General features: G+C 41.6%; 4 protein-coding genes across 4 annotated transcripts in view; 2 read left to right on the top strand and 2 right to left on the bottom strand.

Annotated features, from left to right (window-relative positions):
- Positions 1 to 11,982, bottom strand: part of trpv2.S (transient receptor potential cation channel, subfamily V, member 2 S homeolog) — a 57,778-nt gene extending 45,796 nt beyond the window's left edge. Inside the window, exons 1-2 of the mRNA XM_018248812.2 lie at positions 11,364 to 11,982; positions 2,349 to 2,654 (exon numbers count right to left, since the gene is read on the bottom strand). Of these exons, the coding sequence (XP_018104301.1) occupies positions 2,349 to 2,569 (221 nt within the window). The 5' untranslated portion in view covers positions 2,570 to 2,654; positions 11,364 to 11,982. The remainder of the gene's footprint in view (positions 1 to 2,348; positions 2,655 to 11,363) is intronic.
- Positions 11,983 to 32,330: 20,348 nt separating this feature from the next.
- On the top strand, positions 32,331 to 61,239 carry LOC108709187. The gene is made up of 19 exons (XM_018248811.2): positions 32,331 to 32,406; positions 34,728 to 34,866; positions 36,337 to 36,479; positions 39,651 to 39,768; positions 39,885 to 40,013; positions 41,228 to 41,454; positions 41,660 to 41,762; positions 41,976 to 42,050; positions 43,211 to 43,350; positions 44,634 to 44,787; positions 46,414 to 46,489; positions 47,510 to 47,599; positions 49,361 to 49,451; positions 51,663 to 51,755; positions 53,570 to 53,598; positions 53,863 to 53,951; positions 56,270 to 56,356; positions 59,824 to 59,918; positions 60,844 to 61,239. Exons 1-19 carry the CDS (start codon positions 32,341 to 32,343, stop codon positions 61,003 to 61,005), a joined length of 2,106 nt encoding a protein of 701 aa, XP_018104300.1. The 5' UTR covers positions 32,331 to 32,340; the 3' UTR covers positions 61,006 to 61,239.
- A 1,758-nt stretch (positions 61,240 to 62,997) lies between these two features.
- ubb.S (ubiquitin B S homeolog) lies at positions 62,998 to 67,552 on the bottom strand. The gene is given in 4 exon segments (XM_018248516.2): positions 62,998 to 63,315; positions 63,318 to 63,411; positions 63,413 to 64,462; positions 67,398 to 67,552. Coding segments are annotated over 3 exon segments (1,371 nt in total). The 5' UTR covers positions 64,457 to 64,462; positions 67,398 to 67,552; the 3' UTR covers positions 62,998 to 63,082.
- Positions 67,553 to 85,960: 18,408 nt separating this feature from the next.
- Positions 85,961 to 102,271, top strand: cenpv.S (centromere protein V S homeolog). The gene is made up of 5 exons (XM_018248810.2): positions 85,961 to 86,518; positions 98,780 to 98,878; positions 100,132 to 100,201; positions 100,825 to 100,939; positions 101,986 to 102,271. The coding sequence occupies exons 1-5, from the start codon at positions 86,202 to 86,204 to the stop codon at positions 102,108 to 102,110; spliced, it is 726 nt and encodes a 241-aa protein (XP_018104299.1). The 5' UTR covers positions 85,961 to 86,201; the 3' UTR covers positions 102,111 to 102,271.
- The last annotated feature ends 41,555 nt before the right edge of the window (positions 102,272 to 143,826 follow it).

Below are 143,826 nucleotides of genomic sequence, written 5' to 3'. Positions count from 1 at the left end.
TCTGACAATTCCTATCCACAGCAGTAAACGAAGGGAGAATTTCACTGCATACAGTCAGGTTTCTTATAAAAACGATACACATTTTTTAATTAAATTACATTGGAGATAGGTTTCTTTTTCATTAAAGAAAGTAAAAATGGGATTTTATTTTTTTTGCCTTTACATGCCCTTTAAACACTGGGATTCAGTGATACACCTAGAAATCTGTAGCAGTGTGGGAAGATTCAGTCTTCGCTTTATAATTGTGGGAACAGGGCTGGAACTAGGGGCAGGCAGAGTAGGCACCTGCCTAGGGCACAATCATGGGGGCACACTTTTTAGGGGAATTTTATTCTTTTTTTTTAAACCCTGGTTTGCTTGGCCTTTAATCGTTTTTCAGTTTTATAAACTGCCTGTTCCAACCCCCTCTTGCCCGTGATTCGTACTGCTGGCAGAAGCACTCATCACCTCCTTCTTGGAAGCTGCTGCCACAGGTACATATTTGGGGGAAATATCTTGGCTGCTGCTGCTTGCACAGGTAAACAGATGATATGGAGCAATATTATGGATTTTGGCTGCTGTTGGCACAGGTACATATTTGGGGACAATATGATAGTCTTTTGGCTGCTGTTGGCACAGGTACATATTTGGGGACAATATGATAGTCTTTTGGCTGCTGTTGGCACAGATCTATATTTGGGGGCAATATGATGGATTTTAGGCTCCTGCTGGCACAAGTACATATTTGAGGGTAATATTGGGGATTTTTGGCTGCTGCTGGCACAGGTACAAATTGGGGGCAATATGAGGAATTGGCTGCTGGTGGCTCAGGTATATGGGGTAATATGGTGGCTGCTGGCACAAGTACACAGATGTTTGGGGCAATATGATGGATGTTTGCCTTCTGCAGACACAGGTACAAATTAGGGGCAATATGATGGATTTTTTTTTGGCTGCTGCTGGCAACAATTACATCGTTACACTCTCACTGGTCATTGTTAAAGCTGTTTAAAGCACCGATCTCATGGATTCTTTCTCTAGCTATTGCTGCCTGGGAATATTCCACTGCTATATTTGTCAAAACAGAAAAAACATGTGACGCTTAACATTTAATATATTTTCTCTGCTGTTGCAAAAGGCTTCCAAGCAGAAATCATTTGTCCTGGCTTTGACATTGGGTTTAATGACTGACCATGACAGGAACACTGATTTTACTGCTTTTTCTTTGTGACTTTTGTTACATCAGATGCTGAAATTCTACAGGTCAGGGACTGATTTATTAATGCTATACAAGGACCGGGTCGTATGTTCAGTATCAGGCACCCGAGGCCAGCTCCTGCAGTTAAATAGACTGGTTTGCTTAGAAATGCATTGGGATCTCCAACCTTTTGAACCCGTGAGCAACATTCAGAAGTAAAAGGGGTTGAGGAGCAACGCAAGCATGAAAAATGTTCTTGAGGTGCCAAATAAGTGCTGTGATTGGCCATTTGGTAGCCAATATGTTGATTGTCAACCTACATTGAGGCTCTGTTTGGCAGTGCTCCTGGTTTTTATACAAACAAAACTTGCCTCCAAGCCAGGAATTCAAAAATAAGCTCCTGCTTTGAGGCCACTGGGAGCAACATCCAAGGGGTTGGAGAGCAACATGTTGCTCACGAGCTACTGGTTGGGGATCACTGCATTAGAACAACACCGGCTGTGCCTGCAGCTACAGTATAGACTGACATATATTTAAAAGCTCTATAACATGGGGTGTCTAGCGTGTGACCCTTCAGGTTTTAAATTATAACTCCTGCCATTCCTGCTTAACCAAGAATGAAAGTCGAGGTTCACAAAAGGAGGGTCTCAGGTTAGATGTAAAAGCAAATACTGTAATTGGCAATATATCTTTTTGGCTGGATGTCTGAGAAAGAAGTACAATTAGTCTTGTATTACTGATGGGATCATATTCCCTTTTTTCTATTTTTTTTTTTTGTTGGTATGCTTGTCTCAGGAAACAAATACAAAAGAAAATCTGTATAGGGAAGAACATCAAAGGTTACAAAAGGAAATAATGAAGAAAAGGCCGGGTCAGTTTCAGCCAAAGTTCTAGAAAATACACCAGGGATGGGACAAATACGCAGCTGCCTATGATGTTGTGGTTTTCCTTCATTATGGTAGAGTTCACCTGCAACATACAGGAATGAGCAGGCTAGGTGGGAGAAACAGTCTAATTAAAAGGAGAAAATATATGTAAAAAACAAATATTTAATATTAATAAAGCCCCATATTGCGAAAGAAGAAAATATCGTCTATATATATCAAGCACATGGGTAACAATGTAAGGATGATGAACATGGAAAGGTGCATAAAAGTCAGCATTTACTTACTTTCCATTACCGGTCACGTTTGGCAAGAAGTTCGCGTTGATCCCAATGATGGGTGAGTAATCGGCACTTTCTTTCTGAATTGCTGAGTCCATTGGAGGCTTCTTCTCTTTCTTTCCATCGCTGTTCTTTTCTGCCTTGTCAAACGCCGCCTGGGTATCCTCATCGTGGAATTCTAAATTCAGTCTGCCGTTTGGGGGAGCATCTGAATCTGCACCCGACATGGTGGCTGCCGGCAGAGTTTCTGTGGTTCAGTTTGTGTGACGAGTATCCAGGTAGTTAAACATCTGCTGATACCTAGAGCACAAGCTAAGCATATATTTGTGTAAGAGCAGACAGAAGAATGTCACACACAAATAATTCTCTCTTTGCTTACACAACCTGAAAGATGTTTTTTTATCCTCCCTTAAATTCAAATATACTCGAAATTCGTCTGGGGGGTTATTTAATAAAAAAATCGAATATCTCGGACTAATTTTACCAACTCGAAAACTCGAATTTAAATCGAATTCAACCAAACTCAATGCCTCAGGAAGGCTACAAACAACAACAAATTGGTCACTGCACCTCTCCCATTGACTTATACAGTAATTCGGCAGATTTTAGGTGGCAACTATTCAAATTCTAATTCTTTGGGCCAGAGTATGATAAATCTCGAAAATCGAATGAGAATTTTTTTAAAAAACTCGAATCGAGTTTGGATAATTCCTTAGTCGAATTTGACAGTTTTGACCATAAAAAAATGAAAGAATTCAAATTCTAATTTTCAATTTGACCCTTAATAAACCTGCCCCTATGCATTTGTTCCTTTAAGGGCAAGGCACACGCTCAGATTCGGGGAGATTAGTCACCCAGCGACAAATCTCCACTTTTTCGGGGTGACTAATCTCCCCGAACTGCTTCCCTCAGGCTAGAATCTAAATCGCGGACAGGATGGCACTCGGATCGCTTCTTTTTCCGAAGGCACACAAAGTTTCCTCATGAGGCAACTTCAGGCGACTTTGGAAAACGAAGTGCTCCAAGTGCCATCCCGCCGGCAATTTACATTCTAGCCGGCGGGAGGCAGTTCAGGGAGATTAGTCGCCCCGAAGAAGTGGAGATTTATTGCCGGGCGACTAATCTCCCCGAATCTGAGCATGTGCCCTGACCCTTAAAGTGGACCATAACCCAAATACAGAATGAAAGTAATAATCTTCGAACGCTTTTGTATTTTGCATTAATTAGCTATTTTTAATGGCTTCTGAGCTTTAGACTTCGATTTTAGACAGATGATACTAGGCGGTGTTTCAGAGCTGCTCTAGGGTTAACTGACTATGTAGACAGTCATTTAAAATAATCTTTTGCTTTGTACTAGATCAGGGCTGCCCAACTTAAATCCAAAATATCTTTATCCTCAATTAAGGGAAATTAACTTTAAGACGAATGAAGACTTTTGAATCTTGAATTTGGGCAACACAGTCCAAGATGAATCAGTTACAAGGCCTGGTGCGTGTAAGTAAAATGATTACCGTATATACTCGAGTATAAGCCGAGTTTTTCAGCCCCCAAAATATGCTGAAAAACTCTACCTCGGCTTATACTCGGGTCAAGCGCAAAAACGGTCGCCGGCGCCTAAGAATAGTCGCCGGCGTCCAAGAATAGTCGCCGGCATCCAAGAATAGTCTGACTCCTGCCTTCCTCTTGCTTCCCCATTAGTGATGTTCTGCACCTCAGTAGTGCCACCTATTGGTACAATTTGGAGCACCAGTTATAAGGCAGTTACAGCCTCACTAAGGGGCAAATTCACTAAACGGCGAAACGCCTAACGCTAGCGTGAATGCGCCAGCGTAGCGCATTTTCGTTAATTCGCCGATTCACTAACGGACACTGGCGTAACTTCGCTAGTGTTACTTCGCACCCTTACGTCTGGCGAATTTGCGTAACGGATGTAACTACGCAAATTCACTAACGAGCAAATTATTCTGAACGCTACCTTTTACGCCAGACTTTCTTCGCCACCTCAGACCAGGCGAAGTGCAATAGAGTAGTTAGGGATTGCTTCAAAAAAAATTAAAAATGTTTCAAAGTCCCAAAAAACGCTGGCGTTTTTTCATTTTTTATGGGTGATAGGCTGAAAAAGATTGAAAATTTTTTTGGGGCTACTTTGTAACCTGCTGTCTGCCTCTTCCTCCTCTCACTTTCCTTGCACTAATACATTTTCTCCTTCTTTCTTTATAAAGATGTAGAAGAGGTTTTAGAAGGGATTGATAGAGAACCAGAGAGAGGGATGCCCACATTATACGGAGGGTGTAAGTATTTCATTCTGTGACATTTATTTTATTATCATAATCTTATAACTGTAGCACTGTCTACTCCATCTGTGTATAGACTGTCCCCGGTGTTTTATTCCCATTTACTAATATACACCGTTTCCCTTCTTATTGCAGTTCTTGCATTTATGGGGTTCAACATCTTCTCGTTCATCTACTGTTTTTGCGTCCAACCACTGGTGCTCTGTAATGCCCGACGCATGGGTGAAGAAAGCGACGTCAGCAGCGACGAAAGCGAAAGTGGAGGTGGTGACGGTGGAAGTGGTGACAGTGGAAGTGGTGACGGTGGAAGTGGTGACGGTGGAAGTAGTGACAGTGGAAGTGGTGACGGTGGAAGTGGTGACGGTGGAAGTAGTGACAGTGGAAGTAGTGACAGTGGAAGTGGTGACAGTGGAAGTAGTGACGGTGGAAGTGGTGACAGTGGAAGTGGTGACGGTGGAAGTGGTGACGGTGGAAGTGGTGACAGTGGAAGTGGTGACGGTGGAAGTGGTGACGGTGGAAGTGGTGACAGTGGAAGTAGTGACAGTGGAAGTGGTGACAGTGGAAGTAGTGACAGTGGAAGTGGTGACGGTGGAAGTGGTGACGGTGGAAGTGGTGACAGTGGAAGTAGTGAAAGTGGAAGTGGTGACAGTGGAAGTGGTGACAGTGGAAGTAGTGACGGTGGAAGTAGTGACGGTGGAAGTGGTGACAGTGGAAGTAGTGACAGTGGAAGTAGTGACGGTGGAAGTGGTGACGGTGGAAGTGGTGACGGTGGAAGTGGTGACGGTGGAAGTAGTGACGGTGGAAGTGGTGACGGTGGAAGTGGTGACGGTGAAAGTAGTGATGGTGGAAGTGGTGACGGTGGAAGTGGTGACAGTGGAAGTGGTGACGGTGGAAGTAGTGATGGTGGAAGTGGTGACGGTGGAAGTGGTGACAGTGGAAGTAGTGACGGTGGAAGTGGTGACGGTGGAAGTGGTGACGGTGGAAGTGGTGACGGTGAAAGTAGTGATGGTGGAAGTGGTGACGGTGGAAGTGGTGACGGTGGAAGTGGTGACGGTGGAAGTGGTGACAGTGGAAGTAGTGACAGTGGAAGTAGTGACAGTGGAAGTGGTGACAGTGGAAGTAGTGACGGTGGAAGTGGTGACAGTGGAAGTGGTGACGGTGGAAGTGGTGACGGTGGAAGTGGTGACAGTGGAAGTGGTGACGGTGGAAGTGGTGACGGTGGAAGTGGTGACAGTGGAAGTAGTGACAGTGGAAGTGGTGACAGTGGAAGTAGTGACAGTGGAAGTGGTGACGGTGGAAGTGGTGACGGTGGAAGTGGTGACAGTGGAAGTAGTGAAAGTGGAAGTGGTGACAGTGGAAGTGGTGACAGTGGAAGTAGTGACGGTGGAAGTAGTGACGGTGGAAGTGGTGACAGTGGAAGTAGTGACAGTGGAAGTAGTGACAGTGGAAGTAGTGACGGTGGAAGTGGTGACGGTGGAAGTGGTGACAGTGGAAGTAGTGACGGTGGAAGTGGTGACGGTGGAAGTGGTGACGGTGAAAGTAGTGATGGTGGAAGTGGTGACGGTGGAAGTGGTGACAGTGGAAGTGGTGACGGTGGAAGTAGTGACGGTGGAAGTGGTGACAGTGGAAGTGGTGACAGTGGAAGTAGTGACAGTGGAAGTAGTGACGGTGGAAGTGGTGACAGTGGAGGTGGAGACCAGGGGAGTGATGTATAAACATTTAGGTAAGCTCTGCCTCCCAAAAGAAACACTGCTATATTTAACTATTTCTGGAAAGAGGTCTCGTAGCCCCTCGCTTAAGAGAAATGTCACCCTCTTCACCTACTGTAACTTTGTACTCAACGGTGTTGTTTCTATCACATCACATGATAAGATCAATAGTTTGAGGTACACTGCGCCACTCCACTGCACAATTACCACAAAATGATATAATATAATAGAATATAGAATATATAATACAGTGAGCATTAAGCAGCCAGTTAAGTTCCTCAGTGAGAATTAATAAGGAAAGCATTTCAAAGGGTGGAAAGGCAATGTATACACAGCAGCAGTCTTTATCATTGGCCTTGTTAGTGTATTCATTTTTAATGTTAGTATACAAGCTAGAGTTCTAGGAGGAATACATCAGTAATGCCCAGTGTATTAACAGCACTTTTATATTTTCAGAAACATTCCCTACAATAAAATGCAGATTAACTGCAAATCCAGTGAGATATGCCAGAAGTCACCGAAGACCAAAGAAAGGAAGATGCTAAAAGTCTAGAGAGCCCAAGCTACATCAAAGAAAAGCAAACATTTTTTTCACCTTTCAAGAAATGGTCTATTGCCATTGATACCCATAGTATAAGGTTAAATAGTTAAATAGTTAAATTGGGTTGAAAAAAGACAAAGTCCATCAAGTTCAACCCCTCCAAATGAAAACCCAGCCCCATACACACACCCCTCCCTACTTTTAATTAAATTCTATATACCCATATCTATACTAACTATAGAGTTTAGTATCACAATAGCCTTTGTATTATGTCTGTCCAAGAAATCATCCAAGCCATTCTTAAAAATCATCCATCCATTTTGGAGTCAGGAAGGAATTTTCCCCCCTGTGAGGCGAATTTTCAGCAGTATCAGAGGGGTTTTTGGCCTTCCTCTGGATCAACTAGAAATTAGGGTGGAATTCTAGAAATTAGAATATTATAATTAAAGAATTAGAAAAGACAAATGTTTCAATATATTTGTCAAAAAATAAAAAAAGATTGTACTGAGATACGGTGTCATTATTTCAATGGACTAATGAGAAGATCTGGGGATAAAGACAATGAGATAGATAATTGGAAATCGGTGGCATGGTGGCACTGTGCCAGTGACATGGGGGATATCAGGGTAGACACATAGCAGGCAGCATCACACAGTATTGATCTTGCCCACCCATGTGTGTGTGCGATTGCCTGAACGTGCACATGATCTGTGATGTCCACAATAACAGAGGGGAGAGAGAGAGAGGCAGAGGGGAGTGAACATAGACTAGGGATAAGCAGAAGACCCTTTAACAGGTACCTGCCCAGCACCCTCCCTATTGTTGCACCATGGGCAGGTGCCCTGGCTAAGATCAGCACAATTGCAATGTGGCGACTGATGCAGGCCACTATGAGAACCCTAAAGCCAACGCTTGGTTCAGTGGTAGCTAGGGTTGCCACCTTTTGTGAAAAATGTTACTGGCCGGTGGGGGGGGGCGGGAACAAAAGGAGAGGTCTGCGATGCTAAGGGGAGGGGCCACATAGCGTGCCACAAAAGGGCAGAGCAACACGTGGATGGCCAGAAGGCTGACAAAAAAAAACGGTAAGTCTGATGAAATGGGGCCGGGCCAAGGGCTTTTTTTTTAGGGTATTACAAATTACCGGCAACTACATTGGGGGGACTCTTATTTCCCCTCCTCTTCTGTATCAAGCTAATTTCACAATTTATTTCCCACCCTCTCCTTGCTCTATTTTCATACCTCTTAATCCAGCGACTCCATGTCTACTTCCATCCCATCTTATCCATCCTCTTCTTGCTTACTTTTATTCCAACCAAACGCTACCTCTCTTCATACTACACCCTCCCCTTACCTACTTACACCCTGCTGTACCCTACCTCTCTTTGTGCTCTTTACACCCAGTTTTACCCACTTCCACCTTCCTTACTTCCACTGCACCTTACCCACACCTTCCTTGCCTATGTCTGCCCCATCTTACTTTACCTCTCCTAGTTGTACTTCCATCTCACTTTATCTATCTTTTTCTTGCCTGCTTCCTCCCACACCTCATTAACACTTTTTTTGTTCCACTTTCTCCTCTACCATACCCTCCCTCTCCCTGCCTATTTCCTCCTCACCTTCTAACTCTCCTTGTTATACTTCCACCTCACCTTATCCTTCTTCTTCTTGTCTACTTCCTTCCTCACCTTACCAACCATCTTTCTTGTTCCACTTCCACCTCTACCATACCAACCCTCTCCTTGTCTACTTCTACTCACTCTTTGCCATACTTACACTCCCACCTTACCATCCTCTCCTTACCTAGTTCCACACCAATTTCTACCTCTCCTTGTTGTACTTTTACCTCACCTTATCCTTCTTCTTCTTGTCTACTCCCTCCCCCACCCTGCCAACCCTCTTTTTGTTCCACTTCCACCTCTACCTTACACACCCTCTCCTTGTTTACTTTTACCCCCTCTTTGCCCTAATACAATATGATGTCTGTTTCCTTGACCTCACCTACCCCCTTCACCATATTCCTTGCTCCAAACCAAAGAAGAGCCAGATTCATTGTCCCCAACCCTATGTAATGGAGGTGTAGCTCAGCATGCGTGCTGCAATGTCACAGGGCTGTGCTGAAATACAATACTTTAAATTATTTTAAACTTCCTAGTTTTATAATGTCTTCTCGCATTATTCCACATTTGCTGACCAAAACTTATTGCTGATTGTTTACCATGGACATGTTCAAGTGTACAATTTACCTATCTTGTAAATTAACCCTATAGCCTGTATGTGGACAGGCAGGTTGCTGAGGGCGGAGGGGGACAGTGAAGAACAACTTGATTATTTCAGAAAAAGTACTGACTATTTAATTGATTATAGTTAATCACGTTTCTTTTTTCCATGACATGAAACTTTTGTTACTATTTTGTTTGGATGATAGTTGCCCTTTAATGTTGCTGGTTTTCTTTATGCTTCAATGTATTGCTCAGGGCTGGTGAATGTAGAACAGCAGACATAGTCACGTCTCCCCAAAGATGGCTTCTGCCGCATACCTGGCAGCAAGTCAATTATTTTGGAAATGACAGAAAACTGTGGTGGCGCAGTGTTTAGCATTTACAGTACTGGGGTATCGGTTTGATTCCTGCCAGGGCAATGTCTGCAAGGAGTCTGTATATTCTCTCCCTTCCAAAACATACCGAAAGGTTATTGGTCTCAAATAAAATTACTCAGTGAATGACGAATAAAAGCTGTAAAGTGCTGCAGAATATGTTGGCACTATATAAATAAAGTATAACAATAACTGTCATAACTGGGCAACCCCTTTCTGCCTAACTGGCAGATTTGCCCCATTTTTTTTAAATCTCACATGAGAACTGACAGCAGTGGCAGACCCATTAGAGATCAGTATTTTCTCTATGTTCCTCAATAATAAAAAAAAACAATTATTAATGGTATTACAAGCACATTACTAAATACCCAGCAAATACCATTTTCCATCGGAAATTTCTTCTGCCTAATAACCAAAAATGGAAAACAGAGGAAGCAGAATCTCCCACAATCTTTCCAGGATTTGGAACAGAATCCTTGGTTTTCCATAGACCGAGCAAATAGGAATCCTCTGTGACAAGCCTGCAATTCTCTGCTCCAGCCAAACTCCAAGCATCTCCCTTGACCCTTGCAACATCTTTTTCATAAACAAAAGTTTGATGTAAATATGTGCATTTCTAAGCCCCTAGAATCATGTGCTTTAAATTGATTGAAACCCAAAAAAATAACATTGAGCTTTATGAAATAGAATGCAGCTTTCCTGTATACACCCATTGAACATTTTCAGAAGCTCAAAAGTAACCTGGAAATCGAATTGCTTTTAAAAGCACTGCATCTTCTGCACTGCTGGTTCTGTCCTTTAAAATGATGTAGCTTTGTTCTGTATATCAACTGACTTCTTTTGTCAATACCACCAGGACAGAGAATAGAAAGGGACAGACAGATACTGCTTTTAACAGTTATATTTATTAATAATTTTTAATAATTTAATTATGACTTGCTTAAAATAACAATTTCATTAATCAGCCAAAGTTATATTTTATTTATTTTTATATTTTTGGTTTCCATTTTACCTTTAATGGATCTTCTCACTACCAGTGCCCCGTTTTCAGCAAACACACAGAATTTATTTGTGCAGGGGAACAGCTTTATAGCCCAATTTACAATATAATCATATTGTAAATTGGGCTATAAAGCTGTTCCCCTGCACAAATAAATAGTAATTCGGGCTTAGAGCAGGGGCCACACCCTACTGTGCAGATGTACAAGTCAGTAGCAATGATGGTGCCTCCAACTTCTGCTCCTTTCTAACACGGAGGTGCGAAGAACCAGCTGAGTAGATGGAGCACAATCATGTTACAGGGCTCCATCTGGATAAGAACAATTTAGGGTGGGTAACAGAGAGGGCTAAAGTAACAGAAATAAAATATTCACTTGGAATTTATACTGCTGTGTGTTTTAGCAAGTTTTAAGAACTCTAAGTTCAAGAGATGCAATGAGGGTATCACATTCCCTTTCAACGGCAATGAACAGTATTAATTATATTTCCCATAGGGTGTGAAAGGTTAGAAAGTGCAGGGATAGTACTAGTTACAGGAGTTAGAGGATCCAAAAAGGAGTTCTGGTCTGTATTTGAGCAGTATAGAGAGACATAAGCAAATAGTACTCACCATAAAGCTGCAGAAGACAATGGGGCTATATTAGTAATCGTAATAATACATCAGTCATCTCCAGAAAGGGTCTGGAAGCCCACCAGAACCTAAAATGATCCTCACCAACCAAATGTATCTGCTTAAACCGACTAGAGGCAAAAAATATCCTAGACCCTTTTCCTGACAGATCCCTATTAGTGCTCATTATGTTGCAAAACTTTGCATTGGTCTTAGAAACTAAGTTGATCTGGCTGAAATCAAAGAAGGGGAGAAAAAAAAGAGACTTCACTTACCGGATCAAGTGATAGGAAGAAAAGGCAAACAAATCCTCACAACCCCAAGGAAAGTGACTGTGTGATGAGGTTACATGGAGATGCACTGCAGTAATGGTGAGGCACCTCTCTGAATTCCACTGCCTAAAAATCCCATCTAGAAGTCTTTGAATGCCATTGGATGGGCAGACTGCCTTTAAAAGTCACGTTGCAAGAGTAGGTCTGCTTAACCCTTTGTGCTGAGGAGAAGAGTGAAGGACAGATGAGTTTGATGGGGCACAATAACAGCATTTCTCCTTCATCTTTCTATGCCCAATGATGTTGTAGGTCTCTGCTTGTCTTTCTGTCCTCAGTAAATCTGTCCTTCTTATTCTTCTGTGTCACTCCAGAGGCAACTAGCACAACAGCCAAATGTCTTCAGTGTATTCTCTCTTTCAGCTCCTCTGCTTCTACCTCCCTTCTTCTTTTTTTCACTTGAAACCCCTTCATTTGGCTCTCACAAGCTCTGCCTTTCTTCCCTCTCTCTGTTGCTCCATTGTACTTTTGTGCCTTTTCTCTGGGCTGCTTTTCATTTCTCCAGTGAAACTAATTGCAATGCAGGTCTATTGCTTTCACATACACAGACTCACACACAGAATCATCACATATCTCAACAGCCCAGTCATTTCTGAAAGCCTATCTCCTGTGCATCTTTACCTCTCATTGGTGTCTACAGCCTTTGCAAAGGAAGCATCAGCCACAATTAGCCTTTTGTGTGAAAAGATATGATGTTCTTTTGCTTGCTAAACTATTCATAGCGAAGAGATGGGAGTGAACCGAGTCTCAAGCACAGACCTTACACAATGAGGAATTACCCCACAGTCACTACTGAACTGATCTCTGATGCAAACGTATGAGTTTCTTGATACAGTATTTCCGTATAAAAGCTAAGGATAGAAAGAGTGCAGAACCTCGACCTATAATAAAGACATTATTTAAAAAACAAAACTTTAATTCAATTAATAGCCAACCTCTGATGGGCACTTTATACATTTCCAATGGCTGCAAACAAGCTATGATGGCTGCACAATACTTTAAAGATACAATGCACACGTTAAGTCTAAATACAGGTTCTAAATCAGCACTTTGCAATCATATAAATGTATAGTAAAGTTACAGTAAGGGTTTTCAAATAACTGTGTACTATTGTTAATTGTCATATGTCCAGCCAACACAGAAAACAGCAGAATAAAACACATGGTCTATATCCCCAGGTATAAAGGCAGAAGCAGTAGATTTGCCTCTGTTGAAGGTATAATGATAGAAAGAGTAGAATTCTAGAGGCCTCAGCACATATCCCTGAAGATGATGTGCACTTACACTGTATTGTCCATACACAATACAAACAGTTGGCAAGGGGAGTTCCATTGGAAAATTTCCATGGTATAAAAAGACCAGGCCAAATGTTGTAGTTTCTCAGGTTTAACCCCTTTAAGTTCATGATCTGCCACAGGTTGTGCTGTTAATGGCTAGTCATAGTTTCTGTGTAAAAGACTTCACTACACCTGAGTCCTACACTCAGTGCCTTCTATGCAATTTCCCCTGGTCCCCTAACACAAGATAACAGCTGCCTGGTAGATCTAAGAACAACACTCAATAGTAAAAACCCATGTCCCACTGAGACACATTCAGTTACATTGAGAAGGAAAAACCAGCAGCCTGCCAGAAAGCATTTCTCTCCTAAAGTGCAGGCACAAGTCACATGGCCAGGGGCAGCTGGGAAATTGACAAAATGTCTAGCCCCATGTCAGATTTCAAAATTGAATATAAAAAAATCTGTTTGCTCTTTTGAGAAATGGATTTCAGTACAGAATTCTGCTGGAGTAGCACTATTAACTGATGTGTTTTGAAAAAAACACGTTTTCTGATAACAGGATCCCTTTAATAAAGACAAGAGAGTTAATATAATACCCTACACATGAGCCCACTGTAAGATGAATGCTCTATATCTTCTCAAATGTCTGGGGGAAAATGTTAAAACAAAAAAAGTTAGGACTTTTGCAGCCAATTCCGCTTAAAAAAGGAAAAGTTGCCAGCGTTTTTTACACTTTTATGCAATTTTTAGCAGACAGGATATGATGTAAGTGACATAGGATTGAGGAGGATGTAACTTCATTTTAGCAGTTCGTCTGGTCTGAGGTGTCGAGTACCAACCTTTTACCAGAGCGAAAAGTTGCTTGGCGATAGAATGCAAACAAATGCTATTGACGGTCTCTTTCGCTAGCGAATTGTCGTCTTCGCCTGTTAGTGAATTGGCGATGTCCCTGCGGATTGGATTTCTATCGAATTTTCCCTAACTTCGCCCTTTAGTGAATCTGCCCGTAAGAAGGAGGGAGAGGCTTGCTGAGACTTGATGAAGTCAAAATGTGTCCTCATTTAGGGACATAGTGGTGGTCAACAGACGTGAGCAAACAAACTGATGCTGATAGATCAAAAGATATTGCTATATAGAGCTATATAGAGTATCTACTACATTATTACAATATGTTTGGAACTGGTCTAGAATTGGAAAATCATGTCACTGGAAGAGAAGCCCTTTTTCGTCATCCACACTGGACAGAAAACAGAAACTAAATGTATTTATGCCCAGGCAGTGTTCCAGAGTTGGGTCCCATTGTTGTTCTATCACTAGTAATAGAGTGCTGCATTCTAGAGAGGCTACTAACAGTCTCAACTAGGCCATAGCAACCAAATTCAGGAGCAATTAAAAGACTTAGCTGCTTTAGAATAAGAATAAGAATGTACTTCCCTTTAAAGGATATTAAAATGTTGCCTGTTACAAGAGTGTCCGTTGCCAGAAATCACATCTAATTTTAGGCCGCATGTCTTCAACATTTATTCCAGGATTTCTTAAATCTCTTATGCCGACAAGTTGTGTAACTGCCGACAGAACAAGATGCCAGTTTCAGAGATTAAGCCCATTAACTGGATGATAATGACTGGGCTTAAGGGAAGGGTTCAGTGCATATTCTCTAACTTTCTCTGAAACGGTCCTATTCTGGAAAATTATCAGGTGTCTTGATAAGTCAATGGTGATTTTTTTCTTCTTTTACAACTAGTGTTTTAATTTATTTTCAGTTATTTTCCAAAAATGTAGCAGAATTCAAGACCAAGGCACTGCCTTGCTTGGGGGATGGGGACACAGAAACTCGAAAAAGGGCCAAGCACAGCATAAGAATTAATCCTGCCCGACTGCAGTCCTGTGATTAGATGTTGTGTGACTGTGTGTGTATATAAATATATATATAGATACATACAAGAGTCCTCTGCACATATATATCTACTGTATATAAGCTGATGCGTCCCGCCAAGGCAGTGTCCATGCATCAGTCCTAACTAAGTGAAAAAAGGTTATTTTCTTTGGGAGGAGAAAGACCATACCTGCTTTTCTCTTTATTTGCCATGACCTCTTCCAAAGAAACATTCAGCATTATGGGCTTTTAAGTAATCTGTAGGACTAGTGGGGTGGGGGTTGGGAGAGCAAGCATTAAAGGGAAAGCCACTTTCCTATTTAGAATATACAAAAAACAAAAATGCAGCTCATCCATGTGTTGCCATTAAAATCAGTCTGGTGCATGGGTGTGTGGCTTATATCATATACTGAACTAAACTAATTATCCCAGCACTCTCATTATACAACTTAACTGATGACATCACTACTCACCGTTCATAAGGATATAATTTACAAGATATTCATGGCTTTTGTGTATTATATAATATACAAAATCCATGAATATCTTGTAAAGTATATCCTTATAAACGGTGAGTTCTGATGTCATCATTTATAAACGGTGAATTCTGATGTCATTTCTGTCACATGACTCACTGAAATTTGTGTATTATAATAAATAAAGTACCCCCAGTTGCAAAATATGAGGATATTAGAAGTCACCTCGGAGTTCCATGACCTGTATAAAAACACTCGGCCTTCGGCCTCGTACTTTTATATGGTCATGAAACTCCTCGGTTACTTATAATATCCTTATAATAAAACAAGAGGGGGTACTTTATTCACTATATATATATATATATATATATATATATATATATACAGTATACACAGTAAATAAACCACAAAAGGTATCACACTCATTGGGGTACAAATAAGTGATTTATTGAAAAAATCCAACATTTTGAGCACAGAGCACAGGAAAGTGATATGTATGGCAGACTCTGTCCTTGTGTTTGTTACTAGTAAGCAGCCGGTTATCAGCAGCCGCCATCGGGGAGGCAGAAAGATGAGAATTGATGCAGTGATGTGCAAATGAGCAGCTCTGGAAAAAGAAACAGGGTGCCAGATCACATGAACTAGACGTGACAGTACCACATTGCATAGTCACAGCCATATTCTCATCTATTATTCTTTTTATACAAGAGCTCACTTCTACTTCATCCTGAGCAGAGCGGCTGCACCATTGAGGTGCAAGTTATCGGGGTGCCAAAAAGCTGCTCCAGGTAACTTTCAGAGCTGAATTATGGAAATTCCTGCGGGGAACCAATTTCTAAGACCCGGACCCGCATATTTACCGACTTTGAACTGATACCCGACCCCAAACATCATATGTAAAACCCTACTTCATATAAACAAACCATTTTCATAATAATATACTTTTTTAGTAGTATTTGCCATTGTGTAATCCTAAATAGAAAACTGCCATTTTAAGAAGTATGGGCCTCCCCCTGGGATCGTACGATTCACTGTGCACACAAACAAACCATACATGTTGGGTCACATGAGCCAATTAACAGTTAGAGTTGTGTCTTTTGCTTCCACACTTCTTCCTGTTACAGTTAGAGCTGCAGTATTTCTGGTCAGGTGATCTCTTCCTGTTACAGTTAGAGCTGCAGTATTTCTGGTCAGGTGATCTCTTCCTGTTACAGTTAGAGCTGCAGTATTTCTGGTCAGGTGATCTCTTCCTGTTACAGTTAGAGCTGCAGTATTTCTGGTCAGGTGATCTCTTCCTGTTACAGTTAGAGCTGCAGTATTTCTGGTCAGGTGATCTCTTCCTGTTACAGTTAGAGCTGCAGTATTTCTGGTCAGGTGATCTCTTCCTTTTACAGTTAGAGCTGTAGTATTTCTGGTCAGGTGATCTCTGAGGCAGCAACAGACCATCACTACATGGTGGTTCAAGGCAAGAGATGGAAAAGGTCAATATTTATTCTAGTTAAATATTGCTTAAATATTCATTTTTTGAGTATATTTTCCTTTTACTAGGGAAATTAAGCCCTAACAACCCGACAATACTCCAAGCTGGCAGCTACATCACAAAAAAGTAAATAGTTTTAAAAAAAAATATATAAAAATATAAACTGCTAATTTTCTTAAAATACCGATCTCTACAGCAGTTTATTTTAAGGCAGAGACGTAACTACTGGGGGTGCAATTGAAATTTTAGTACACGTTCATCTATTGGTGTTAGTGGCCCTTTAAAGTAAAGCTAACAAGAACTTCATGTATTGTTCCCTACGGAGCAATACACAGAAACAAGTGCCAGCGAGACATTAGCTGCAGAGTAGAGATTAATTTAATGGGTATTTGGCCTAAGGGGAACCAGCTTGGCTCTAACTGGCAGTAAATGTAAAATAAGGAACTATAAGTTGGAATTGCATTGATAATGATATAAATACAGATATTTACATATAACCTGCAAAATGCTGTTTATTTCTGTGAAACTGACAATGACAAATAGGATTTAGATTTTTTTTGATTAGAGGAAATTGCCTCTGGAGACCTACTATACTGATACTACTGTGAGGTGCAATCGGCATGAGTTTCAGATACTGCTCAGACATCAGGAAAGCGCTTGTATCCAACTCCCATCACATCAGTGAAAAAGACCCAATTTAAATGTCATCGGGTGCATCTGACATGCAGATAATTGCTTATGGTCAGTGATCAATGCCAGCCGACAGTGCTAGCCTCTAGGGGGCACTTACCAGCCATTTGTAATGTCAGTCATAAAGCAATGCTGTCTCTCTCTTCCAGCCGGCGGCAGTAGCACTGACTATAATGAAGCATCTTATATCCACCGTACTGTCTGCAGAATTTGCTGTGTACCAGTCCCCTCCAATAATCAAACAGCGGCCTTCACTATAGGAGATAGCAGCCATAGTACCCCTGGAGTGGCATACGTAACTTCATACACCCCAAAAAGGGGGGTTGTGGGTGCACTCCAAGGCTAAGTTAAAATGTGTTTAAATACAATGGGGCATTTTAAGCTTATCCATTTGGGCTATGGGAAAATGTTTTCTAAAAGTATTTCTAATACTCTTCTAACTTCTAATCTCCCGTGAAAATGAATTACTTACTACTTATTTTTTAGCTGCTTCCAGGAAAGCTTTACTTAATTTTTGGCTACAAAAGGAACCCCCCTCACAGTTCCGTAACTAGTTGTTACTGGGCCCCATAGCAAATTCAATTTAGGGCCCCAAAATATTTATGAGTTGGCCTATTTTACCAAGATATATTAAAATTGCTGATTAATTAGGGTCTCACCATGCCCCCTACACTCCTGGGCCCCCCTGCAACCACAGGGTCTGCTTCCTCTATAGTTACGCCCCTGCCCCCTCATTATCGGACACCATTTCTTATGTGAATCAGCTTTGCTGGCAAGAAGCCTCAATTACTAAATCTCAAGGAAGTGATTCTAAAGATTTTTTTAGGCAGATTTGGTCTTTTTATTTTGAAATATGCAACTCTAAAACTGGTGATCATATTATGCGGTTTCTTCAACTGTAAAAGTTCAATCCAACATTCCAGATTATTAATGGGTTTTTTCTTTCTTTCTTTTATTATATTTGCATCCACTGACTTAGTTAGTTAGTTAATTTTTGTTAGCTCTTGTTAATTTTCTAATATGGTATACTTTTTGACAATAACATACTATTTAGTCGACTGTACCGTTCTCTCTTCTTCTGCATAATATTCGCTTTTTATTGATTTTATTTGTTTAATGTGAAAATCAAATAAAATATTTCAACAATAAATACAATGGAAGTGCTACTGAATCAATGCACATTCCCTGATCCCCCTCAGACTGAAACCAAATCCAGGGTCAGGAGACAATTATTACAAGGAATGTTACTATGCAGAGAGGTACAAGTCTTTTTATACTATGACCAGAGGTAAACAAGTTAGGGACCACCGTATAGGGTTTACCTTGATGTGGTATGGGGTTTATCAACTTTATGATCATAACTTTGTAACTAAAAACCCCTGTTTTTGTAAACACATACACTTGCATTTATATTGAATTACTTATGAGACTGGGGACCGGGGAATGTGCATTGATTAATTGACCAAATCAGTAGCACTTCCATTGTACTTAAAGGGGAAGGAAACCTAGTCGGCGCAAAGCCCCCACCCCCCCTCCCGTTTGTTGCCCACCCTCCCTCCTCCCCCCAGGCCTACCCGTCCCGCTGGGCAAATGCCCCTAACTTGTTACTTACCCTTCTGCGCAGGTCCAGTCCAGGGAGTTCACAGACGACATTTTCTTCCACGCCATCTTCTTCCTGCTGTGAACGGCGTTTTTGGCGCATGCGCAGTAGGATCATTTCGCCGGTATGGATCTACTGCGCATGTGCCAAAAGTCACACGCATGCGCAGTAGATCGTACCGGCGAAATGCTCCTACTGCGCATGCGCCGTTCAAAGCAGGAAGAAGATCGCGTGGAAGAAGATGTCGTCGGTGAACTCCCTGGACTGGACCTGCGCAGAAGGGTAAGTAACAAGTTAGGGGCATTTGCCCAGCGGGACGGGTAGGTCAGGGGGGGAGGGAGGGTGGGCAACAAACGGGCGGGGGGGTGGGGGGTTTTCGCCGACTAGGTTTCCTTCCCCTTTAAGCTGCAAGTCACAGTTTCCCCAAGAGACCTGCTTATCTTAAATTGTTACCGTTGTCTCTTTGCTAATCTTAAATTGTTACCGTTGTTTCTTTGCTTATCCTAAATTGTTACCGTTGTTTCTTTGCTTATCTTAAATTGTTACAAAAGCATCTAAGTTCACCTGCCACTTTCTGAGCTCTTTGCCAAAAGCAATTTAAAGGGGTGGTGCGCCTTTAGGATAACTTTTAGTGTGCTATATAATGGCCAAATCTAAGCAACTTTTCAAATGGTCTTCATTATTTATTTATTTTTTTATAGTTTTTTAATTATTTGCTTTTTTCTCCTGGCTCTTTGCAGTCCTCAAAAGTGGGTCACTGACCCCATCTAAATACAAATGTTCTGTATAACTACAAATGTATTGTTTTTGCTAGTATTTGTTACTCGTCTTTCTATTCAGGCCTCTCCAATTCATATTCCAGTCTCTTATTCAAATCAATGCATGGTTACTAGGGAAATTTGGACCCTAGCAACCAGACTACTATACACTGCAAACTGGAGGGCTGCTGAATATAAAGCCAAATAGCTCAAACAACACAAATAAAAAATGAAAACCAACTGCAAATTGTCTCAGAATACCACTCTCTATATCAGGGATCCCCAACCTTTTGAACCCGTGAGCAACATTCAGAAGTAAAAGGAGTTGGAGAGCAACACTAGCATGAAAAATGTTCTTGGGGTGCCAAATAAGTGCTGTGATTGGCCATTTAGTAGCCCCTATGTGGATTGTGAACCTACATTGAGGCTCTGTTTGGCAATGTCCCTGGTTTTTATACAGCCAAAACTTGCCTACAAGCCATAAATTAAAAAATAAGCTCCTGCTTTGAGGCCACTGAGAGCAACATCCATGGGGTTAGAGAGCAACATGTTACTCACGAGCTACTGGTTGGGGATCACTGCTCTATATCATACTAAAAGTTACTCAAAGCTGAACATCCACTTTAAGTTTTAGAAATGTTGTATCTTTTTCTGGCTGTTCAGTGCAGGAGATCAAAGAGAAAGTCGGGACATTTCAGTAACAATCCGGGACTGCGGGCTGAGCTGTCAAAATCGGGACTGTCCCACGAAAAACGGGATAGTTGGGAGGTATTGCATCATATTCCATTAGGATAGGATCCAAAATCCAATAAGAGGGGCTTAGATGATTTATTGGACAAGCATAATATCCAACAGTGGGGTCTATAGTGATATTAATTCGGTTCGGTATTCGGCCGAATCTTTCACGAAGGATTCGGGGATTCGGCTGAATCCCAAATAGTGGCTTCGGTGCATCCCTACTTTATTTATTAAAAAGCAAACACGGCTCAAAACTTTGCTATTGCCCTGATGTGAAAAAGAAACATTTTTTTAAATTTTTTAAATGGAGTGCTGCCTATACCCTATTGGTCAATGAGCCCCAAGTCTTGTGAATGTTTTTTATAAGAGGTAGGAATAGAAGAAAAACATTAGTTCCCCTTTATTATGGGGAAGTGACAATAATCAATAGCTTCTAGTTCATTGCCATAAAATCTATAAATGAAACGATATTACTGCTGAGATCTCCGGGTGGGTTTATTAATATTGTAGTTGTTCAGTCGTTAGATGTGTTTGTGATCGGAGCGGCAATGTTTGGCTGTTATGATGTTTGTGGATCAATGGAAGTTGATTAAGTACAAGTCATTTTCGGTGCTGATGTCGGCAGGACTATACCCAGAAGTTACTCAATGGCAAATAATGTGCTGAGCGGAGCACTCAAATGAAGTAGAAATGGATTCTCATTTATACAGAGGGACTTTTGATTAAGGAGAGTGCAGCTTCACTCGCGCTTTCCTGACAGTAATGTCGACTTTTGTGTCTTTACAGCAATAATCAGAGGAATAAAATCAGCCGGCGTGGTTCCTTTTATGTAAATTAGGCAGTCCTTATGTATGTTATCCTTAAATCACAGCATTCTACGTACAGATTAGCGAACGCCGTTCTTGGCTTTTTCTTCAGACCGACAGCTTTGAATGAATTCAGATAAAGGTTTATACAAGGAACCCTATTCCCTGTCCCACGCTAATTACATCTTACAATTATTGCTACATTGTAAATAATGATCAAATCAATCTTTGAACTTCATTTTTGCCAGGTTTAAAGGACACATTTCACTTCCGCTCTGATCATATTTATAATCAATGGATATAATAAAAATGCGAATCTATTTGAAAACACAAATTATTAATCATAATTATTGTTAGTAATGATGTTTCTCCCATACATTACGGGACACATTTACTAAGGGTCGATTATCGAGGGTTCATTAACCCTCGATATTCGTCCATCGAAGTAAAATCCTTCGACTTCGAATATCGAAGTCGAAGGATTTACCGCATTTAGTTTGATCGAACGATCAAAGGAAAAATCGATTTGAAGGATTTTAATCGATCGAACGATTTTCCTTAGATCAGAAATTGCTATGCTAGGAAAGCTTATGGGAAGGTCCCCATAGGCTAACATTGGTGCTCGGTAGGTTTTAGGTGGCGAAGTAGGTAGTCAAAGTTTTTTTTAAAGAGACAGTAGTAGTGAGTCATAAATATGGTGTTTAAAAAGTGAAATATAGTGGGAGTCATTTATAAAGTTTGTGCAACGCATATTTTTCCGCAAATGGTTGTATTGCGCATATTTTTTCCTGAACGCTAATATATTGCACTGCTCTGCCCGTCTTTCAGTTTTTTGCGAATTCACAGTGTGAATAAATTTTCACAAATGGTGCGCCAATGAGACGGGAGTTTGCGCGAGCGCAACCAATGTGCGAGGTTTTTGTGTGTAGAGGGCTGTGGTGATCTCTAACTTCACTCTTTGATAAACATACGTCGAAATTCAACCATCGAATTGAAATACTTTGAATTCGAATATTGAATTCGAACTTTTTTCATCAATTTGGGTATTCTGCGGTCGAAGTAAAATCGTTTGATCGAACGATTAAATCCTTCTAAACGATTTTACTTTGACTTCAAACAACTTAGAAAAATGCTGTAGAAGGTTCCCATAGGCTAAAATAGCACTTCGGCAGGTTTAATTTGGCGAAGTATTGAAGTCGAAGTTTTTTTAAAGAGACAGTACTTCGATTATCGAATGGTCGAATATTCGAACGATTTTACTTCAAATCGAATTCGAAGTCGTAGTATTCTATTCGATGGTCGAAGTATCCAAAAAATTACTTTGAATTTTTTTACTTTGAAAATTCCCTGAAATTCACTTCGACCCTTGATAAATCTGCCCCCAAGTGTAGGCCTAAAAACAGCTCCTCTGCTTGAATATGTTGTCGGAGAACAGAGCGGATTTTTTGGTGAAGGGACATGTGATTGTGTATAAGGTTGGCTGGAGCACCATGCAATAAATAAGGGATCACCCCGTTTTAAACCAATTAAGGTTTTGGTTTTTTCAATTGTTTTGCTTATAGATAGATAGAAAATGCTAAATAAATTAATTATAATATGGGGCAAGTAGTCTATTGTTTCTCACTAAGGAACAACACAAATTTGTCTATAGATGTCAGCCAGGGGTGTAACCAGGCCGGGATTTGTGGAAAGGCCACCTAGGCCCAGGCCTAGGGCAGCAGGATTTTAGGGGGGCGGCAAGCAGCCCAACCACACCCACATTGGTTCAAAAACACTGGGGATGCGCTGGAGGTACAATCATTTTTTAAATTTCCCATGTGCCAATCCCCATTGCTCTGGTCCAGATGATGAAAAAGGGGAGGGGACAGGGGCGACAAACAGCAGTGGGCCTAGGGGTGCCCCCTATGTAAATCCGGCCCTGGGTGTAACTACAGAAGAAGCAGACCCTGAGGCTGCAGGGGATGTCAGCCATCCCTGTATGAACCCAGTTTATTTTTGGCCTATTGGCCATGCCTTCTTTCTGCCCCATCTGGCTAAACACTTGGTCAATTTGTAACACAACTATAGATGAATGAAAACATTATCATCCCGATGCACTGAAGTAGTTGAGGGTCACTGATTGTCACTGACTGTATTATTCACATCTGAAATAAAAAGCCGAGTGCATTCGTGTTGTGCATTTCCCAGGCTGTATTTGCAATGTGATGCCTCCAGGAGTTCAGCCTACGGACGTCTCTAATGGACTTTACAGAAACTCTATTTGGAATGAAAATAAATGATGTGTAAATATCAGCGTGGGAAATGGAACACATGAGAAGCTTCTCACATCTGCCTTTGGGTTTCCCAGTTCATAAAGTTTCAGTGACCTTTTCCAAATACAGGATCATATTTAGTTGGATGTAGACCCACCAATTACCTGGGCAGCCACACCTGCTTTACTAACACAAACAAAGGAGTCAAATACCTGCTGGTATTACCTTACATAAAAGGAAGCAATGTCACATTTGTAATGTATTTCCTATTGTACTGGTCACACACTTCACCTTTCCCGTTTTAAAGCAATTGTTGTTTATTGCTCTGGAGTCGTCCATGAGTTTAAAGGTACATCACAGATTTGGTTTGGCTGAACAATTATGATTTGGCCAAAGCCTTAATTTGGTTACAGTTGCTAAAGACTGACAGAAGGGGGGCTTTTCTATGGTGCTACTATAGAGTAACAGCCGGCCAGCGTCAAAGATTTTACGATTCTCAGCTCACAATTTAATTCATGTTGCCAGACATGTAGAATGTATTTTATTGTAAAAATGTGAGTACATCTTTTTCTAAAATATAAATACACTATACAATTATTTGTGTACAGGTAGGGAAACTAGTATAACCTATTGGCTTATAAGAAATAATTTTTGTTCAAAAACAACATTAGGGGCCGATTTATTGAAAGTCGTGGAGTCGTGTATGGAAATTCTGCAACTTGCAATGTGAACTCGCAATTGCTCAAGATGGAAATGCATGGAAGTTTTTTAGTGATTTATTTATAAATATTCAGAAAATAACAGCTCCTTGGTTTAATGTGTAACATATTTATCCCTGTATTTGCAGTTCTTTTGCATTGTCCGGCAGTCACAGTATCAGTTCTTCAAACACAACTTTTGATGTTCATTCCCAAAGCGACAGCAAGAGATTCTCACAAATTCTCTGCACTTGTCAGACAGTAATTAATGTCACCCTCCCACTGGTGTTTATCAGTTGTGGCCTTGCACCGTAACCCACTGGAGCCAGATATTGCTGCTTAAATGAAAACACTGTCATCTTTGTTAGAGCTCAACAATCCTTCCTCTTCTAAATTTCTCTTTTCAAAGCTCCGTGTGTGCATGTTTGGGGGGGGGGGTGAACCCATGACAATTTCTCAAGGCTCCAACGTTATCTTTAATTTATAGACCTCATTAAAATGATATAATATCCCTAACATACAAAATGACCACATCCTTGTCTTTTGGTAAGGACTGTTAACTCCTTGCTTACTAGTGTAATGCTACATGCACCAAATGTGTCCTTTAGTTCAAGTGATGTTTGATGTGTGTGTGTCCAAGCAACTGTGCAGTGGGGATTAGCTGACCAAACACTGGCACAAATTGACTGACCCAAAAGAAAAACTGGTGCAAGATTCTATCTGGAACATTATCAGGACACTGGTGACCCATAACAATACTGGCCAGTGCAATAACCAGCGGAAAGCAGACCATGCAGCCATGGGGGGACTTGCAGCGAGAGGGGTCTCAGTAAGAAGAACCCATGATCACCACTCCTTCACAAGTCACAATTCCTGTACCAGGGAATGGGGAGCCCAAGGGGCAGATTCACTAAAGTGCGAATTGTCGCCAGCGACCTCTTCGCACACATCGCACCACTTCGCCAGGTGCAAATTCACTACCACTACGTTAATTCACTAATATGTGAAGTTGCGCCCTGGGTGCCGAACGATGGCGACTTTTCGCTAGTGATCTTGCGCTTAGGTCAATTTGCATACGGTTGGTAATTTAAAGTTGTATGGACGTCTTTATTATAAATGTCGGTGCAAATGCTTGAAGTTAACACTTTTTATTACAAATGTCCAGGGAACCTTAATAAAGACAAGAGAGTTAATATAATGCCCTACACATGAGCCCACTGTAAAATGAATGTTCCATATGTTATGAAATGTCTGGAGAAAACCGGTTCCGCAAAAAAAGTTTGCTAAGACTTTTGCAGGCATTTTCGGCACACAGGTTATATGTAAGTGACATAAGATTGAGGAAGATCGAGCTGCTTTTCAGCACTTCGCCTGGTCTGAGGTGGGGAAGTCAACTCTGGCAAAAGAGCTAACGTTCAGTAAAATCCACACTTTACTGAGTTTGTGGAGTAACAACCTTTCGCCCGAGCGAAAAATCGTCTGGCGATAAAGTGTGAATGACCGCTAGCGATGGTCTCTTTTGCTATCGAATTTGCGCCTGTTAGTGAATTGGCGATGTCCCTGCGGGTGGCAATGCAGGTGAATTGTCTCTAGCATTAGCCACTTCGTCCTTTAGTGAATCTGCCCCCAAGAATGTGGTGGGTGAAGGTACCGGCTTATCTGCTGAACAGGAACAATCATTCAGGCATTAAACGTTTTTCCTGGATGTGGCCAGCTTAAGGGTAAGTAAAAAATAATGAATTTAATTAATGCTTTAATCTTTGCCATATTTCGGCATTTTCAATCACATTGTGGGGACAGTGCTGGGCCCCTGATGTGCAAAGGAGATAAAGTCTTCTCTGTGATTGGGATAACAAGTTGGGGATCAGGTTACACTTCATTCCCCTAGAGTTTACACATCTATGCAGAAATTTTTACCAAGTATTATTGATAAGGTCATCAGTCCAGAAAGAAAAAGAAATCCTATGATAATGAAATCCAATATGAATGGAATCCTTCTCAATGGAAAAAAGCTGGAGAGCAACATGAGCAGGAGGAAATATGGGCTATGATTGTTTATTGGTAGCGCCTATGTGGACCAGCAGCCTACAGAAGGCCGTGTTGGGCGTTACAGATGCCTTTTGTGCAACTAAATCTTGACTTCAAGCCAGTAATTGAATAATAAGCTCCTGCTTTCGGAGCAACATCCATCGGGTTATTGAGCAACATTTGCTCATGAGCTACTGGATTATATCACTGATTTAGGCTAATGGCACACAGGTCGGTTCTGTAGCCTTCCGATCCTTGAATGTGTTGCAGCATCTTACCCACCCTCATAAGAATTCAGAACCAGGGTAAAAATGCAAAGCTTTGTATAATTTAGCATCTTGCTTACACAAGGATAGAAATTAGTGATGTGTGGGCCAGCCCAATACCTGTGGGGTAGGTTCAGGAGACCTTGCTCACCCATTTGCAAGGGGGTTTTGGTTGAGCTCTTCTGTTCTCCCCGCCCATGTACTTACATTAACTGCTTCTGACTTCCGGATTTATATCTGCCCCGCCCCTTTTGTGACATCATCGGCGGGCTGTGTGTGTCTATAAAAGGACGGAGGAAGTCGGGTGCTGGCGGGCGCAGAGAAGGGGCGTGCAGGTTAGGGTCGGTGCACCACTAATAGGAACAACCCTTTGTATTCCCAAAATGGAAAGTGCCAGAGAATGAGAATGAGTAGAATGGAGCTGCAGATATTAAGTCCCAGACCCCTAATCACCCGTTATACCGTATGTAAAATAACAAAAACAGAAAATTGTGTAGAACCAAATGATGTGGCATCAATATATTTTACAAAAGTAAATGGAATAATAAATGAATCCTATTAATGAGCCTCTAATGGCAAATGATAAGCTTTTTTTCTAAAAGTTGTGGCCACGTAGATTTCAAAAGATTTGTACACAGTGTCATGAGTATAATGAGTTTAATAACAAAGGATTAAACAGTCATTCTAAGTGCCATAAAAAGCCATTCACAAGAGTTCCACCCATTAATTAATACCAACGCATTTAGTGGGATTAGACCTGTGGCGAGAGACTTACAGTGAGTAACAACTCTATAGGGATATGGAAACAACTATCTGACAGTAAAGGTTGTATGAAACACGGTTCGGTGTAAAGATTTCTCAGAATATAAATGAATTAATCTGGGTTCGACATCAACACACACAGTAAACAAAACTGATTTCCTGGTTCCTAGGGATTGGCTAGTTCACAACTGCTGGTCTTGGAGCATTGCGCATAGTCTCACCCAAGAACAGTTCTGCTAGGCCAGAAACACTTTACTATGACATAAGGGTTCATTTATGAACAAAGGTGTTAATTTGCACAATTCCAGTTGGCGAAGCTTAGATTTTGTAATCGGCACACTGTGTATCTGCCAACATGATCAGGCAGCTCTCTGGACCCTAGTCCAGTCATCCCAATTTATTTTTGCTGACAGTTTGTGAGCTGATCATCCCCCATGTCACGGGTTTCAAAAGCTCCTTGGTCCAGTTTGGTACAACCTGAGTTGAGGTATTTGTCTCACTTATGGCATAAAGGAACAGTAAGACCAAAAAACTCTTTTAAAGGTATGACAATATAATGTAGTGTTGCCCTGCAATAGAAAAACGGGTGTATTTGCTTCAGAAACTCTACAATACAAGCTGCTGTGTAGAAATGGGGGCAGCCATTCAAGCACAGGATACACAGTAGCTAACAGATAAGTACTACTATAGTTTATATAAACAAGCTGCTGTGTAGCCATGGGGGCAGCCATTCAAGCACAGGATACACAGTAGATAACAGATAAGTACTACTATAGTTTATATAAACAAGCTGCTGTGTAGCCATGGGGGCAGCCATTCAAGCACAGGATACACAGTAGATAACAGATAAGTACTACTATAGTTTATATAAACAAGCTGCTGTGTAGCCATGGGGGCAGCCATTCAAGCACAGGATACACAGTAGATAACAGATAAGTACTACTATAGTTTATAGAAACAAGCTGCTGTGTAGCCATGGGGGCAGCCATTCAAGCACAGGATACACAGTAGATAACAGATAAGTACTACTATAGTTTATATAAACAAGCTGCTGTGTAGCCATTGGGAAGCCATTCAAGTACAGGATACACAGTAGATAACAGATAAGTACTACTATAGTTTATATAAACAAGCTGCTGTGTAGCCATTGAAGCACAGGATACACAGTAGATAACAGATAAGTACTACTATAGTTTATATAAACAAGCTGCTGTGTAGCCATGGGGGCAGCCATTCAAGTACAGGATACACAGTAGATAACAGATAAGTACTACTATAGTTTATATAAACAAGCTGCTGTGTAGCCATGGGGGCAGCCATTCAAGCACAGGATACACAGTAGCTTTGAATGTCTGCCCCCGACTATGTTGATTTACCAAAATATTCCCCTGAATATACCCCTGTACATTCACACATTCAATTTTTGAATACAATTTTGCATCCCAATTTGAACTAGGTCTGTTATGTTTGGGTAGTCGAGGATGAGTAGAGTATAACAGTGCTTTATTAGCAGGCTCATGCAGCCATTACACAACAGTAACTTTCACTTTTTAAGCTACCAGGAAGTATGCACAGTATAAGTCTGAGCACAGTGACATCTACAGGCCATTTGTATAAACACCACAAGGTCCTTTGGCTAAAACAAAGATACTCTACAGTATATCATTTCAACTCTCATTTTGTATAAGTTTCCTTCCCCTGCCCACAAATATTCTTAGAGCACTTTACATCAGTTCCTGCCACAGTGGAGTTTACAATCTAATATCACTATCACACACTGACATCTAGTTTAGCAGATGCCAATTAACCTTCTTGTAGATTTTTGGGAGGAAACCAGAGAACCCCCACGATAGCACAGTAAGAACATACACAAATGTCATACAATGCCCTGGGTGGACTTGAACCTAGAACCCTATTGCTGAAATGCAGTAATATTTACTAATGTTCTCCGACAGTGTAGGGAAACAGTATTTAGGATAATGAGTCTATTGGGATAAATGGGAGGGAGCTGCACTGAGTCAGCATTGTTATAATTGTTATAATTCTGAAACTACATGTAGAATATTTGCGTCAGCTCTTAGTGCTACAACTCCCCATATATATCATTAATAAAGTGATTCTAGTGAGTCTAGAAACTGAATTTAGATGAGCTGCTTGTGCCAATAGAAATAAACTTCTGTCTGATGATAAATTACACACTTATAAAGCTGCATCATTTTTCACATAAGTATCACATCAATAAAACAAAGTGCAGCTTCCAATGATTTGGAGATTTTAACATGAATCAGTCGCTCTCGTTTTGCTGAGCAGCAGCCGTGCCTTGTGTATGGAGAAATGAATCAGAACATTGAGGGACGAAGAGCTGACATTTCTTTTTTACTTCCATCCTTTAGTGGGTATTTCGCTGGTTCCTCGCTCAGCGGTTTTCTGAAACAAGTTGCTGTGCAGTCTGGTAATAAGTTTTTAGAGGCTTATCAGCTTTTTCTTTTTGTCTGCACATGGGGAAGAATACTAAGGGGCAAATTCACTAAAGCGCGAAGTGCCTAACGTCAGCGTGACGTCATTTCGTTACTTTGCCAATTTACTAACGGGTGCTGTGTAAATTCGCTAGTGAAGTGGACTTACTCTACCGCGACTTCGCACCCTTACGCCAGACGAAGTTGCGCTATGGAGAAGGGACGTAACTACGCGAATCCACTAACTTGCGCATTTTACTGACCGTTACCTCTTGCGCCAGACTTGCCTTCGCCCCCTCAGACCAGGCGAAGTGCAATAGAGTAGATAGAGCTTGTTTCAAAAAAAGTTAAAATTTTTTTCTAAGTCCCAAAAAACGCTGGCGTCTTTTCCTTTTTTAAGGGTGATAGGCTGAAAAAGATTGTAAATTTTTTTGGGGGTACCCTCCTTCCCCCCTACATTTCCTAACATATGGCACCTAAACTATACATTGGGCACATGTGTAGGGCAAAATAACAACTCTATTTTATTTTATGAAGCTTTCCCAGGCTTGTGTAGTGTAATGTATTTACACATACGTTCATTGTACTTTAACTTGGCGCCGTATGCAAATTAGTCATCGCTAGCGTAACTTCGCTTTGCTTGATGAATTAACGCTAGCGCAACTTCGCTACCGTTTGCCTCCCTGAGCGCAAATTTGCATTTTAATGAATTTGCACAGCGCTGGTGAAACTACGCCTGGCGAAGTGCGGCGAAGCTGGCGCTGGCACAACTTCGGATCTTAGGGAATTTGCCCCCATGGCTGGTGGCAGATGATGCTACTGGGGAGATTAGTCGCCCAATAACAAATCTCCTCTTCTTCGGGCGACTAATCTCCCCTGAATGCCTTCCCTCTGGCTAGAATGTAAAATGTGTATAAGAAGCGGATCCGCACACACGCTGATTAATGCAGTCGGGGAATATCCCCTTTTATTCAGCCACCAAACATCAACGTTTCGGGGGGGAACGGGGAACACCCACCCACCCTTCATCCAACATTGGTTGCTAAGGGACCCGGCCGGGTCAACGGAAGGAACGCACCACCAACTGCAGGATTGGTGAACTACAGGTGTGCGGTAGGAGAATTACATTGTAATTAAGTAGAATGTAAATTGCTCACGGCATGGCATTCGGATCACTTTGGCTTTCCAAAGTCGCCCGAAGTTTCCTTGTGAGGCAACTTTGGAAAATGAAGCGTTCCTAGTGCCATCCTGCCGAGGAATTACATTCTAGCCAACGGGAAGGCATTTAGAGGAGGTTAGTCAACTGAACAAGAGCGATATTTTCAGGGCTATTGAAGTATGTGGGGGGGAGCAGGGAGGGGGGACTATCTAGCTTAGTAGGTAGGGGCTTTTCTTAATTGGGGGGGTTCAGTTCTCCATTAAAGGCTGTCAGGGGAAGATCTGGATCCAAAATGGCAAATTCCATACTGCACTTGTGTTCATAATGACCCCTATTAGCACCTAAATTAGCTCATCAGATTATAAAGGGGCCACCACTCAGTCTGAGTTGCCCCAAAATTCAGTAAATTTGTTTAGCCTGCTGGTTCTGTGGTTTCGCTGTAATTCAGGGCTTGTGTGTGTGTTGCCAGATTTTACATTGTGGGACATTTCAGTCAGCCATCTTGGGGGCAAATTCACTAATGCGCGAAGCGCCGAACGCTAGCGTTGGGCATTTTCGCTACTGCGCAAATTCACTAACGAACGCTGGCGTAGTTTCGCTAGTGTTACTTCACAACCTTACGCCAGGCAAATCTTCGCTAGCGATGAAACTACACAAATTCACTAACTTGCGCAGTGTAGCGAACGCTACCTTTTACGCTAGACTTCCTTCGCCACCTCAGACCTGGCGAAGCGCAATAGAGTATATAGGGATTGTTTAAAAAAAAGTCAAAATTTTTTCTAAGTCCCAAAAAACGCTGGCGTGTTTTCTACATGATGGCTGATAGGCTGAAAAAGATCGAAAAATTTTTGGGGCTCCCCTCCTTCCCCCCTACATTTCCTGACTCATGGCAACTTACCTAGACAGTGGGCACATGTGTAGGGCAAAATAAATGTTTTTATTTGCAGATTTGAAGGTTTTCTAGGCATTTGTAGTGCAGATACGTATTCCTCCATTGAAATTTGAATTTCGCGCCGTATGCAAATTAGCCTTCGCTAGCGCAACTTCGCTTTATATAGCGAAACAACGCTAGCGCAACTCCGCAACCTTACGCTACCCCTGTGCGCAACTTCGGATTTTAGTGAATTTGCGAAGCGCTGGCGAAACTACGCCTGGCGAAGTGCGGCGAAGTTGTGCCTGGCGCAACTTCGCATCTTAGTGAATTTGCCCCTTGGGGTAATATAAAACTGCATTCAGTAGGGATTATAATGAAGATCTGTTTTACCTATTCTTTTCACTAAAGGGATAACGTCATGGGAAAACATGTTTTTTTTGCTGCACTTTCTCCAGTTCTGCAACAACCTGTAAACAGTCTGAGCTCATTTTACATTGTAATGTGAATATCTGATCCAATTCTGTTGATCACACAATAGAACACGGTGTCTCAGGCCTAATACTGTAACTCCCAGCCCCTGCCTTGCACCTGATGTCAGCTCTAGCCTCAGCCATTATATATTGTTTTGTCAATAAGAAACTGGTTCTGCAGAGTTGCTCTGAATGCTTTGTTTTAGTTACCTCCCTTAGTGATAGTTACAGAATAAACGGTGGCACAGAGAGGATATGGCAGCCGTCTCAGTGAGTCTCCCCTGGCTGGAAAGTACCAAGTCACAGATTCAGAACCTCCAGGTACATGGACCTTCCCTGAGCTCCTTCCCAGTAGGGTCCTCACCCATTGCCTGACAGTGTTCACTAACTCCCTATTGCAGTTTCTCCCGAAAAACACTCGCTCTCACTCACCCCCTTATGGTTCAAATGTGATTTTTTTTTTTGCTTAACATTTGATTGTATTATATTCATAAAATTGCCCTTTCTCTGAGCCGTTTGTATTTAAAGAAGGGTAACAGTATAAATAATATTTCCAACAATTTATAAAGCATATGCCTCAGCGCTGTACAGTAAATGGGTGTCTACAATGATCATATAGATTTATAGGGCTTGAAAAATCACTTACCCAGGGTAAGGGGTGGAAGGTGGTGCATGATATTTGCACTGAAGGGGAAGACAAATCATATTAGCCTAAAAATCACAAACAATTTAAATAGTTAAAATATACCTCATTTACAACTATCATTAGGTTGGGGTTCGGCACTAACTTAGGGACATATAGGTAAACTGGGCAAAACAAATGAACTAATCAGGCAATTACTCTTATTATGTTCTATTTCGTGTCATATATTCACAGTAGAACTTCCATTTTACGTTTTAAGGGGACCAGAAAAATGTTAAGTCATTATGCATTTTATATATTGGTGGAACCACAAAAAATAGTGTAAAATAAAGAAAAACTTGGGATGGGCGAATTTTTCGCCTTGTTTTGCCGCGGAAATGACGCTCATAGACTTGTATGGCGTTGTGCGTCAAAAAAAAAAAGACGCGCATCAAAAATATTTTGACGCCCATAGACTTTATTGGCCGTCTGTGACATTTCGCTGGCGGCGAATTTTTGGCGAAATGAAACGGGTCAAATTGGCCCATCCCTAATCACAAGATGCACTTCCCCTCTATACACTGGCCCATGGGTGCAGAGAGCACATACGTATATAAAATCTGAGATATTTGTAGGCTGTAGATATTCTAAGGGGCAGATTTACTAAAGGATGAAGTTGCCGTTGCTAGCGAAAATTCATAGATGACTATAGATGACTATTCGCCAGGTCTAAGGCGGCAAACGAAAGAGGTAAAATTCGCACTTTAGTAAATTTGCCGAGTAACGACCGTTCACCTGAGCACAAATTCATCTGGTGATAGGTTGCAAACTACGCTATCAGCGGTCTCTTTCGCTAACAAAGTTTCGCACCCTATCACCAGATTAATTTTTGCCCAGGAGAACGATCGTTACTCCGCAAATTCGCTAAAGTGCAAATTTTACCTCTTTCTCCAGAGTTTCCTTTACCACCTTAGACCTGGCAAAATGATAAAATGAAGCTTCATCCTCCTCAATCTTATGTCCGTGACATCATATCCTGTATGCCGGAAAGTCATAAAAGTTCTAAAAAACGCTGGCGTCTTTTCAATATTTTAAAGCGGGATTGTCTTCAAAAGTTCAAAAACTAGATTTTTGTGTTATAATTTTTTTCCCAACCATTTGAGGGTCATGCCACATTTGTTTTAGGGTGGGCTCATGTCTAGGACATTAGAGGATCTCTTTTGTCTTTATTTTGCTTCCTTGGATATTTGTAATAATAAGTGGCCACTTCAAGCATTTGCACCAACATCTCTAATAAAGACGTATATATATGACCTATATGTACCCGCCCTATTCAAATGTACTAACAAAGTTTCGCTAAGCAGAAATGAACACTAGCGAACGTTCGCTAGGAAATGCTGAAGAATTAACACTAGCAAAACTTCGCCAGTGTTTGGTTACAGATAAACAATTTTACATTTTAGTAAATTAGCGTACTTTGTAGCGAATTTACGCCTGGCGAAGTGGCGAGAAGTGTGGCGGAGCCATTGCTGGCGAAAATTTACCCTTTCGTGAATTTGCCCCTTACGCTTTTCAGTTGTTGTCAACTAGATGCAACTAATGATGTGCGAATTTGGGGCGTTTTGCTTCGCCGTATAATTTTCGAATTTACAGCGAAATTGGCGAAACAGCAAAAAATTCTTGAAACAGTGCTGGTGTCTCCTTTTTGACACTGTTTTTTGGACGCCGGCGTCCGTTTTTGGTAAAATTGCTGCTGCCAAAAAAACAGACACCAGCGTCCATTTTTTTTGATGCAGGCGAATTCTTGCTGGCGAATTTTCTATGTGGTTTTGCGAATTTATTCGCCGGTGGCGAATCACGGGAATTCGCCGCAAATTCTCGCCTGGCGAATAAATTCGCCCATCACAAGATGCAACCCATAACCATTTCAGACAGAGGACTAGTTACAGCAGGTGACACCTCTATGTGGCTCTAGCCATAGCTTCCTTTTATCCACATCTTCACATTTGTCTCTGAGCAGATATGGAAGGAATTCTCTTCTAAACTCCATGATGCCGTCCAACAGCAGATGAATGAAAGCAACATTAAACAATTTACAGATCTGTCAGAGTCAGAGAAGATCTTTGTGTTGGAAAAAGCAGCCAAGGCTTTGCATGCAGGTACAGTCACAGCTGGGCTGCAGAGAATTCTGGGTCTTGTAGTTCAAGTTGTTGTGTCATGTCCTCGGCAAAAGTTGAATATGTTAAGAAAACATGATTTAGCGATCACTAGTGGTGGATAATATTTGTCTCAGTATCTCAAGTATTTAAAGGGGTTCCAAAGTTCAGCTGTTTTCAGGTTGTTCACCATAAACAAAGACTTTTTTTAATTGCTTTCCACCTTTTATTTTTTACCGTTTTATCAAAATTGAAGTCCAAAGTTTAATGTTGGTGTCTCCATTGTTTCAGTCTGGCAGCTCAGTGATCCAGGAGCATCTGAACTGTTACAATTTTCTCCATTTACTTGATACAATTAGTTGATAGCCATACCTCCCAACTGTCCCGTTTTTAGAGGGACAGTCCCTCTTTTGACAGCTCAACCCGCAGTCAGGGGCGTAACTACAGAGGAAGCAGACCCTGCGGCTGCAGGGGGGCCCAGGAGGTACAGGGGGCCCCATGAGGCTCTCATTGATGAGCAATTTGAACATATATTGGTAAAACAGGACAAACACTGGATATGTTGGGGGCCCTAAAATTAATTTGCTGTGGGGCCCAGCAACATCTAGTTATGCCACTGCCCGCAGTCCCTCATTTGTACTGGAAAGTCCAGTTTTTCTCTACACTGAACAGCCAGAAAAAAAACCTTTCTAATTTAATTGGCTTTTGGCAGAGAGCCCAGAAGAGCCACAACAGAAGATAAGATACATTTGTAACAATTTTGAGATAAGCAAATAAATAATTGTAACAATATAAGATAACAGGTCCCTTGAGAAAAGTTGGACTCACAGCTTAAAGGGCAAGTCACCTTCATTAGCAAAACTGTAATAACTGGGAAAGAAAACACAGAAATATGTCCAAACTTTTATAACCTGTGAAATTTTGTAAAATGAACATGGTAATTAGGGGGTGTGGCCACAAAATTGGTGTGTCCAAAAAAAATGTTTTTGTCCCTCTTTTTATTTCCAAAATGTTGGGAGGCATGCATGTATTTCTCAGCAGCATCTGTGGAAATATGAGCAACTATTGTATCAATTCTAACAGCTGCCTTTAGGGCAGAGACACACACTCAGATTCGGGGAGATAAGTCGCCCAGTTACAAATATCCTCTTCTTTGGGGCGACTAATCTCCCCCAACTGCCTCCCCGCTGGCTAGAATCAAAATCGTAGGTGGGGTGGCACTTGGAGCGAAACGTTTTCCGAAGTCGTTTCCTCGTGAGGCGACTTCAGAAAATGACGCGCTCAGGTCAGGGAGATTAGTCGCCCGAAGAAGAGGGCATCACTACTTAAAATAAAATTAGGTCGTGAAATTCACAGATAACTCACTAAATAAGTCAATAACTGTAAGAGATAAATATTTAAACACAATATTAAATTAACACACGTGAGAAGCGGGTTTGGACACCGACGTTAATGGATTGATTGATGTTGCAGGAGACATTTACAATAAAGTTTCCAACCATATCAGCTCCTGTCTGGAAGACAATGTATTCAGCTCTGCGGCTCATCAACTACAAGACAGCAACGTCCCAAAGAATCAGTCTGCCTTAGTCACTGCCCATATCCAGGATGGAGTGGTTTGTAAAGATGTTTATTGGAAACAATATTATACAATATTATGTCATTGTGTCTTCAAAATATAAATATGCAATATTAATCCTGATTTATAACAGGTATGGGACCTGTTATCCAGAATGCTGGGGACCTGGGGTTTTCCGGATAACGGATCTTTCTGTAATTTGGATCTTCATACCTTAAAGGTGGCCATAAACGGGCAGATAAAAGCTGCTGACAGACTGAGTCGGCAGTTTATTGGCCCGTGTATGGGGCCCCCCGACGGGCTTCCTCGATCGAGATCTGGCTGAAAGTCGGCCAGATCTTGATCGGATGGGACTAAAAATCCCGTCAGATCGCAGCCGCATCTGTTCGTTGATGCGGTCCCGCAATCCTCCCACCCGTAAATAGGGATGGGTGAATTTTTTTGCCTTGTTTTGCCGAAAAATGACGCCCATAAACTTGTCTGTCAAAATAAAAAGCCGCACGTCAAAATTTTTTTGACGCCTATAGACTTTAATGGCCGTCGGTGACATTTCGCCGGCGGCGAATTTTTGGCGAAAGGAAACGGGTCAAATTCGCCCATCCCTACCCGTAAAGCCACCGTTAGGATCCGATCATTGGACCCTAGGGCCCACAATTGGATCAGCCCGATATTGCCCACCTCAAGGTGGGCATATCGGGGAGAGATACGCTCGTTTGGCGATGTCACCAAACTAGCGTATCTCTCCCCGATATGCCCACCTTGAGGTGGGCAATATCGGGCTGATCCAATTGTGATCTCTCCGTGTATGGCCACCTTAAGTCTACTAGAAAATCATATAAACATGACATAAACCCAATAGGCTGGTTTTGCCTCCAATAAGGATTAATTATATCTTAGTTGGGATCATGTACAAGCGACTGTTTTATTATTACACAGAAAAATTTGGATTATTTGGATAAAATGGAGTCAATGGGAGACGGCCTTTCCACAACGTTCTTAAAAATGGGTTTCTGGATAACGGATCCCATACCTGTACTAACAGATGTTGAATATATATGACCAGATAACATACTTATTTTGCTGTACAGATATGGGACCTGTTATCCAGAATGCTTGGGACCTGGGGTTTTCCGGATAATGGATCTTTCCGTAATTTGGGTCTTCATGCCTTAAGTCTACTAGAAATTCATTTAAAAATTAAATAAACCCACTAGGCTGGTTTTGCTTCCAATAAGGATTAATTATATCTTAGTTGGGATCAAGTACAAGTGACTGTTTTATTATTACACAGAAAAAGGAAATCATTTTTAAAAATTTGGATTATTTGGATAAAATTGAGTCTATGGTAGACAGCCATTCCGTAATTCGGAGCTTTCTGGATATCGGGTTTCTGGATAATGGATCCCATACCTGTACTGACAGATGCTGACCAGATACCATACTTATTTTGCTGTACTAGGATCCTTAATGGATACATTAATCAGGAATCTCTCTTGCATAAAATATTCAGTGATATTTCAGTATATTATCTGGCAGGGTCATAATTATAAGAGAAACGTATTCTGAAAGTTTATGGGGGATCTTGATGCCTGACATTACTGCTCCTGAGTGCTGAGGTCTTAATAAACTAGACGCACTAAGGAACTGAGCATCTTGGCAACAGATAGGATTTAAAGTATTGAACAGTATATAGAAGAAGAACTATATGCGGCAGATTCATCAAGGGTCCAATTGAAAATTCGAATTTCAAGTTTATTTTAGGGGCAGATTTATCAAGGGTCAAATTTCGAAGTAGAAAATACTTCGAAATTCGACCATCAAAGAGAATCCTCCAACATTCAAATTCGAAGTCGGATGATTTTATTCTTCATACGATCGTACTTCGAATCATACGATTCAACCGATTTTATCGTACAATCGTACGATTTTCCTTCGAATACAAAAAACTTAGAAAATTGCTCTGGAAGGTCCCCATAGGCTAACATAGCACTTCAGCAGGTTTAAGTTGGTGACGTATTAAAGTTGAAGTTTTTTTAAAGAGACAGTACTTCGATTATCGAATGGTCGAACGATTTTTACTTCGAATCGAAGTCGAAGTAAATTCGAAGTCGTAGTATCCTATTCGATGGTTGAAGTATTCAAAAAATTACTTAGAATTTTTTTACTTCAAAAATTCCCTCGAATTCACAACCCTTGATAAATCTGCCCCTAAGTGTAATTCGACTAGGCAGGGACTAGTCCAAATTCGATTTAAATTTAAAAAAAAAAAATTTAAATCTAAATTCGAATTTTGAAATTTATCAAGTAGCGTTCCGTTTAAGATTTCAAATTCAACTATTCACCATCTAAAACCTGTTGAATTAATTTTAGCCTATGGGGGACTTCCTACAATCAATTTGGAGTCATTTGGTGGACTTTTGAAAACAAAAATCTTTTGGTGAAAAAAAATCAAAAAGATTCAAAAATAATCTTTTCAACTTGATCCTATTCAACCGTTTTTGAAAAATTTAATTTTTTTAAAAATAAATTTCAATTGGTTGTTTTTTTTCCAAATTTTCAGTTTATGGGAGTTGGTTTACAAACTCCCATAAACTCAAAATTTGACCCTTGATAAATCTGCCCCATAATATACATGTAGGACAAAATAATATGGCTTACAAGTGTGATTAAGGGGCATATTTATCAAGGGTCGAATTTCGATTTGAAAAACTTCGAAATTCAAAAAAAAACAACCGAAATTAAGTCGAAGTTTTTTTTGGCCGAATAGGTCCGTTTTCTGATCCATAGGTCCATATTCAGCACAATTTGAATCGTTTGAATTAATAGTTCGAATTAATAGCGCATTCGATCGAATTCCAATCTAAGTTTTTCCCATAAAAAACTTTGATTTTTCCAGTTGATTCCAAATAGGTTCTAGGAGGTCTCCCATAGACTAAAACGTTAATTCGGCATGTTTTAGATGGCGAATGGTCAAAGTCGAATTTTTAAAGCGACAGTATATGATAAATTTCAATATTCGAATTTTCAATTTTTTTCAAATTCAAATCGAATTTGGAATATTACCTAGTCGAAGTACACAAAAATCACAAATCGATTTTTTTTTGCATTTGAAAATTCACCTGGACCTTTGATAAATCTGCCCCTAAGTAATATGCTCTTTGAGTAACATGAGATTACACTTCATTTTGGGTCTGTATATGTTGCATAGATCAACATCCTGGAGAAAAGACCAGCTCTGAAGGTTAAACTCCGTGTCCTTTTCAATCAGCCCTTATCTACTTCTATAAGAAATGTAGTATGGAAACTGCAGCTGTCAAATACAAAGGGTAAGAAAACTGTATTCTATTTATGTATAGGGCCATAAAAAAAATATTTTTTTGGAAAAAAAAAATTCTATTCCACTGTTAATTGCATTTCATCCTTGCATGTGGGAATATGGCAGCACGTATGGAATACCTGAAGCAATTGTCCATGAACAAGGCCAGGTCTGTGCTGGACAGAGAGATTTCACTCCAATGCCAAGATCTACTGTTGAAAGTCCCTGCATTTCAGCATCTTAAAGAAAATAACAGTAAGTCATCATCTCATCTCATGGTTTGATAACTTATTTTGTGTATATAGCAGGAACATGCTTACGCAGCATTTTACAGGGATTGTTCATCAATCAGTCCCTGCCCCAGTGGAGCTTACAGTCTAAAGTCCTTATCACATCCATACAATACACTGTGGTATCCAGTTAATCTGCCTGTATGTTTAAGTGGGCAGAAACCATAGCATCCGGCAAACATAGGGTGACTATAAAAACACTTTGCAGATTGTGCCCAGTACTGATTCAAACTCAGAACCCTGGAGCTGCAAAGAAACAATGCTAATCGCCACCACCATGACTCTGCTAAAAGTTGTTATTAAAGGTGAACTCCACAAAAATATAACTTTTTGAAAAGTAAACATAATTTCAAGCAACTTTGCAATATACATCAATTAAAAAATATGCAGACTTTTCATGATTTTTAATGGTTTCTGACAGTTCCCTAAGCCCAGCCCCCTGCTCTCCTGCTGATCTGTCTGACTACTTTGCTGAGTTGTCTGACTACTGTTACTTTGTATCAACAGCCATCTGTCCTCAGCCTGTATCCTCCAAACCCCACAATTCCCTGCACCTGCGATGTCAATAAGGAAAGGAACATCCCAGTGCAATGCATTGTGGGTTATGTAGTTCCTGCATGCTGTCTGTAAACTGTGGAGAAGTTGTTACAATGTGTAACATCAGTGTTTAGTCCCTCCTTCCCTGCCAGGATTTCAAATGACGCAGAAAGAGAAGAACTGTTACACAGCTGGATTTCAGCATAGAAAATTACATTTATTCATATTTTTTGAAGAAAAAGGTAACTGTGATGGATCTTTTAGGGGTTTCTGTGTTATGCGGCCTCTTTATCAAAATTTGGAGTTCTCCTTTAATAATGATAAATGATTACTATTATCCCTTGGGTGAGCAGGACAGTGATCTGTATACTGACAAGGAAGAGCTTAAATATTTGTTTCAGTTGATTGAGATTGTTCATTCCAGCTTGGTATTGGATTATTTTGAAGAATAACAGGCACATTCATAGTCTTTTCTCAATGGGCGGTGACATGTTTATGAAATAGTGAAAGTTATAAAATTTTGTTTTAAAAGAGCAAGTGTTGTCTTTGAAGTGACAATTCATTCGAGAGTTGGCTTCATGTCCGATGAAGAACAACAATGGGTAACCTTGTATGAATATACATCTTTTTTTTTTTTTAAAGGTGTTTTAAGGACCATGCGCAATGTTCTCTCCTATTACCATAAACTTCAGCGCATGGAGGGAAGTCTTCCTGAGCCGGAGTATCTTCTACTTCTGCCTCTGGTCCAGGTTGCCTTAGACAATAACCCCAGTGCATCTCTCGACTCTGCATCTACCAATCTGGTTGAAGAGTATGTGGCTTTCATGGACTATCGGCCATCTATTATGCACAGGCCTAATTCCCTTGAGGTACATATAATTAATAACTGGTGATACATAAACTGAGGAAGCAGCTGCATAGATGAAACCTATAATAATTTCTTTGAATTTTACCCATATTTGAATCATACTATAGGAGTTGCCTACTCATTATTATTTCACGTTGATGCAGTTTTTCAGAACTGTTCTATTTATTTTTGTACTGAGAAGACCCTTTTTTGTCTTTTCATTGAAGGCTTCATTGCATGAAGATGGTCTTTTTAAAGAAATGGCACAGTCGTTAAAAAACATCGCTCAAAATTTGGCACACACCATAGAAAATATTTACTCCTCTCTCGGTAGGTATTGAGGTCAATGAGTGTCAGTACATGACTATGAAGATTTTCATTCATCCAGGTCATGGTATATCTAGTACAGGTAAATCTAAAAACAACTGGACTTGCTGAGTAATCAATGAAGACGTTTCACTACTCATCCGAGCATCAAATAAAGTGCATCTGTGTTGGACTGCAAACAAAGCCCAGTATCTAACATTCTAAACTTTACTGCAGCCAGCGCTCCAGAAGAAGCTCTTCTGATGGGATTAACCAAGATGTTACAACCAGTCATTCAGGTCTTCTTTGTAGGTATATTTCCTTTTTATCTCTTTTCAGTACAGTGTTGAATTATTATACATTAGTGATCATCAGACAATTATTTATATATTAAGCGAGCAGCAGGTTTTCATTGCCGTGTTCTTGCTGTCAGCTCTGGTGTGGGTGGAGATATCGCTTATCTGTCGTCTAAGCAAAACTTCATCTTGTTTATTGACCTCCCTTTCCAGTGGTGATGGGCGAATGAATTCGCCAGACACGAATTTGCGGCAAATTTCAGCGTTTCGCCACAAGCAAATTAATTCAACTGCGGCGACAATTCACAGAAGAAAAATCTGCTGCACCAAAAAAATTATTCAGACACCAATTGAATTTAGTGCATTTGGACCAAATAGTCGTGCGTATAAAAACTGAGGTGCGTCAAAATTATTTTGACGCCCATTGACTTCAATGGATTTCACAGATTTTTCGCCTGTTCGCGAATTTCACTATAAATTCGCCCATCCCTACTGCTCAGGCAATCCTAGCTATAGCTAGACATTCCCTGATCTGCCTAACCCCCCCCTACTTTCAATAAATCCAGACACCTTTTTGGCTGAGTAATAGCCCCGCATTCTAGTTGCTGGCGATAGACGTGCAGATTTCACCCTTGTATCTGACAAATGATTGGACGTCACAATCTTCCAACCTGCCATTAACCATTCAGATTAAATAAAGTAGTAAAAGAACAAATCAGACTGTTCTAGCTGTGACAGCAATCGTACGAAAGTTGTGTCCGACAAATATCAGTGACAGTCTCACATTGATATAGCAAAGTAATTATCGCTAGGCGACAGAAATCTGTTAACCTGTCCGATCAACGAAAAATGTCGGGACGATTCACACACGGTTGGAAAATCAGACCTTTGATTTATATGACTTTGTCTTTGAGTCTATGGCCAACTTTAGACTGTATTGGAAACACAATAACATACATACAACAAGTGAGGTGTGTCTGCTTACTTACACCAAAATATTTCAATGTAGTAGCAAAACTATTCAATGCTCCACCTGTTGGGGATAACAGATAATAATAAAAGCAGCAATTCATAACATTGGGAATCATACAAATTCCAGAGGGCCAAATCTAGAGTGTTTGTTTCCAGTGGTTCTAGCTTGTTGTGTACACTAACAGACCATTTGCTTCATGATAGGTTATCTGAACATGAGCACTTTACTATATGTTTGGGACCAGCACATCTTAGGACTTGATGAACCTGTTTATAACTGCTTGTCCGCCTACAGCCTGGCATTTCTTATGCTGATGCATGATCGTCTCAGCACCTGCATTTCTGTAAGTGTTATAGGCAGATAAAACATTATCCATATAGACTGTATATCTAGCTATTTGTCTGTTACCTCTGATATGGTTCTTCAACAGATGAGGCAACTGAGACTTTTACTTTTTAAATGGGCTTTAAAGCCATCTTGGTAACATTCCTCACTACTCTCTTCAGCTGATCCATCATCTTAAAGGGATACTGTCATCGGAAAACATGTTTTTTTCAAAACGCATCAGTTAATAGTGCTACTCCATCAGAATTCTGCACTGAAATCCATTTCTCAAAAGAGCAAACAGATTTTTTTTATATTCAATTTTGAAATCTGACATGGGGCTAGACATTTTGTCAATATCCCAGGTGCCCCTGGTCATGTTACTTGTGCCTGCACTTTAGGAGAGAAATGCTTTCTGGCAGGCTGCTGTTTTTCCTTCTCAATGTAACTGAATGTGTCTCAGTGGGACATGGGTTTTTACTATTGAGTGTTGTTCTTTGATCTACCAGGCAGCTGTTATCTTGTGTTAGGGAGCTGTTATCTGGTTACCTTCCCATTGTTCTGTTGTTTGGCTGCTGGGGGGGAAAGGGAGGGGGTGATATCACTCCAACTTGCAGTACAGCAGTAAAGAGTAATTGAAGTTTATCAGAGCACAAGTCACATGACTTGGGGCAGCTGGGAAATTGACAATATGTCTAGCCCCATGCCAGATTTCAAAATTGAATATAAAAAAATCTGTTTGCTCTTTTGAGAAATGGATTTCAGTGCAGAATTCTGCTGGAGCAGCACTATTAACTGATTCATTTTGAAAAACATTTTTTTTCCCCATGACAGTATCCCTTTAAGGTGGACATAGACGCACCAATAATAGCATACGAAACAAATTCTCGTACAATTTTCGGTGCGTGTATGGTGGGAGACAAGCCGACCGATATCAACAGAAGGCTTGGATATCAGTTGGCTCGTTGATTGGGCCAGCTGGGAAATTTTGATTGGGCGCCTTTGAAGGCATCAGAAGATCAGTCATTGTTAGTGCTGAATCCGATACAGATAGAATTCAATTGTTTCTATAAGTATATCTGACAATTCAGCTTGTATATTGAAATGAATGATCTTTCCTGAAAAGATCTAAATTGAAACGTCTATGGCCAGGTAATATTTATTATGCATTTAAGTATTTAATCACATAGACCAAATATAACATTTTACATAGCAGATCTAGCATCTCCAGCTCCAAAAGCTCTCTCCGAGCATCATGTGCCGTAGTACTGACATTTGAATTATGTTTCTGCTTCTGTCCAGCACAATGAATTGGAAACAGTGATTAAGACACAAGGTCCTAGTTTGTCCGTTGAAGAGTTTCAGATAGTAATCAATAAGTACTTCTACTCTGAACTCTTCAAACTGTTGAACAAAGAAGGAAGCGGTCCACTCCCGGTACATGACCCAACACAAGGTGAGTAAATGAGAGAGGATCTAGAAATAAGTGAACTACAGTCAGGATATGACCATACAATGACATGGTATAAGCTGGGATATAACACATGCATACAGTGGTGGAATGTGCTTCCCACAGTCTACTAGAGAACCTAATATGCAGGGCCCACTCTAAGAACTATTATATACAAAATATTCTTTATGGTTTTGTGTTCTCGTTGTGGGTAATAAAATAGTTGATGGGAACTGTTCTACAGTGGGGCCCAACTTATACATCAGACAATTCCCTGACAAGTTTTTGAGGTCAAAGTAGCCTTGAACCAGCTCTGCATAAGGTATGATAACCACGGCTCTAAAGGGAAAAAAACAGGGAACATATTTTTAAAGCATGACACTTTTTCACCAAAAGTCTTTTGGTGGTTTCTGATACCTCTTTATTTATAGAATTTCTTTTGTTTGACAATTTTGCTTTCCCACACACCTCACCTCCATCAACCTCTTAGTACGGACTTGGAAGTGATCATATAAGACCTTATTTATTAATCATATATTGATCTAAACTAAATCCTCCTCTGCAATCTGCAGAAACACTGGAGTTACATCTTAGTATGTTTAACATAATAATCAACAGAAAAACAAGCAATGGTGATGTGCAAGCTAGGTCAAAACCCATGGGTTGAGCGGGTTCTGGTCTACTTCCTGGTCACAGGCAGGCTTGGGTTGAGCTCTCCCTTCCACTCTCCCTGTGACCTTACACTGGCAGTTTCGAAAGGCGGTAGCCATTATTTATAGCCTTGCTGCCCCACCCCCCATTTGTGACATCAAAGATGGACAAATGGAGCACGGGTATAAAAAAAGATCTGCTACACGGTGTAAGGTAGGGTTCAGGTTGGGAGGGATGAGTTAGGGTCAGGTGCAGGTCAACCCACACAACACTAACAAGTTTGTTAAAACTGAAACTGAAGGAAAGTGTTTATGCAAGTGGTGTGTAAATTAACAAAAAGTTGACCTGCACCCGACTCAAGTTGGCAAGCCTCCTCTTTTTATAGACCCGTATTTGACCCACCCCAGCAGGGCACAGTTAGGTTGCGGACAGAAAGGGAAGAAGGAAGAGCTCGGCCAGGCCCGGATTTGTGGAAAGGCCACCTAGGCCCGGGCCTAGGGCGGCAGGATTTTAGGGGGGCGACATGCTGCCCAACCACACCCACATTGGTTCAAAAACACTGGGGATGTGCTGGAGATACAATCATATTTTAAATATCCCATGCGCCAATCCCCATTGATGATGAAAATTTGCACAATGAAGGGGAGGGGACAGGGGCGACAAACGGCAGTGGGCCTAGGGGTGCCCACTATGTAGATCCGGCCCTGAGCTCGGCCCAAACCAGTCTGCTACCTGCAAATCTTGTGCACAAATACTACACATAATAGTAAATATATATATGTGTGTATATTATATAAAATACTAAAATTGCCTTTATGGTATTGGCATGGTACTTGGTTTCTACATATAATACAAAACAGAATGTGTCAAATGTGTAGACAGAGGATAAAATGAGTAAGAATTGAGACCTATATGTCCAAATGGTTGGAGTGCTAGGACCTTCTTTAGTAAAGGCATTTATTGTATTTTATGTATTTCAAGCCACCCCATTGTGGAGTCACATTTCCAAAACAACAGTCCCACAAAGAAACAGGCCACAGGACAGAAGGCAAGCTAGGTGAGTTGACCCATCCAGACTAGTTTATACAATATTATTCAACAGTGCTCTTAACCACATCAACTAATATGATTTACTATCATCCATGTGCCTGTAGTAGACTAATCAAAGGTAATTGCTCTTTGGTTGCTATGGGTAACTGCACAGGGGCACATTTGGTAGGCGTTAATAAATAAGCCACTGTGGGGGGGGGTTTTCCTGCACAAACCTTAAGCAAGTCTGTATGTGTCGATGATACAGTACATGCTATACTTTATATTGTCATACGGGTGAGATTCTATATATTGGCATAGAAAGAAACTAGAAAATGTAATACATTAACGTACCTTCAACAGAACATGATTGTGCAAGAAAGACATAGCATGACGTCATTGATTTTCTTAAGCCAGGTCTGGGTCAAGTCTGGGTCTGGGTCAAGTAGTATTGTTGGCCAAGGCCACATCTTCTCACCCCTCCTCCAATTTGTTATGCAAACCATCGGCCACAATTCCTCAACCAGGCTGCTTGCTTGTTCCTTCCCCCCAATTATGCCCAAGGTTGTTGCTTACCAATAACTCCCACACTGCTTGGGGCTTTCGGTGATATAGTAAATTATATTGATTTTCAGAGCCCAAGCCCTGCATCTGTACCCCTGTATGGTGACCCTGCCCCAGGGGATACTTTTTCCTAGGAATAATGTAGCAAGGTAGAATAAGGTCAAGCATTGAATCTTGGTAAAAAAAAAAGAATATTTACTGTATATCCTACTTTGCAGAACCTTATTTATTGCTACCGTACCTTAATTTTTCTTCATTAAAGTCAAAACCATAGCAGGCGCATAACTGCTGAGGAAGCAAACCCTGCCATTGCAGGGGCCCATGGATGCCTTAATTATCATGGATAATTAATTAACTATTTTATTATGTCTTGGTAGGATAGGTCAACTTACCAATGTTTGGGGGCCCTAAATTGAAATTGCTATAACATCTAGATATGCCATTGGATTAATGTTGTTATGTCCCTATATTTATGGCACTGAAGGGAGGAACGAGAGCTGCTTAGGAAGCAAGTTGCAGAGAGACAGAGAACGGAAGAAAATATACAACGTCTTCAAGAGCAGGAGCAAAAAAAGTAAGGGGAACTATGGGAGGATGTAATAACTACTACTACAGCTGGCAAATATCACTGGATATGGTTAGTTATTCTAGTCAGTGTCAAACTGGCCCACCAGGATACCACCAGGATACCAGGAAAACTCCCGGTGGGCCCAGATGTCAGTGGGACCTTTTGCTTCTAAACATTTAGCCTATTTCAGGGATCCCCAACCTTTTTTACTTGTGAGACACATTCAAATGTAAAAAGAGTTGGGGAGCAACACAAGCATGAAAAAGTCCCTTGGGGTGTTAAATAAAGTCTATGATTGGCTATTTGGTAGCCCCTTTGTGGACTGGCAGCCTACAAGAGGCTCAACTTGGCACTATACTTAGTTTTTATGCAATTAAAACTTGCCTCCAAGCCTGGAATTCAAAAATAAACACCTGCTTTGAGGACCCTGAGAGCAACATCCAAGGAGTTGGAGAGCAACATGTTGCTCGCGAGCTACTGGTTGGGGATCACTGGCCTATTTCATGGTCATTCGCTATTTCTTTATGGAGAAAACATGCTTAATAATGGAAGAATATAGTAAGTAGATATAAAAGACTAGGAGGAATAATAGTTTGGAAATTGGGCCCGCGGTCTAAGGATTTCTGGTGAGCCCCTGGCATCCCAGTCCGACACTGATATTAGTGCCAAAGTTCTAGGCTTACACCTCAAAATTAAAAGGGCACTATATTTTATTGAGAGGCGTCATGCATACATACATATCAAATAACACTGAATGATGGAAAAACATGAACCCAAAATACATTTGTACAAAAACTGTCTGGGCCAGGGTAACTGTTCCGATTCACACACTCTGTAATATTTTGATTGGAAAAGTGAATACATGTAAAAAAAATGTTGCTTCTAAATATATTTTTCCTTTAAAAAGCAGCTAAAGTCAAGACTATAAAAGTTTTTGGTAAATAAATGTGATATATGGCAGCTGCCCAATGAATGCAGCAAAACGGGTCTTTACTATTTTTTGGGCCTATAAACACTTTTTGTATCTAGAAATAAAGTCAGGTCAGTATATTTGGGAGGCACCAAATCATAGATTATGTTTGTTTATGAGGACAAAGGCAATGCCCTGCCACAGGAATATAATTATATATTTTCTTCTTAAAATGTCTCCTAGACACATACAAATGAAAAATGATTTTCAAAAGGGCAAGTGTGCTTTTAAATGGAAAAAGACAATAACTGTAAATTCACAGTCAGGTTGGAGCCAGCAAATTTGAGCACACACAGAGAACACATTTATTTCACACGGCAATCATTTATGTCTTTAAAATGAATAACAACAAAGCAGCAGGTAAATAGAGACGGCCCAGATAAATAGAGACGGCCCATTCATAAAGAAACTTCATTTCAGGAACACTTGTTTTGATACAGGGAACAAGCAGGCATTTGTGTCTTGAGGTTCGAAATTCAATTTAGAGAGTTTATAAGATTACGTGACGTCTGATTGAATAAATAAAAGAGAAACATTACATTTTTTACTTGCATCTGATACCAGTTATCATAAATAACATTACGACGTGTGGCAGAAAAGCAATAGAGCGCAATTTCTCGTTTCACTAAGACGCGTTATTGAATTTATATACTTTAGATAATCACTTGAATTGACAAATGTTGGATATTGCATTTAATTATGTCTAGCCAGGTCAGGTTCTGTATATGTACTGATATAAGGCTAAATGATTTCACGTAAAGAGCTTTTCTACCTTTACCCACATGTCTGATATGCAGGCAGCAGGAAGAGAGACTCAGCCGATTACTCGAAGACACCAAGAAAAGATTTGACGAAGAGAAATCTTATCTTGAAAATGAGCTTCTGCAGGTTTGGCACTTCTACTTTCAGATTAAAGCTGGCAATACATAGTAAATATCTGCTTGTTTGGCTAGGTTCCCAAATGTGTAGATCTTTACCAGATTAGGCCACCAACACCGTGGGCCACATCAGGATCATCCGACCGTTTGGCAACCAGGGCCTATTGAGTCACGTTGGGAGAGGACTATATAAATGCAGTCAGGACTCCATCAGACAGAACTTCCCAAAGGCACCATACATGGACCAAAAAGCTATTGAATTATTAGGAATAGAGTGCTAGAGAGTGTTATGAATAGAGTCAGGGTAGCTCCGGCCATGAGGCAAGGTGAGAATCTTGCCTCAGGCGGCAGTGAGAGGCGTGAAAGTTGCCTCTTGTTACTTTAATAGCCGAATTTCTGTGTTTTAACCTGGAAATTTGGCTCCGCTAGTGCCGAGATCGCTATTGCACTTATTGCACAAGCAATGAGGCTCCGATTTGACCCTCTCTGACCCTGATGTTTTAAGTGCCTCAGGCGGCAGCAACCCCAAGACCGTCCCTGAATATCGCTCACTTCCAGGGCCGGAACTAGGGGTAGGCAGAGTAGGCACGTGCCCAGGGCGCAAAGCTGGGAGGGCACCAGGCACGTACCTCCTCTGTCAAGTACCCCCAGTCCGGTTCCCTTCTCTGGCCGACTCTACGTACTGTTCGTGATTTATGCGCTTCTGCGCACGCGAGCGCAAAATCGCGCATGCGCACGAGAGCGCAAATTCGCGCATCCGCGCACACTAAATAGGCGCTGTGACTGCCGGGCCTGCCTAGGGTGCCTGCCCAGCATGGCCCGGCTCTGCTCACTTCAATGCCCTTTAATGGAGCTTCAAAGAGCTTAAAATACTCCAAAAACTTAGAAATATGGTCACAACTTACTAAAGTCACGGGGAGTCCTAGGTGCACTGCTCTGAGCCTTCAGCTAAGGGAGTGGAATCAACCATGTTTGTCTGAGCAAAGAAGTCAATGAGCAGCCCAAGCTTTAGGCTACTGTCAGGTGTGGCATTTTCTCAGTGGGCAGAAAAATGCAATTGAAGAAGATTTCATCCATGCAACATGCCACTGGCATATCTACATTTAATATCAGTTTATTTTAATTCTAAATCTGGTGCATTTTATTTCCTTAATACACTTCCTGCATAATGAATTCAGCTACTCTCCTCTTTATTATTGGAATAGATGTTTGCTGCACATATAACAGGTTTTTAGGTTGCCAAAAAAGTACTACATAACAGCTACTCACTCAGTAATAACAACATCACAAAGACACACTTTCTCTCTTCCACTTCTGTGGCAGTGCTTACTCAATAGGAATATTTAGGTATACTAATTCATTGTATAAACAAGATTGTAAAAAAGTGTACCCAGTACAGTGGGCACAGGGGGGCCAATAAGTGTAGTGAGAGCTACTTATACAGACGTATCTATTAAATCATATCTATAGAACTATAAATACACACATACCTATACTAACTAACTGTAGATCGTAACACCACTATAGCCTTAAAGGAGAAGGAAAGTAAGCCTTATCAGAAATATACCGGTAAAACCTCAAAGTAATGCTGCTCTGAGTCCTCTGTCATAAGAAACATCACATTTCTTTCCTTCTATTGTGTACTCATGGGCTTCTGTATCAGACTAACTGTTTTCAGCTTAAACCTCCAGGGCTAGGGCTTGAGCATGCTCAGTTTGCTCCTCTCTCTTTCCCTTCCTTCTCTGCTGTAATGTGAGCCCAGAGCTATTAGTGAGTGAGCAGGGAGAGACTCAGGCACTTTCTCCTGACCCTCAATTACCTTTTCAAAGATATCCCAGATGATGTATTCAGGGGACACTAGAAGGCCAATGACTACTCTCAATTCCTAGTGTAATAAAGGGATACGTGGGCCATGCCAATCCCTAGTGTGCCTGATCACGTCTACATAATGGCAAATATAGGACAAAGCAGGACAAAGCATAATAGGACAAAGCAGAATATTGAGTATATTGAAGAAAATTGAGCTTCAGCTTTCAGCAACATTCATGATTTTGTTTCCAAAGGCTGCTTCAACAAACCCCAAAAACCTTGCTGAAGATACTTTCCCATTGAATTAAGTCAAACTAGCTACAAATAGTCACTGGCATACTCCCTTTCAATGGCAAGCATTCTGAGACTTAAACATTCTTTGTGCTTTCTTTCCTATACTGGATTGCTGTAGGAACGGCAACAGAGCTACGAGAAGCAGAAACTGGCTGAGGCAGAAATAAGCGATTTACAAGGGCAAATCAGGAGACTAATGCAGCAAAGACGGGTAAGGTTAAATACTAATCATGTAAAACTCTCTCCGGTTTATCAGCTTTAATTAATCGGAAAAAAGGAACCAGCTCTTTTGAAATGACTCTTGGGTGAAGGTGTCATTGCTGCAAAAAACTACACGTCAGCTATGAATCAGCCTGAAGCTTAAAAGCAGTGGCTAAACTATAACCCATAATTTATTCAATTTCAAATGTGAAATTTTGTTTTCAAACTGGACTTTTAAAATCTTGCATTTTCAAGATATGAAAAAACGTATCAACTAAAATACGACAAGCATCTGTAGCCAATAGAAGGTGTATTTTCAACGTTCAGTTTTACAATTTTTTTAATGATTGAATGGAATACTGTGATTTTTGTAGGAATCTCTTTTTTCTGCAAATAACTATATTTCTAACTATTCTGATTAGAGTTTTCCAAAAAAATTGCTAGCAGTTGAGTAAATAATCTGCAATCATTAAAAAAAACTCAATTAAGTTTATTCAAAATTTTGTTTTACGATCGAGTTTAGGAAAAACTTGAATTCAAAAATGAATACATTTTGTAAAATTTGTATCCATATATACAGTATCTAATTCAACAGCGTCGCACTAAAGTCCATAAAACTTAGAGTCCACAATGCGAGTTTCTTCGTTTTCTGAAGTTTCCTTGTGAAGCAACTTCGGGTGACATTGGGAAAATCTAAGTAACGCTTATGCCATACCACCGGCATGTTAAAGGGCATGTAAAGGCAAAAAAATAAAATCCCATTTTTACTTTCTTTAATGATAAAGAAACCTATCTCCAATATACTTTAATTAAAAAATGTGTACCGTTTTTATAAGAAACCTGACTGTATGCAGTGCAATTCTCCCTTCGTTTACTGCTGTGGATAGAAATTGTCAGACAGTCCCTAACTGCTCTGCAGGGAAACAATCATACTTATGTACAGCAGGGGGAGCCCCCGCCTTACTTCCCAGCCATGCAGAACTCAAGCAGCTTTGTTTATGACGATCTCTAAGCAGCCCAGACCACACTGAGCATGTGCAGAGTCTTGGTCTTGCAAAGATGTATAACAAAGTTACAAGATGGTGACCCCTTGTGGCCAACTTTGAAAGCATAAATCATTTGTTTGATTAGGCTTGTGGTGCAGTAAGTTCATGTTTATATTTAGTATACAAAATACAGCATTTCTAGCCTTATTGTATTTTAGACTTTACATGCCCTTTAAGTCTTGAAAAAGGTCCCGAAGGGACCGAAACGTTGACAATAAAGTTTTTAGTTTTTCACTGCATTGTGAAGTTCAGGAGCACATTTTTGCAATACTTGTTTATACCTTATGAGACAGCACCCTGGTATGACTTAAATGTCTACAGGAGTGCACCACGCATGTGAACTATATATTTATACTGAATAATATATCTACTGGATAATGAACTCCTTATTATATAAAAGCTGATCAGTAGTGATGGGCGAATTTGCGAAAAAAATTTGCGAATTTCGCGCGAAATTCGCGAAACGGCGAAAGATTCGCGAAACGGCACCGGCGTCTCGTTTTTGACGCCGGCGCCCGTTTTTCCGACGCCGGCACCCGTTTTTGACGCCGGCGCCCGTTTCTGACGCCGGCGTCCGTTTTTCGGAAAAAAAAATTTTGACGCCGGCGAATTTTTTTCGGCGAATTTTCGCGGGCGTTTCGCGAATTTATTCGCTGGACGCGAATCGCGCAAATTCGCCGCAAATTCGCGCCTGGCGAATAAATTCGCCCATCACTACTGATCAGGGATAAATAACTAAGAAGTGTAATTTTATGTTTTTTTCTGTATTTGATTTTAGACATCTGTTGGTGAATATTCCGTGGAAAGGTAATGTGTAAGATTTAATCTATTTGATAAATATCCACAGCTCATCTCCATTTTATGGAAGGAATTGATAAGGAAGGGTGATTGCAATTAACTTTTCCTCTAATATTCTTTTTCAGATATTTTCTCAAAATGCAATTTATGTGCCCAGCCTAAGCAAAAAAATGTGTGTGCATGTAGGAGGGCACAGTTTGGTGGGAACATTGATATCTAGTGTGACATAGTCCTAAAGAGTAGAAATCACAAGTTCGGGGTTTTATTTTCCAGCCTTATAGCTCCTCCTCCTTCTGCAAATTCCCAGGCGCCCAATGAGTTTTCACATGCGGCACCTCCAGCACCTTCTGAGCAGCAAGCAGGTAGGTGCACATTATGTAACCAGACATTCCATTCTGTGCAATGAGCCAACCTTAGGGCTGGACATGGATAAGAGCAAAGGATATAAGATATTGCTATTATAGTAAACTGATAAAAATAGTACGTATATGAGAAAAAGAGTGTGATATAATGAATGGAAATATATCCATTGGAGTGCAGATATAATAAAATTAGGTGCCAGTAATAAAGCTTTATATCAGCATTACAATATTTGACCTTCTGTTATTCTTGCTGTTGGCCTACAGCTACTTTCTTTCTATTAATATAGATATTAATGCTGCTGCCCCTAGAAATTTGCTGCCTTTGGCCAAGGCTTTTGAGACCTGCCCACAAATCCGGACCTCTGTGTTTTGTTGATTTTATTTAAAATTTGGCCACAAGAGGTCACCATCTTGTAACTTTGTTAAACATCTTTGCAAGACCAAGACTGTGCACATGCTCAGTGTGGTCTGGGCTGCTTAGGGATTATCATAAATTTTAAAAACAGCACAAGTCAAATAATATCTGCCAGAAGATAGAATAATTAGAATATGCATTGCTCTACCCCAGTAAAGTTTACAGACACTGTATATGTTGGCAACTAATAAAAGATGTTCATGTTTGACATTGGGAGCTTGTCAAGGGCATGTGCATTATGCTTCATCACCTCTTCCTTTTTTACATGTTAACAGTGGGTCTGTGGTTGAAAATAAAGTAATCTTTGTATTTGAACTACAAATATATACCTTGCCAACAGTATAATACAGCAAAGGGTTTCATTTAGATTTAGCAGTGATGTGCAGGTCAGCGGAAAAACTCAATGCACCCCCGACCCTAAACCACAAACCGTTGACATTGTAGGACCCGCACCCAATGCGCACCAGTTTCTCTGTACACTACTTCTGTACATGCCTCTGGTTCCAAGAAGGACTTTCCCAGTCTGACCTGCACCCAAACTTAACCTACAATGAATGGCCACATTTCAACCCAACCCAGCCTAACAGGTGGTCAACCAGTGGGTCACATAAGTTTTTGGATCCATCCGCACATCACTAGTGGTCAGCCACTGAACTCAATTGAACCTGAACGGAACCTTAATTAAGAGTTCTGAGGTATCACAAAGTCTCACAATAATGCTAAAAAAGCTGCTTTCTGAATCCATATTCTGGTGATATGACATTATTGTCTGTGCCATTCTATCCTCTTACCAACTCCCTAACTTCCAGCAAGCACCACCACGATCGGCTTCAGGCTTCTTCTTTCTTGATGCGGGTGCACATGTGCAGTAGCACAAAAACTGAACTATAACAAAGAAGTCCCTATTTTTTTCTACTGCACATGCATCTCCCCGGGGAAATTTGAAGAAGCCAGAAGCGGATCGCTCTGTGGTGCTCACTGGAAGAACCCCCAGACCGGTGCCGTTTTCTCCTGATAGGAGCACCAGCCTGGGGTGTGAGGTAAGTATATACTGTATAATCACTTCGGGGTGCCTAACTTTTGGCACCCCCAATTAAATATGCCTTTCCTTCTCCTTTAAGAGTGAGATTTGGGATGAATGCTTGTTTGATGTTCCTGATATTCCTTGAAGCTCATCTTGAAACCAATTTGGGTGGGATTAAAGGTTATTTTTTATTTGCTGACCTTTATATTATTGGAACTATATCAGATGACACACAAAAAAGTTTTCATGTGCTTTGATCGTTGTTATAAAATAAAGGGATTTGACAATAATTATAGTGATTGAACCTCAAGAAAGTCCAACCACTGCCCTTACCTCTGGCAGCAGTAGGGCCAGAATCAACCAGTTATTTAGTTAATTACGTTGGCCAACTTTTCTCACTTCCAAAACATTCAGTAGCAACTGACACTTATGGCGTTATTTACTAAAATTTCGCAGTATTTTCTTAAAGCCTTTGACCCAATTCCCGCTGACTTGTTTGCCGTATTTATCAATACATTTTCACAAAGAAATCTGGTGCGTGAAAAGACTCAATAAAATCGTTTAAAAAAATCTGAATTGTACGACTGACGCCTGAAAACTTCAAGTTGTAAACGGGACATCTGCCATTGACTTTTACATGACCTCAGCAGGTTTGAAATGGAGTTTTTTTTTATTCTGACTTTTAACACCGGGGGTTTAATAAATCATGAAAAATGTGGGGTTTTTTCTATGAAAATTTTTTCCCCTTAAAAAAGTCTGACCAAAAATAACCCCCTTGTTTTGTTTTAAAGATTACGTATAGAAAACATATGAATGCAGAGTTCATTGTGTTAATATTTATACTTTTGTGTTAATACTTATACTTTTTGCCTTCAAAAGCAACAACTGTTAAAGATGTGGATGGAAAAACTGCAAATACCGTGGCATTTGATCTGTTAAAGCAAATAATGGAGTCTGCAGATTCAAGTAAGATAATTGTTCTTTAATGGTGATGTGTCAACTGCCTCCATCACTATAAACCACTGGGGCATGCGGCAATAGTGACCTCATGTGGCCATATACAAGTATTACGCACAAGTGGGAGAATGCTGTAGAATACATTTATTAGGGATGCACCGAATCCACTATTTTGGATTCGGCCGAACCCCCGAATCCTTTGCGAAAGATTCGGCCGAATACCGAACCGAATCCTAATTTGCATATGCAAATTAGGGGTGGGAAGGGGGAAACATTTTTTACTTCCTTGTTTTCTGACAAAAACTCACGCGATTTCTCTCCCCGTCCCTAATTTGCATATGCAAATTAGGGTTCGGATTCGGTTCGGCCTGGCAGAAGGATTCGGCCGAATCCGAATCCTGCTGAAAAAGGCCGAATCCCGAACCAAATCCTGGATTCGGTGCATCCCTAACATTTATACTTAAAATACAATTCACTTAGGGGCAGATTTATCAAAGGTTGAATTTTGAAGTATTGGGAGTTTTTTTGAACTCCCATAACTTTGAAATTTGAATAAAAAAAGACAGATCGAAATGTATTAAAAAAATCAAAGTTTTTAAACTTTTGGTGAAAAGGCTGTATTCGAATCGTTCAAATCGCACTTTTAGCGCATTCGATCTAATTCATATCAAAGGATTTCCCCCACAAAAAGTCCACCAAATGGGTTCTAGGAGGTCCCCATAGGCCAAAACCGCAATTCGGCAGGTTTTGGATGGCGAATGGTTGAAGTCAAAGTTTTAAGGAGACAGTACATGATAGATTTCAATATTCGAATAGTCAAATTTTTTCAAATTTGAATCGAATGTTAGCTTAATCGATAGTCGAAGTACACAAAAATAGCTTGAAATTCAAATTTTTTTACTTCGAATTTTCAATTCGACCCTTGATAAATCTGCCTCTTATAGTATGGGGTCTGCCATAACCAGCCTTATACAATATACATATATATATTGTCAACCCAGCTAATTAAGGGATAGTTCACTTTTTTATTTTCTGTGGCTTTTAAATGATTTAGCCTTTTGATTAGCTCTGAAGTTTGACATTTCAGCAGCTGTCTGGCTTCTTTAAGGGCATGTAAAGTGTAAAATAGAATAAGGGTAGAAATGCTGTATTTTGTATACTAAACATAAACATAAACTTACTGCACCACAAGCCTAATCAAACAAATGATTTATGCTTTCAAAGTTGGCCACAGGGGGTCACCATCTTGTAACTTTGTTATACATCTTTGCAAGACCAAGACTGTGCACATGCTCAGTGTGGTCTGGGCTGCTTAGGGATCGTCATAAACAAAGCTGCTTGAATTCTGCATGGCTGGGAAGTAAGGTGGGGGCTCCCCCCTGCTGTTCATAAGTATGATTGTTTCCCTGCAGAGTAGTTAGGGACCATCTGACAATTCCTATCCACAGCAGTAAATGAAGGGAAAATGCCACTGCTTACAGTCAGGTTTCTTATAAAAACGGTACACAGTTTTCTAATTGAAGTATATTGGAGATAGGTTTCTTTTTCATTAAAGAAAGTAAAAATGGGATTTTATTTTTTTGCCTTTACATGCCCTTTAAGTTTACACTAGCAACCAGGCAGTGGCTTGAAAACATTGGATTATACCAAATGTGCATCTCTGGCCTGGTATTTTCACTGAATTATAATGTAGTATGGATTGAGTCACAATGTACTTAATAAGATCAGGTCAGTCTTGAAGGTTTTGCCAGAAGGGGTAGGATAAAGTGAACAACAATGACTGGGTTAATTTACCCTTTAAAGTTTCTGAATAACATAGGGCAGCCATGCCTTTGGCATGAGGGAGTTAAGCTGACCATAGACTCAAAGATCCGCTTGTTTGGCGACATCGCGAAACGAGCGGATCTTTCCCCAATATGCCACTAATGGCATGGCTATATCCGTATAAACCTTCCCAATCAATATCGTGGCCAGATATCGATCACGAAGACCCGTCGGAAGCCCCCATACACGGGCAGATAAGCTGTCAAATTGGTCCAAATGACCGATGTCGGCAGCTTTATCTGCCCGTGTATGGCCACCTTTAGTGTGTTTGAGACCCAAATGATTCTTACAAAATAAGGTGTGTATATACATCCAAACTAATATATAATTAATCCTGATTGGAACCAAATCCAGCCTATTCGGTTATGAAGGAGTGGCCATACTTTACTAACGCAAGGTTTACTATTAGTGATATGTCCCATTAGGATCTACATGGAAAATATTACGTAAAACTTGATTTATGAGAAAATGTATATTGTTATATTTAACAAACAATTGTTTCTTATGTAACCTTAACATAACAAATATCTGAATGAAAAGCATGAAATAGGAGGATAATTTACACAAGCGGTTTGTTGACAGTGTCACCAGCTAAGGGTCTTCTGCTAGATCCCGATATACCTTTTGCACATCCCCGATTTAATGTTTACATGATTTTCTTGTAGACATAAGGTATAAAGATCCAAATTACAAAACGATCTGTTAGATGGAAAACCCAAGGTCCCGAGCATTCTGGATAACAGGTCCCATATGTCAGTCAACCATGAGGGCATTTGGTTCCCTGTATCAGGAAAGAAGAGTAGCGGGTCCCTCTCTAATATACGAAGAGACGTACAAATGTTAGAGAATAATGGCTTCCATTTCATTATAATGTGTGTGTCACAAGTCTTTATACGGAAGAATCGTTCTCGTTCTGGCAACCCCCAACCTCTTTGCACCTGCAGGGACATTTCTGTGCCCCAGATGCCCAGGGCAGCTCTGTGAGTTGTAGCTGAGATTTTTTTCAGCATTTTATTCATATTAGTTGAGTGCATAAGGTTTACGGACAATCCCTGATCTTTTTTGCTATATCAACACTTAGGGGTATATTTATCAAGGGTCAAATTTCAAATTTGTAAAACTTCGAAATTCAAAAAGACAAACCGAAATTATGTTGAAGTTTTTTTTGGCCGAATAGGTCTGTTTTCATTGGAAGAGGTCCGAATTCGAATCGTACGAATTAAAGGAATATCGCATTCGATTGAATTGGAATCAAAGTTTTTCCCAAAAAAACGTCTCAAAGTCCACCAATTGACTCCAAAGGAGATCCTCCATAGGCTAAAACAGCAATCTGGCAGGTTTTAGATGGCGAATGGTCGAAGTCAAATTTTTAAAGAGACTGTGCATGATAAATTTCGATTTTCGAATTTTTTTTCAAAATCAAATGTGGACTATTCCCTAGTCGAAGCACACAAAAAGTAGCTAGAAATTCAAATTTTTTTAATTCAAAAATTCACCTCGACCTTTGCTAAATCTGCCCCTCAAAGGGTAACTTAAGCATTTAATGAACTATTTTAATTACTCTTATGGAATGGAGTTTTTTGGCAGCTTCACAGGACCTTTACTCACTACATGTGCAAGCACTCCCATCAATATATGCTAATGTTTTCCAGTTGTGAATGGGCACAGCATTGCTGAACGGAACACTTTAAATGCAATTATGAAGAGACAGCTTAAAGAATATCGAGAAGATGTGAAGAATTCAGAGGTAAGTTTTTGAATGACAATGAAACACAGGATATTTTGATCGGCACAACCTGAAATCAAAGCCCTGCTGCACTGACATGAAATGGATAGGTCACAGGTCTCATTGGAGCTGCCATTATTGGACTATTTCTGACCAAATCTGCCTGCCACTAGTCCCAAGGAGATTCCATTCAATTAAATCAGAGGCTTCGTAAGCATATTCAGGAGCAGTGGCGTAACTAGAGTGCTAGTTACGACTGCCTATTTCCGCCCCTTGTTTGCCTGTTCACTGCCCCAGTTACCCACCCACGTTTCCCTTCCCCGCTGCAGGTAAGAGCAGCTGGGGAGGGGGGTTATCCATTTGATCTATAGACGAAGCAGGTGAAGTGGTCCGGGGGCCCCTTGTTTTCTAGGACATGACTGCGGGTCGGCTTTCTCTATAGTTACACCACTGTTCAGGGGCATTTCCACTGTCTGAAAAAACTCAAGCGGAGAACATGCCCCATTTCAAAAGGGTAATATAAAACCATAGGGCAATGCCAAGTTGTTGGGCACCCCTTTGTGATTCTAGATGCTTACACATTATCCAAGAATGGCACTGCTCTTCAAAAGATGCATCAGCCCAGGGTACCGTATGCCAAGTGCCATACTGGTATCTTTTTTGCATTCGCCCAGATGCCTATGTGTCAATTCTAGGAGGGTGTTATGAGCTGTACAGAAATCTCAGCAAAAGCTCTAAACTGCGTATTCGCTCACCCAAGCCCGAAAGAGGAGTCCAGAAGATAGCAGCATGCCACTCACTAAACAGTACCCTGGGTTAGTGCAAATTTTGATGACAAATGCCAGCCCAGGTAAACAGGTAAGCAATCAGAATGACTGGGGTGTCTAAACTTTCCACCCCCTATGATTTTACCTTCTTGTGCTTTACTGCTTTTTTTATGTTGCAGATGGAAATATTGGGACATGAGCTGGAATCAAATGAACTAGACAGGATAGAGGAGCCAAGAAGATCTGCAATAGCAAGAAGATTAACATTGGCCATCAAGAGAAAGACAGAGGCACGCTACACAGCTTCACTGAAGTCCAGGGAAAGGTTTACCAAACCATGAAATATAACACTTGTATTTCAATACATTGCTTATATACTTAACCGATTTCCCCTCTATAGGAACGGGTGTCTTAGTTTTAGGGCGTGTATAAATATATATTTGTGATCATCAACCATGTGGGATATACCCAGTTCATAACATTTGGTTTCAGACAGATTTGGAATGCTCCACAAAAAGATTAAGACAGATTCTGAACCCTTATTTGTATACTGCAATTTTAATAAAAATTTTAAACACTCTGTGCTCTTTAGATAACTTTTTTTATTTGTCACATGACCAAGGGATTGGATTAGTCTGAATATTGGGTAATCTGCTAAATCTGAATGCTGCAAAAAAAAGGGATGTGTTTCATTGGGAGTATATTAGTAATACCTAGTTGTATGGGATATAAGGGGGATAAAAGACTGAAAGGATATCATTTGTACACTTAAAGTGATACCAACACTAAAAAATGAATTTTAGTATATGAATGTACATTAAATGTTACCTATAGATCATGTTGATCATTTTTTGCTGAGAGGTTTGTTTTTGTATATAATTGTTAGTTGAAGTTCCTAAGCCTGACTCTCGGACACTGACTTTGCCAACCAGACTGTCCCATCTCAGCCTGTTAGTTACAGTTTCTTATGCGAATGGACTCCTGCTGCACAAATATGGCAGCCCCCTCATACAGGAACATGGGGGATCAGACAGGTAATGTAAAAGCATCATGCAAATACTTTATGGCAAAGTAAGAAGTAGCTTGCAAAGCCAATATTATAATAGATGTAAAAAAAAGTTTAATTTCAGGTGTCAGTATCTCTAAGTGGATTATTTCCCCCAGTACATTGTTCTAATAAAACTCCCACTAAAGCATTTGTCTACCCACAACATTTTTCTACTGACTAAATGATGTTACACTGGTAACAGTTGCCAGACATATGGCCCACTCAAGGAACAGGGGTGTTATAGGTTAATTTGGCCATATATGGACCTCCTAAAGATGTGCAGAAAGGCCCAACTATTCTTAGAATTGAGAGGACAGTGTATGGGCATCAAACACTTATTGCAGCTGGTAGATGCAGCTTGGTGGACAAGGACAAGAAGCCCTAGGTACTAAATATGCATTAATGGACATTATACTGTAGGTGGACTACATCTGCATGGCATTTTGGGATATACCAATATATTCAAATTACATTAAAATATTATTCATCAAAAAAATAAAACGTTACTCTATATATTTATAGAAACCAGCAGGCTCAGGGCATAGCTTGCTTTCATTATGTCTTAATGGCATTTACTCAACTACCTGTATTAAAACAAAGCTGACCAGGAACATTTTTAAACGGGAATAAAAACTGCTTCCCAATTTACTTTCTAAAGATAGAAGACAAATTAGACTACCTGTGCATCACCACATAGTAAAATATTGGCATTCTATCTTGCAAAGCAACTGGGACCAGTTAACGGTCAGCCTCCACTTCTAGATTTTCTAGGTAAATGGCCCTGAAGCATCTGGATAAAATGTTACAAAATGCAGTGTATAAAAACAAATTGTATTGAGATTTCTCATTAATATGATCAAGGATAATTTGGAAAAAAAAAAACTAGTTTTTTGACCCTTTCTCTACTTAATTCTTTTTTCTGGGTCCCCACCCAACCACAAATTTTGATCATTCTACTGTTATTTCTCTCACTTTCTCCTTGCCTTCACAGTTTTCACCAGGGCATAATAAAGATAATTATAGGGAATATGTGTAACAGCTGTTTTCAAAGAGGAGCAGCAGGAGAGCCATGCTATTACTGGGTTTGAGACAGCCCAGAGATGCATAGTAGGCAGTACTCGGTGCTGCCAGTTAGTCTAAGATTTTAACAACCGTTCCATTTTATGCTTTCTAAATACTCTAATTTTGAATATGTTTGCAGTTTTAAAACTGCAAACCCAACCTTACAGAAACAAACTATTTGGGGGTAATTCTGCGTAGTTATGTATAAAAAAAACCAGACAAGTGAGAAATGAAAACTTTATTTAGACCATATAACTATTAAGGAAAGGTAACATAAAAAACAAAACAGAGCAGAGTCTCATTGCACTTTAACATCCACCCCTCAGACGAAGCACAAGATGCAGGGTGGATTCTTTCTGGATATTGTAGTCGGAAAGGGTGCGCCCATCTTCCAGCTGCTTGCCGGCAAAGATCAACCTCTGCTGGTCTGGAGGGATACCTTCTTTGTCTTGGATCTTTGCTTTGACATTCTCTATTGTGTCACTTGGCTCCACCTCCAATGTAATGGTCTTGCCAGTCAGGGTTTTGACAAAGATCTGCATCCACCCCTCAGACGAAGCACAAGATGGCAGGGTGGATTCTTTTGGATATTGTAGTCAGAAAGGGTGCGCCCATCTTCCAGCTGCTTGCCGGCAAAGAATCAACCTCTGCTGGTCTGGAGGGATACCTTCTTTGTCTTGGATCTTTGCTTTGACATTCTCTATTGTGTCACTTGGCTCCACCTCCAATGTAATGGTCTTGCCAGTCAGGGTTTTGACAAAGATCTGCATGCCACCCCTCAGACGAAGCACAAGATGCAGGGTGGATTCTTTCTGGATATTGTAGTCAGAAAGGGTGCGCCCATCTTCCAGCTGCTTGCCGGCAAAGATCAACCTCTGCTGGTCTGGAGGGATACCTTCTTTGTCTTGGATCTTTGCTTTGACATTCTCTATTGTGTCACTTGGCTCCACCTCCAATGTAATGGTCTTGCCAGTCAGGGTTTTGACAAAGATCTGCATGCCACCCCTCAGACGAAGCACAAGATGCAGGGTGGATTCTTTCTGGATATTGTAGTCAGAAAGGGTGCGCCCATCTTCCAGCTGCTTGCCGGCAAAGATCAACCTCTGCTGGTCTGGAGGGATACCTTCTTTGTCTTGGATCTTTGCTTTGACATTCTCAATTGTGTCACTTGGCTCCACCTCCAATGTAATGGTCTTGCCAGTCAGGGTTTTGACAAAGATCTGCATGCCACCCCTCAGACGAAGCACAAGATGCAGGGTGGATTCTTTCTGGATATTGTAGTCGGAAAGGGTGCGCCCATCTTCCAGCTGCTTGCCGGCAAAGATCAACCTCTGCTGGTCTGGAGGGATACCTTCTTTGTCTTGGATCTTTGCTTTGACATTCTCTATTGTGTCACTTGGCTCTACCTCTAGGGTAATGGTCTTGCCAGTCAGGGTTTTGACAAAAATCTGCATGCCACCCCTCAGACGAAGCACAAGATGCAGGGTTGATTCTTTCTGGATATTGTAGTCTGAAAGGGTGCGCCCATCTTCCAGCTGCTTGCCGGCAAAGATCAACCTCTGCTGGTCTGGAGGGATACCTTCTTTGTCTTGGATCTTTGCTTTGACATTCTCAATAGTGTCACTTGGCTCTACCTCTAGGGTAATGGTCTTGCCAGTCAGGGTTTTGACAAAGATCTGCATTGTGACCTAAAAAAAAAACAAAAAACATTTCAGTAAGCAGATCAAGGGTTTACTTATATGCAATGCATTGGTGAAACAGCAATTCTGTAACAATGGGGTTCAAATGTCATGAGTTTGCACAGAACTACACAAATAAAACTTTATAATCTAGACTTTCCTGGTCAAATAGTTTTGCAGATGAGTTAGCGTTTCAAACTTGAAGATATATCATTTTTTAAATGCATGTTATGGCATACCTGGCTGTTTAACATAATGTTCACTTACAATTCCAAAAAAAGTATAGTTGTTGGGTTTGTATGTTCAAACCTTAAACACCCTAACAAAATCCCTTAGTTGATTTTTAAATTCTAGTGTAAGAAAGGTAAAGGAGACTAAAAAGCAATAGTAACTACTTATTTTATATACTAAACTTGATGCATAAACCCCATAATTAACGCCTTCAAAATTGTTCATAGCAGCTGCCACCACCTTCGTAGCCCAGATTAGGAGTGGTAGTTATAAGAGTTTGATTTGCATGCTTTCAGAGGTTAAACAAAGCTGTCAGAATGTACTGTTGTCTGTGCTGCCATGTAATTTGAATCAGAATTTAGAATCAAGTTAAAATAATTTATACTCTGTATATTGTGAGGAGGTGGCATCTTTGAAAGCTAGTACAGTAGTGTAGAATTCTCTTAACACAGTCATCCTGTATAAAAAAAAAATGGCACTGCAAATGCTAGGGATGCACAGAAAAACACCCTAGTTTCATAGAAGCTTACCAATTTGCAAATCATACAATGTCAACATACTATGGTAAATCAGGGTCTATTAGGGAATTCTACTCAATCTAAATTGCTTCAAACTTGCTTTACTTTTAGGGTGCTGTTTAATGAGGCCCTCCAAGGGATCTCAGGCCACAGAATGTGGAAGGGCTGCCACAGTACCCCACATTACATAATGTATTGAAAAGAAAGAGCTGAAACAGACATGAACCTAAGATGATTAGGAATAAACCCAACAAAGTTGCTACTTTGTAGCAGAATGTATAGATTTTAATAGGCCACCAAATTCAGGGTTTAATTTTTACTGAAGACTAAATGGTGTAAACTAAAAAACACTTTGTAATCCTTACAAAAACAACTTAAAATGGCTTGCTACGTCAGTCTGACACTCCTGGCATCCAGTGGGCCTGACACCATATGATTTTAGAGTGCAGGGTGTAAATATACACAATCCAAAAAGCAGGCTGTACCTTCTAAATTTAGACTGAGACAAGCCAATCAAATATAGCACTTTGCTCATCTGACCAGCATCCTAATGCTGAACTGTTGTATCCATGCTAGGAAGGGAAGCAGTTCAGCTAGAACAGTTCAATAAATGAAAATGTAAAGTAAGTGTGAGCTTCCTTGCATAGAACCTCCAAGGATCTAAGCTGCTTAAGGGTACAGTAACATCAAAAAATTTCTGTTTTTAAGTAATAAAAATATAATGCAGTGTTGCCCTGCACTGGTAAAACGGGTGTGTTTGCTTCAGAAACACTACGATCGTTTATATAAAGAGGAAGCCATTCAAATAAAAGGCTCAGGTTACACAGCAGATAAGCTCTGTAGAACATAATGGTGTTATCTGTTATCCACCATTTAACCTGTGCCATATAGTCTTTTTTCAATTCCCCCCATTGCTAAACAGCAGCTTGTTTATATAAACTATAGTAGTGTTTCTGCAGCAAATAGTTTTACCAGTGCACGGGGGACACTAAACCAAGTTATTCACTTTAAAACGCTTTCAGTATTTGGCGTTTCGGTTCTTTTAAAGGGGTTCACCTTTAAATCAACTTTTGGTATGATGTAGAGAGGGATATTCGGAGACAATTTGCAATAGGTTTTCATTTTGTACTTTTTGTGGCTTTTGAGTTATTCATCTTTTTATTCGGCAGCTCTCCAGTTTGAAATTTCAAACAATCCTAGCAACCATGCATTGATTTAAATGAGTAGCTGGAATATGAATAGGAGAGGGACTAAATAGAGGAGGAATAAAACATATCAGTAACAATATATGTGTAGCCTTTCAGAGCATTTGCTGTTTAAATGGGGTGAGTGACCCCCCATTTGAAAGCTGGAGGAGTCAGAAGGCAATTAATTTAGAAACCATAAAAAATAAATGAAGACCAATTGAAAAATTTTTTAGAATTGGCCATTCTATGACATACTAAAAGTTAACTTGAAGGTGAACCACCCTTTTAAAGGACCAGTAGCATCAATTGTTTTTTTAATTCGATAGTATAGAACAGGAAAAAAAAACCAGACAAATGAGACCTTAAAATCCAAAAATTTTTATTAAAAAATATTTTACCGAAACTCCGCTTGCGCTCTTCAGAAAGCAGACAATCCATTGTGCGGCGCTTGATTTCTCCTCCCTGCCTTCCTTATAGGAGATAGCCAGGAAAACAATCAAGCAGCGCATGATGGATCGTCGCCCTGACGCCTTTTCTGAAGAGGAGCGGAAGCAGAGTTTTGGTAAGTTATTTCTTAAAGGCTGTGCGATTTTAAAGTTTAATTTGTCTGTGGTTTTTTTTTCATGGTATACTAATGTATTCTTATTTTTTTGAGGTTACTGGTCCTTTAAGGGGAGCAGCTGGATTACCTCAAGGCTCTTATAAGTGGGCGGGGCTCTCATCAGCTGCTGTAAGACTACAATACCCACAATGCATCGCTTCTTCGACGAACCATAACGGGAGCAGAACAATAGCTTGTCTCAAAGACTCGTTAAACCCCACAATTAGAATATATTCGCGTCAAAAGCATTAAGTCACCGTGAGGAATTAATTCTCTCATTATAAAATCACTTGCTACAGAAATGCCGCCGCTTCGAGGCAAGAACAGCACGGCCGGCACCCAAACCGCATAAACAATAAAAAGCAGTGTGATTAAATACATCAGAATTGGTATAAATGAAAGCTTACCTTATAAGGTGATTGAGATGCGCCGAATAATTAATATTTCTCGCTCCGCTAAACTCAACAAACCAAAACGGTTTCGTTCCGCTTCTAGCCGGAGCTTGTGCAAAACCCCTATATTTATAGCCTTACGGGTTACGTCACTTCAGCGTGTGACTGTACTCATGCGCCAGAAAGAAAACATAGTTCCGGGCGGGTTCCGGTGATTCACAAACAACAGCTCTCGCTACCCACTAATATATTTTATTTACATATGTCTGCAGACTTTACAATAAACATGTTATACAGAGAAAACGCAAATATGTTGTATTCCGTAATCTTTTGTTGCTACACGGAGGCGCGGAGTGATACAAAATACAGTTCTCACTACATTCGGCAACAGGGGTGGGGGGTCTGAGCCGTATCTGATTGGTGGGAATTGACGCAATGACTGTTACTAGGGCAGAATCTAGATGTTTGTCAGAGAAGTTTCCGCCCAGGCTCCCTTGTTGTTTGCATTGTCATGATGCAGCACAAAGAGCTCACTGACCGATCATGGTGTTATATTTAGAGGGAATGTAGAGTCCAATGTGAGGAGACAAAGCTTTGAATAAAAAGTGACAGGGGTATTTTGAGGGAATCTATTTTAGGGACAAGTTGTTGATGTTTTCCTGCTCTTGTCCAGCTGTAACTCCCACCACCAAAAGCTGCTGGGGTATTGGAAGTTGTAGTTGAACAATACCTGAAGGTGGAAGTTTGACAGCCTTGATTTATGTAAAACATCCCCCTAGACATGGAGCTGTACCCCGACTACATTGAGGGAGCCCCTCGAACCGGCAGCTGCCTGTGTCACTGCCAAACAAAATGAGGACTCAGTGGAGCCAGTATTACTAGTATTCTGTCAGGATTCGCCCAATATTCCCACATAAGGTGGACGATATTAGGCTTTAACCTGATTGGTTGCTGTAGGGCTAAATGAAAGGATTATACAATGGAGGCTATACAGATAGGGTTGCCACGTGGCCGGTAAAAGTGATGGTTGATCCCAATGTTATTAATAGGGAAAAAAGATAGATTTATAGGAAAGCCGGTATTTTTTTCCAGAAAAGGTGACAACCCTATATACAGATGGTCAGAGCAAGGACCGCCGCCCCCTGATCTCATGGGAAAATCAAACTGCCCGGTCAGAAGTTTAGCCCAATTTTTGGCCAGGTGTTGGTAGGGTGGGCCCATCAGATGTCACCTGCAGCACGTTGCACAAAATGTCTACAGTGTGGCTCAATGGAAATTCAAGGCTAATCAAATAAAGCTAAAGGTGGCCACACACCGCAAGATATCATCGCATGAAAAAATTTTCATGCAATATTTGGTGCGTATATGTTGGGAGATAAACCAAACCATATCGGCAGAAGATTTGGAAATCGACTCGCTGATTGGCCCAGGCGGAATATTTTGATTGGGGGATCTTCAAATGTACCTGAACATAGGGTTGCCACTTTTTTTGAAAAAGTTTACCGGTCTGTAAACTTTTCTTAATCCGAATAAACATTGTGCGCATTTGCGTATGCACGCAGACGTGGCGTTCCACCGCATGCACACAGACACGGCGTGCACGCGCACATATTCGTCGTGCCGGTGCAGCACGGGGGGGGGCCCTGGGGTAGGAGCCCTGGAGGGCCCCAGGCCCCCCAGTCCGACCCTGATAGTATGGCTCAATTGAAATCAGGCTATGCATGTTTTTATTGAACTGTAACCTGCTCTTCACGAAAACAGCTTTATTATGTAGTCTAAAGTTATCTCAAGGTTAGGAGTAGTAGTTGGAGGATAGCTTACCCTTTGCTTGCCAAGCAAGTGGTGTGCAGCTGGTAACCTTGGCAGTTTTTCTCTAAACATCTTATGCAGTGATCTGGAACCCTCTTCCCCCATGTGAGGGTATAACCGTGTGTACGGAAACAAACAATCTTTCTTGGAAAGTTCTTCTCCAAGAAAGATCATAATTGTTACGTTTATGGCCACCTTAAGTATAATCTGATTTATTGCTGTGTAGTCTCTGTACACATAGCCGGAAAATTCAAAGAACAGTCAACTGTGTCCAGCGCAGACCATCCCCATCCCTGAATCAGTCAAAAGGGCCAGAATTGGCAGATTAAATCTGTCCATGTATGGCCAGAACAGAATGACCTGCTTACCATCATACAGGATTTTATTTTAGATCCCTACATGATCTTAGGTAAACTATACCTAAATGTCTCTGCCCTGTTTATATTTTTTTACCACTATGCAGCTGCTCTATTGGAGACATGGCACAACACATGGTGAGTGATGGCAGCTGCTGAAAAAGTACATTTGATGCATTGGCAGGATAAGGAGATCAACAACTGAATGTGAACAGTAGTGCAAATGGGATAGAAGAGAACAGGACAGGGGAAGTGATGAGGTTCAGTAGAGTGTGACTCGAGGAAAATAGAGGCCAAATGGATGACCAGATTATATGTGATTAATAGTGGCATAACTAGGGTGCGCCAGGCCCCCTTCAAAACAATCTTCAGAGGGACCCAGCGAACTCTCATCCCCATCCTCCCACGCCTTTTACCAGAAATGTTAGGTAGTTTCAATTAAAGACAATGGGAGGCTACAGTATTTACATTTCTCTTTTACTTTCTAAATGACTATTTTTTCTCTTTTACTTTCTAATTAACTATTTTAGTTTTACCTTTATAGATAGGAATTTCATTGATAGGGATTTCAGTTCAGTGGAGAGGAAGACTTTCAGCCAGCCATTCTCAAAAAGTAAATATGTCCATATTTATGTCAAATATTTGTTGGTAATTTAAACATTTACTTCTACAAAGATATATAAAATGTTCTACCTGTGACTCACAGTCATGAGGAAGAAGTGATTTTTTTTTTTACCCTTCTAGTCACACCTAGAAACACGCAGAAAATTCCAGATGACATTGTTTGCTTTCTCTATACAAATATTAAAATAAAAACAGTGTTTCTGCATAATGCTGTGCACCTTAAAGGGGATGTAAAATCACCCCACTAAGTTTAGGGATTCTATTACAATCCCTTAAAATAAACTGCAATTAATATAATTTTTTTCCTACTGTTGCAAATTATGACTTCTGGCCGTTTTAGGCAGTCTTGCCTCCGCTGCTAAAGTAATCTGTGGTCATGTTATCTTCTGAGTTTGCTAAGAGCCAATAGGAAGTGAGTATGCAGTATATGGTGCCTAAGAGTGAACATAAATATGCATAAACAGGTAATATTATACAAGACTATCTGTGGCTATATGATGGACTGTCAATCCTGACTGATATCCATGTACTTGCCCTTTGTGTACTCTTCTTCTGTTTGGCCCATGGGCCGATATATTGCATAGCGTACAAAATTATATGTATGGCAGCCATTATGTCATGCTTAGACACACACCATATATACTCACTTCTGATTGGCTGTCAGTAAAATGAGAACGTGACTTGAGATGGCCTGAGAGAAACAGAAGCAATTGCTTTCTCACAGTATTTTCCCACCCTAGAAAACTAAGTTGCATTCAAGGACATAATGTGCAAGGAGTTTGTATGTTGTCCCTGTGCTTGGTTCGGTTTCCTCTGGGTACTATGGCTTCCTTCCACAAGGCAAGACTACTCAAAGGAAGCTTAATTGGCATAGATTGTAAGCTCCAATGGAGCAGGCATTGATGTGAATAATGTATAAGTTGTCTAGGAGAGCTACGGAATGTGGTGGTGCTATAAAATGAAGGATAATAATAAATAACATCAACAACAAGGATCATTTGAATTGGCAAGGCCAGTAAAATACTGGCCAAATAGAATACTAATCTGAACCATCCTTAGAAAAGTAGAAAATCCTTTAATACTGCAATTATGCAGACCAAAGGCTCACATGAACATGAACTGAGGCTTTAATTTAAAGGAGTGTTATGTGAAACTGCTGGGGGAGGAGGGAAGCTGTTTGTTGGAATAGTGCATACGTGGAACAGAGATCTGCTGTGTCATCTTGTGCTCAGTACTAGGAATGTATAGGGGCAGCGGCTGATGTTTCAGCATTGTGTACAGATCTATGGGGGAAAGAATAAGAAAAAGTCTTATGTTTGCCCACATATAGTAACCCATAACAACCAATCAAACCAGCAAATTCTACCTGCATTAAATACAGCAAGAGGCACTGGACACCAATAGGTGTTTTATACTGGTGGAAGCACTACATTCTGTCTGGGAAAAGATAGTGGTAAAGTCCTGCATCGAGTCAGATACCCACGGAATACCTGCAAAGTGGTCGGGTTTCAGCCAAAAAGTCCCCGATTCCCTGGCCGTGCAGACAGTCTGCGGTAACCCGGGTGGGTACCTGACAGAGGTGCAGGCTTGAGCCCTCCCACCCTCCAGTTTTTTATTTTTTTGTGAAGATTCGGCGACGGAGTGACGTAATTTCCGGGCCAATGTGACACCACATCCGGTTTCACATGTCCCCCAGGTCGAAAGATTAGTTGGCCTATTGCGGGTCAGGTCTAATAGCGGATCAGTGGGGGGAAATTGTGGTTTACAGGTCTGGGTTGTGGGTCATGAGTAGCGGAAATGTGTTGGGTATCAGAAAATAGACCCACGCAGGACTCTAGATTGTGGCCTTATTATAGTAGTAAGGTGAGTTTGGCTGTTCATGATGGGGAGTAGGAATGATATTCAAAATATCTGAAGGACCATGGGTTAGACAGTCCTACTTGATAATTACCCGAAAGGCCTTATTGCTTCAACATCTGCCACCCACCAGTAAAGAGTGCCCTGGTTCTAAATACACTTTTATACTATCTGTGCCAAGTATTGAATGAGAATCATATTTTGCTGCACTTTGATATAGATATGGGAGGTTAGATATTGTTCATTTGGGAGAGCTAACATATATAGTATATACATTTGAAAAGACACATGTCAGCAAGAGAGCTTAATACAATTTTCTGCAATCCAAGCTCCTACAAAGATTAACCCAGATTCAACAGGATTTCGCTATAGTCACATGCATCAACTTTGTGCTCTTGATCTGGAATGTCATTTGAGCAGGCGAGGCAATCAGGTGACTTGTAGACGTGGCAGAAGCAGGTTACATTTTCCTTCGTAGCAGTCATGAAAAGCTGTAAATGGAAGTAATTCAATGATAAGAGGGAAGGATAGGTTTATAATAATTGAACAAAGAGATTAACTGCAATGAGCTACATAATTAGACAGGAGGAGGCGAAACATGGGATTAAGTGGTAAATACCATTTATAATACAAAAATTAAAAATTCCCCATAAAATGTGCTTGAGGTTATACCTGCCTATGCCTGTGTTATGTGTTGGTAAGCTTTAAGAAATGCAGAACACTGGCAAATATGAAAAAGAAATTCCTGGTACAGAAATTTAGCTATTGAGCTATAGGCAACTACTGTATGTCTTCCAACCTTTAAATTAGGTTTGGAAGGGTTTCTGGTAAATGGCAATAGCTTTTATTTGGGAGAAACCTTTCGTTACTAACAACTTGTAGCCTGCATTACAAGCTATGAACCAGATCAGGCTGGGCCACCTGGACACCAGAAATAACCCAGTGGGCCCCTTTCCTCATGGGTCTTGCAACCTAAACCTGCTTCGAGCCAGGATATTTTGAAACTTCTCCCTCAACCCTTATCACAGCCACAAAATACATGAAGGATAGGTGTACACTGGTGGCGAATTTTGTGTCTGGGGTGAGGGGCCCCTGAGTTACAGTCTCAGTACTACACTAGCTATGGGTATAGGGAATCAATAAACCAAGATTTGGTCATTCTGTGAGCAGCTCAGTGTAAAATGAGGAGATCCTTATAACATTTTATTATTTATATATTGTTATAGAATATTGTAATTTCATGCTCTGCTTACATGTTTTTAAAAGTAGAATCATCTACTGCAAATGATCCAGCCCACACATGGGTTCAGGTAGTCAGTTCCAGTATTGAAACCTGTTCATTCCCAAGATCTGTATACCATTTCAATAAAGATAACATCTGTTTTTCAAAATTCTAGTCTGAAAACATAAATGTAAACTGCACAATCTAATATATTTATTATATCAGAAATGACTTTGCTTTTCTCAACCTTAATTTCACATGACGTTTGTGCAATAGCTGCTTTTACTTGCCTCAAGAAACAAGAAAACATTTCTTGTAACAGAGAACTGGCTGGCCTCCAGATCCCATGACGGGCAGGCACATAGAGATAATTCCAGTAAGCCAAAGAACACAGCTGCCTTGTGCAACAGGCCTGATTCATGGGGCGAGTAATATATAGCACAAGAGATGTACACTCAGTAGAGGCCTTGGGCAAAAGCAACCCTTACTTTTGTAACTTCATTACAATCAAAGAGAATTCCACATCTTCACAGCTCTCACTGTAAAAAAAAAACATCCCGAATATTTAGAAGGAACCTCCTTTCTTCTAATCAGAATGGGTGCCCACATGTCAGTTGGAAGGACCTACTTTATTATTATTGCATTAGAGAGATTATTATATATCCCTTTAAATATTTATACATAGTTATCATATAAACCCTTAAAGGAATAGTTCAGTGTGAAAATAAAAACTGGGTAAATAGATAGGCTGTGCAAAATAAAAAATGTTTCTAATATAGTTAGTTAGCCAAAAATATAATATATAAAGGCTGGAGTGACTGGATGTGTAACATAATAGCCAGAACACTACTTCCTGCTTTTCAGCTCTCTAACTCTGAGTTAGTCAGCGACTTGAAGGGGGGCCACATGGGACATTTCTGTTCAGTGAGTTTGTAATTGATCCTCAGCATTCAGCTCAGATTCAAAAGCAACAGATATGACCCATGTGGCCCCCCTCAAGTCTCTGATTGGTTACTGCCTGGTAACCAGGGTAACCAGTCAGAGTAAACCAAGAGAGCTGAAAAGCAGGAAGTTGGGTTCTGACTGACAAGTTATACATCAAATCACTCCAGCCTTTAGACATTACATTTTTGCCTAACTAACTATATTAGAAACATTTTTTATTTTGCACAGCCTATATATTTACCCAGTTTTTATTTTTACACTGAACAATTCCTTTAAGCACCTTTTCTCCAGAGTGAACATCCCAACTTGGCCAGTCTTGCCCGTCTCTGAACCCTCTCTGTTTTAATAGTGTCCCGTTTTAGCACTGAAAACTAAAACAGTACGGCATATTCTAGATGAGGCCTTACCAACGATCTGTACAAAAGAAGAATAATGCCATCCTCTCATTAATCTGTGCTCCTTATAATACAGTCCAAGACCTTGTTTGCCCTTGAAGCTGCTGACTGGCATTGCTTGCTACAGAAAGTTCATTATCTACATTATGGATTTGCCTAGTAAAGTCCTATTAAGGGTATACGTGACTTGCATATTTTTGCATCCCAGGTGCATAACTTTATTGACATTGAATCTCATTTGCCACTTAGCCACCCAGATTGACCTGTGGGACCCCACTAAGAACCTTACTCCAAGTAGAGAATGTCCCATTAACAACCACCCTCTGTACCTGATCCTGTAGCCAGTTTCCTATCCATGTGCAAACGACTTCATTAAGCCCAACAGCCCTTAGTTTTGAAAGCAGTCGTTTGTGGGGCATTGTATGAAACATTTTGGTAAAATCCAAATAGATCACATCTGCTGCTCCCCTGCTGTCCAGCATCTTACTGACCTCATCATTAAAAAGCAATCAAAATTGTCTGACATGACCTATCCTTCATAATGCCATACTGATTACTGCTCATAATGTCGTTCACCAAGATGGTTGGGAAAAATTAAGGGAATAAATTGAGAACAGTAACAATTTAATATAATTTTAACTAACAACCATAGCTGTTCTACATTTTTATCGGTAAATATAATGCTCCAACCTATGCTCTGAAGAGCGGCCCTTAAAGGAGAATTCAACCCGTAGTTTAAACTCCCCCCCCACCCTGGGTAGACCTCCCTCCTCCCCCTAGCCTACCTGCCCCCTGGGCAAATGCCCCTAATTTTTTACTCGCCCGTCTGTGCAGATTCTGTCCTAAGAGTTCACGGCAGCCATCATCTGTCTTTTTCGGAAGTTTCTGCACATGCGCAGTTAGAGTTAATTTCCGGTCCTGAACAACTGCGCATGTGCCGAAAGTCACTATAATTTATGTAAATTTTTCGGAAATTCTCGAGACTTTCAGCGCATGCGCAGTGATTCGGGGCCGGAAATTTACTCCAACTGTGCATGCGCCAAAAATGCCATCAACGCACGAAGATTATCGGAGAAGAAGATGGATGCCGTGAACTCTGAGGCCAGAATCTGCACGGAGGAGTAAAAAATGAAGGACAATTGCCGGGGGAGGGGGCAGGTAGGGGGAGGAGGGAGGGGGGTCTACGGGTTGAATTCTCCTTTAAGGAGCTACAGATTTTTGTGTCTGGGTGACATGTCCACTTTAATGCACCAGCCTAAAGATTCACAATCTCTAGAACAGTACTCAAGAACAAAACTTATGTTCAGGTTTTGGATCCAGGTAGTTGTTACAAGTGCTCCCCATCTTGGAAAAAGTCAGTCAGTGACACACATATGCTCAAATCATTAAGCAGAAAATAAGCTTTGCCTGTCATATAATCTGATGCTACAGGGCTGATTATTAAATACTAATGCTAATACAAATGCACTGGTTTCTGAGCTCTCGTTGGTCTCTAAGCAGATAACTGACAGCAGAGACTGGAGCGTTAGCACCTCTAGTTCTCTAGAAGAGTGTTAGTCAGCCAGCTGTACTGAACCTTTACATTACACACAGCAATTCAAGTTAGTCGTGGGAAAATGACTGCTGGTTAGGCTGAATTGCTGTGAGTAATATAACTTAGCAAATCAATGTGTCATTGCCCTAAGGGGCGTAATACCCTACACCGGGCGGCTACAGATCTAACCAGTGAACCTGGTATATGACTGAATTCAAATGGCTTGGCTGTGTTTATGCAAATGAACACATACACACATATCCTTTGGCCTTTACTTTATTATTCAGTATGATCCCAGTGCCACTAATGGGTTCATATCGTACATAATGTGCCCAAATACTCTAAAAATGTTGCCATAACTTTTGGTTACTCCTTTGTCTCCGCGCGGTTGTTTACACATATTAATCACTGCTTTCATCCACACAAAAAATATCTACCTCCAAGTACCACTGCTTCATAGAAGCCCAACTGAATACATACGGCTCCCCAAAATCTAACAACTAGAGATTTTTTTTTTTATCAACGTTGACCTCAAATAGGGAATCCTCTGGGCTGACATATTGCTTGCAGCTGTAACGTCTGCTCATTCTGTTCTTACACCATTGTGTGTATTTCATGTGGTCCTGGACAAGAAGAAACAATTCTATTACATACAAAGTACGACTGTTGTCCCAGCATCTCTGACAGCCTTGGAAAATTATGAAAAAATTATAGAGCCAATAATTCACCAACACTGATATAGTATTAAGGCTCCCATACATGTCAGTGGGTGCTGAGAGTTGTATTTCTATATTTAAAAAAGGGAAACAGGTTTGGGCAACACTTAAGGTTAATGTTTTTCTTGTGTTTCCATCATGACCAGAACTAGGGGTAGGCAGCAGAGGCTTATGCCCTGGGACCCCAGGCACGTAGCTCTGCTGCCTTCTCTATCTCCAGACCTGTGCATTCACAAGTAGCAGTGGACCATCAACGAGGCAAGCCTTGGGGATAGAGTTGGTGCCACGGGCAGGTGGATGATGGCTGAGAGCTTTCCTTGGTTGCCGTTAGCATTTGCCCTGACTTTGGTTGCTGTATTGCCACAATCATGACCTACTAAACCTACAAACTATGTGCAAATGTAGATACTATGGGCAGTTTCCCATATTTAAACTCCCTACAGCTCTTAGCTGCAGTACTGTTAACACACACAAATATTTGGAACTCACACTTCTGTGCTAGAACAAGTTTAATTTCTGTGTTATTCTCTAGGTTGGCCATTTTTAACCTATAGGTCAGGACCCAAATATATCCCCATGCTACTTTGATGCTACTTTGATGGGGGTCTTCATAATCCTCTACTGTATTTTCTGGGTCTCCAAGCTGATGGCCCAAGCCTACCTTCTTAGTACCCTGAAAAAACTCTTGTGTAACAAGGCTGTAGATTAAGCAATTTTCATATTTTCATATTATTTTGGCAACAACACAGAAACATGCCCTTTCGTATGAATGCATGAGTGTCACTGTTATTTTCCTTTAGGTAAAACTATTCTTATGATCTCCTCTTGTGTTTTTCAGTTTGTGTGTATATCAGTTTGTGTATATAGCGGTGGGATCAGCCCGGAATTGCTCTAACAAGACTAATTCTCACTATTCTTTCTCTGCTGCTGTTTTTGGCTCCAGGAAACAGTGATTCACAATGGAGAAAAAATGTTGCTGAATCACTGGCTTCATGCACAATGTAATGTCTGAGCAGAGATCCAAGGTCAGCTTATGAAACAAGTCACAGTTGGTCGTCCTTTTTAGCCCTTTCTAGATTATTCATGAGCTCTTACATTCATAAATTATGCAGTGCAGCCAATAGAATAGAACGGCAGAGCCTTATTAAAGGAAAACTATACCCCTCAAACAATGTCGATATTGATAATGTAGATAATGTAGATATTGCATAAAACAGCTCATTTTTAAAACCCTCCTTTATGTAAATAAACCATTTTCATAATAATATACGTTATTAGTAGTATGTGCCATTGGGTAATCATAAATAGAAAACTGTCATTTTAAAAAATAAGGACAACCCCCTGGGATCGAAGGCTTCACGGTGCACACAAACAAATCATACATGTTAGGTCACACGAGACAATTAACAGACAAAGTTCTGTTAAAGGGATACTGTCATGGGAAAAAACATTTTTTTCAAAATTAATCAGTTTATAGTGCTGCTCCAGCAGAATTCTGCACTGAAATCCATTTCTCAAAAGAGCAAACAGATTTTTTTATATTCAATTTTGAAATCTGACATGGGGCTAGACATTTTGTCAATTTCCCAGCTGCCCCTGGTCATGTGACTTGTGCCTGCACTTTAGGAGAGAAATGCTTTCTGGCAGGCTGCTGTTTTTCCTTCTCAATGTAACTGAATGTGTCTCAGTGGGACATGGGTTTTTACTATTAAGTGTTGTTCTTAGATCTACCAGGGAGCTGTTATCTTATGTTAGGGAGCTGTTATCTGGTTACCTTCCCATTGTTCTTTTGTTTGGCTGCTGGGGGGAAACTTGCAGTACAGCAGTAAGGAATGATTGAAGTTTATCAGAGCACAAGTCACATGACTTGGGGCAGCTGGGAAATTGACAATATGTCAAGCCCCATGTCAGATTTCAAAACTGAATATAAAAAAATCTGTTTGCTCTTTTGAGAAATGGATTTCAGTGCAGAATTCTGCTGGAGCAGCACTATTAACTGATTCATTTTGATTTTTTTTTCCCCATGACAGTATCCCTTTAAGTTGCCATAGACAGCTATTTAGTGAGTATTGGGTCTGTTTGGATATCTTTGTACTTGAAATGCCATGGCCTATTTTGAATCCCAGTCAGGACCTGGTCACAAACATGTTTTTACAGAAACATCCTGCATTGATTTTCACATTCCCAGCACTCTTAGGGGTTATTTACTAAACTCTGAATGCAAAAATCACGAAAAATGTGTGATTTTTTTTTATAAAATCTGACTTTTAAAAAATCATGAATTTTTCAGAATTTATTAAACCCCTAGGATGGAAAAGTCAGAATCCGGCATCTCAGACCTGTCGAGGTAGCATATAAGTCAATGGGAGAAGTCCCAATGATTTTTTGATGTGCGCTGGGTTTCGTGCAATATCCCGAAGTTTTCGGGTGAAAAATCCCAAAAAACTTGAAAATCGGATGAAAAATCTGAAACAAATCTTGAAAATCTGATTTTTCTGAAAAATGTAATAATAAATAAGTGCAAAAAACCGAGCAGATTTGATCAGAGTTTGTAGAAGAAAATATTGAGATTCATTTGGACCCTGAACCCCGAAAGTGTTCTACAAATATGATATTATCAGTATGGTGCATTTGCAGACCATAACTTCTACCAGCAGCAGAAATGTTCATCGCATGCACTGGACTAATAGTGGGTTCTGAAACAGCACCCCCTGACCCTGAGATTTTAAGAGTTAATTCTATTTGAAATGCTTTCTTTTTTTGGAACCCAGGGAGCTGCATCATTGGCCACAACCAGCAGGGCAAAGTTCAAAATTCAAAAACACAGGGCAGTTTGCACTTTGGCACTTGTTTTTATGAATTAGTCCAGAATCTAGTTCAGAGAATGAATCTGCTTTCTAGTGAAGTTCAGTGGCGGAACTACCGGGGGAGCAGGGGGTGCGAGCGGGCCAGGGCCCGTACCCCCTCAGGGCCCACCGGCAGCGCCGCGCGCCACTGAAATCCCCCCGGCAGCGCGCGTGCCACTGAAATTCCCCCGGCAGCGCCGCGCGCCACTGAAATCCCCCCGGCAGCGATGCGCGCCACTGAAATTTGGGTCATACGGAGGGGGCGGGGCCCGGCTGCGCATCACGCACCAGGGCCCGCCCCCCTCTAGTAACAGTACTGGTGAAGTTGCTTTTCTAGCAGTGTGTCTATAAAGAGTGAATACTTAAAAAAAACACACACACAAAAATACAATATAGCAAACTGTCTATATTGTGCTGAAAGATAAATCTAAGGTGAACTTTACCTTTTACTAGAAACCTGCATCGGTTTGTGTACCCACAGATATCTGTGGAATACCCTCAAAATAGGCAGGTTTTGGGCAGAAAGTTCATGATTCCCACGTGGGTGGTCGACGTTTACTCGGTAAAAGATGCCACCAGGCAGAACAGGGTGCAGAATCGGCCCATGGTCCATGGTGAAGTCACTTCTGGTTTCACAGGTTCTGGTAAATTAACCCATTGCACTTAGGTCCGGAAGTGGATTTGGGGAAGGAGATTATTGGATTGGTGGCCCAGGTCAGATTACGGATCAGCAGGCTTGGTTTGGGCACCGGTCGGCACCAGGGACTCCAGAAGCCAATCTGCCTGACCATAGACTGCTGCCAAAACTGGATCATTACAATGACATGTTATTTTTGTGCTTATCTCCTTTTCAGTTATGAGATTGTTAGAACAAACTTATCACTGTAAGGGAGACTGATAAATCAATACATAAATATTCATTACCCTGACAGTACATTGTGCTGTGATGGTTGGGCAGATAATAATAGTGAGTAAAGGCTTAACTGATAATATTTCTCTCTGAAACATTCTCAGTTTTTATTTCCCTGGTACAATGTGAGCTCTCGGCTTATCTGTTCCATGCGGAGCTCACAGCAGATTATCTGTATCCTGATGGAATGTTTGATTCGTTTTTCTGAAACCGCAGTGTGCAAGGCACCCTATGTTAATTATTACCTAACCATATATATATATATACAATATATTATCCCCCAGTAATATTTTATAGTAGATTGATATTTTATAGCCAAGGCAATTTTATTCACTGGAAACAAAAGATACAAACAAAGAGCTGCCACGTAATATCACACCACCTCCCCTATCATATGACATTGACACGGAATACGCCGGGAAGTCTCACTCTCAGGGTTATTCATGAAGAGGGAATAAACTAAGGAAAATTCATGGGGTAAATTAATTAAAAAACAAGTCAAGTATCATTTTTAGCACCTGGGCTGATAAATTATGGATCACATTAAAACTCCAGAATTGACATTTATAAGCAGAGAAAACAGGATAAAATAAATATATTATAGAAAACAGATTCATAGGTAAATAGGGCTATTAAAAAGAATTCCCTTCTTCATAGTATGATGTAGAGCAGTGATCCCCAACCAGTGCCTCGTGAGTAACATGTTGCTCTCCAACCCCTTGGATGTTGCTCCCAGTGGCCTCAAAGTAGGCGATTATTTTTGAATTCCAGGCTTGGAAGTAAGTTTTAATTGCATAAAAACTAAGTATAGTGCCAAGTAGAGCCTCCTGTAGGCTGCCAGTCCACATAGGGGCTCCCAAATAGTTCCAATCACAGCCCTTATTTGGCACTTTTTTATGCTTGTGTTGCTCCCCAACTCTTTTTACATTTGAATGTGGCTCGTGGGTAAAAAAGGTTGGGGATCCCTGATGTAGAGGGTGATATTCTGAGACAATCTGCATTGGGTTTTCATTTTTTATTATTTGAGGCTTTTGTCTTATTTAGCGTTTTAGTCAGCAGCTCTCCAGTTTGCAATTTCAGCAATATGGTATGGTCCAAATTACCCTAGCAACTGTACACTGATTTGAGTAACTTGCAATATGAATAGTAGGAGGACTTAATAGAAATATAAGTTGAAAAAAGTAGCGATTACAATAACATTGTAAAAAAAAATCCGAGCAAACTAGAAAGAGGCAGAAGTAGAAGGCAAATAATTCAGAACTATAAAAAAAATGTTGCTAAGAATAGGCCATTTTATAACATACTAATAGTTAATTGAAACGTGAACTTCACCTTTAAGGGTAGGACTACACGAGTGTTTTCTGTGCGATCCGTCGTGCTGCACAAAAACGAATGCGTCAAATCGCATGCAACGAAAATAAAGTAAGTGAATGCATTGTCGGATGGTGTCACAGTGTTGATCCGACGCGATCCGACAGTTGTGTCGCATTGGATCAACGATGCGACTTCATCCAACATTTCTATCTCTTACCTTATTTTCATCGCATCCGATTTGACGCCGCCGTTTTGCCGCAATGCATCGGATCGCAACGAAAATGTTTGCGTAGTTCTACCCTAATACTTAGCATACAGTAATGGAGGTACTTGTATTTTTTCATTTATATTTATTCATATATTTTACTGATCTCTGTCTGTTCTACGAATGTATAGTATTGATATACAGCCCTGCATAAACAGTGCTATATATAGTGAATAAAAAACCCTTATTGTAAAATTTAAAGGAGAAGGAAAGCTACAGAGTCATTTTATTGCCAATAGATTAGCTGCAATAGTGCAAACTAGAATGCTATATTTATTCTGTAGAATGTTTTACCAGAGTAAAAAGCTCTTGAAACTCTCAGTTTGTTTAGAATAGGAGCTGCAGTATTAACATGGTGTGACATCACTTCCTGCCTGAGTCTCTCCCTGCTCTGGGCTCAGATTACAGTAGAGAAGGGAGGGGTGGTGGGAGAGGAGCAAACTGAGCATGCTCACGCCCAGGGCAATGAGGTTTAAGCTGATAGCAAGAAGTCTGATACAGAAGCCCATGAGTACACAATAGAAGGAAAGAAATGTGCTGTTTATTTTGACGGGACTCAGAGCAACATTACTTTGGGGGTTTACTGGTATATTTAGATGGACCTTTCTGATAAGGCTTACTTAGTTTTAACCTTTCCTTCTCCTTTAAGGATATTATAGTTATCGAGGAGTTCCATGACCTTATAAAAACACAAGGCTAATACAGTTGATTATTATAGTGCAGCAAGATCTGAACAGTGGTCTGCAGCAGATATATTGCTGCTTATATTAAGAGAGGAAGGGACTGGAAGGGAAGGGAAGGGACTGGAATTGTGGGAGAGTTTTATTACCCCAGAGTAGGGACAATTTAGACCAGATACCTGTAGCCCTGTAGGCAGATACTACTGTTCGGTGAAAAATTAGGGTAACTGTTTTCATGGCAGGTGTTAGGGTATATATTGAGGGGAGGCCCCTGTGTAGCTGATTGGCCAGGGCCTCAAAGGATGAAATTATTGCTGCTTCAAGCACCGTGGCCTGATTGTTAGGATTGGAATTGAGCCGCCACCATGCATAAACCAATTGGCTAGCATAATAGTAAAGTAAAAAATTGGGAAGGGCTAGTCCACCTTTTTGTATTGGGGCTTGAAGCATCTGCATTCTGATTCTTGGGAGTTCACCCGCCCAAATGAATCCTCTTATACAGGCGTCCAGCTGTTTAAACCACACCTTAGGGAGCAGACTCGGGGCATTATGAAAGGCATATAGAAATTTAGGCAAAAATATAATTTTTAGAATATTTATTTGACCTGGAAGGGTTAATAGCAGACTTGGCCAGTGCTGTGTTCTCCAGATTCACAGTTTAAGGAGAGTTTAAACCGTAATCAGCAACAAAACAGGCTTATAGGCACGCAAAGGTTCCACATTGGCCACAAAAAGTAAAAATAAAAATGGTCTTTATTCAAAGCTTACAAAATTAGACATCTCTAATTGACATTCGACTGTGGTCAGTGCCGGGCCAAGTGAGCCGGGCACCCTAGGCAACCCGGCCAACTACGTCACCCACATCGCTGGCGTAAAGGAGGAAGTGCGCATCAGTGCCGGGCTACGCTGGGCAGGCGCCCTAGGCAGGCCCGGCAGCGGGTGCGTGCTCATACGCAGAAGCGCAAAAAATGCATAGAGTCGGGCTTGAGGGTAGGCGACAGAGGAGGTACGTGCCTGGCGCCCTCCCAGCTTTGCGCCCTAGGCACGTGCCTACTCTGCCTACCCCTAGTTCCGGCCCTGGTGCGCATGCGTGGAAGAGCGTGAAGCCTGCGCCAGTGCACATGTGCGGTGCAACGCAAGCATCAGAGAAGCATGCGCTGAAGAGAGCGCACTCGCATGAACAGTTTCCGGAGTCTGGACAAAATGGTCCGAACTAGGGGAAGGCTTCAGAAGAGGTACGTGTCTGGCTGCTCCCGCCCTGCCCATAGGACAAAAACCTGTAGGAGAAATGGAGATGTCAAATTTTTTAATGTAGCTTTGATCAAAGACCTTTCTTATTTTTTTGTGGCCCTTGTGGATCTTTTATGCCTATAAGTTGCTGTTGCTGATTAGGTTATTCAGTCCTTGCCAATGATATGGAATGGGCTGCAGTAAAATAGAGCTAAAATAGAGCTAAAATAGAGCTAAAATAGAGCTGCACTATTTTTAGTATGGATGCACCGAATCCACTATTTTGGGAATCAGCCGAATCCTTTGAGACAGATTTAGACAAATTGGAAAACCAATTGCCTGTGGACACAATAAACTTTCTTCACTTTGAACTATTGGCCTGGTGGAAGTTTTCCTTCTTTCAGTGCCTGCTCCTAATTGGTTTTCCGGTTTGTCCGACCCCCGTGCTGAGGGCTCAGGGCTCCTGGGGCCACTTCCCTTTTGTGGTGAGTAATCATTTACCTTTGAAGCCCCTAATACCACAGATGTATCATAGTTTTAGAAAAATACCGAATCCGAACCCTAATTTGCATATGTAAATTAGGATTGGGAAGGGTTACAGAGAACCACGTGTACAGTGCACAGTTAAAAATGTTACTTTGTGTGATAAAAACTCACATAATTTTAAGGATTTGGATCTCGCATTCTATCGAATTCTGCTGAAAAAGGGTTGAATCTGGGGTTGCCACCTTTGCCAAAGGCTAAACCGAATAAAGGAGGGGGGGCAGATGGCATTGGGGGGTGGGGCAGTGATGTTGGGGTCGGCATGATGACATCAGAGGAAAGCACAATGATGTCAGTGGAGTGATGATGCGAGGGAGGGGCTTGATTTCTGTTCAGTTTTCTGAATGTTTTCATCTGGACAGAGGTTTTGAACACAGACAGCCCTTTGAAGAACGGAGATGTCCAGTTCAGAACCACAGGGGGTGGTAACCCTGCCTCTATCTATAAACCAGATTATTGTTTGTGTTTTTATAAGGCTGACATTAGTTGAGACCAGAATAGGCCTTAGAAAAACCGAACAGGTGACAACCCTAGTTGAACCCCAAACCCAATCCTGGATTCAGCACATCCCTAATTGTTAGGGCCAGAGACTACTGGAAATGCCAGGGCCTATCATGTGACATACACTCTGTCTTCTCTATACTCCACTCTATTCACAGGGGTTTTCCCATTTATTGCCCCAAGCCTGTACCTGGTGAGTCTCTATAGACATGTAGTCCTGCTGTGTGTGTTTATCCTACAATTGGAGCAGCAGCATCGATCTCTGTGTATTATATAAATCAACTGGCAATTAGTTGTCTATAATACACAAAAGCAGTGAATATCCTGTAAATTATATCCTTATAAACGGTGAGTAGTGATGTCATCAGTTATAAACGGTGAGTAGTGATGTCATTTCTGTCACATGATTCACTGAAACTTGTGTATTATAATAAAGTACCCCCAGTTGTAAAATATGAGGATATTAGAAGTCACCTCGGAGTTCCATGACCTCGTACTTTTATATGGTCATGAAACTCCTCAGTAACTTATAATATCCTTATACTTTACAAGAGGGGGTACTTTATTCACTATATAATGACAATTGTGTGTGAAGGTCTCCAGTGACAGGAGCAGCAACTTCTCAGGGGTTGCCAATAGTGATCTTATAAAGGAATGTGTGAGACAATGTGAAGTTGCAGGTCGTTTCCATAAGAAGATCTAAGTGTTCCCTACAGACATGTGTCCTGCTGTGACTAATGTCATTCCCTGGGCAAGTACAAGTGTGTGACAAGACCCAAGTGTCCTCCCTCCATCCCCTTCCACTTGGGCTCATCCAATATCCTCAGCACAGACACAGGGCGAGGAGAGGATTGTGGGGCTCAGCTCTGCCCCCTGGTGGCGGTACAGCGAACTGATTACAAATGGAACGGGGCTAAACAAAGCGATACTGAGAGAGAGAAGAGGAGCTTGAGGTTGGCCCGTGCGGGACTGATCATTGGCCGCAACCGCCGGTGCAAGAGAAGGAGCCGTGAGTAGAGTTGCGGCCTCATTACCAGCAGGAGAGAGAGAAGCAGAGAAAAGCCGTGCCGAGATGGTGAAGGTGAAGAAGGCAGCGGCAGTGAAAGGAATCGCCGCGGAGAGACAGCGCAGGACACCGGCAGCCTCGGGGCGCCCCAAAGTCACTGCTCGTCCCCCCGGACACAACCAATGTCCAGCCAAGAAGGTGACGCCGGCGATGAGGAAACAAGTGGAGCAGAAACTGGAGGAGGAGGAGGAGGAGGAGGAGCAGCGGCGGCACCAGGAGACTCTCGTGTTGGACCTGGGGGAACAGACACAGCGCTGGGTCAACTTTATCTCACACCGAAGTCTCAGTACCGAGGAGGCGGCTAAACTTCTGCTCGACTCCTTGTGAGTTTCCCCCCGGCCCCCGGCCATCTGCTGTCAACTGGGAACTGGCTGGGGAATTGGGAACTAGCTGGGGGGAACTAGGAACTAAATTGGGGCTGGGGAAACTAGGAACTAGCTGGGGGGACTAATTACCTGGGGGACTAGTAACTAGCTGGGGGAACTAGGAACTAATTTGGAGCTCGGGGAACTAGGAAGTAGCTGGGGGAACTAGTAACTAGCTGGGGGGAACGATGAACTAGCTGGGGGACCAATAACTACCTGGGGGACTAGTAACTAGCTGGGGGGAACGATGAACTAGCTGGGGGACTAATAACTACCTGGGGGACTAGTAACTAGCTGGGGTAACTAGGAACTATTTTGGAGCTCGGGGAACTAGGAACTAGCTGGGGGTAACTAGTAACAAGCAGGGGGAACTAGGAACTAGGGAGGCACCAAATCCAGGATTCGGTTCGGGATTTGGCCTTTTTCCCCTTCCACCCCTAATTTGCATATGCTAATTAGGATTTGGTTCGGTATTCTGCCGAATCTTTCACAAAGGATTCAGGGGTTCGGCCGAATCCAAAATAGTGGATTCGGTGCATCCCTACTAGGAACTAGCTAGGGGGAACTATGAACTAGCTGGGGGGGACTAATAACTACCTGAGGGTAACTAGTAACTAGCTGGGGTAACTAGTAACTAGCTAGGGGGAACTATGAACTAGCTGGGGGGGACTAATAACTACCTGGGGGTAACTAGTAACTAGCTGGGGGTAACTAGTAACTAGCTAGGGGGAACTATGAACTAGCTGGGGGGGACTAATAACTACCTGGGGGTAACTAGTAACTAGCTGGGGTAACTAGTAACTAGCTAGGGGGAACTAGCTGGGGGTAACTAGTAACTAGCTAGGGGGACTAATAACTACCTGGGTGTAACTAGTAACTAGCTGGGGGAACTAGGGACTAGCTGGGGGAACTAGGAACTAGCTGGGGGGGACTAATAACTAGCTGGGGTAACTAGTAACTAGCTTGGGGATTAATAACTAGCTGGGGGTAACTAGTAACTAGCTAGGGGGGACTAGGAACTAGTTGGGGGGGACTAATAACTAGCTGGGGTAAGTAGGAACTAGCTGGGAACTAGTAACTAATTTGGGGCTGGGGGAACTAGTAACTAGCTGGGGGTTGAATTCTATGGCATGTGACTTTACTGTCAGGCACCTCATATTCATGTTATTGTTACTACTGATCATTTCATCTATCTACTCTGTGGCCTGCACGGCCCTCCATCTTGGACTACACTTCCCACAATCCCTTTGGCTTTGTGTAGTTCCCAGAGTGGGGCAGAGACATCACTGCTCAGTGTGGCCCTTGTACATGGAATGAGTCCTGACTAGAGTCGCCACCTTCTCTGGGAAACATTACCGGCCCTCCTATATTCTTGCCGTTTTCCCTATTAATAACATTGGCATCAAACATCATTTTTACCGGCCAGGTGGCAACCCCAGTTCTGGCATCTTATCCGCTTGCCATGCCCTGTATAATTGTTCTAATTCCATGTAAATATCTATGTATAAAACGACTTTAGCTGGTAAGTGTCCGGGGAGAGACTAGATTGTCGCTGACTAGAATTGCCATAGGGAAGTTGTTGGGCAGGCGAGACTGAAGCATGCTGGGATTGCAGGTAGATAGAGTCAGGCTTCATATAATGAGGGAATGGAGGGAAACGTAACATGGCCGCCTCCGTCGCTGAGGAAACGAAACAGCACCAGGCCCTCCCAACATTATAGAGTTAATGAAGCATTTGATACCCCTCCCACCCCCAGACCCTTTCTATATTGGTCCTTTAGCTCTTTCTTTGTGCTGTTGTGAAGGGAGACACTGGTGAAGTCACAGTAGGATTGGAGTAGGAGTCTCAGGGTGGAAGCCATTTGTATGATTCCACAGACTGTTACCAAATGAGAAATGTGTTTCCGTCTCTCTCCTCCTCAAGCAGCGACCCCGCCGACATGCCTTCATTATCCTCTCCACAAGACCATCGTTCATTTCTTTTTTTGTCGCTATTTTCAGTCAGCGCCGCTGGGTGAACATAAATAAAAGGTCCCTTTGAACAGTTCAGCAGCACCAATACAAACAGCCCGAGTCTTTTCATTGGATCTTTTGTGACTGTATTGGGGCAGCAGACTCCAACCTTACACAATACACAGCCCTTTCCTTCAGCTCCAGATCTGCCCATACACACAAATAATAATGACAAGTAATAAATCACTATTAATGACCAAGGAAAAACAGAACCAATCCAACTAATTCAAAATGGAGGCCCCCTGAGCTGTGGTAGACTCCGAGCCATTTGTATTAATGTTTATGTATCTCGATTTATATTGTTTTAATAAATAGTGAAAACCCAGCTCACAGGGATGCAGAAAAGAATGTATTATAGAATGCAGGCTTTCCAAGAGCTTCTGCAGCAGATGAGATGCACCGGGCTGTGAGGGGTAATATCTGATTTTCCATGGCGGATCCAACGGGGGGGCCGGGATCAGGCAGACAATGGGCCGTGTGCCTCGCAGGACAGCTGCACCAATTCATGATTCACCCAATGAATGTGTATTATATAGCAGCCAGTCTCAATGTATTGCTCTACTATTTCTCCCACTATCAAACCAGTATCAAACCATCCTTCTGGCACAATGGCTTCTTCTCTTCAACATTCATGGGATAAATTGCAGGCAGATTATTTTGGGTGGGTTTTTATCCAGAGATAATGCCAATTAGCGCTGAATTCCTTTAGCATTATTGCATAAAATTCAATTCCATTTATACTGATATTCATCAAAGCGACCAAACAGATGGGGGTTGTAGTTTAACAACAGCTAGAGGTTGGGCAGGCTTTATATTGGGGTATGGAACAAAAACAAAACAAAGAAGTGTCTTATACCATCTTCTTTTAATTGAATTTAAAAAATCGAAATTTATCATGTAGGGGCACAATTACTAAGGGTCGAATATCGAGGGTTAATTAACCCTCGTTATTCAACCCTCGAAGTAAAATCGAATATCGAAGTCGAAGGATTTACCGCAAATACGAAGTAAAAATCGTTCGAACCAATTCGAAGGATTTTAATCCATCGATCGAACGATTTTCCTTCGATCAGAAATAGCTTGCAAAACTTATAGGGAAGGTCCCCATAGGCTAACATTGGAGCTCGGTAGGTTTAAAGTGGCGAAGTAGGTAGGCAAAGTTTTTTTTAAAGAGACAGTACTTCGAAATAGTCGAACGATTTTTAGTTTGAATCGTTCGAATTGAAGTCGTAGTCGAAGGTCGAAGTAGCCTATTCGATGGTCGAAGTACCCAAAAAACTTCGATATTCAACGTTTTTTATATTCGAATCCTTCACTCGAGCTTAGTAAACGTGCCCCGTACTGTCTCTTTAAAAATTCAACTTCGACCATTCGCCATCTAAAACCTGCCAAATTGCTGTTTTAGCCTGTGGGGGACCTCCTAGGACCTATATGGAGTCAATTGATGGACTTTAAAAAATCAAAGTTTTTTTGGGGGAAAACCCTGAATCGAATTCGATCTAATGCGATATTCCTTCAATTCGTATTCCATTTGATAAGAATTCTGCCGAAAACTGACCTATTCGACCAAAAAAAACTTCAGCTTACCGGTAATTTCAGTTGGTCTTTGAAATTCGACCCTTGATAAATAGGCACCGAAGGGTTTGAATTTAGTTCAGCTGAGCAGCAAAAAATGCTGGGACCAAATCCCTACTAAATCATAAGAATAATTCCTTTCTTTGAACTTTATTTCTGTTTCACACACATACGCCATTCAGCAGGGGAGCACACAGCCTCGTGTTGCCATGGAAACAAATGCGTGTCACAGATGATAGCACCATTAGCACATCTGGAATATTCAGTGCTCCCTCTTTTATAAGCAGGTACTGTTATTTCTGCATTTGTTGTCACAAGAAAGCGTTAGCTAGGCAAAACCGTAAAGGAACAGTTCAGTGTAAAAATACGAAGTGGGTAACAAGATAATGTTTCTAATATAGTAAGTTAGCAAAAAATTTAATGTATAAAGGCTGGAGTGAGTGGATGTGTAACATAATAGCCAGAACACTACTTCCTGCTTTTCAGCTCTCTAACTCTGAGTTAGTCAGCGACTATAAGGGGGGCCACATGGGACATAACTGTTCAGTGAGTTTGCAATTGATCCTCAGCATTCAGCAATTAGCGGTGTAACTACGGGTGCAATTGCACACGAATACCCCCACAGGGTCCATTAGAAATGGCAGCACAAGGACAGAGGATGGAAGGTGATTTATACACACAGGCCAAACCAATCGCAAGGGATCCCTTAGACAACAAGATGGCAGCGCATTGTAGGTGGGATTTTCAGCAAAGAGAAGCGCCAACCAGGGGTCTGAGGTAAGGGATCATAATCACTGGGAGATTAACCAGCGAATAATGTTTTCCTTATCCTTAAATATTCATTAGATTATTCATATACAGGTATGGTATCCGGCAACCCATTATCCAGAAAGCTCAGAATCACGGAAAGGCCGTTTTCCCATAGACTCCATTTTATCCAAATAATCCACATTTTTGAGAATGATTTCCTTTTTCTCTGTAATAATAAAACAGTAACTAAAATATAATTAATCCTTACTGATATCAAAACCAGCCTATTGGGGTTATTTCATGTTTACATGATTTTCTAGTAGACTTAACGCATGAAGATCCAAATTACGGAAAGATCTGTTATATAAACTATACCCCACAAACAATGTAGGTTTCTATAAAAAAGATATTACATAAAACAGCTCATATGTAAAACCCTGCTTCATGTGAATAAAGCATTTACATCATAGCATACTTTTTTAGTAGTATGTGCCATTAGGTAATCATAAATAGAAAATTGCCATTTTAAAAAATAAGGGCCGCCCCTTGAGATCCTGGGATTCACGGTGCACACAAACAAGCCATACATGTTAGGTCACATGAGCCAAATAACAGACAGAGTTGTGTTTTTTGCTTCCACACTTCTTCCTGTTACAGTAAGAGCTGCAGTATTTCTGGTCAGGTGATCTCTTCCTGTTACAGTTAGAGCTGCAGTATTTCTGGTCAGGTGATCTCTTCCTGTTACAGTTACAGCTGCAGTATTTCTGGTCAGGTGATCTCTTCCTGTTACAGTTAGAGCTGCAGTATTTCTGGTCAGACGATCTCCTCCTGTTACAGTTAGAGCTGCAGTATTTCTGGTCAGGTGATCTCTTCCTGTTACAGTTAAGCTGGCCATAGATGTTGAGATTTTTAAAAGATCCGATCCTCATTGTGAGACCACGATTTTCTCGGAACGATCGTACGATCATACGAATTGACCATCAACTAAAAAGACCAATTTGCCAGGAAAACAAAGGGGAGCTGCCTGCTTGGCCCTGCAAACATAGATATATTGCACTGGGACCGACAAAGATTTTTTGACCTGGCCGATCAATTTCCTGACAGATGTCAAAAAAAAATCGTAAGATGTACGATCGTTCGAATCCCACTAACCGCACGATAATTTCGAAGGATTGGTCGGACTTCCCTAAAATCGGTCGTTCGGCAAGAAGAATCGTCACTTTAGAGCTGCAGTATTTCTGGTCAGGTGATCTCTTCCTGTAACAGTTAGAGCTGCAGTATTTCTGGTCAGGTGATCTCTTCCTGTTACAGTTAGAGCTGCAGTATTTCTAGTCAGGTGATCTCTGAGGCAGCACACAGACCATCACTAAATGGTGGTTCAAGGCAATAGATGTAAAAGGACAATATATATTCCAGTTCGGTAAGATTCTTTAATATGATATAAACTATATGTTGCCCAAGTATTCATTTAAGGGGTATAGTTTTCCTTTAAAAAACCTTATACAAGTGAATAAAAGCCTGGCAAACGTAGTCAGTTTGCGGCACTGGCCCTGCTGAACATTGTCATCTCCTTTAGTGGTTTATACAAAACCCTTCTAGAATATACATTCAGACGTAATGTGGTGCAGGCAACCTTGCTCTTACACTGCGGACGTCACTGACTTTAAATTAATATTTAATTGCCTTTACTTTGATCCTAGTGATCTGTTTCCCTGCTTGGCATGTGAGCCTGCTCAGTGATAGCCAGCCTGTAGCCTGGGCACTGACAGTATACTGATATTATATAATATATGGCTCTGATCTGAGATTCTATATCATTTCTAATGGAGAAGAAGGCAGAAAAGGGAACAATGTTTCTAACTTAATTGGGTTTTGGCAGAGAGCCCAGAACAGCCACACCCTTAGATAAGATACTTTTGTAACAATTTTGAGATAAGCAAATAAGTAATTGTAATAATATAAGATAACAGGTCTCTTGGGAGAAGTTAGACTCACAGCTTAAAGGGCAATTCACCTTCATTAGCAAAACTGTAATAACTGGAAAAAAAACACAGAAATATGTTCAAACATTCATAACCTGCTAAATTTTGTAAAATGAACATGGTAATTAAGGGGTGTGGCCACAAAAATGGGAAAGGTCAAAAAATCGCAACACTGCGCATGCCAACTTTTTTGTCCCTCTTTTTATTTCCAAAATGTTGGGAGGTATGTTATCTTGTGTTAGTGAGCTGCTATCTGGCGACCTTTCCCATTGTTCTGTTGAAGTACAGCAGTAAAGAGTGATTGAAGTTCATCAGAGTAGGGATGCACCGAATCCAGGATTCGGTTCGGGATTCGGCCTTTTTCAGCAGGATTCGGATTCGGCCGAATCCTTCTGCCCGGCCAAACCGAATCCGAATCCTAATTTGTATATGCAAATTAGGGGCGGGAGGGAAATCTCGTGACTTTTTGTCACAAAACAAGGAAGTAAAAAATGTTTTTCCCTTCCCACCCCTAATTTGCATATGCAAATTAGGGTTCGGTTCGGTATTCAGCCGAATCTTTCACGAAGGATTCGGGGGTTCGGCCGAATCCAAAAAAGTGGATTCGGTGCATCCCTACATCAGAGCACAAGTCACATGACTGGGGCAGCCCATGTCAGATTTCAAAATGAAATATGAAAAAATCTGTTTGCTCTTTAGAGAAACGGATTTCAATGCAAAATTCTGCTGGAGCAGCACTATTAATTGATGCAAATTTTTTTTATATTTTTTACCATGACAGTATCACTTTAAGCATACAGTATGACAGGCACAGCAGCAGTTCTCAAACCCATGTTTATTTATGCTGCCATGTGCTTAAAAATTCACCTTTTCACAGAAATTACTTCCAAAACATGATTCTGAATTGTGAATTTGACGCCAGTTAATTCCTACTGTACTTTGTGCTGCTGCACGCTTTCTGCTATTGGTTGGTTTATTGTGTATATATATATATATATAGTGATGCGCTTCCCCTGGCTGGTTGGGATAATCGGGTGTATGTTACCCTGACGTTGCTTGTGCCACCTAGTTCTCTTGTGGGTCATTGTCACAGCCGTGGGATCAGATTTCATACAGTAATGGTTTAATTGGGATCTGAGGCCCAGGGTATTCATATTCAGTGAAGGGGAAATAATGCAATAAAGCTGCAGTTGGTGGAATGTGTCTCGCGCAGCGCAGGGTTTTATAGCCGCAGCCACAAGAATATTATATTGAACCAAATCAGGGATATCCAGCCAGTAACCTTTCTTCTGCTCTAGAACTACAATTCCCAGCAACCCTTCCAAAACAAAGGGCTGTTATACATACTGGTACAGGTATTGGATCCGTTATCCGGAAACCCGTTATCCAGAAAGTTGAGAATTATGAAAAGCCCGTCTCCCGTAGACTCCATTTTATCCAAATAATCCATATTTTTAAAAGTGATTTCCTTTTTCTGTGTAATAATAAAACAGTCGCTTGTACTTGATTAGGGATGTAGCGAACGTCGGAAAAAAAGTTCGCGAACATATTCGCGAACTTGCGCAAAAACGCGAGCGGTTCGCGAACGGTTCGCGAACCCCATAGACTTCAATGGGAAGGCGAACTTTAACATCTAGAAAAGACATTTCTGGCCAGAAAAATGATTTTAAAGTTGTTTAAAGGGTGCAACGACCTGGACAGTGGCATGCCAGAGGGGGATCAAGGGCAAAAATGTATCTGAAAAATCTGCCTGTGTGTGCTTGGAAGAGATAGTGTAGGGGGAGAGCTGTTAGTGATTTCAGGGACAGATGATAGTAAGTTTGCTGGCTAGTAATCTGCTTGATACTGCTCTGTATTGGAGGGACAGAAGTCTGCAGGGATTTGAGGGACATTTTAGCTTAGGTAGCTTTGCTGGCTAGTAATCTACTGTTCTCTTTAAACAACTGCCATACGTTGACCTTGTAGGCATTGTTTGCCCAGTTTTTTTGGACGCAGCCACTGAAGCACAGTTGCCAGAAAAAATATGCCATATAAATGCTGAAAATAGTCATTTTTCGCCATACGTTGACCTTGTAGACATTGTTTGCCCAGTTTTTTTGGACGCAGCCACTGAAGCACAGTTGCCAGAAAAATTATGCCATATAAATGCTGAAAATATAAATTTTTTTGGTTGCAGCCACTGAAGCACAGAGGCCAGAAAAATTATGCCATATAAATGCAGAAAATATGCATTTTTTTGGTCGCAGCCACTGAAGCACAGTTGACAGAAAAATTATGCCATATAAATGCTGAAAATATAAACTTTTTTGGTTGCAGCCACTGAAGCACAGAGGCCAGAAAAATTATGCCATATAAATGCAGAAAACATGCATTTTTTTGGTCGCAGCCACTGAAGCACAGTTGACAGAAAAATTATGCCATATAAATGCTGAAAATATAAATTTTTTTGGTTGCAGCCACTGAAGCACAGAGGCCAGAAAAATTATGCCATATAAATGCAGAAAATATGCATTTTTTTGGTCGCAGCCACTGAAGCACAGTTGCCAGAAAAAATATGCCATATAAATGCTGAAAATAGTCATTTTTTGCCATATACGTTGAGTCAACGTATGGCAAAAAATGACTATTTTCAGCATTTATATGGCATATTTTTTCTGGCCTCTGTGCTTCAGTGGCTGCGGCCAAAAAAACTGGGCAAATAATGCCTACAAGGCCAACGTATACACTACTACAGCGGTGGATACGGATTACGTAAAATATATGAATGCTGCTTGAAAAAAGTGACTCCGGTGTTTTTTCTGGAGACGGTAATATTATGGATATTTAGACAGAATGGGAACAAGGTCACACAGCTCGATGGCGGGTTGAAGAAAACAGTGTGCAAATAATGCCTACAAGGCCAACGTATACACTACTACAGCGGTGGATACGGATTACGTAAAATATATGAATGCTGCTTGAAAAAAGTGACTCCGGTGTTTTTTCTGGAGACGGTAATATTATGGATATTTAGACAGAATGGGAACAAGGTCACACAGCTCGATGGCGGGTTGAAGAAAACAGTGTGCAAATAATGCCTACAAGGCCAACGTATACACTACTACAGCGGTGGATACGGATTACGTAAAATATATTATGGCTGCTTGAAAAAAGTGACTCCGGTGTTTTTTCTGGAGACGGTAATATTATGGATATTTAGACAGAATGTGAACAAGGTCACACAGCTCGATGGCGGGTTGAAGAAAACAGTGTGCAAATAATGCCTACAGGGCAAATAATGCCTAAAAGGTCAACTTATACACTACTACAGCGGTAGTAAAATAAAAAAAGTAAAATAAAAAAAAATGAATATTAAAAAAAAAAAATTAAAGTTGGTGCTGCTGAACTACTAGGAGCAGCAGATTAGCACACCAGTCCCACTCCCCAACACTGCTAGACTAATAGCACTGGGCTCTTATAGTAGTAGTAGTAGTAGTAGTAGTAAAACAACAAAAAAATAAATAAAAGCAGTCCTTACAAGGACTACTGTTATTGCAGCAGTCAGCAGATGAGATCAGAAGCAGGACAGCTGCCCACTGCAGCTACATACAGAGCACTGCAGTAGAAGGTAGATTACTAGCCAGCAAAGCTAACTAAGCTTAAATGTCCCTCAAACCCCTGCAGACTTCTGTCCCTCCAATAACAGAGCAGTATCAAAACGATTACTAGCCAGCAAACTTTCAACTGTCCCTGAAATCACTAACAGGCAGCAGCTCTCTCCCTACACTATCTCTTCAGCACACACAGGCAGAGTGAAAAAACGCTGCAGGGCTTCGGTTTTTATAGGGAAGGGGAGTGGTCCAGGGGAGAGCTTCCTGATTGGCTGCCATGTACCTGCTGGTCTGGGGTGAGAGGGCAAAAAAAAGCGCCAACAATGGCGAACCCAAAATGGCGAACGTCGCGCGACGTTCGCGAACTTCCGGCGAGCGCGAACACCCGATGTTCGCGCGAACAAGTTCGCCGGCGAACAGTTCGCGACATCTCTATACTTGATCCCAACTAAGATATAATTAATCCTTATTGGAGGCAAAACCAGCCTATTGGGTTTATTTAATGCCTAGAAGATGAATTAGAGCTCACTCAAATAACTGATTCCAGTTCAAACAAAATCTAACAAAATAACTGCCTTTTGCACAAATTCTGCATGTAGAGAGACATGATGTCGGGTGAGTTTAATAGAGTGACCTCTAAAACATCTTCTAGGCAAAAGGAGCCCCCCTATAAGATATATTGGATCTAACTGTCAATGAATATCTGACACCCAACTGCTGCATGAAGAGAGAATGAAGAGAAACAGATGCTGAGAGAGGAACTTGATTATTTCAGAAACAGTACAGAATTTTGAATTGATTGTATTTAGAAAGTTTATTTCAGTATGCAGAAGCTTATATTACATTTTCATTTTTCACGATAGTTCCCCTTTAAGTTGAATTTGTAAATAAGTTGAAACATCTACATTTACTTATTAAATGCAACAAGACATTTCGGTGAATATGTTTTTTTGCCTTTCTGTGCTCTGCAGTAGACAACACACACCAGAGAGGATTGGGGCAGGTGGTTTAGTAAAGCTAAATGCTAATAAAGGCCAAGCAAACCATAGTATATTACTGTAATACCCTGTGTCTGTAAGTATGAGTTGTATGTACCGTATATACTCGCATATAAGCCGAGTTTTTCAGCACCCAAAATGTGCTGAAAAACTCGACCTCGGCTTATACGCGGGTCATACGCCAATCCCTCACCGGATCCCTCACCTCCCTCTCCCATAGCGCATCAGGACTCTGTGACTGACTGTCACGATCGCCGCCCGGAGCAGGTCCAGGAGCTCCGGGCGGCGCGTCCTTCCCTGCCGGCGTCCTTCCAAAATGGCGGCGCCCATGGCCGCCACGTGGGTAGAGGCGCCGGCGCCGCTACCCAAATGGCGGCCATGGGCGCCGCCATTTTGGGAGCGACGCCGGCAGGGAAGGACGCGCCGCCCGGAGCTCCTGGACCTGCTCCGGGCGGCGATCGTGACAGTCAGTCACAGAGTCCTGATGCGCTATGGGAGAGGGAGGTGAGGGATCCGGTGAGGGATTGGCGTATATACGGAGTATATACGGTATTTGAAAGAAAATAACCCCTACTTTCAGCACCTGGGTGTGTCATTAGTAACTCCTCACTTCATTGATATTCATAGGCTCACAAAATGGGGTGTGGGGACCAGGGCCCTTTTGTATAAAGTGTTGTGTTATTTCCCAGCACCCACTTCTAGCCCTGTATTCTATATGGATTATCTTCTCCCTACAGGAACCAGCATGGCAGCACCAACTGCTAAACGGGCTTATTTATAATAATGGGATTATTGGACCCCCTTCCCCCATCCAGGCCATATTCTCCTAGAAGAGTTTGTGACCAAAATAAGCAGAGGAATTTCAAAGCTCTTGCTGCGGACTGTAAACATTTACATGTGTCCTGCACACTGTTGGGGCCGCAGAAGGAACCTCGTATGTAGTTGCTGCATCTTTCCATCTCTCTGCCCCTGGTTGAGTTATAAGTTATTTTACTGTGACTGGTGTGCTTACAATTTTTTTTTTTTTAAACTGTGGGCAGGCCTACCTTTCATTGTTATTCAGTGGGTGCAGGTACAGATTGATTTTCAATCAGCCCCTAGGCTTATACACGAGTCAATAAATTTTTCCAGTTTTCTTAGGTAAATTAGGTACCTCGGCTTATACACGGGTCGGCTTATACACGAGTATATACGGTAACGGAAGGAATCCCTGTATACTGATCTTACAATGTGTCACATGGTATTTATGTGCAGAGAGTATATTGTATTTCAGTTCTACACTTTATGACTAAGGATTGTCTGTGTCCCCAGCGAGTACAAGGGCCTCGTGAAGCACAGCGGAGGTTGTCACTGTGGAGCCGTACGTTTTGAAATCTGGGCGTCTTCCGACTTACACATCTTCGACTGCAAGTGAGTGGCCTGCAATTTTTGCGCTTTTTTTTTTTTTTGGCTGTTGAAATGGTACTCTATGTCATGGGGTATTAATGGGGTATTAATTCTGCTCTGTATCGCACCTCAGTGGTGTTCATCATCCTTCTGGAAAGTCTTAAAGGAACAGTTCAGTACAAAAAGGTATATAGATAGACTGTGCAAAATAAAAAATTTATCTAATATAGTTAGTTAGCCAAAAATTTAATGTATAAAGGCTGGAGTGAGTGGATGTGTAACATAATAGCCAGAACACTACTTCCTGCTTTTCAGCTCTCTAACTCTGAGTTAGTCAGTGACTATAAGGGGGGCCACATGGGACATAACTGTTCAGTGAGTTTGTAATTGTTCCTCCGCATTCAGCTCAGATTCAAAAGCAACAGTTATGACCAATGTGGCCCCCCCTCAAGTCTCTGATTGGTTACTGTCTGGTAAATAATCAGTGGAAACCACGAGAGCTGAAAAGCAGGAAGTAGTGTTCTGGCTGTTATGTTACACATCCAGTCACTTACAGGCGTGTGAAACCCTAAAAAGGAATATGACTAAAAATGCCTTTTTTTATAGTGCACTTATTGCACGAGGCTAAAGTTTGAGCTTGTCAATAGCAGCAATGATCCAGGACTTCAAACTTGTCACAGGGGGTCACCATCTTGGAAAGTGTCTGTGACACTCACATGCTCAGTGGGCTCTGATTGGCTGTTGAGAAGCTAAGCTTAGGGCTCGTCACTAATTATCCAGCAGAAAATGACCTTCCCTGGCTGTAATATAAGCTGATGCTACAGGTTTGCTGATTAGTTAAATTCTGATGCTAATTGCACTGGTTTCTGTGCTGCCATGTAGTAATTATGTGTATTAATTACTAATCAGCCTTATATTGTGACATTTCTATTCTATGTGTACTGTATATTGTGAGTGGGTCCCTAAGCTCAGTAAGTGACAGCAGCACAGAGCATGTGCAGTGAATCAGCAGAAAAGAAGATGGGGAGCTACTGGGGCATCTTTGGAGACACAGATCTTTACTGCTAAAGGGCTGTGGTTGCTTTGGGCTGGTACAGAAGCACAAAACATAATGTATAACATTTCTACTTAATTCTTTAGTTAGGCTTTAGATCTCCTTTAAAAACACATTGGGCAAGGAGGGGATCAGGCCATATTTCTGTCTTTGCCCAGATCTATTTCATTATAAATTGAAAATGTTATATTTTGTTTTAACGTCTCACATCTTTCCCTCGTAGTTGTAGCATTTGTGTCAAGAAGCAGAACCGACACTTCATTGTCCCAGCATCCCGCTTCCAATTATTAAAGGTACGTGGCGCACCTGTTTATAGAATCCCCCTGTGATGTTGCACTACTTCTAATTATCCAACAGGGTAATATTTATTGTGAAATAAAGAAGAATAAACTACTAAGCAGATGTATATTTTGTGATGGTTCTGCCTGTAACTGGTCAGTTGCAATGAGTGTGTCCCTTATACAGTCCTGCACCAATCACTTATTGCTTTAGCTTGTGTGTGTGACTGACAGAGAGTCTTGCACTCGACCCCCATAGTGTAACATTAACCCTGCAATGTTTAACCCTTCTTATTAACACACTAAATATTGTATCTCACAGTAAAACTCACTCCTGTGCTTATATCCTTTCAGTACTCGAAGAAAACGTTACTTTAACACATTTCCCTGATTTTACATTTTCCCGGATTTTACATCATTTTTTCCTGGTCCCCTGAAATACGTAAAATGGGGGTTCGACTGTAGTTATTTAATTGTTTGCAGATTAGATTTCTCTTATCTGCTATAAGAATGGTGAACTCCCCTTATATATACGTATATGTTGAGTGACACAGGAACTAATTCACGGTGATCTTCCATATAACGGAATCTTATTCCCAAAAGCCAATAGTGTGAGACGCTTCTCTCTGTTTTCCCAGGGCGCAGATAACCTCACTACATACAAGTTCAACACCAAAAAGGCTCATCATACATTCTGCAAGACTTGTGGCGTCCAGAGTTTCTATACGCCTCGCTCCAACCCCGACGGCTATGGTTAGTAAACGAGGGAAAGGGAGGGCTTAAAGGAGAAGGAAAGCTCCCAAGGCAGTTTATTGCCAATACAGTAGATCAGGGATCCCCAACCTTTTGAACCCGTGAGCAACATTCAGAAGTAAAGGAGTTGGGGAGCAACACTAGCATAAGAAATGTTCTTGGGGTGCCAAATAAGTGCTGTGATTGGCCATTTGGTAGCCCCTATGTGGATTGTCAACCTACATTGAGGCTCTGTTTGGCAGTACACCTGGTTTTTATACAACCAAAACTTGCCTCCAAGCCTGGAATTCAAAAATAATCTTCTACTTTGAGGCCATTGGGAGCAACATCCAAAGGTTTGGAGAGCAACATGTTGCTCACGAGCTACTGGTTGGGGACCACTGCAGTAGATTAACCACAATAGTGCAAGATAGAAAACTATATTTATTCTGTAGAATGTTTTACCATACCTGAGTAAACAGCTCTAGAAGCTCTCTGTTTGTTTAGGATAGCAGCTTCAAAAAATAGGTAGCAGCACTCCCATAATAAAATAAAACCACCTTTATTTCAGAATTACATCTGGCACAGCAACGTTTCGGACCTCCTGGTCCTTTTGCAAGCTGACAAGGATAGCAGCTGCCATATTAGCTTTGGGTGACATCACTTCCTGCCTGAGTCTCTGAGAGGAGCAAACTGAGCATGCTCAAGCCCAAGCCCTGGAGGTTTAAGCTGAAAACAGGAAGTCTGATACAGAAGCCCATGAGTACACAATAGAAGGAAAGAAATATGATGTTTCTTTTGACAGAGGACTCAGAGCAGCATTACTTTGAGGGTTTACTGGTGTATTTATATAGACCTTTCTGATAAAGCTTACTTAATTTTAACCTTTCCTTCTCCTTTATGGGACTAATCGGCTGTATTTGCTGATCATCAGTTATTTCCATACCTGCTACACATTTTCAGTGGCAGTATTTCATCTCTTTAGGGCCAGTTTAGAATTCATCGGAGTAACTACCATTAAATCAGAGGTGATGTGTCCGTTCATCATTAATCATTGATCCCCCCAGGTATTGCCCCACACTGCTTGGATGCCGGCACTGTGCGCAGTGTCCATGTTGAGCAGATCAACGGGAAGGAGTGGGAAAAGATGATGAAGGAGCACAAGACCATCCGCAGCATGTCACAGTCCTGAGATGCCCCTCCCCCAACACTCAGTTGTTATGGGGTATATTTATCAAAGAGTGAAGTTAATAGTGAAGATCCGCCGCTAGAGTGAAATTCCGCCACTCTCCATTCATTTCTATGGGATTTTTATAGGCGTATTTATCAAAGGGGGAACTTTCACTTTCACCCATTGATAAATACGCCTTCCAAAATCCCATAGAAATGAATGGAGAGTGGCGGAATTTCACTCTAGTGGCGGAACTGCACTCTTTGATAAATTTATCCCTTTGTGTCTTAGTCCACTATTTGTTTTATACATTTTGGTCATGGCGCTCTGTCTTTTTAACTCTTAGTGAATAAAACTTTTTCTATGGACTTACTAGCACAGTTTCTTGCTAAATCTTTCATAGGTTCTCAGGTCACATTGCCAATATCAATATCAGTCAAGCAAATACAGTGGGCTACAGTCTGAAACTTGTTGGCCTGTCTGTTATTTACTCACTGGTGCTCCCAAAGCCCTGTATACGTATGGGATCCCTTATCTGGAAACCCATTATCCAAAAACATCCAAATCATGGAAGGCCATCTCCCATAGACTCCATTATAATGAAATAATCCAAATTTATAAAAATGATTTCTTTTTCCGCTGTAATAATAAAACAGTAGTTGTACCTGATCCCAACTAAGATATAATTAATCCTTATTGGAAGCAAAACCAGCCTAACGGGTTCATTTGAAGTTTACATGATTTTCTAGTAGACTTAAAAGAGAAGGAAAGGCTTGCAGCACTTGGGGATGCCAAATGTTAGGAACCCCTAAGTGATTGCATTGACTTACCTGAAACCCCAGGCTGGTGCTCCTATCAGCAGAAAACTGCTCCGGCCCGGGGTTATACCAGTGAGCACCACGGAGCCATCCTCTTCCTCCTTCTTCACGGGACTGCACATGCTCAGTAGAACTAACTTTAACTAAAAATTCGTCTATTTCGTTCAACTGCGCATGCGTTTGCCACGGGAAATTTGAAGACAGAAGAAGCCGGAAGAGGATCGCTCCGTATAGCTCACTGGTATAACCGCGCCGGCCCGGGTTTCAGGTAATTTGTTAAACCCGGACCCACAACCCGCATACTTACCCGCTACCCAACCCGCAAGTACCTTATCCGCAACCTGATCCGCTGACCATCAAGAAACAGGAAGTGCTGTCATTGTAAACCAGGAAGTGACATCATTAGAAGTAGGCGTGATCAGAAAAAAAGGAGGAAAACTCGCTATTGAGAAGATCCGCGACACACAAACGTGGAGAACCACCGACCCACATCTACACCTGCTCCTGAAACTTCTACCTGCAACCCGCAGGGTACCGCAGGTTTTTGTGGACAACCCATGGGTACTTGACCTGCTGTAGGACTCTACTTGGGGTTGCCTACCATTTGGCACCCCCAAATTCTGCAAGCCTTTCCTTCTCCTTTAAGGTATGAAGATCCAAATTACAGAAAGATCCCTTGTCTGGGAAACCCCAGGTCCCAAGCATTCTGAATAACCTGTACTTGCATAGCTGCTTACCCCTGATATTTGAATTCACTTTCTACACTAAATAGTAACAAGAGTATTTTGGCCAGAAGCCTCATTCCCACCAATTAACATTAGAAATGACCCAGAAAAACTTTTACAAGGCATTTTAACTTCTACTCCCACAGTCCTAACATACACTCACATACTGATTTATTTCCCTAACAATAACAATACCTTCCGTAAGGTTTTAGAACCTGAATCAATAGGTTGGTTGGATCATTCCCCAGAATCTCTATTTCTAGACTTGAACCTACAACTGCTGTGTTAGGAACAACTGGAGGCTCAGCAAGTCATTATCAAATCCTAATACGGTGAGTACAATTTGGACACAAGTGAGGAGTATTAGGTGCGGGTGGAGACAAGAGGGTATATTTATCAAAGAGTGAAGTTAGAGATCTCCACAGTCCTCTAGTGTGAAATCCCACCACTCTCCATCCATTAGTATAGGGTTTTGAAAGGCAAATTTATCAAAGGATGAACTTTCACCCATTGATAAATACTCTTTTTAAAATCCCATAGAAATGAATGGAGAGTGGTGGAACTTCACTCTAGTGGACTGTGGTGATCTCTAACTTCACTCTTTGATAAATATGCCTCAAGGAGTTAAGCTCTGGCACCGTATAGACAGTATATGATATAAGGTTGCACCCTGTGTGTTCTGTTGTGATTTCTGTTGTAGGAACCTCATTACTGACATCCAATGACCTTGTCTTTTAATACACAGACTAGGGATGCACCGAATCCACTTTTTTGGATTTGGCCGAACCCCCTGAATCCTTCATGAAAGATAAGGCCGAATACCGAACCGAATCCTTATTAGCAGGGGTTGGTGGAAGAGAACAAGGAGGTGTGGCAGGCAGTAAATCCAATGATTATAAATAAGACTGGTGGGTAATTATTGTAATGCACTTTCCTGTGGGGCAGAAATAGGTCAGTCCTGAAAAAATAAATGACAATCATTATGATGTTCCAAATGGTTCTTTCAAGGTATATAAACCCGACAAGATAATTATGTCTGTAAATGGCCCGAGCGTTGCTAATGTAACAGTTGATGGGGTTTATGCTGCACCATAGGGAGGATGATGTGAATATTGAAATCACAGATCTTTGAAATTCATATTTAATAACAGTGGCCACTAGGGGGAGCCAGATGCACCATAATTCAGATCTGTTCTCGTTGCATTATGCATGGAAGGCTGCACTATCATACTCATAGTGATAGGATGGTCTCAATGTGCACCCCCTGTTGGACAGTATAAGGATATTGCAAGTAACAGGCAAACTCCACGGTTATATAAAGGCACGAGCTGCAGTTTGGGTGATTTTATACAGTTAATGGAAATTTGAAGACAGAAGAGGATCACTCCGTGTTGCTCACTGGTATAAGCGCACTGGCCCGGGGTTTCAGGTAAGTCAATACAATCACTTGGGGGTAGAGTCCTGCACGGAACCAATTTGTTAAACCCGGACCCGCAACCCGCATACTTACCCACTACCCAACCCGCAAGTACCTTATCCGCAACCTGATCCGCTGACCATCAAGAAACAGGAGGTGCTGTCTAAAGTGACATCATTAGAAGTAGGCGTGATCAGAAAAAAAGGAGTAAAACTCGCTATTGAGAAGACCCGCAACCCAATAACCCGGAGAACCGCCGACCCACGTCTATACCCGCTCCCGAAACTTCTACCTGCAACCCGCAGATTTTTGCGGGTAACCCACGGGTAATTGACCCACTGTAGGACTCTACTTGGGGTTGCCTAACATTTGGCACCCCCAAATACTGCAAGCCTTTCCTTCTCCTTTAAGGTATGAAGATCCAAATTACAGAAAGATCCCTTGTCTGGGAAACCCCAGGTCCCAAGCATTCTGAATAACCTGTACTTGCATAGCTGAACTTCTATGTGACTACACTGGAATTGTTAAAAGCTCACGGCACACATGGAATTTCTGAACCCTGCAGAGCTGCATGCTGACCTCAGCTCATACTGTATGTGTGTTTTGGGGTCAAAATCCAAATTTTATAGCTGGTGGCATATCAAGTCAACATCTGGGTGGGGACAGGGGCAGGGTCTGACTGGGCCAGCGGGAAACCGGGAAAATAGCCCCAGCTCTTTTGGGCCCCGCTGGCCCAGACCCGCTTCCTGCAGCCACTCTCCTTACCTCCCTATTAGACACACAGGAGAAACATAAGCTGGGGGGGGAGGTTGTGGCAGAGGCGGTTTTGCGGCTGGGGGGCCCGGGGGATGGAGTATGGGCCCCTGGGGCTGCACCCGAATCCGACGCTGGGGGGGGGTTTTCTGAATTGGCTCCGTGTGCCATGAGCTTACGGTAGGAATGTGCTGCTAAACTTCAGCATCATCTGTGGCCATCAACAGCCGCAAGCCTCAGGCTCAAGCCGGCTGGAGTCGGCTGCAGGCGCAGAGAAAAAACGCCCAGACGAGGGTGGGGGCGGGCCCGTCTGCACGTCCCGCACCAGGGCCCGCCCCCACCAAGTTACGTTACTGACTTTAGGCTTTTTGCTAATTCAAGATTTCAATTAGGTGATATACAAGTGAGGCATCTCTTATTTGAGATGGGCTTTTAAATTTAGATTGGTCATTTGCAAAAAACCCAAGATGCAAGAGAACTGTGAGAACAAAATTGCACCCCTAAATGATCATTCACTGTGCACTTTTGTCCAGGGCCTTTCTATAATGTGCATCTTGCAGCAGATTAAAAATCTGTTGTTGTTGTTGTTGTTGTTGTTGCCTGCAACAGACCCTGTGGGGGGTGCAAGACCAAGTGCAATTGAAACCCCAATTGTTAACTAACTGGCAGCAGTGATATATTTAAAGGGGACCCGTCATCTAAAAAAATTATTCCAAATCCTATTTTATCAAGTTAGTCAAGCAAAATTAACTTTAATTACAGTGTATAAATTATTTGAATTTTGTTTCCTTCAGTCTGGGAATTCATAATTATAACAAGCAGGCAGGAGCCATTTTGTGGACACTGTTATTAAGACAAGTCTTGTATCATCTCAGAATCTTGTTTGTGCACCAGAATGGGGGACCTGATGTCCATCCCCATGTCCTGGTTACACAATTAAATGGTGAAGAGAACGGGGGACCTGATGTCCATCCCCATGTCCTGGTTACACAATTAAATGGTGAAGAGAATGGGGGACCTGATGTCCATCCCCATGTCCTGGTTACACAATTAAATGGTGAAGAGAACGGGGGACCTGATGTCCATCCCCATGTCCTGGTTACACAATTAAATGGTGAAGAGAATGGGGGACCTGATGTCCATCCCCATGTCCTGGTTACACAATTAAATGGTGAAGAGAATGGGGGGAATGTGGGGAGAGCAGTGACATGTAGGAAGTGCTGAATGGAAAGTGAAAGTAATTGCTTGCTCCGCCTCTATGCCTAAGGAGGGGCAGACAATATTTGATTGACAGCTGAGATTTCTAAATGAGTGTAAAACATCTATGAATGCTTAAATAAAAAATAGACTTTGGATTTCATGTTTAATTTGAAAAGAAATTTTATCATACAGCTTTTTGTGTCTGGGTGATAGGTCCACTTTAAAGGGATATTGTCATGGAAAAAAAAGTTTTTTTCAAAACACATCAGTTAATAGTGCTGCTCCAGCAGAATTCTGCACTGAAATCCGTTTGTCAAAAGAGCAAACAGATTTTTTTATATTTAATTTTGAAATCTGACATGGTGCTAGACATATTATCAGTTTCCCAGCTGCCCCCAGTCATGTGACTTGTGCTCTGATAAACTTCAGTCACTCTTTACTGCTGTACTGCAAGTTGGAGTGATATCACCCCCTCCCTCCCCCCCCCAGCAGCCTAACAACAGAACAATGGGAAGGTAACCAGATAGCAGCTCCCTAACAGAAGATAACCACTGCCTGGTAGATCTAAGAACAACACTCAATAGTAAAATCCAGGTCCCACTGAGACACAATTAGTTACATTGAGTAGGAGAAACAACAGCCTGCCAGAAAGCAGTTCCATCCTAAAGTGCTGGCTCTTTCTGAAATCACATGACAAGGCAAAATGAGCTGAGATGCACCTACACACCAATATTACAACTAAATACACTTGCTGGTTCAGGAATGACATTTTATATTGTACAGTGAATTATTATTATTTAAATCAAATTGGGAGCAGAAACAGTAAATACTATTAGTAAGCATGTCGGAGACCTCTAGTGACCAAACAGAGGTAAAACCACAATCTCAAAAATTACTCCAACACATGCTATTAAAGTAAAAAAATATATATTTTATTCACATCAGTAGTTAAAAAACATGTATAGTATTCCCTCTAACGCCTAATGCTTTCCATGCTTACCCAGCACTTAGTCATAGGCAGAATCTGCCTATGACTAAGTGCTGGGTAAGCATGAAACGCGTTAGGCGTTAGAGGGAATACTATACATGTTTTTTAACTACTGATGTGAATAAAATATATATTTTTTTACTTTAATAGCATGTGTTGGAGTAATTTTTGAGATTGCAGTGAATTATTATAACTAAGGTAAAGCACTGCGTGTCTTGTCGGCGCGATATAAATAAATGATGATGATGATAATGTCGAGGGATATGTGAGTGATGACTTAAAATGTCATGATGTCCCAGTCAGGAATGTTGGGATGTACCTGAGGTCCACCAGCATCATCTTGACCAACCCAAACCAATCTGCTTGGAAGGAGGGTGTTTTGTTTTCTCTTTTTAGTCTGTCATAAATGTTGGAGACCTTATGGGTTCTATTTTCTATGATACCTTTGGGTATTTGCCTATCACCAGACTCATTGAAGTTGTTTGTGATATCTGAGCACCATTTGAGCAAGAAAAGAACCGAGCAAATGATGATTGATTAACCCAGGGACATGTCTCTGGTAAGAACAAAATAATAATCAGTCGAGAGATATAGATGCTCATCGAAAGGCTGGTGGTATTTGAGGCCTCAGAAAGCGGCTGCCACTGTATCTGTGATACTCAAATGTCCTCTTACATTTCTATGGAAACGGAACTGCAATGTAGATGAGTACCAAGCGGCAATCATTTTATCCACGGCTGAAAGCAATCTAGAACGGCACTGTGAAAAATGAGCAGGTCTCCGAGTCATTCACTTCAAGGCCATTACCTGATATGTAGCTCAGTTCTGCAAGAAACTCACAACTGATTGCATCACAGTAAAAGCACAGCATTGGCACATTATTAATTTGATTTCAAAATGAAGCCTCTTCATAGAAAGTAAAAGCAAATCAAACATCTATTCTTTCCATCTACAGAGTCGGCAGGCAGATGCGCGATTATTGGCTTAATTGGTGCTTCTCTAACACTGAAGCTCCTTCTCAACTTGAGCAAGTGCACAGTTATATGAATCATCTGACCTAACGTCAAGCTCATATTCTTACTCCATATCCTTCAACATTTTTAGTCTGAATATCAGAAAATTTTTTGCCCTTGACCCATTACTCTCTCAGAACGGTTGTGGTCAGCAGACTGATCTAAAAGTCTACACATGAGCTAAAGGCCTTTTTTTTTATTTTTGTGCCCTTGATGATGACCTCTATAGGTCGAAACGCGTAGGGCGACATGCTGTTGCCATGTGGGGTAACTAGCATGCAATAAAATTCGTTTTTATTTAATTATAGAGTGTGCTTTCCTCTTTTTTGATTTTCAAGCCTGTGGGATTTGTCTAATGCCAGAGGGGCTATAGTAAGATGCCATAGACAGTCATATCTATTGGGCTGGTAGGGACTGCTTGGACCTCTGTGTATTTAAAATGCCAGGGCCTTTTTTAAATTGAGCTGATATATATTGATATATACTGTAACCTTGCTGATTTTGAAGGAATGTATTTTGTGAGTGTCCACTTGAGGGCGCACTAATGACAAAGTTGCCTTCTATTCCCTCTGTTGTCAGTAAACACACAGGGGAGTGAGAGATACAAAGTTGGGGCCATGATTATCCAGACTGAATTTGAGCAGGTATAAAGCAAAGTCGTTGCTCTAGAAGAATGTTACATTTATTTAAACTTACTATATAGGAACATTCCATGGCGCGCGCGCGCTCTCTCAGAGTAGAGATGCATCTGACATAAGGCGTAAGTATTTTGTCACTACATTACATTTATGTTTGATTCTTTTGGCGCTGCTCCTATTGACTCAACCTGCTGTGGGAACCCGGGAAGTACCACCAGGTTCAAGGTGACGGCAGCCTCAACAAGCACCACTTACGGTCAAAATCTGCCAATCAGCCGTGAACATGTGCGGCCAGAATACATATAGATGTAGTGTAACAGAACAAAGGAGCTTGATAGGAGTTCTTGCTGCCAAGTTCCATGATGGATCAAGGGATAAATCACGTTCTGTATAGGAGGAACATCACTAGTTCAGCCATCCATCACCATGGAAAGAAGCAAAAGACCATTGTCTAACTCCATCTCCACCAATGTCTATAGAGTCAGAAATGAATCAGTGACAATTGGATAATCCTTGTGAGCAACAACAAATAATAATTAGTCTGTCAGTGCCTACAGCTGGGAAAGGTGGAAATAGACGGCACACCTATTAAAAGGTCAGCAAGACCACAAACTGTCCATATAATATGTATTTTTTAGGCTGAGAGAAGCAGATCTGCTCAGTTCCCCTGCTCCATTGATTAGTATATGATCAGTGTGCACTCACACAGGCTGAGGTCAGCCCAAATACTGACCTCAGCTTCATCTCTGCTGTGTGTGACCACAGGCTGATTGGATTCAAATCAACGGAGCCGGGCACTGAGCAGATCTGCTTCTCTCAGTCTGTAAAAATACACAGACTAACAATAGCCAGAGCCAACAGCCTGTGTGTCCATAGCCTAAAGGTGGCCATACACAGCCGCTCGTTTGGCGACAGGGCCGCGTCAGGGGGTACGAGTGTACCTGGCCTGAAGGGGGGCCCGGCAGTGCTGAACTTTTGAAAGAGTCGGGCCCCCCTTGACAGCGCTGAAGCTCGAAGCTGTGCTGCCTCCTTCCGAAGTCCTGAATGTGGAAGTGCCGAAAAGCCGATTTCTCTAAGAGGCGAAAAGACCCGACGTCAGGAATACAGCCGAAATTGAAGTCCTGAAGCGGCGAAAAGACCCGAAGGCACGAAATGAGGTGAAGTTGAAGTTCTGCAGCCACAAGTTCAATTCCTCTGAACACTAATGTGTGTGTGTGTGTGTTTTTTTTTTAATCCCCTGGCCACCAATGTATTATTTTAATATTCTATAGGCCCCTGCCACCAATATTTTTTTTAAAAATATTCTTTGGGGCCCCAATTTTTATTTAACTTGTCAGGGGGGCCCTGGCGCCAATGTGTTTTTTTTTACTTATAGGGGGGCCCTGGTCACCAATAGCTTTTTATAATTTGTGTGTGGGGGGGTTACCTTTTTTTTAGCACTGATGTCTGTGTGGTCTTTTAACTGTGATCTAGCGTCGGCGGGATCTGGGTGGGGCCTGTGAAAAAAAATGTTGTTGCACGGGGCCCCGTGATTTCTAATGGTGGCCCTGTTGGCCCTTGTTGCCAAACAATCTGATTTTTTTCCCGATATGCCCACATTGAGATGGGCAATATCGGGCTGATCCAATCATGGGCCCTAGAGCCCAACAATCGGATCATAATAGAGCCAATATGGGTAGTCGGATCACGGGATCCGCACAGATGCGGACGCGATCAGACAGGATTTTTTACCCTGCCCAATTGGCATCTGCCCGACTTTCGGCCAGATATCGATCGGGGAAGCCTGTCGGATGGCCCCACACATGGGCCAATAAGCAGCTTATATCGACCCATGTATGGGGGCCTTAAGTGTCCATCGGATTGAAAAGCTCCTGTGCTGGATCAGTAAAGAACCCCTCTCCCCATCCCACTACCCCACCACAGCGCAAACCGTCACTCCACAATACCCCCACCCAATCCCAGCCAGGCAGTGGACCTATGTTTTCTCCTGGTGCCGCTGGCCCTATGCCACTTCCAAGACTACAAAGCAGATTTAAAAAAAGGGATTCACCTGAATTATGGATTCAACCTTTTTCCAGCAGTATTTGTCTGAACCCATGCGCTTGGCTAAACCTTAAAATCACACAAACAAGGATGTTGAAAAAATCTCTTGAACTCCACCTTGGCAATTTGCATATGCAAATTAGGGTTCCGATTCAGTTCGGAATTTGGTTGAATAGTGGATTCAGTGCATCCTTAAAATAAAGTACCCTACCCTAGTGATGAGCAACTGGCTGTCTTCCATATGTTGTTGATCTACAACTCCCAGTAACTCCCCGCAGCTTTCTCTCTCTTTCTTACAGGGGAGAGGAAAAAAAATTCTTGAGCCCACAATTAACAGCTGCCGGGTATAGGCAGATTATGTTTTGCTAAGTAGTCAGGAAGTAAATGTTGATTTAATGGCTGGAGTAGAGCTGAGCAGTGACTGAGCAGCCACTGTATCTCCCTATAATTTACATACGTATAAGGATAGTGAGGTCTCAATGTCATCACAAGTCACTTTCCTCCCTCTCTTATTTATATACACGGCCAAGTCCTGTAACACGTTCACTACCCACCACCCTTTTCCTGGCAGAATTAGATTCCCAGCTGCTGCCGTGTAGCCAGGGACGTGTTATTAAGGAAAATAATGGAAAATATATATTTCCAGGTAGGGTTTTTTAATCTATGGTAAGTGGGCATGGGTTATTCAGCAATGAGAGTCTTTTTGTATTTGCATATTTATTCTAGGGATTTACTGAATTCATACCTTTGTCATTTGCCCAAAGACTAAGAAAGTAGTTTAAATGTGCCCAAAATATAGATTACTACATACCTCCCAACATTTTGGAAGTAAAAAGAGGGACAAAAAAAAATTTCCGCACGTAGCACAGCAATTTTTTTGACCACACCCCTTTCTGTGGCCACACCCCCTAATTACCATGTTTGTTTTACAAAATTTGGCAGGTTATGAAAGTTTGAAAATATTTCTCCTTATCTAAACTGTGTTTTTGTGTCTCAAAATTGTTACAAAGTATCTTATTTGCACCTGTTAGCTGTTCTGGGCTCTCTGCTAAAAGCCAATTAAGTGAGAAACTTTGTTTCTTTTTCTGGCTGTTCAGTGCAGAGAAAAGAGGGACTTTCCAGTACAAATGAGGGACTGCGGGTTGAGCTGTCAAAAGAGGGACCGTCCCTCCGGAAAAGGGACAGTTGGGAGGTATGTACTATAGGAAATGCAGCATTGCAATCCCGTAAACTACTGTATAGTCCTATAGAACTGCACAAATCTACAAACAAAAAATAGTTTGAACACAAAGGATTTGGGCAAATAATAACAGGGAACAGTTACCACGTCAATCATAGGAAATCCTGACGGTTTTCCTAATTTGGAAAACCGGGCAGGCAATTTTGACCCGGGCAGCCCTTCAAAAAACCAGGCTGTCCAGGTCAAAACTGATCTTCATACCTTTAAAAAAAACAGTAACATAAAAAAATGTTTAAAAAAATTTGTTTTTACTTAACAAAAAAAAACATTGTGCAGCACTCAATTTCTCCTCCCTGCCTTCTATAGGAGATAGACAGGGAGGATAAATCGAGCACCGCACGATAGATCATTGCCCTGTCGCCGTTTCTGAAGAGGAGCGCAAGCGGAGAATCGGTAAGTAATTTCTTAATAAAGACTTTGTGCATTTAAAGTTAAAACTGCCTTGGTGTTTTTTTTCCATTAAGTAAAAACACATTTCATGTTACTGGTCCTTCAAGTCTACTAAAAAATCATATAAACATTAAAGAAACCCAATAGGCTGGTTTTGCTTCCAATAAGGATTAATTATATCTTAGTTATCAAGTACAATGAGCTGTTTTATTATTACAGAGAAAAAGGTAATCATTTTTAAAAAAAACTTTGCATTATTTGAATAAAATGGAGTCTATGGGAGACTATCTTTCCGTAATTCAGAGCTTTCTGGATAATGGGTTTCCGGATAACAGATCATATATATATATATATTTTTTTTTTTTTTATTTTTTTTTTTTTTTTTCCTTACATCCACTGTAAATACTCGAGTTTATTGCATCAAGGTGGTTATATGTACAATTTATTTGTATTATTATGGGTTTCTTGGAAGTGGAGTTGCACCAAACTGTAATAAAGGAACACTAATATATCAGCAGTGATAATACTTCTATCTTCTGTAAATCAGTACAATACCTATTATGTATAAAGTCATAGTTATGGTCCTAGGGTGTAAATACAACCCTTTGGCTCTATTTGTACTTAGGGTTGCCACCTTTTTACTTTGGGGAAAATGGGCAGGGAGCGTGACGTCAGGGGCGGACCCGGTGACGTCGGGGCGGGCTGGATGACATTGGTGGGCGGGACGTTGGTGGAGGAACCGGATGACGTCAGGGCAGGGTGATGTAGGGGGCGGGATGGGTGATGTGGGGGCAAGACTGATGACATGGCGATCAGAGATTGGCTGATTGCCATGTCATTAACTTCAATGTCCTGTCCGGATTTCCTAATTTGGAAATCTGGAAAGGCACGTTGCACCTGGGCAGCCCTTCCAAAAAACGGCTGTCCAGTTGAAATCCAGACAGGTTTATGTTCTTGTTTGTTTTTTTTAACTCCCCCCACCCTCCATAGGAAATACGGTGACGGAGCTGAGGGGTAGGGAGCAGGGGTGATCCTGGCCCCTCCGCCGCCTGAGGCAGCAGCAGTTGCTGCTGCCCCCCCTCCCCCGGAAATTCGCTCTTAAAGTACCAGGAGCAGCATTTTTGCTGCCCCTGGTACCTAGTGGGGCCCTGCCGCCTGAGGCGACAGCCTCAACTTGCCTCATTGGTGAAGCACCCCTGGTAGGGAGCCTAGGAAGCACGCGGAATCGATGTAACAATGTAAGGGCGTGTTTAGGTCCAATGCCTATGGCGGCATTGGACCTAAATACAGTCCTGGTGGCAACCCTACTTGTACTGTATTTGGGTAAAATAAGTGGCAGCAGCAACATGAGCTGAGATGTTTACATGTAAATCCCAATTTCATGCTCAGCTTCACCGCCAAGCATAGGCCGGAGCTGCAAATGGAGCAGCAGAACAACAGGTTGAATGGTCTGGGTTGGCAGTGCCCATCGGGTTTTTCCCAGTGTCCTGCCAGCCCATTCCCTCCCAGTGGATGATAACTGGCATATAGTTGTACAGCACATATGTCACATATATGTAACTCTGTCCTCTCTTGAGCATGCTATGTCATATTTTTTATTTCCTGCAATTTATAAACCCACAACACATTTACAGAGATTATTCATCAGTCCCTGCCGCAGTGGAGTTTACAGATTAAGGTCCTTATCACATTCACATTCAAGATCTGCAATACAAAATGATATCCTGCATTGCACCAAAGTGACGACAAGTAGAATCGCAAGAGATTTATTGCAAATTTAGGCTAAAATAAAACATCATATATCCGGGCTATATGCCAGCTCAGTCAACACAAACCGGAAGGTGCAACACAGTTAATGTGATGTTGGATAAGTTGTGGTCAGTGAGTCATCCATTTATATGTGTCTGCCAGGGACTTAAATGTGGACTTACAAAATCCTGTAATTTAGAAGAAAACCTGTAGATAAATGTAGAATAGCGGGTTTGGCAAAAGTATTATGCTGATTTCCAGCTGTGCAGCATGAGGGTCTCTGTGTGCTCCCCCAGACCATTGATACGCAAATAAACCCAATAAACAGGCCAACTGCTGGGTTACTTGATTCAGCGTGGGATTGGGGCCCCCCATCCCAGGCGCAAAGCACCCTCTGGCCCCCCTCCCTGAGCTGTAACCCAGCCCCCACGCCTACCTTGTTTCGTACCCCTGCGCTGGGGGCCAGGGAGGGAAGACGGAAGTTGCTTCCAGCTTCTGCCAAGGACCAGGTCTGGGCAAGGGCCCATCGGGTTTTTTCCTGGTGTCCCACCAGCCCAGTCCAACACTGACTTCATTCAGGTTTTAGATATTAGGGTATACTAATTTGCTCCAGGGACTTTCTACATCAGGTCCCCAACCGTTTTTACCCGTGAGCCACATTCTACTTTGGGCTTGGGGGCCACTGGGGCTGCAACATCAGGGCTTTGCAACCTCCTCGCTACCCCCATAGGCCCCACTGTCCCCTTCCCCTGCCACCATCAGTACCTTCTCTTCATGCGGCTGCTGGATTGGGGCGGTGGGGTATCATGAAAATGATATAACCAAAATATGTAAACAACACCGGAGAGTAACCACCTGGCCATTTCCACATTGTTTTGTAAACTCCAAGGGTAAAACAGCAGCAACAACTCCTTCTATGCAGAACAAAAAGACAGTTCCGTAGTCCCACAAACGTCCATTCAAAGTCAAATAAATAGTCCAAGTAAATAATGGCTGAAAAGTAGTAAAGTAGTAGATCTGACCTAAACCTAGTTTTTATACAACCTAAACTTGCCTCCAAACCAGAAATTTAAAAATAAGCACCTGCTTTGAGGCCACTGGGAGTAACATCCAAGGGGTTGGTGGGCAACATGTTGCTCAATAACCACTGGTTGGGGATCACTGTTCTAGATGTACAGCATTATTAACACACTATTGTAAGAGGCTGTGCACCTTCTGTCCTAGCCTATGGGTGATGGAACATGTGGAACTGGCAACTACTCTCTATGTTTGTCATAGATATAAGGTCCCTTATGCCTAAGCATGGCTGACATGGCACTGAAGTCCTAGAACGCACAGGACTCATAGAAGTATTTATAAAGGGCTAAAGAATACCTACCCAGATAATCTAAAAACAACTGTGACATATTTGACCTCATCTCTGATCCTTCCTGATAATGACTCCATCCACCTTAAAGGAGAAGGAAAGGCTTTGTGCACTTGGGGGATTAAATATTAGGCACCTCCAAGTGATTGTATTGACTTACCTGAAGCTCCGGGCTCCTATCAGCAGAAAACTGTACTGGCCAGGGGTTATACCACTGAGCACCACCGAGCGATCCTCTTCCAGCTTCCTCTTTCTTCTCGCGGCGGCTGAACTTTAACTAAAAAGTCGGCTATTTCATTCTACTGCGCATGCGTCTGCCCCGGGAAATTTGAAGAAAGAAGAAGCCGGAAGAGGATCGTTCCATGGTGCTCACTGGTATAACCCAGGGCCGGTGCAGTTTTCTGCTGATAGGAGCACCAGCCCGGGGTTTCAGGTAAGTAAATACAATCACTTGGGGGTGCCTAACATTTGGCACCCCCAAGTGCACAAAGCCTTTCCTTCTCCTTTAAACATGGCATTAACCCTGCCTTCTTTATCACCATGTACAGGCACCATGTGAGGCCTCAGGAAGTAAAACTGGCACTTGCTATAATTGGAGGGCACTGATAGGCTTCCTTTTGAGTTAAGTACTAAGCAAAACTCTTATCTCTATTGAATACAAAAGGTTAAAAATATTTACAAGTATTAAAGAAGATCAAGTGAGGTGCAGTACCTTGGCAAAAAAAAAAATTGGCCATATTCTTTCCTATTTTCAACAAATCCCTCAACTTCATCCCAAGATTTAATTATCGGAAAATTGCATCCAATTGAGGCCGAGCGGTGTCTGCTTAGGCTGCTCAAAAGCACAAGTACAGCTTGTACGGTGTGAGTACATTATTAATATTTCTGAGAAACAAGCCCTAATTCATTTTATATAAAACAACATGTACTAATTAAATGGTCTCAAGTGCTGGATTTCCCTAGAAATCTGAATAAAAAACAGGCTTGTTGATAGATTGGGGGTAAAGCGCAACTTCCAAGAAAGCATCTGAGGATATTTTAGTATCATTTATTGGAGTGCTTGGTCAACCTAACTGTAAATAACTCAGCCATCATGTCTGCAACTTGCTGTCTAATGCTGGGATCAGTTGGAGCAAATGACATGTGTCAATGACTCATAGCATGAGTGAGTTGGTTGCAGGTGCAAGATGATGTTAGGTTGAAATACTCACAAACAAACTGTTAAATATATAAACATCTGCAAGAAAAACTCATTGGAGGTTTACATTTTTTTATAACCCCAAAATTTCCTTCCTAGGATTAACCTCTCCTGTGCTCGGTATCTCATCCTACTTGATACTACAAGAGCAACCTGTGGACAGAATAATTACCAGTTGTCCATGTACTATGGATATTGGTTGGTTTGGAGAATGGGAATTACTGATAATTTCATCTGCTGATTGTCACGATGAGCGCTTGGCGCTCCCTACCTTACTCCCGGTGCGGCGGATCCAAGATGGTGGCGCCCAGGACTACACGTGGGCGCAAGGACGCCAGGGCGATGACGTCACGCGCTGTGGCGCCAAATTCAAACTTAAAAGGACGCCGGAAACCCGGGTTCGATGCCCGAGTATAGCTCAATATTATATTGTGTTCCTGGGTCTCCCTGCTTGCCTGTTTTTCCTGTTATTGATCTTCTGCCTGTTTCGTGACATTTGAACCTTGCTGCCTGCCATCTCGAACCCTTGCCTGGACTTGACCTCTTTATTGGATTTCCCTTGAATTGTACTTTCCCTGGACTCACTGGAAAAGGACTTCCTCCTTGATCCTTACTACACCCCCCTGTGGGTGCCGCAGGCACCCGCTGACACTGATGCGCTACGTTGGCCAGTGCATGGTGCATAGACAGATGACTAAGTACAGAAGAGTTATGCTCTTCGCACAAACAATTGGAACAATAGAAAGCAGCTGACTTTGCATGTGTGGCCCCTCATATGTTCTATGTCCATTCTGCCCATGAGTCACCTTAAAGGTGGCCATACACATAACAATTACCATTGGTTATGGGAAAGATTGTCTGTTTTCTCTACAAACGTTAAAAGCCGAATCATCAGAGATGCAGGTAGAAACAATAGAATTCTACCCTATCTGAAGATTCAGCTTTAATACTTGGCTGAAGGAGCTCCATCCTGTCTGGTTGACAAGGTGACCAATACCCAAGGCTTTTGCTGGTAAAGGTCACCTTGTATTTGTCAGGGGCATATCGGCTCCAAGCGTTGAAGTCTGGACCAAGGAGGAAGCTTTAGGGCAATCTCCAAGTTCGCAGTAACCAATAGGGATTAGGAGTAATCGTAGTCAGGATCCAGGCAGTAGTTTAATAGGCAGGCAGAATAGGAGCAAAAATCAAGGTTCAGGCAAAGTCAAAGTCCAGGAATCAAGTTAGCAAGAATTTAGTAACACCCAGGAATGCAGAAAACAAATCTTATAATCAAGCATTGTACTGGCGTCTTTGGCGTCCATGGGCACCGCCATCTTGGAAAAGTGATTTCTGCGGACGGGAGCGACGCATCGCGCTCCTGACAGTATTCAACTATACATGCAACAAATACTGTATGACACTAATTAGTACAGGTATATGTATGTCTTCATCTGTAGAACCCAATATCAGTTGTACATCTCCTGTACTTGAACAACTGCAACTTCTGATGCTCTTGCCCCCCTGGCCAATGTATCGATCCTGCAAACAGAATTTCATCTTTGTGGTGGTCTCCCAAAGCTCAGCAATCGACACCTCGTGTAATTGAACAACAGCAAGTCATCCTGCTAACAGCACATCTAAATGAAAATGTGTCTGGGAAAACATTACATTTGTTGTGGTCTTGCAAGTAACAGAGGCAGGGAGGTCAAACAAAACCTACATGATGAAAAGTACAGTCAGATCCTGTAGGGAACTGGGTTGAAGATTCAACTTCAGGACACTGATCAAACTAATGACGCACAGACTAATAAGAACAATGTGAATGCCTTTGGAATGAAAGAATGATTAGTAAAAGAAAAACATGACCTGACCAGAAAACCTGTGGTAGGACTTGAAGATTGCGCTCCACGCATGATGCTCTCTGTTCTATCAGGGTTAGGTACTTTGCTCTACAACCTATAAAGTCTTCCACCCTTGTATAGACCAGACAAAGATGCCAATAGCCCCCTCCCTCCAAGAAAAGTTTTTGCTGTAGATGATCAGCTGTTTCTGTCTAGAGCAGGTACTAGGAAAGGGCTTGGTGGCTTTTTACAAATATGTCTGGGGTCATCTAAATAACTCTTAGAGCAGTGATCCCCAAACGGTAGTTCATCAGCATATGTTGCTCATCAACCCATTGGATGTTGCTCCAAGTGCTTATTTTTGAATTCCTGGTTTGAAGGCAAGTTTTAGTTACATATAAACCAGGCCTACTGCCAAACAGCGTCTCCTGTAGGCTTCCAGGCAACATCAATAGCAAATGACAGCCCTTATTTGGCACCCACAGGGACTTTTTGCATTCTTGTGCTGCCCTCCAATTTTGTTTATCTGACTGTGGCTTATGGGTAAAAAAGGTTGGGGACCTCTGTCTTAGGGAAATTCTTTCTTCACTCAATTGTACAATACAAGCCCCTCTTTGGAAGAAAGGTATTCCATTTGTAAAGGGATTCGTCAGCATGAGAGTATTAAACTTATGGAATGTGCTTTCTAAGCAACAACAATGTACCACTCATTTTCCCTTGCAAGGCACATAGCCAACTGGGCATCACATTATAGGCAACAATGAACACTGCCATGTAGCCCACAAATATGTATCAACCTAGCCAAGAATTAGCACAGTACATTATGTAACATTAAAAAGCTGGAAAAAGTCAACTTTAAAAAGCATACAAGAGAAAAAAATGAATATCAATTGAAAAGTTGTTTTTGCAGGTCCCCAGCATTCTGTATAACAAGTTCCATACCTGTATTACCATTGTTACTAATGAAGACATAGGGGCAGATTTACTAAAGGGAAAATTGTCACAGCGACCGATTCGCACACAAATTCGTTACCACTACTCTAATTCACTAAAATGCGAAGTTGCGTCCTGGGTGCTGAATGCTGGCAAATTTTCGCTAGTGATACTTCTTCAGTGCGAGCATTTCATAGCGAAGATTCGCTAGCGTTCGTTTATTCCTAAGTCGCTAGTGATCTTACACTTCAATTAATTGAATAGGGAGGGTACATTAAAGTTGTATGGACGTCTTTTTATTAGAGATGTTGGTGCAAATGCTTGAAGTGGCCACTTATTATTACACATGTCCAAGGAAGCAAAATAAAGACAAAAGAGATCCTCTAATGCCCTAGACATGAGCCCACTGTAAAATGAATGTTCCATGGCCCTCAAATGTCTGGGGGAAAATGTTAACCTAAAAAAGTTTAACTTCGGACTTTTGCAGGCAATCCTGCTTAAAAAAAGGAAAAGTCGCCAGCGTTTTTTTCCACTTTAATGCATTTCCGACAGACAGGATATGATGTAAGTGACATAAGACTGAGGAAGATGAAGCTTCATTTTAGCAGTTCACCTGGTCTTGGGTGGCGAAGTCAACTCTGGCGAAATAGGTAACGTTCAGTAAAACCATTTGGCTGAGCGAAAAGTTACCTGGCGAACGAACGCTAGCGACGGTCTCTTTTGTTAGCGCATTGTCGTCTGCTCCTGTTAGTGAATTGGCGGTGTCCCTGCGGATGTGATTTCTGGCAAAAGTCGCTAGTGTTAGCCACTTCACCCTTTAGGAAATCTGCCCCATAGAATCGCAGCTGGATCCCACATAATGATAACAAAGGCAAACGATGGGTGAGCACAGGTGAGGCCAAGCACAGCTAAGGGCATTGTTTATTCTCTCTTTATTCTTCTTCTGCATTAACACAGTGGCCTTTTTAAGCTTTGTTTAATGGTTAAAGGGCAACTAATGTTCACAAGCAACATTAACACCCTTGTGACAGAGCCGCTGTACAGGCTTGCAGGGATCACAGTTCAATGATTTTCGGGCCCTGTATCTGACATTCCCAACATACAGAGAGTGTTCCCTCATCAGTAGCTGCACATTGGGATTCCTGCACAGTTCCTACTAGAACACAAATGCCCCCGACTGGTTCTGATGTCAATTAGGGTTTCTGTGCAGCAGTTGGAGCCCTGAATTACTTGTCTACTGAGCAGTTTTTTCAAACTTTTTAGAAATTTGCCCATGGATTAAAAGTACTTTCTTCGTCTCAGGTAATACTGTGTAGAAAAAAAAACAATAAGGAAACCATAGATACAGCAAAAATACTGGACTTATATATACTAATAATTTATTTTAATGGTGGTGAAAAAAATATGATCTGTGGGGAAAACCCCATTTGTATTTGTAACTGGCCAGATGTAATAAATTCAATGGGGCATATTTATCAAAGAGTGAAGTTAGAGATCACCTCAGTCCTCTAGAGTGAAATACTGCCACTCTTCGTTCATTTCTATGGGATTTTTAAAAGAGTATTTATCAATGGGTGGAAATGAAAGTTCATCTTTTGATAAATACGCCTTTCATAATTCCATAGAAATTAATGGAGAGTGGCAGAATTTGACTCTAGCAGACTATGGTGATCTTTAACTTCAGTCTTTAATAAATATACCCCAATATTTGGCTAGCCTGTCCCAATATGTATATAAACCTAGGAAAAACACAACATTAGCAAAATATGATTCCAGTAATTGTGAACATGCAACCTAAATACAGTTACACAAAAGTCTCATAAAGTTACGTAGAAGAAGCAACCCCACCCCGTTTGAAGCTATTTCCAATTTACCTCCAATGGGGTAAAAAGAAATCCTTATTCCAGTCAGCCAAGCCGGGCTACCTGCCCCCCTGCACGTTGACAAGTGGCCGCGAGGGTAATAGAGCCTGGACTACAGGTAGGAAAAGGAGGTACCTGCACAGGTGCCTCTTCTGCCTGCCCATAGTTTCAGTCCTGTCTGATTTGAAAAGGGTATGTTTGGTATGAAATCTTTATTTTCAATTGGGTGCTGTGCTGGTAGACTTTGGAAACATTGGAAACTTTGGTACATTGCACAGAAGGGTTCTATTTTTTATGGTGTAGTTACCCTTTAAGTTCCTGAACATGTCTCTCTTGGGGGTGAATGACCCATGATTCCCTATGTACATCACCATATCTACTAGTGATCTTTGTACTGGACCTTCTATCTGTTGAACAGTCTACTACTACAAGTTAGGGCCCTTACACACAGGTGGTTTTACCTGCGCTCCGCTGCGTTTCGCTTTCTTCCGTTCAGCCGCAGGGGAGCGCAGGAGTAGACGCAGTCAATTATTCTGAAGGGGGCTGTACTCACACAGACGCATGTAAGTGGCAAACACAGGTGGGACGCAGCATGTTGCATTTCACCTGCGTTCGGCACTTACATGCGTCTGTGTGAGTACAGCCCCCTTCAGAATAATTGACTGCGTCTACTCCTGCGCTCCCCTGCGGCTGAACGGAAGAAAGCAAAACGCAGCGGAGCGCAGGTAAAACCGCCCATGTGTAAGGGCCCTTAGAATAGTTTACTCAAGGCCAATTGGTTTCTATGTTATTAAGTAATCCCATAATCTGTGTACAGTGCTGCACACAAATAGTAGTATACGGAAACCCATCATCCAGAAAGTTACAAATTACGGAAAGGCCATCTACCATAGAGCTCATTTTATCCAAAAAATCAATTTTTTTTAAAATGATTTCCTTTTTCTGTGTAATAATAAAACAGTCGCTTGTACTTGATCCCAAATAAGATATAATTAATCCTTATTGGAAGCAAAACCAGCCTATTGGGTTTATTCAATGTTTATATGATTTTCTAGCAGACTTAAGGTATGAAGATCCAAATTACGGAAAGATCCCTTAACCCGAAAAACCCCAGGGCCCGAGTATTCTGGGTAACAGGTCCCATACCTGCATTGTGTAAGAATAAATAACAGGGTTTGTTTTTCTCCCCTGTTAATGTGTATGAGAATAAATCCAAGATACACAGAACCACATCGTTATTTTGGTTTGTTCAGAAAATTGTATTGTATTTTTGCCTCTGCTGTGTCCGTCTCCAGGGGCATTTAGAGTTGAACGCATTCTTTATGAGTGGCCAAATGCTCGATAGTAATCAGGCGCAAACAAATTCCATCATGCCGAACACTTACTCTTTCCTAATTGGGAGCAGGTCTTGGCAACTCATCATATCAAGACTTTGGGGAAACAAAGATCAGATAAAAAATAAAGAATTTATTTGTAACGATCTGAAGCTGCTAATGATAAACATCTCTGTGTGATCCACAACAGTGAATTTGAAGGAAAGTTTGCTGAAAACAAAGAAGATTGTTTGGATATTGCTGTTTATTTTTATACTGATATATCAGTAAATTTGTAAGCATGTAATAGTGGAGGCTCCAGCCAATCACAGACTTCTGAGATACATCCACTTAATTTGTTCACCCACCTTCTTTACCTTATAGGAGACCAGGGAGGAGGAATCGCGCGCCGCACAATGGATTGTCGCCATGTCGCCTTTACTGAAGAGGAACGGAAGAAGAGTTTTGGTAAGTTATTTCTTAATAAAGGCTTTGCGATTTGAAAGTTTAATTTGTCTTGTTGTTTTTTTTGTATACTAGTGAATTTTTGTTAAGATGTTACGGGTTCTTTAATGCTTATCGTGAAACAGAATTACCTATTTTAGCAGACTTTCAACTGGTCTTCATTGTTTATTTCCTATAGTTTTTACTTAATTGCCTTCTTCTTCTTCTTCTGCCTCTTTCCAAATTTCAAAAGGGGGTCAATAACTCTGCCAAAAACTATTGATCTGTGAGGCTGAAAGGTTATTGTTACTTTTTACTACTTATCTTTATATTCAGGTCCTCTCCTATTCATACTCCATACATACAGTATAGAGGCCATGGAGTAATGTAACTTTAACCAGAGGGCTTATGAGTAGGATTTCCTTGAAGAGGTGGTTCACCTTTAAGTTAAGTTTTAGTATGTTAAAGGGGAACTCCACACAAATATAACTTAAGCTTTTTGAAAAATAAACACAATTTCAAGCAACTTTGCAATATAAATCAATAAAAAAATATGCAGACTTTTCATGATTTTAATGATTTCTGACAGTTCCCTAAGCCCAGCCCCCTGCTCTCCTGCTGATCTGTCTGACTACTTTGCTGAGCTGTCTGACTACTGTTACTTTGTATCAACAGCCACCTGTCCTCAGCCTGTATACTCCAAACCCCACAATTCCCTGCACATGTGATTTCAATAAGGAACAGAGCATCCCAGTGCAATGCATTATGGGTGATGTAGTTCCTGCATGCTGTCTGTAAGCTGTGGAGAAGTTGTTACAATTTGTAACATCAGTGTTTAGTCCCTCCTTCCCTGCCAGGATTTCAAATGATGCAGAAAGAGAAGAAATGTTACACAGCTGGATTTCACCATAGAAAATGCCATTTATTCAGACTTTTTGAAGAAACAGGTAACTGTGATGGATATATTAGGGGTTTCTGTGTTATGTGGCCTCTATGAAATTTTGGTTTGGAACCCGGAGTTCCCTTTTAACAACTTTTCAATTTTCATTTTTTCTATTTTATAGTTTTTGAATAAGTTGCCACTTTCTTCTGACTCAAATTTCTATTCAGGGCCTCTCCTGATCATATTCTAGTGTCTTATTCATCTCACTGCATGGTTGCTAGGGTAATGTGGACCCTAGCAACCAGACTGCTGAAACTTCAAACCAGAGAGCTGCTGAATAAAATGAAAACCAAGCACAAATTGTCTCAGAATATCACTCTCTACATCACATTTAGGGGCCGATTCACAAAGGGTCGAATATCGAGGGTTAATTAACCCTCGATATTCGACTGGGAATTAAAATCCTTCGACTTCGAATATCATAGTCGAAGGATTTTAGCGCAAATAGTGCGATCGAACGATCGAAGGATTATTCCTTCGATCGAACGATAAAATCCTTCGAATCGAACGATTCGAAGGATTTTAATCCAATAATCAAAGGAATATCCTTCGATCAAAAAAACTTAGGAAAGCCTATGGGGACCTTCCACATAGGCTAACATTGAGTTCGGTAGCTTTTAGATGGCGAACTAGGGGGTCGAAGTTTTTTCTTAAAGAGACAGTACCAATATCAGCAGAAGACTGGATGCCTTTGAAGGGACCCAAACATCGGCCATTGTTAGTGCTGAATCATCAGATACAGGTAGAATTCTATTGTTTCTATTGTATATCTGACCATTCAGCTCTACACGTGTGTATTGTATATTCGTTTAATATATTGAATTGAAACGAACGATCTTTCTTGGAAACATCATAAGCGCCATTGTCTCCTATGACTAAATATGTCAAGACCTACTTGGAGTGATTTCATTCTAGAGAAAGTATAAGAATATAATGTCACCTCTCCTACTCCCTCTAGAATCCACTGCTTTGGCCACTTTGCTGTCATCTCATGATGGATATCCATGGTCAGTTGTTTAAATTCAACGCTAGTGGGTAAAGAACACCTGAAGGCGACCCATCCCATTGGGAACTTGGAAAGCCTTGAATAGTTTCCTATACTGGAGCTTGGGGCAGTCCTAGATATATTAAATGAAAACTATACCCACAAAATTAATACTTAGAGGAGAAGGAAACCCCCTGGGCGCAAAACAACCCTCCCCCTCCCCTGTGTTGCCCCCCCTCCCTCCTCCCCCCTGGCCTACCTGTCCCCCTGGGCAAATGCCCCTAACTTGTTACTCACCCCTCTGCACAGGTCCAGTCCACGGAGTTCACAGTCGCCATCTTCTCCCACGCGCGTCTTCTTCCTGCTTTGAACGGCGTTTTGGCGCATGCGCAGTAGGAGCATTTCGCCGGTACGGATCTACTGCGCATGCGCCAAATGTCACAAAGTTTTCCGATTTCACTTTGTGACTTTTGGCGCATGCGCAGTAGATCCGTACCGGTAAATGTTCCTACTGCGCAGGGCGCCAGAAGACGCACGTTTGCATAGATTATATCCTAATCCTGTTTAAAAGACTAGGAAAGAACAGTTTACTGAGGGTCCCAATTTGTTAGGCACCAAAATCAAATACCTTTCACCTGGGGACCTTCCACTTCTTCTTGAGGACAATGGCTAGGGATGCAACCCGGCTGGCATTTTACCGGCTTAGCCGGTAAAAAACCTGCCAAGGCCGGGGCTGGTATTACAAATTTACCATCAATGTAGCCCGCCCCCAATCCACTCAAAATGTACCTTTTTGCTGCCTTCTGGCCAATCGCATGTTCAGGCTCCACCCCTTTACAACACAACCCACCCCTTTCTACATCCCAGCCTGCCCCCTTTTACATCATGGACCACCCCTTTTGTTCCCACCACCAGCCGGTGGAAATTTTTATAAAAAGGTGGCAACCCTAGCAATGGCACGTGGTACATTTGTCAGAAAATACTGTTGTTCCACCATGAATCTGAATCAGTGGTGGTAAAACATTAGTCATGTAGTAAAGCATTAGTAATATAGTAAAACATTAATCACGGAATGGTGTGAAGTTGCCTTGAGCTTGATGGCTTGGAACAACAAAATCTTTCCCTGGGCACTGGCGCTTCCCATAGGAAAATAATTATGGATAGCGACATTCAGTGGGTTACAACAATAGAAGCCTCAGGGGAAAGTCCCTTAAAGGAGAACTAAAGCCTAACTAAAGAAGTAGCTAGAAATGTTGTACATTATGTTTTGTGCTTCTGTACCAGCCCAAGGCAACCACAGTCCTTTAGCAGTAAAGATCTGTGTCTCCAAAGATGCCCCAGTAGCTCCCCATCTTCTTTTCTGCTGATTCACTGCACATGCTCTGTGCTGCTGTCACTTACTGAGCTTAGGGACCCACTCACAATATACAGTACACATAGAATAGAAATGTCACAATATAAGGCTGATTAGTAATTAATACACATAATTACTACATGGCAGCACAGAAACCAGTGCAATTAGCATCAGAATTGAATAATCAGCAAACCTGTAGCATCATCTTATATTACAGCCAGGGAAGCTCATTTTCTGCTGGATAATTAGTGACGAGCCCTAAGCTTAGCTTCTCAACAGCCAATCAGAGCCCACTGAGCATGTGAGTGTCACAGACACTTTCCAAGATGGTGACCCCCTGTGACAAGTTTGAAGTCCTGGATCATTGCTGCTATTGACAAGCTCAAACTTAAGCCATATTCATTTTTAGGGTATAGTTCTCCTTTAATGACACTAGCAAAATGAACTGGAGAGCTGTTGGCAGCTTGTTACAGGCAACATTAGAAAGGGCCAGTGAGCCAGTGCTTTGACATTTGAGTCATTGAAGTGTACGGCAGCACCTTGCACACACTACCTGCTTTATGGCAGGAGGATCACATACAATCACAGCCATTTATGGAGTTTGTGGTTTTCTTGTCCTTGCAATCGTTCCAACCCAGTCACTTCCTCTCTAGTCTAAACACACACTCAGGGTCATGTCAGTTCATTGTTAAAGCAACGAAGCCGATCTGGAATGATTATACCCATCCCACAATGCCCTGGGGCACACAGACTGTCAACACAGCCGTCCTCCTCAGTCATCCTCTGGGACACAAGCCAAGAAGCCTGCCAACCTTGGGCCAGTCTGATACAGAGGAGTGAGCTGGATCCCATGGTTCTTTTCCTTTCCAATTAACCTCTTCACTGCAGGGTTATAGAACTCGCTGCAAAACAACGAGGAATTCTGACTGCACTCTAATCAAACCAAAGCCGACACTAAGCAAGATACCTTTCCCTTTAACGGAAACTAGAAAAGCAAAATAAGCCCTTCATTAAAACAATATTAATTTGTTTTTAAACCCCAGGGCCTTGGGGAAGTAACATCTATCCATATAGACAGTAGTGATATATAGAAAGCAGCCTGCCCACGAATATTGTGGGCCTGTTTCTCTCTAAGGTTACCAACGTAAAGACCAATTAAAGGATAAGGAAAGCTACAGAGGCAGTTTATTGCCAATAGATGAGCCACAATAGTGCAAGCTATAACACTATATATATTTCACAGAATGTTTTACCATACCTGAGTAAACAGCTCTAGAATCTCTGTTTGTTTAGGATAGCAGCTGCCATATTAGCTTGGTGTCACATCACTTCCTGCCTGAGTCTCCCCTTGCTCCAGGTCCCCTGCCGCTGGGTTCCCATGCCAAATAGCACCCCCGCACAAGCAGGTGCATGCATACGCATACCTTGTATTCTGCCGGGTTCCCGCACGGAGTCGCACCCCCCCCCACACACACACAGGCACACAAGGACGTGTGTGTGTGCGCACCTTGTATTTGCCGTAACTTGCGGAAAGAGGAGCAGCGCAGGGAACAGGACTGGGCCCAGTCCGACCCTGCCCTGCTCACTCATAGCTCTGGACTCAGCTTTCAGCAGGGATGGGAGAGTGAGAGAGGAACAAACTGAGCATGCTCAAGCCCTAGCCATGGAGGTTTAAGCTGAAAACAGGAAGTCTGATACAGAAGCCCATGAGTACACAATAGAAGGAAAGAAATGTGCTGTTTCTTTTGACAGAGGACTCACAGCAGCATTACTTTGAGGGTTTACTGGTGTATTTATATAGACCTTTCTGAAAAAGCTTACTTAATTTTAGCCTTTCCTTCTCCTTTAATGGCAAATTGTGTCCATTAAACAAACAGGCTAATTAAATAATTAACCAGACATTCCAATGTGCCAACCTAGAATTTAATTTGCCTTGTGTTTGGGGTAAATAAGCACTGGATCCACATGGGTCACAATTCTGCATACTAACTAGGTTGTGTAATTTGGCTGTTTGTATGTGTTGACATCTGTCCAGATATCTCCAAAGCCTCCAGTTGAAACCTTCCGTCGACTTCTTTTTAATGTGGTTCTAAACCATAGGACTATTTTAGCTTCTATTAAGTCCAGCCTCTAATGCTCCCCATAGACGGGACAATTCTTCTTGCCGAACGACCGATTTTACGGAAGCCCGACCAATCCTTCGAAATTATCATGGGATTCGAACGATCGTACATCTTACGATTTTCCGATATCTGTCAGGTAATTGATTGGCCAGGTCAAAAAATCTTTGTCGGCCCCAGTGCAATGTATCTATGTTTGCAGGGCCAAGCAGGCAGCTCCCCTTTGTTTTCCTGCCAAATTGGTCTTTTAAGTTGATGGTCAATTCGTACGATTGTTCCGAGAAAATCGTGGTCTCACGATGAGGATCTGATCTTTTAAACATCTCAACATCTATGGCCAGCTTAAGTCTAGGCAATGTAGAAGAGCCCTTCATTGGGTCAGATACCCATCAGTATTCTGCAGGTTGTGAGTAGGATGTGAAAATGTTGGACTAGTGAGGTTCTGTGGGTCTCAATATAAGCTCATTTTGCTTTTTGTTTGTTTTTTGCCACCTACACCATCTTGACTTTTGGATTATGATGACGTCAGCTCTGGTTTACCCTTTGCAGTTCCAGTTTCATGGTGGCCAGTGGATCACGTTGAAGACAAGGCATCTGTGGTCTAGGTTTCAGAATTTGGTCTCATGCAGGACTCTAACATGAAGAGCTGTGCGCTACACATAGACACAGCTATGCACATACCGATACATTAGGTGAATTTGAGTCCACCAATTGGTCTTCAGTAATTTGTAGACAGCTGGTGGGCCTGACTCTCTCTCTCCAAGCCTGTACCTCCACCTTTGCCTGCCCCATCGTAACCCTATTTTCCATTATCCAAAATATTAAAGGGGAACTAAACCCTAAACATGCATATGGCTAGAAATGCTATATTTTATATATCAAACTTACTGAACCAGCCTAGAGGTTTAGCATCTCTATAGTAGTACTGATCCAGGACTTCAAACTTGTCACAGGGGGTCACCATCTTGGAAAGTGTCTGTGACACTCACATGCTCAGTGGGCTCTGATTGGCTGTTGAGAAGCTAAGCTTAGGGCTCGTCACTAATTATCCAGCAGAAAATGAGCTTCCCTGGCTGTAATATAAGATGATGCTACAGGTTTGCTGATTATTCAATTCTGATGCTAATTGCACTGGTTTCTGTGCTGCCATGTAGTAATTATGTGTATTAATTACTAATCAGCCTTATATTGTGACATTTCTATTCTATGTGTACTGTATATTGTGAGTGGCTCCCTAAACTCAGTAAGTGACAGCAGCACAGAGCATGTGCAGTGAATCAGCAGAAAAGAAGATGGGGAGCTACTGGGGCATCTTTGGAGACACAGATATTTACTGCTAAAGGGCTGTGGTTGCCTTGGGCTGGTACAGAAACCCAAAACATTATGTACAACATTTCTACCTACTTCTTTAGTTAAGCTTTAGTTCTCCTTTAATAACATTAATAGGATCCAGGCTTTAGTTTCCCTTTAAGGGTTCAGCCACCTGTCGAAGAACATACACTATTTTTCAGATATATGTTCAGTGACCCTGCCTCGCCTTTTGCCTGACTCATGTTCTGTTGCAAATATATCTGGAATCTCAGTCATAAAGCATTACAGACTAAAATAGACTTGTCCATGGAAGTGCAATCAGCAGCCTGATGTTCATTAAAAACACACTTTTTTACAACCCTCCTCTGCATTACGCAACATTTTACTGCTTATTGGAGCCCTGCTGATTACGATACAGTGTTGCTTTCTCTGGGTTTCCGAGAATTGTTTTCACTGTACGTTTTTTATCATTGGCCTATTGTTCCAATACCGTTATGTAGTCCATGTTCCATTTAGGACTATCGGACAATATACAAAAATGAACGTGGTGTATGTGGTCACTACAATTTTCAATAATAAGCCTGTGAATAAAGTTGTGATTGATTTGTGTATGAGCCACAAATGGGGATTCAGGCACTCACAAAAACACCACAAAGGTTGAAAACAACATCTCTATTGCTTATGCATTTCGTGTTCTCTGAGCATTTAGTTATAGTCCATAAGTAGGACTAAGTGCTCATAGAGCACGAAATGCATAAGGCAAGGCAAGTTTTTTTTGTTTTTAACTTTTTGGTGACTTTTTTAAGTGCCTAAATATTTTGTGGCTTGTACATAGGGTTGCCACCTGTCCGGATTGCACCAAAATATCCCTGTTTTTGGAAGGGTTGCCTGGGTGAAAAGTGCCTATCCGGATTTCCAAATTGGGGACATTGTAGTGAATGACATGGTGATCAGTCAATCGCTGTTCACCACATCGCTGCTCCGTCCACTACATCAACTGCCCCGCCCATAACATTCGTCCCACCTCCGACATCATACAGCCCACCCCTGACGTCACCGGCCTGCCCCCTGCCCGTTTTCCACAAACAAAAAGGTGGCAACCCTACTCATACAAATGGTTGGTTTGATCCAGTGGCGTAACTAGTTGTTACTGGGCCCCATAGCAAATTCAATTTAGGGACCCAAAATATTTATAAGTTGGCCTATTTTACCAAGATATATTAAAATTGCTAATTAATTAGGGTCTCACTGGGCCCCCTACACTCCTGGGCCCCCCTGCAACCACAGGGTCTGCTTCCTCTATAGTTACGCCCCTGGTTTGATCCCTTTGCTGAGGGTTTTGGGGTTGGTGCACCTAGAGCAGTGATCCCCAACCAGTAGCTCGTGAGTAACATGTTGCTCCCCAACCCCTTGGATGTTGCTCCCAGTGGCCTCAAACCAGCTGCTTATTTTTGAATTCTTGGCTTGGAGGCAACTTTTTGTTCCATAACAAACAGTTGTACTGCCAAACAGAGCCTCCTGTAGGCTTGCCGGTCAGATAGGGGGTACTAAATAGCCAATCACAGGCCATATTTGGTATCCCCAGGAACTTATTGTGGGGCGACTCCCTTATAACCCTGTTGCAGTGCCCCCTAAACCACCAAAGTGATTATAAAAATGTCTCAAAACCCACTTGCTGAAGGTACAGAAACAGTGAAATAAACATCTGAGGATGTTGAAAATAAGCTCTATACCTTTTTACATTGGACAACACGTAAATTGGATATCGTTTTGGTCTAACATAACCGTGACATGTCATGTGATTTCTGAATCTCTCATTAAATGTCAGCGGGTTGGCTGTGAGATTCCCTCCAGCTGCTTTCAAATGTTTCATTCCGTCAGGGAGAGGGAGGTGTAAATCAGCTCAGGGCTCCAGAAAGGATGTATTGGACATTCGCACCATATTTGTCAATCATCAGATTATTACGCACTGCTGGGACCTGACCATAAAAGCAAAGTTAATGTTAGACCGCTGCTGTAACTCATCTCTCATATTCCAAATCAATCACTTGTGACTGGGGCCGTCAGTCTGTTCATTTTATACAACAGCCTATCCCTAGCAACTTTTCAATTGGTCTCCATTTGTATTGAAAAAAATGCCAATACATGAATATAATATTACAAATTAGGGATGCACTGAATCCAGGATTTGGTTTGGGATTCGGAGAGGATTCAGGCGTTTTCAGCAGGATTCGGATTCGGCCGAATCCTTCTGCCCGGCTGAACCAAATCCGAATCCTAATTTGATAATGCAAATTCGGGACGAGAGGAAAATCGTGTCACAAAACAAGGAAGTAAAAAATTTAGATTCGGTTCGGTATTCGGCCGAATCTTTCGCGAAGGATCCAGGGGTTCGGCAGAATCCATAATAGTGGATTCGGTGCATCCCTATTACAAATCAGCAAATATCACCATGTGCATGGCAACAGTTAGTTTAAAGGTGAGCTACCAATTCACTGCCAGAATAAGGATCCCGTCAGTTCCCATTTCAGGACCATGTCTATGGGGAATAATACAGAGCCCCAGTTTGCAGTTATTGACCCCAGAATGTCCCAGATTTTCCATCCCATGATTCTGCTGTAGGGGTGCTGCTTTTGCGCAGACAGCAACATACCTCCCAACTCTCCCTTTTTTGGAGGGACAGTCCCTCTTTTGACAGCTCAACCCACAGTCCCTCATTTGTACTGGAAAGTCCCTCTTTTCTCTGCACTGAACAGCCAGAAAAAGAAACAAAGTTTCTCACTTGATTGGCTTTTAGCAGAGAGCCCAGAACAGCTAACAGGTGCAAATAAGATACTTTGTAACAATTTTGAGACACAAAAACACAGTTTAGATAAGGGGAAATATTTTCAAACTTTCATAACCTGCCAAATTTTGTAAAACAAACATGGTAATTAGGGGGTGTGGCCACAGAAAGGGGTGTGGTCAAAAATTGCTGCGCTACGTGTGGGGAAAAAAATGTTGTCCCTCTTTTTACTTCCAAAATGTTGGGAGGTATGCAGCAACAACAATGTGACAGCAGCTGCAAAGTATGGTCAAGGATGTGGTCAAAAAGTAGGCCTAAAAAATATTTTGCAAAGTGTATTGGACTTTTTGTGCCCATGAAATACACTGGAATTTGGTAACTCTATGCCAGAGACCAGGGGGTAACTACAGAGGAAGCAGAACCTGTGGCTGCAGGGGGGCCCAGAGGTATTGGGGGCCCCATGAGGCAACATACATTGGTAAAACAGGACAACCTCTGGATATGTTGGGGGCCATAAAATTAATTTGCTGTTGGGCCCAGTAAGAACTAATTGCACCACTGCCAGAGACCCCTGCATACTATTTTATTGCAATTTTTCAGGCTATCAATGTGGCCAAACACTGGCTGATAAAGCTGCTGACTCGGCAACTTATTGACCAGTGTATGGTGCTAGCCAACAGCCCTGCCTGCCATTATCTAGTGGAAAATTGCCCAGATATCTACTAGAAGGTCTGATTTCCCCCATCTGCGTGTTGATGCGTTCCTAATCCAGACAGCCTGTGTAATAACAAAAAGTTAATATTTATATAAAGTAAACAGGGCAAGGCAGATATTGGGCAACTATACTTATACTTATTTTTATTGTTATTAACACCTATTTATAAAAGTGCCAACATATTCCACAGTGCTGTACAATAAAATGGGCATATATACTGAACATACAGAAAATAAAATGATAACCAACACAAGAGGTAATAAAGGCCCTAATATCATTAGGGATGCACCAAATCCACTATTTTGGATTTGGCCGAACCCACGAATCCTTCGCAAAAGATTTGGCCGAATACTGGAAAGGGGAAAATATTTTTTACTTCCTTGTTTTGTGACAAAAAGTCATGCGATTTCCCTCCCCGCCCCTAATTTGCATATGCAAATTCGGTTCAGCCGAGCGGGAGTATTCGGACGAATTCCAAACCGAATCCTGGATTCGGTGTATTGCTAAATATTATTATGACATTTTATTTAACACCGATGTGTTACATTAATGAATTTCTTCATTATTCATAACATGCAACCTTCAGTATAATTGGCCCCCAAATATAAAGCCTGCACCACGTTCTGCTGTCAGAGAAACCACTTCTAAAGAAGACCAACATATCAGTGTTTAATAAAGTTTAATAATAATAATATCAGGGCCCTTATTATCTCTTGTATTAGCAATCTTTTTTTCTGTATGTAAACTGTATGTTAAATATATACATCAAAACACTTTAACAACATTAATAATAAGTATCTTTCAATTCTGTAAAGTTGTCCAATGTCTGCATTGTCCCATATAAATCCCTATTTTTCGTTATCTTTGTGCTTTCATACTCATCTCTTGCAGAATGATTCTGTGTTACAGCACTACAGTAAATGAAAGAATACGTGTGTGTTTTCCCTGCAGACATCTATTGTTTTCTCTGGACTGAGCTGCTGTTTGTGATCAGTGGAACATGGCTACGAGCCCCCTAATTGACAGGATATAAACTCGGCGACGCTAATGCAAGGAGGAAATCCGAACTTCAAAGAGAAGAAACTAAGCTGCTTTATTAAAAACACTGTTTCCCACTCAAACAAAGGTCTTAATGAAAATGTGTGACAATTGAAATGAAGGGTTTTCTTGTTCCTTAGAGAATTGTGCTCAATGCAACACAGCTGGGCTATGAGGAATACTCAGCATTTCATTTACAGCTTTGCAACTGGAAACCCTGACCCCCTTACGGGCTCTTCCATACGACCATGTCTTCCCTGCTGTGAGCCCTTTCATGCATTTGTCAATGTGCAACACGGAAGCACCAAACACAGGTAGAATGCAACGTAATGCAACTGTCACCTGAATTTGGTACAAACTGATTCATTAATTCATGAGATGGAAAGCATGAATCCCTCTTTGGCCTCCCCTTTAGCCAGTCCTCCCATAAATCTGATGGACTAAAGCTGCTCTGTAAACACTGTGGTTTATAACCCTGTGAGTTGATATTTATTGGGTATAGCTAGAGGCGGCACACAGACCACCTACATCATCTTAATTTGCTTTAAAATATAAATCCCATCGCTTTGAGACATCAGAGAAAAAGAAGCAAATGAAAGCAGAAATATAGCCTCTTAATTGGTACATGATCCATCTGTTGGTAACAAGCATGGAGGATGAGAGGCTTTAATTAAAGGAGAAGGAAATGTCTTCTTACTTGGGGGTACCTGAAACCCCGGGCCGGTGCTCCTATCAGAAGAAAACTGCACTGGCCTGGGATTCTTCCAGCGAGAACCACCGAGCGATCCTCTTACTGCTTTTTCTTTCTCCAAATTTCCCAGGGCAGACACATGCACAGTAGAACGAAATAGCCGACTTTTCAGTTACCATTGGGCTTTTTGCATGCACAGCCGCAAGAAAAGAAGAAGAAACCAAGGACGATCACTCCATGGTGCTTACTGGAAGAATCCCGGGCCAGTGCAGTTTTCTTCTTAGGAGCACTGGCCCGGAGTTTACAGTAAGTGCATGTGATCACTTGCCTAACTTTTGGTATCCCCAAGTTAGAAGACTTTTCCTTCTCCTTTAAGGATGCTCAGGGCCATGTTCAGAGAAGAGGAGGCTGAGGCTCATGCAAGAAGGCTGGGCAAAAAGGGAAAGGAGAAAAGTAATGTTATTTGGGAAGCCTGGCCTACAACCTCCAGTTGGCTTTCCAAACTCATCTATATCCCTTCAGTCATGTGAAGAAGGAACCCACAGAAAGGCAAGAGATGTAAAAGGACAATATTTACTTAAATATATATTCCAGTTTGATAATATTATTTAATATGCCACTTAATTTGATAAATCTGTTGCTCAAGTATTCAATTTGGGGGTATAGTTTTCCTTTAAGGGCCAGCGTCAGACTGGGGTGTCCCCTCTCCCCTCGCAATGCTGCGTCACATAGCATACGTTTTACCACACTAAATAAGTTTTACCACGTAATCCTCAACTTGCAGCTCTGATCAGTGAAAGGAGGCAGTGGGGGAGAGGGCCTGAGGCGGAGGGGCCCATAAAGTCCATGGGGATATTTTCCCAGGGTCCCCCTGGCCCAGTCCAACTTTGTTAGGGGCACAGGAAGCCCTGAATGATGATCAGTTTTAGTTGAACTTCTAAGAAAGGTGACATCTGTTGTTGTGAACCCGGACTACAAAATACAACAAATCGAACAGATTTCCTTATATTAAAACAGACCAATAAAGTGAATGCGTGACCAAGCTTTCCATCAGGCAGGCGCAGTAACCCTATTCTTCCCAGCAGCTGGAGGGTTAAAGTTCTTGGCTTGGCACAATGTTTATGTAAACAGAAGCCTCCCTCTCCGATTGCCAAGAGCAGTACTATTATAAGAAGCCATGTATTCTGGTTGTGATGCGGAGGAAGAGGGGGTGTGATGGGGAGTCTTTCCCTGCAGAGCAATACTGTGCGTGAATTGAGAGCGTTTATGTCACGGGGTTATGAAATGACATTGTTTCCAGGAATCGCTGGCAGCATTGTACTGCTGCATTTATGCATTTCTCTTTTTGTTTCTCCGGCCACACTTTTCCCTAACTTGCACGTCTGGTGAATTTTGATGGGCGAGAATACAATGCATATTAGTTAAGGTTGAAATCACTAGGGAGTGTCAAATATAATGAAGATCAAACTGCAAATTGTCCAAGAATACCTCTGTCTACCGAGCCCTCAATGCCTTGTGACTTTTATCCATCTTTAACGGCAATGACACATGAGGAGACATGACAGATCTCTTCAGAGGGCGACTTATCTTCTCAAAACACTTTCCTACCAGCCATAAAGTCAATCGCCGGTGGTAAAACATATGCGGCACTTCGTTTTTCTGAAGGTGCCGAAGTTGCCTCAAGAGGAAAAACCCGCACCGGTCTGGGGTACTCCTGTAGGACAGAGATCACCAACCAGTGGCTCATGAGTAACATGTTGCTCTCCGACCACCTGGATGTTGCTCTCAGTGGCCTCAAAATAGGTGCATATTTTTGAATTCCTGGCTTAAAGGCAAACTAGTTGCATAAAAGCCATGTGTACTGCCAAACAGATCCACCTGTTGGTTGCCAGTACACACATACGCAGGGGCTACCAAATACCCAATCACAACCCATATTTGGCATCCTCAGGAAGTTGCTCTCAGGGCCCCCATTAGAAATCACAGGGCCCCATAAAACAAAATTTTCAGGGCCCCCTTGTACACCCTATGTACACTTGTACCCCCTATGCCCCCCTGATGGCAGCCCTGGTTACTCTCCAACCTTTTTTTAAATTTGAACGTGGCTCACGGGTTAAAAAAGGTTGGGGACCCCTGCTGTAGGAGAATCAAATTGCTGTGTTCTTTCTTCTTTGATCTTGTCTTTGGCACAGGCGAGTGCACATACCCCGTAGAGTCAAAACCCAGCTTTTTGCTTCTAAGTTCGGCCTTTTACAGGGCCGGATTTCATGAAACGGTGCCCCAAGGCAGCATGGTCCCAGTGCCGGCCACTTTGCACATACGATCGCCCCCTTCCCCCCAAGGCCGCATGGTCCTAATGCCGGCCTCTTAGCAAGTGTGCTCTCAAGCACCGGAGCACTGGAAAGCTTAGGATGCGGCTGGGCGGCATGCCACCCCTAAAATTTTACCGAGCACCTGGAATTCACGTTTATCTGGACGTCCAGGGTGTGCGAGAGTAATTCTTCCCTTCTAGCTTGAAACCAACCCCATACAGGACTCAAAACCAACACATTGGCGCTCATCAGTGTCATTAACGCTGGGCAAATTTGCCCATGGGCAGTAACCTATTGCAACCAATCAGTGATTAGCTTTTTGAATCCAGCTGCAAGCAGGACAATGAAGGCAGCAATTTGATTGGTTGCCATGGGCACATTTGCCCAGTGTTGATAAAGACCCCCATTGTTCTTCGATTTCCACTTATTCCGCTTCTTATTCTTAGCGCCCCCAATTTTCTAATTGCTACCCCTCCTACAGTTTTATGGGTACAACACCTAAACTCTTCACACTTCTTCAACCTATAGTGGAGAAGGTTGTTTGTGCTTTGCTAAGCGACCCCACCCTCCGTCTTTTTGGGGCGGCACTCCAAACACCCCAATTTTTCCATTGACTTTTTCAAACTGCTGCCACTGTTACAACTTTGAAGTTGCACTCACCAACCTTCAATCACATAGTTATGGGTCACCCTGAATGAAACTGCAACATTTGTTGGACACCCAAAAGTGGGAGGAGCCAAAAACAGTCAATCAAATTTCACCCATTGTCTTTGAATGGGGAAATTCAAATTGATCTGATGAAAAGCTCTTCTCGCACTCCCTGGCCTTCGTGTTGATTGCCCGGTGCACGGTGACGAAGGGGTCGGCACCCTCCAACAGCAAATGGGTAAGAAATCACTGGCACTCAAAGGGCAGGTGCAAGCAGGGACAATCCCTTGCGTTTATTAACAGATTTAATAACGTTTTGGGGTCAGACCTTGATAAAGCCCTTTGATTGCCAGTGATTTCTTACGAAATTCAAATTGATGCCACTTTTACAATTTTAAGGCTACACTTACTTGAATCACATAGTTATGGGGTGAACCCAAATGAAAAGGTGATATTGGTTGGACACCCAAAAGTGGGAGGAGCCAACAACAGCAATTGACTTTGAATGGGGAAATATAAATTGCTTCCAATGTTAGAGCCTTGAAACCACACTCACCAGGCTTGAATCACATAGTCATGGGGTGAACTTGAAAGAAAAGGTGATATTAGTTGGATGCCCAAAAGTGAGTGGAGCCAACAACAGCATTGACTTTTTATGGGAAAATTTAAATGGCTGCCACTCTTACAGCTTTGAGGCTACACTCACCAAATTTAAATTATGAGGTCAACCCAAATGAAAAGGTGATATTGGTTGGAAGCCCAAAAATTGGAGGAGCCAAAAACATTAACTTTGAATGGGGGAAATTTAAACTGCTGCCATTCTCACATGTTTCATGCCAGTGTCCCCAAACTTTTTACACTTGGTCACTGAGGGACTAAGGTTAAAAGTCACAAAAAAAGGGCAGAGGCAACAAGAGCCAATCAGATTTCATTGAGTTACTTCACATGTTTTTGCAAACCAACATGAACTTTGTTCTCAAACTTCCTTTCTAGTTATTATTATTGTTATTATTAGTAGTAGTAACAATGGACCCCCCAACCTCAATGCAAATCTGAATAAAAAATTTAAAAAAACATACTTAATTGCATCCTTCCATTCTATACCACCATGCGTGTGCATATGTTAGCACTAAGAATTAATTAAGTTGGCCTACAGGCACTGGGCGCTCAGCGGGAATAAGGCAGGGGACTAATACTGGCCCTACTCAGGCCAAAAAATCCTGTCCACTTGGTCATCCCAGACTGAGTCAACAGCTTATTGGCTTGTAATTGTGCCCTTGGGGGGAGGTGGACTTCTGATCAATATTGTGCTGAAAATTTCCAAAAATCTATGGGCAGGTTTGAAAATCTATTTGAGCAATTTGCCCCTAGGCTCACAGGTCTCTAATAGCCCACTGTAACCAATTTGACATTGTTTACCAGATCAACCCACATGTTGGGCAAAGAAATGCTCTCATTTGGTGACCTTGCCAAACAAGTGTATCTTACCGTGCATGGGTATTTTGACTACGCCAGATCTCTTTAAGTTAATTAAAATAAGGGGTCTGTCATTTATTCAAAAGTTATTGCAATGGTTGATGATGGGCCATAGCCAACGGCTTCTTTTGCTTCTTTATTAAAGTCTCCAAAGTATCTAATTCACAGTCTAGCATTGTTTTCCTTAATTTTTCTTACAAAATGTCTTACTGGTGTATAAATAAACACTCAAACCTCATTAATAGTTTCACGTTAATTTAAAATAATGCGAACAAAGCCTTGCTAAAGTAAATATGCCCAATAAAGACGCCTGGCATAGAGAAGAATGGCTGCTTTCAGCTTCATCAGGCCGAGTTCTGTCTTCTCTCCAGTGAGCTGGATTGCTTAGCAGGGAGGAAGGAGAAGTGTAACCGCAGTTATAATTGAAAGCAGAGTCAGGTAATATTTATTATGTCTCAAATTCCCATTTTCTTGAAGAGCCAGAAAAGAGCAAAGGTCCAATGTTGATGCCTATATTTATTGCCCAGGAAGGTTCCTATATCACTCAGAAATGAACGTTTGGGTTTCCATCCAGAGATAAAGTTACAGTGCTGTTTCCCTTGCAGAGAAAGCAATTATCATGTGCACTGATCTTATTCTGCATGAGGCTCTTTATCAGGGCCTGCTGTGCTCCACAGACAGGAGTGAGGGCTTGTATGTACAGCTGGAGATCTGGCCCTTATTTGAAAAGCAAAAATTCAAAAATATATTCCCAGTCAATACTCTCAAAGTTAAAAAGTAACTCTTTATTTATCATAAATATTAAAAAGTAGGCATACAGACCAATTGATGCTCCGCCATTACCATATGCCTATGAATAAGTGCCTGTGGGTGCGAAACACGTAAGGTGGAGCATCAATTGGTCTGTATGCCTACTTTTTAATATTTATGATAAATAAAGAGTGACCTTTTAACTTTGAGAGTATTGACTGGGAATATATTTTTGAATTTTTGATTTGGGTGCCCTTTGGAGTTGGGGGCTATATTCCAGCATTTTTGGCCCCTTTTTTGACAGGCCTGTATAGATTGCAGCAGCTGAGTAGCAAGTGTTTTTTTCTTATTTGAAAAGCCACTGACTGATAATCACTCCACCTCGACCTGCGGATGGATGTTATTTTTCTAGGAGACTGGGGGAGTTGCCATATGCCCCTCACCCCCTTTTACCTACGTTGCCCTCTGCCAAGAAAAAGGCCTTTAAAAAAAGAAAACATCCTTTTCAAGTCAAAAGTGCAAATATTTCAGAAAGGCCATGCTGGAAAACAAAAAACTTTTTTTGAAAATGTTTGCTGAATAAAGAGACATAAATGGAGCGTCTTTTGAGCAAAATGATGTGGTCACAAAAAAATTTGGTTCCAAACTCCAATACAAGTGAATGCACGCTGGTTCCCCTTTGCTCTCTCCCATATCCTTTTCTTAAATTGTGCAACTACAGGCGAAGGTGCTGGAGTATACGGAGGTGAAATATATGACTTGCAATAAATGACTTAAAGGGGAACTATCGCAAAAATGAAAATTTAATATAAGCTTCAGCATATTGACATAAGAAACGTTCTAAGTACAATCAAAAATTCTGTACCGATTCTGAAATAATCAAGTTTATCTTCACTTTTCCTCTCTCAGCATCATTTAAAGGACAAGGATGCCAAAATGTTAGGTATGCCCACATTGAAATAAATTGCTTTTTTCCCCAGGCCAGCGCTCCTTTCAGGAAAGACTGCACCAAACCAGCGAGAAAAACTGCCATTTTACTTGTGCTCACCATTAAATATTTAAGCCGGGTTGCAATCAGACTGTGACCACTAAATTCATATAGACAAAGACATTCACCCATTATCAATATAGTAATGGCATTTTGTGCATTAAGCTACTAAAAATGCCCTCCCCTTTAAACAAAACAGGCATTATTTGTCCATATATTGCAATATATTTTAGATGGCCAACTACAGTAATCCCTGGTCTGGCCAGTTCTACACTTACTACATTCTTAAGGTGCCCATACACGGGCCGATACAAGCTGCAGATAGACTGAGTCGGCAGCTTATTGGCTAGTGTGTGGGGCCCTCCAATAGGCTTCCCAGATCGATATCAGGCTGAAAGTTGGGCAGATGTCAATCGGGTAGATGTTCGTTGATGCAGTCCCGCAATCTGACTGTCCGTTTACCCTTCGTTATGATCCGATCGTTGGGCCCTAGGGCCCACGATTGGATCAGCCCAATAATGCCCACCTCAATGTGGGCATATCTGGGAGAGATCTGCTCGTTTGGTAGCATCACCAAATGAGCGTATTTCTACATGTATGGCCACTATTACACAGGGACTTAGTTTTAACTGCAACTTCCTTGCTTTCAAGGTTAAAACTCCCAAATAGCTGCCCTTTTATTGGCCACCACTGGGATTACCTCCACCTAATGGTTTAACATTTAATGGTGAACACAACATTCCCTTTGTTGCTATAGTTCAGTGATCCCCAACCAGTAGCTCGCGAGCAACATGTTGCTCACCAACCCCTTGGGTGTTGCTCCCAGTGGCCTCAAAATATGATTATATTTGAATTCCAGGCTTGGAGGCAAGTTTTGGTTGCATATAAACCAGATGCACTGCCAAACAGAACCTCCTGTAGGCTGCCAGTTCACATAGGAGGCTACCAAATAGACAATTACAGCCCTTATTTGGCACCCCAAGAACTTTTTGCATGTTTGTGTTGTTCCCCAACTCTTTTTATTTTTGAATGTGGCTCACGGGTAAAAAAGGTTGGGGACCCCTGCTATAGTTTATTCAAGAGCAGTGACCAGCTCCCACCGTTTGCAGCTACAGTTCCAGTGGTGGCCACTTTCTATGGAAATCAATAGGCCTTCTTGTGACTGCACAGAAACCAATCACTATAAAAGCAATGTCCCATTTTAGGGCGTTAGTTTGGTGACATTGAGTTGGCAAAAAAATCTGATTATCTATCGTCGGATAAGTGTAAAGATGAGTGAGCTGCCACCATAAATTTAGAATTTGGCTGAAAACCAAATCATTGTTGTTTGGCAGAATATCAAATAGCATTTTTAAAACGCGGCAGAAACAAAAGATCTCCTTCAAACGATATTTCAGTTAATATGTGGGAGAACACTTTGGCCTCATTACTCTCAAGAGCAAAACCCCAGCTACTGTTGTTATATTGTAAAGATTTGACAGAATGCAGATGCTCCAAATAATGATGGAACTTAGCCAAATACCCAGTTTGAATTCTAAATTTAGTTCTCCTCTACATACTTGTAACACTAGAAGATGGTGAGAAGATTCTGTTGTATACAGTAGAAAGTATTCTCCATCCTGGCTCGACAGCTGCTATGGAAATCCCATTCCAAGTGTCAGTAGCTAGAAGGCAACAGGCTAGAGATCACTGGCATAAAGATAAAACAATC

The sequence above is a fragment of the Xenopus laevis genome, chromosome 2S, assembly GCF_017654675.1.
Source record: "Xenopus laevis strain J_2021 chromosome 2S, Xenopus_laevis_v10.1, whole genome shotgun sequence".
NCBI classification, from domain to species: Eukaryota; Metazoa; Chordata; class Amphibia; order Anura; family Pipidae; genus Xenopus; species Xenopus laevis.
The sequence above is the reverse complement of the archived record's forward strand: the minus strand, read 5'-3'. Positions and strand labels throughout refer to the sequence as shown.

Coding starts and splice junctions, on each gene's coding strand:
- LOC108709187 (XM_018248811.2), top strand. CDS start 32,341: ATGGCAGCCGTCTCAGTGAGTCTCCCCTGGCTGGAAAGTACCAAGTCA. Junction 41,763..41,975: donor AAATATTTACTCCTCTCTCG/GTAGGTATTGAG, acceptor ACTTTACTGCAG/CCAGCGCTCCAGAAGAAGCT. Junction 42,051..43,210: donor CATTCAGGTCTTCTTTGTAG/GTATATTTCCTT, acceptor GCTTCATGATAG/GTTATCTGAACATGAGCACT.
- cenpv.S (XM_018248810.2), top strand. CDS start 86,202: ATGGTGAAGGTGAAGAAGGCAGCGGCAGTGAAAGGAATCGCCGCGGAG. Junction 100,202..100,824: donor CCCGCTTCCAATTATTAAAG/GTACGTGGCGCA, acceptor CTGTTTTCCCAG/GGCGCAGATAACCTCACTAC. Junction 100,940..101,985: donor CTCCAACCCCGACGGCTATG/GTTAGTAAACGA, acceptor TGATCCCCCCAG/GTATTGCCCCACACTGCTTG.